This window comes from Lutjanus erythropterus, chromosome 20, assembly GCF_056507025.1.
Source record: "Lutjanus erythropterus isolate fLutEry1 chromosome 20, fLutEry1.hap2, whole genome shotgun sequence".
NCBI lineage: Eukaryota > Metazoa > Chordata > Actinopteri > Lutjaniformes > Lutjanidae > Lutjanus > Lutjanus erythropterus.
In genome coordinates this window covers 28,870,723-28,973,265 of record NC_139336.1, presented here as the reverse complement: position 1 = coordinate 28,973,265, position 102,543 = coordinate 28,870,723, and the positions used below count along the sequence as shown (strand labels likewise).

Here is a 102,543-nt window from a genome sequence, read left to right as displayed (position 1 = left end):
TAAAAAGCACAAATTTACGTACTTTAACTACTGTTTTTAAAAGACCCGTTTAGGTTTTCTTTCTTCTGCTCAGATCCATTCTTAAGTAAAAGTACTAAAACCACCACTGGATTATAATTATTGATGCATTAATGGTTAAGTACCACAAAATGTTACAGCTGGAGAAAGTTTAAACTAATACATCTGCAAAGTAACTAATTATATAATACATTATTTACCTTTACATAAGTAAAGCACAAGTACCTCAGACTTGTACTTATACACAATGTAGGAACTTTGTTACATTCCATCACTGGCTCGTACATGAAGGAAGAAAAAGAAAGGAAAAGTCCAGGTCGAAGTTGAACTTGGTCTCTCCAGTGGTGGAAAGTAACTAAGTACATTACTCAAGTACTGTACTAAAGTACAGCTTTGAGGTACTTTACTTAAGTAGCTATACATACATTTCACAGGCAAATATTGTAGTTTTTACTCCACTGTTGATAACTTTAGTTAGCCTCCTTTGCATATTCTTATTAATAATACAAAATATAATCAACTAATAAATTATGATACATTATTATTGATTAAGATTTTATTGATCCACGGGGGTAATTCTATACCCAGCAGGTAGTGATGAACACATTAATGAATCAATATAAGTGGTAGTAACTAAGTACATTTACTCAAGTACTGTACTTAAATGCAATTTTAAAGTACTTTAACTTTAATTGAGCATTTCAACATTATCATGCTACATTAAAATTATACTTGACAACATTTCAGGGGTAAACCTTTTAGTTTTTACTCTTTTTTGCTGTTACAGAGTTCAGATTTTATAAACAAAACATGACATTAATCTATAAAATATGATACTGTGCCACTGAATAAACCATCTGACAAAATATAAAGTATGTAAGATGTACTCCACCTCCACCAGCTGTGACATTAAAAAGTGTTGAAGCATTATAATATCCCAATATGATATATGATTATTATTGAATTATTATAATATTGGGAATTCACAAGGTGTAACAAAGAGAATAAAAGAGATTTACACATCATGAATCAATAATTATGTATTAAGTGGTGGAAGGTTTTTGAGGTTTTTGAGGTGCTTTTACTTTTTATACTTTATACATATAATTCACTACATTTCAAAAGGAAAAAACGTCTATAAACCTTACAGATTAAGACTTTATAAACAAAACATGTGATCAGTTTATAATGATACCGTCCAACAAGATATAAAGTAGTTAAATGTGCTCCACCTCCACAACCTGAAACATTAAAAGTGTTAAAGCATCACTAATAACTTTCCAGTAATATTATATAGGCCTAATCTACTTATAGTTTACTTTTACTCTGAGTAAGTTTACTTTTAATAATATACTTTTTGGTCTTTTAATTTTTTGCAAGGGTTACCTGGGTGTTATGTATTTTTTCTGCAGTAAAAGGTCTGATACTTCTTCCACCACTGGGTCTCTCCTCTCCCCTCCTCCTCCTCCTCCTCCCCCTCCCCTCTGCACCCTGCTCCCTCCCCCTGTCTGTTGATATCACAGCCCGGAGAGGTTTGAATCCAGTCGGCCGCCATGCTGAGCTGAGCTGAGCTGAGCTGAGAGAGAGAGAGAGACAGCCACACACCAAACTTTGTCACGCTGTTGCTGCTGCACCGACGCTCATCTCCGGAGCTCCACGCCGGCACGAAGCGGACACCTTCCCCACGGTGAGTCGCGCCACAGACGCGCTTTCGCTCCGGTGCAGAGCTCGAGCCACTGAAAGCCTCGCCGGGACTTTTCTGCTTCAACCCGCTCAGTTATTTCAGCCCCGCTGCTCGTATTCATGCGTGCTGTCGCGGACTTCAGGCTCAGCTGCACTTGTTGCACTGTATCCACCCCAGTGAGGTACAAAAGAAGGAGAAAACAAGTCTCGTTTTCTGCGCTCTTTTGCGCGTAAAACTTCTACAAACTTTCCCGCGATGTTTTAAAACCGAATTGCGTAAAAAACAAACAAACAAAAAAAAAAGTTTGGACGACTTGTTGTGCAAAGAGTCCACGCAGTCGCTGTCAACTGTCCTTGGAGCGCAAAATAACTCGTGTATATAATATTACGTGTCCACCGGATGAATCTTTTTAAAGATTAAACTCCCCTCGCACTTTGAAAATGCCATTCTGGCACCCAGAGGTCATTCAGGGGTTTCTAGCCTTGGCATGCATAAATCAAGGGTGCTCTTTCACTGCAGCAACAAAAGACTTTTATTGACAGCAGTGAAACCATAGTTTATACCATGAAGACTGGTGTGAGCATCCAGCAGACTTCACGCTGGATAAATACCTGCAGCAGGCTCTGCTCTGTCTCTGAAGGTGTGTTTTTGGTACAGTTGCTCTGATGTCCAGACAGGAGGGCAGTCAGTCAGTCAGTCAGTCAGGCTGGGGTGCAGCTGGGGCTCATCAGTGGATGCTCATAAACCTTTCACCTGCATGCATGTCTAGTCTGAGCTGAGATGTGTGGACCGGAGGGAGTAATAAGAAGTTATGGAGCTGCTGTCTGTCTCACCATTTGCCCTCTGGCCTGGCTAACCGAGGTCCTGTGACTCTTCTTGGCTCTGTGCAGTATAATTCAAACTACACCATCATCACCGTGCTCCTTCTCTGACCTTCTGCAACCCTAAAATCAAGTGCAGGCTTTTGAGCCACTGAAGAAGAGACCGATGCCTCCGCAGGGCCCAGATCCTCTGTGCAGTGCTTCAGATCAGAGATAATTATTTAGCTGATGGATGGAAAAATTAATCTGCACCAATTTTGGAGGAATTTTTCAAGCAAGAATGCCAGACGTTAGATGGTTTCATCCTCTCACATGTGAGGATTTGCTTCAGATCTGGGAGTCAGCTGGAAAACTGAACTAGGGCTGCAAGTAACAATTATTTTCATCATTGATTAATCTGCTGATTAATGATATTCAGTCAGAGAAGACAGAGAAAACCAGAAAATATTCAAATTTGAGAAGCTCAAACTTGTGCATTTTAGCTTAAAAAACTAGTATGAATAATAATTTCCTGTGAAATTGTTTTAGCTCAACATTAGTACATGGTTTAAGTAATTTTTCAAGCACAAATGTAAGTTTGATGCAGGGCTGCAACTGATGATTATTTCTAATGCACATGAGTTTGCTGGAGTCCAAACTGATGACTTAAAATGTTTTGTTTGACAGTTTTCCTTCAAAAATTGGATTCAAAAGATTAGTTGCCTGGTGATAAAACAATCATTTCTGCTCTTTATAGATTAACTGTTGAAGTAATTTTCTATGATAAATTCTAAATTTAATATTTTGAGGTTTTAGACTTTGGGTTATGCAAAAAAAACTTGTTTGAAGACATCAGGAAAATCTTATTTATTTATGTTTTATAGGCTGAACAGCCGATCGTTTTATCAAGAAGATAATCAAATGAACTCATAAAGAAAATATTGGTTACTTGCAGTCCTGCTCCTGATAAAGTGATGCTCTTTAACATTTCATATAGGCTCATAAGAGATGCATGAATGAACGAATGCTGTCCACTTGAGAGTAAAGAAACGCCCCTCACATTATGTACAGGCTTAGTTTACATTGCATAAGCACTGTGGAATCCAGAGCCATGCCAGCCATTTAGTTTGTCCCTAAATACAGCTGTTGTGTTTTCTAAATCTGTTTTCTGCAGCTTCGTTAGTGACATTAACCCCCCCGCGCCTCTCCGTCTTCTCCGCTCAGCGTTCCACCAAAATGCATTGGCTGTGACATCCCGTCCCTCGCGGCCTCAATAAGTAATTCTTCTGCCTCATCGAGTCTGATTCCACAGGTCCTTGGCCGGGTCATATCAGGCATGAGGGCAGCCGCCCGGATCTTGTCAATATGATGGGCTGGCTGGCGCTTCACTGGCACCCGGGCAGGCCAGAATCATGTCAGCCGGCGCCTCAGGGGGGCCCGGAGAACTAGCCAGAACAGGATATTGCTGTGTGATCATTCACCAGCAGCAGACAAATCATTAAACCAGCGGCTGCGTGCTGCTGCTGAGCGGCTCAGGCGTTCTCTGTCTGTCACTCTTGACTTTCCCTCTGGTTACAGGTTGTGTTTGTGTTGTTAAGTCGTCACTGCTGCTTTCAGGGTTTGGAGTTGCCTTTGGAAAGAAGGGTAATTATGGTAGATTTATTATTTTGTGTGGAAATAGACGGGTGACTTTCTCCATCCTGCTCTTTTCTCCGCTATGATGAACTGTAGTCTTGATTCTTTTTGGGGCAAGTAAATCTATCAGCCGGCTTGTCCGAGAATTAAGAATTTAGCTATTTAACTGTTTTCATAATAGATTAATATTTAAGTCATTTTTCATGCAAAAATTGCAGAAAATGTTATTTTCAGTCTCTCAAAAATGGAGATATCCCGCTTTTCTCTGTTTATTATATAAGTCTGACTATCTTTGGGTTTTAGACCGACAAAACAAGACATTTAAAGTTCCTGTGAAGTCAAAATTGATATTTCAGTGTTTTTATCACATATGTATTGCAGTATATGTACCTATAGCCCCATATGTAGCCCAACAATGACAAAAAAAGTAGTTTTGTAGGTATTCTTAGTTGTTTTAAATCAGGGCTGCACAATTAATCACATTATTATTGAAATGGTAACATGACAGATTTCAATATTCAAATCACTGAATCTAATCGCAGTTCTTTTGACAAATATAAATGTCAAATGTGTGCAAAAACAGCATTATAATAAATCCCTGTTTTGCTGCACAGATGCACTGGCCTAAAATCTGGTTCTACCAGTTTGGTACAGACACTAACAAATTTCACACCATCATGATTTTAATAGTCTTATTTTTGTTAGTAAAGATTAAAATAGTGATGCAGAAATGATCGTTCTGTCCGATCATATTGCATGTTGCATCACAATCTCAGTCGAAATAATCGCAAAATGACTTTTGTGCCTTATTGTGCCGCCCTGTTTTAAATGCTATTTCAGAGACTGCCTTTTCCTCGAAAACGATTAAAAAATGTTAATGACTCATCTTGCATTTGGGGATAATACATCTGTTCACTATAGTGGACTGCACTTTTTCTGGGGAATGAACCTCACTGTACAAAAGTATAACTTAATCATTTAATTCCCGGATTTTGATAAAACTGGGTCATATTTTACGGAGAAAATATATTCTGGTTTCCCGCTGATGTCCTCCGACTGTTCAGCCTCAACTCGGTTGTTTAAATACAGAACTTTCCTGACGGACAGATGGCTTTAGCTGCGAAAGTGTTGCTGAAGTAGCCGACGTTTAGCTCTTAGCTGCTGTTAGCGAGCGACAGAATCAGGCTCATGACCAGTCTCAGAAACAAGCACAGCCTCCAAGACCGACAGGGAATACAGTACCAAGGTCGTTTACTGAGTTTTCTGAAGACCGCTTCACATGTTGCGAAGATAACTTAGCTAACTGCTAACTGCTGTTAACTGAGTTAGCTGTGACTAAAAAATAGAATAATTTGTACAGGGGCAAGTCGGCAAATATATTTTTGCCCCACTCTCCTGCCTGGGCAAGTGGGAAAAAAACCCACAAACCCTGATTTGCTTTTAGAATTGTACCCAAATTTATTTTTCGGCTGTTTGTGTGTTTTATTTTCCCATACCTGCTTTTTAAGGGGGTAAATCATGTGGCTTTGCCATTTTAGGAAAGCAAATGAGTCTATTTTTAATACGTCTGTCTGCTGTGTTTGATTGGTTTTAATTCTATTAGTAGAGAAACTGAACTATCTTTAAGTTGCTCTTTTTTCCCACATTCATTGGAAGCACAGGATTCACATGTTGCCAAATGAAATTACACAGAATGCTCTTGCTTGTTAATGATAACTACACATAAGCACGCAAGCCCGTCTTTCGTGCTTTTTTTTGTCAATAATCAATTTAAAATGGGTGGAAAATGGGAATTCATTCAGGCTGAAGGAGATCTTTGTTTCAACTTTGTGCAGAAATGGCACTTGTTTTGAATGACAGGGTTTATTTACTTGGATGCCTTGTTTGGTTTCTGCACAAGCCCTGGCTTGTTGCCAAATTTCTCTGTTGTAAAAAAGTTGGAAATTGGTTCTTAGTGGAGCGTATCCAGTGTTGCATATAGGAGGCACTCGCATTAAGCACGCATGCCGCATTTATGTCACTCTTTAAGTCCAAATGCAATTATTCGAGCACCTCAAAGGAGACCCCGTTTTAAGAGACGTCACGATTCCTCACATGCCTGCAGAGAGCGACTGTCAGGTAATTGAATAAACTCTTAATGCATTTGAGGGGAACCATTCAGAAGCCTTCACAGGCTTTCTTCTCATCCCCTCTTGCTGAGTTTTCCCGTCAGACACTTCATCTGATAGAAAAAGGCTGGAATACCTGCAAACGGTTCAGACAGGAGCTCCTGCTGGGGAGGTCACTGTAAAAGGTGTGACGTCTTCGGCGCAGGCTCATACGACCCATTGACTCATTGTTCCCTCCTGCCCCATTAGCAAGCTAACGATCAGGATTCTCCTGGCAGCAAACAGGACACTCTTGCTTTAAAGGCACAGTTCACCCCTAAATCAAAACCACATATTTTACCTCATTTTACTTACCTTACCTGTAGTGCTATTAATTCATCTAGATTTGTTTTAGTGTGAGTTCCAGAGTTTTGGAGATATGAGCTGCAGAGATGTCAGCCTTCTCTCAAATATAAAGGAAGATGGGATGTTTCAGATGATTAATTTCCCCATTATTTAGACTAGTCTAATGTAAAAGTAATAAACACTCAGAAAATAGTCCAAATTGAACACAGTTTATCAATCAAGAAGGCAAAAAAATGTCTGGAAAAAAATCATGTACTGAGAGCAATTTGAGGCTGTTAATAGATTATTTAATTATCAAAGCATATTTTAAATGCTGCTCAAATGTGTGGCTGACAACACAGATAACACTGTGGCTAACTGCAGCAGTGGGAGGAGTGGCAGTCTGCCCTCCTTGCAGGTTAAAGTCCACTGCTGAATGTGTTACTGCTTTGTTCCAGTTAAGTGGTTATATGCCAGTTTATTCTGACACAGCCATTTTTACAAGATGCCGTCTTTGCCCCATTTACCACCTCGCTGGCTTACATCCAGACATTAGGGCAGGGCTCCCATCTGAGGGGACTAGTGGCAGGCAGCTGCGTCACATCTTAGAGGCAACAGTTAAACAGCAATGCACATTAATAAAATATAAATAAATAGTTCAAAGAACTACTGAGGATAGCAATCTTTATTAACTTATTCACACGCATCCCTAAATGTAACTAGATGGCACTCAGCTTTTGGAAGATAATCCACAGACGTTGATGTGAGCAGTTTCATGTAGGAACTATTTCCTTTCCACCAAACTACACCTGCCAGCTGTGTCACAACACTAGCTAGCTCAGTGGTGCTAATGTTACAGCTCAGCCGAGAAGGACATGAACAATGTTTACATCCCAAAGTGTCACAAGCTGCAATACATCGACATCGCCGCCATACTGGTTCAGTCAAGATTGGCTTCTGCACAAAAACATGTAGTGGGGCTGCTGTTTGTCTGGATAAAAAGCTCTACATATACATGAGTCATGTTATTTAATGAGTTAAAGGGTCTGTGAAAACCCTGGAAATGCTCCTTCTCTAAATATTAAATCAACCCATCATTTAAAATATAGACATTAAGTTATTTTTATCCAGAAAAACTGCAGCTCCTCTGTTTTCTTGTAGGTGTTTACAGGCCAGTCCTGAACAACATGGTGGCAACATTTACATACGATCAAAAGCTCAATGCGGCTTCTACGTATAATATGTTTATGGTCACAAGCAGGAGCCTCTGGTCCATTAGTAGATGCACGCTTCCATCTGCACAGTGATATGGTAGAAAGAAAATAGTTCCTACATGAAACGGCTCGCACTAAAGTCTGTGGATTATCTTGAGTAACTAGGTCATGATTCCTGGAAAGAAACATGGCTGAGTTTTTCAGATGCAACTCAAGCCGAGTGCCATCTGGTCCCATTATATTGGAGAGATGAATTTTTGATTTTGGGGGTGAACTGTCCCTTTAATTCAAAGTCATAATTGCTGCATACTAAAAGATGAGACACCACAACAGTAGTGACCTCTTCATACAATTCTATTGGATGTCACGGTTTTAGGAAACGAGGTAGGCGAGTTTGATGTATGACTCGCAGAGGCCTCATTGTTTTGGTCCTGCAGGAGTTAAAGGGTAGAGGTCAGGGGCCACGCTGCACCGCTCTGATGTTGAGGTGTGCTGTATTGGCTCCGTGGAGCAGACATCTGGGACGACCCCCACCTCCTTTTGAAAAACACAAACCTCCCCTCCTGCCACACCCAAGTACCCCAACACCCCTCAGGCTGGAATAATTTCCTATTGGCAAACAGAGAAGCATCTGGCTCTGTATCAGCGGCAGACAGTGGCATGTGCAGGCACTTTATTGTGTGTGTGCTCGTGTGTTACTGGCCATGCATAATGCATTGCTACATTCCAGAGATGTCTCTGCAAAATCGTCTCATGATTGAATGGTGGTTTTCAATAGATAAACACTGGACATGAAGCTTGGTTTCCTGTTTTTTGTAGCTTCGCGTGTCAGGTAACAATAAAGGTGAAGAAAAGTCCACGCCCTGCAAGGCTCAGTTGCTTCAAAGCTTTTCATGGGACAAAAGTTTTTTTTTTTTTAGTTATTTGTTTGAAAATACTTTCAGTCAATTTCATTGATTTGATAGAAACTGCGCAGGATATTCATGAAGATTCCCAAGATGCTGCACCCACAGCTATGAGTGATTTTTGCTGAGAGTGCAGGAAGCTTACTGATGCACTGCTGCAGTGCTATTGACAGCTTACTTGATGTTTTGAAAAGGTTCCCGGCGTTGTGTTGCTGAGAGCAGGGAGCTGGAAGGGAATGGAGCGGGAGGCCTACATACAGTACATTCTGTTACTGGGAGGATATCACTGTGTGACCCAGCTGAGCAGAGAAGGTGCTCTGTGTCTTTGTGCAACTTCTTTTGTACGTAATAATGAAGCAGCTCTGCGGTCAAATGCTCAGTAGTGTTTGTTTATGGTTCTAGGTTTGCATGACGGAAATTTTATTTGCAGTCACTGCAGATTTTAATCAGTTCCCCTTTATCAGCTTGTTGTCACTTGTTTTGTTTGGTGTTTGCATAGTGTGAAATGAGGCCCAACATCAATGATCCATTGCCTGAGGATGCAAACTGTCTTTACAGGTAGTCTTTTGTGTGTGCGGGTGTTGCCAGTTTATTAGGAACAGTTAGGGAAAACTAATACCCTCTAATGCATCAGTTTTGGAATTAATCACACTGTCATGAAACTTATAAAGTTCAGCTTTAATTAATTTTATCCTATGATGGGCCATGTGTGTGGCCTCCTGTTGGTTCTGTTTACAGTTAATCTTGCAAATATCAGCCTAATATTAGCTGTGCGCAGTCATGACTGTACGCAGAAGGACCTCTCGTTAACAGAATACTTTGTTTTATACCAGCTGCTGACTTCTGACTCCTCTTCGGCCTGAGCTGTACTTGCTTTTATGTGTTTGCATATACATGGCCAGTCATCATGGCTGCCACGTGTGTCCTGCGTCCATTTGGAGCGATGGTTGTGCACATCCTCAGAAATTTAAGCTATGCTAACGTAAACATGTGGTCCCAACAGCAAGCACATCACCAGCCTTAACTGGCTGGTAGAGGTTGCAAGTCATCAACAACTGCTAGGCTAAAAACAAGGCTTACCTACCTTACCTTGTCTGTTGCAGGCCACTTTTGGCTTTTATTGTGGCTCAAAAAAAAAAAAAAAAAGTTTTGTTTCATCTTAAACTGCCTGGAAAATATAGTATACAAAAAAAGTATTCAAAACTTTGCAAATCTCTGCTAGTTGTAGTGGTGTTGCAGTAGGTGCTTCACCATCCGTTGCCTGGCAGACATCTGAACTCTACTGAGTGAACTCTTCCAGTTCGAAAGTGTTGTTGGACATGATATTTGAAACGTGTCAGTTTGATGCAGCATTTACAGCCCCACAAACTACAGGTTCCAAAATAACCACGCAGTTCTTTATATAGCACGTTTCAACAAAAACTGATCATTATAAACTTTGTGAAAAGTAGGATTTACTGCAGGGCTGTTGTAGTAGTTTTAGCTGGGTGTACCTGATAAACCGGCCACCGAGTGTCCATCACACAGAGCTAAATACAGTTCTGAGACAGGGCAGCAGCTGGACCTGCAGTCCTCATTCACTCCTTAAAGGAGGAAAAAAAAAACACAACAATAGACACACTCCCACAGATGCACACACACACACACACTACCCTAACCTCAACCCCCTCCCCCTTCTTCCCTCCCGTCACCCGCCACCCCAAATTCCCCCTCCCCCTCCTCAGCAATTGTGTGCATTGACGCTTTCCAGAGGCGCGAGCTCTGCGCTGTCGCTCTCCTCTGGCGAGCAAGCGATTGACTGCCGCTGTGGCAGGGGGAAAGGCAATCTCGACTGTTTTGTTAAATGGAGACAGAGTCTGTCACTGACATCCAGTAAAGTGAAACAGCCCTTTAAGGCAAGCACTATCTCTCCACCCTTTGCAGCCTCCGGTGCTTTTTTTTTTTTTTTTGGTAGTGTTTATCGTGCAAGATAGAGAGGAGAGGCAGAGAGGAGACCGAAGGAGGGAGTGTGACAGAGAAGGAGCATGACCGGGGAGCAGGGAAGGGAGGAGGTGACAGACTAGTCGTGCCGGATGATCTTATTCTATTTTCTTTTTTTTATCTTGTCATGCAAACCAGTGGTGACTTTCCCAGTAATAACAGTGTGACTGGAGGAGCCTCTCATTCAGCGTTCTTCTCTCGCAACCTGCAGGATCTTCCCACTCAGATTATGGTAAGATTCTCGTCGCAGACAGCTCGTGTGGACCGGAGTGTGCTGACTGCTGGCATCCCTCAATGTCAACACCTTTTTCTCTGCCGTGGCAATCAGATGATATGTGTTTGTGTTTACTCTGCAGCGGAGAAAGTAGTCTCCAGAATTGCATGCTATTTTTACCCAAATCTCAACTGGGAGGTAAATAATTCAGTGTTTTCATGATGCAGTGAGTGAGACTCTGCTGTGTCTTTATTTGAGGGAAAGCCCACACAGTTCACTTAGACAAGGCGGTACCAGCTAAGATTAAGAATGTTTAAAGAAGAGAAAAAGGAAATATTTTTATTATTTTCACTCTTGTTGACAAGACAGACACATTTTACCCAATTTTAGCCTTAAATTTGTTGTCAGGAACTAATTTTAGGGCGGGTTCACACCAGCTTTGTGTAGTCCACTTGAAATGAACCCTGGAGCGTTCACCTCCTTGGTGCGGTTTGTTTCTGGTGTAAACACCATTCGAACCAATCACAGAACTGTACTGTTGTATGTCTCATTTCATTGGTTAAAAATGTGTTTCTCTTCCTGTTTGGCACAATTTTAGCCCTAAATTTAGACTGTAGAATTTTACAGCGGATTCATTCCAGCCTTGTTGGGTCCGGTTGAACCGAACCCTGCAGTGTTTACCACCCGATGCGGTTTGTTTGGGTTGGTGTGAAGGCTGGGCTTGACCTCTGATCCAGACCGAGCCATCACTCTCCGGTCCGCCTTGAAGGAGTGTTCTCAGACCTCTGTCAAGTGAACTCTTGAGTAGGGTTGGATATCATTTGGATTTTAACGATTTTTGGTTCTTAATGATTCTCAATTCCTCTAACATTCTTCACAGAAACACCAAGTACCTCAGATAAATATTACCAGTGGAAACACTGAATGAAGAGAACCTTGGCTAGATAAGCATTTATGGCACTTAGGCTACTTTACTGTAAAAATAAAGAAAATCCGGTAAAAAAGTGAAAGTTGCATAGGAATCAGTAAGCAAATCAAAATTAAAATTCCTTAACAATTCCTCTATAATCATAACTTCATGATTTAACGTGCTGTTTTACAACTTAACGTGGACGAAGTGAGAAATGCCTCCATTGTTAAATTATATAATACCCGCTGTCTTACAAGACGTTCACATGTGTGGTCCTCTAAAGTCTGCTGATACACGCTCCAGATAAACACCAACATGAACAGAACCCGCTGGTGCTCCATGATGTATGGTCGTAGTCATTTACACTGGTTGCATTTTGTACCAACTGGAAAATTTAAACCATGTATCAACCTCGCATTTAACCAGGCGTCATGACCCTCAGCAAACTGCACTTCAGTGTTCTTGCTTGCGGATGATCAAACTGATTTCTGGTGTATTGAATATTTTGGTCGGTTTTCTTGCAGTTCGAGCTCTTCCACGGTCTAATTTCCTTCATGGCTGCTGTCATAAGATCTTACAAACCTGCAGTGAACTTAATGACTGCAGATGTTGTGGCTATAACTGTAGTCTTTAGACTACTTTAGACTACTGTAATATAAAACTGAATGTCCCTACAGAACAGACAGATCAGACTGTCTGCATCTTCCAGACATCTGTGGCTCCACATTTTTCATAATCGGATTGCACAAAGTAAATCTGCCTTTCTCTCTTTTTGTCAACATTGTGGACAGTCATCTTGTTTTAATAAACTTTATTGGAACTGCCAACAGAGGGGATTCAGTGTTTACATTCAGTGAGATCAGCCACGTCTTGGCTGGTCAATTGATCTGTGCAATGTGAGCGAAAAAGTCACAGATTCTGGCCGTGCAGAAAGGCAGACTGGAACCAATACAAGATCAATGCCATTGCAGAGTGTCTGCCAAGCTCCAGATGTGGAAAGAGCTTGTCTTCCAGTGGCTGGCTGGTTTTCAGGAACTCGTAAATCTCCCTTGAAAGTGGAAGGAGCGGCACTGCCCTCCCAGTTTGGACGCTTTCCTTCACCATGCTGCCACAAGTTGCTCTCCTCCTTAACTGGGCATTGAAACACTTTGAAACAGATGCTTGGTTTGATTTGTTTGTGAGCACGGGGTCTCAGGTAGATCAAAGCTGGCTAACGGGTCTTTTCAAGTGCTATCGCTGCACTTCAAAGAGCTCTGATCTTCTGGTCTCTATCTCAGTTGTGCACTGGTCGAAACCACCATCTGTTGTCATTCACGTGGCGTCTTTAAAACCACCGGCTGCAAATTTCTCGCAGCAAAGTTTGACCGCTCCTTTTTGTTCAGTGCACTGTTCAGCGCTGTGTTGAATGCCAGCATCCAGGCACTGTATCATATCATTGTTTGCATGAGAGGGAAGAGTTTAATTTGGGGTTTTGGGTAAAGAACTACTCGCTTTGCAGGAAAACACTACATACATCATCTCAACTGCGGGCATTGGGTCATTTATCATATTAAGCTCTCATACTTGGGTGGATCGCCACATTGTGCAAAAGCATGGACTCGTGCATATTTCAAGAGCTCAGTAATGTAAGGAAATGTCATTTGGAAATGGAGTTATTGTGCTTCTTGAGAGAAAGGCTGTGACACTGCATTCAAAACCTTCTGGTACACAGCAGCCTCTTTGGCTCACCAAAGAATTAAACATTTGGAAGATAACAACAGAGACAGTAGAATAATTATTGGACGGAGCCACCGAGACATCACCCACTGATATTTGGACATTGAGGCCTCAAGTTTAGTATTATAAGGGTCGTCATCCTGGTGTTTCGCCAGTAACATACCACGACTTGGGTGGTGCTTGGTTTTGCTCGTCCTTTCAGCAGAATGTAAAGGCGGCCTGAAGCAAACCCTGCTTTATAGACTATTTTACTCTAAATAGCACCTTTTAATTTACATAATTAACATCATGCTGTATAGGAGAAGACTTGAAACTAGCAACTGAGACCATAAACTCATAAGGAAACTGTTTACTCAGATCTTTTTCTCATGATTTCAGACCCAGAAGCTCCGTCCACATATTGTGTCGTCTATGCAGATAACCCTGAACGATCTCCCCCATTAATTCAAATGCGTCACTCAGATTTGCTCAAATTTCTCTGGAGGTAACTGCGGTGCTGGAGTTGTTCTTCTTTTGAAAATATTTCCCATAAACACAGCGGCTGAGAGACCAGAGGAAATGGAACTAAACTGATTACCGGAGATTACTCGGGTGTATACAGCTAATGCGTGTTCCTGGTCTGAAGACGAGATGCGCGGACAAAAGTTCAATGAGCTGCTTTTAGAGATGAAAATGAAATGCAGACTGACAGGTAAACAAATGCACCGAAGCATCAGTTCAGGTTCAGAATTCGGGGATGATGTGATGTGGAAAAGGTTAAAGGAGAGCAGCTGCTGAGCCACGGTCCCCTCACAGACACACTGCCGCTGGCTGTCTCCGAGGCTGCTGTCTGCCTGTCTGGGATTTGGGGCTGATGGGACTGGGTGGGGTTGAGACCCTACCTCCACCCCTCTGTCTCCATCCAGCTGTAGCTGACGGCGATAAAACCATTAATCAGTGTGGGACTGAATGTTTTTGAGGTAAAACATATGATTTTAAAAGCTCTTCCTTTTAGCTCCAGGTCTATTGACTGTCTATGATCTGCTATCTAACCTTTATCTTCTTATAGAGCCTAAAGCCCACTCTGGCAGGTCACAATCTGTGTTACAGCAGCGTGTTAACACACATCAGGATATAATCTATGAATCTATCATAATCTTTTAAAGGCAGATGAGCTGAAGAGCTAATACCAGGTTTTGGAGGTTCATGCAGCACGACACAGGATGTGCCTTGTCTCATCGCCTCATTAAAATTTCAAAATCACAACGCTGACAGGGAACATCTGCTGATTTATGTGCATTCCCAAATATGCATCATTAGCAGAGGTGCGTTTATACAAAATTCATCTGTCACACCCTCTTGATGATTTGGGATTTTCATGATCTTTTTTGTTTTATGCAAATGTGCTGCTGGACAGTAACGAGCCGCACTGGTCCAAAATTGTCATCATTGCTTTTTAGTCACACAATGCATTCCTCATCTGACTGTGATTGGATTCTGTCTGCCTGCTGCCCAGAGGATTTCTTGGTGCACTCTATTTATGCTAGCTGGCTGGCTGGTTGGCTGCCTTGGTAACTATGGTAACAGTATCCCCCAGAAAGTTGGAGAGACCAGGGCCTTGCTAGGCTAATTGTGAGCAAGTGAAGCATGTCCGCAAACTAAGTTAGGCGTGTTAGTCCCAGCCTGGACGATGGCCCGTCCGGTGGATTTCTTTGTCCATGACGCATCACAATGGAAGGGATTTGCTCAGGCCTTTTGTTTTAAAAAAGTATTTGTCTGTCATTAGAGAGCAGTGAATCATCTATCTGCTTGACCTACATACATGTAGAATAAAATAATGTACATAATTAACTTGGGACTAAACCCCTCACATATTATGTTGTGCACTAATTATCAGTATTTATCAGCCTACTTTATATATTGCTGTGTTGGAGTGTTTGTAACTGTATTTACTCTACTGTTATGATCAGTTTATTATTTTAATAATTTTTCAGATAATCATTCTTTAGCTCCTGTGTTTCAGATGGGAGGATTTGATTTTTTGTCTTTGTTTATTTAGTCATACAGTGCCTGTTAAAAATCTGCCTGTTTGCAGCAGGGGTGATTGCTTGGCCTCCAGTATTGCTGCTTGCAGCTTTTTCAATATCCTCCACCTGCAGAGCCGGGGAGCCCCTGTAGTTCAAGACGCAGCAGTTTCAGTCCCTCGGTTTTAGATGTGCACATGCTTTATTACCAACACTAATATGCCACCAAGAGCCACACATAAATTATTATTAATACTTATTATTGTTGCTTATTTGTTAAATTACATTTAATTGACTGAATGCAGGCCAAAAACACTGCACATATGAAAAGCAAAAATGCACACATCGTTATGTATGTATTACAAATTTCAAAAATTGTGTTTGAAAAGTTGCAAACTAACATTAACATTTACAGGAGATGATGAAAAAGAAGCCCTGGTATTAAAACCTAACCCTATAAAGCTTTTCATCCAGACGAAACCAACGTTTTTCAATAATTAAAATGTCTGAAAATACACATTAACACAAATCTAACATATTATTAGGTAAACTAAATCGTGAACTAGTTAACAACAAATTATTGCCACTATTTGTCAATTAAGTGTTTTATTATTCCAAGTGAACAGACACTCTTAAAGACCACAGTGGATCGTTCTGTAACTTCACGAGGAGGAGACTTTCTGAGGTGGCAGCCTTCAGGCTCCTGGCGTAACTTAAACGGGTGCAGGCGTACGTCTAAAGCTGTTGGCCGGGATCTGCTGCGTCTAGAATTGCAGGGACTCTCTGGCTCTGCAGGGTGATGTTTCTCAGCTTTCTCAAGACCCGCTCGTCAAAACTACTTCACACTTTACATCGCACTCCCTTTTGGCCCTCAGATAAACACCCAGCGAGTGTGAAGCTGATATTTGTATACATGCACCTTTGGCTGTGATGAGCATTTTTCACCATTTTCTGACATTTTCTACAAAACAATTAATTGATAATAAAAGTTGCAGCCTTAAATTATGTCATAAAGTCCATGTGGTATTAAAATTATCTTTTCTACCTACTGTAGGTGTGAATGACTCATTTACTCTAAACTGACATTTCATTCTTTTCCCATTTTTTTCCCCCCTTCTCTTCTAGACTGGTGTTGTGACATTAGCCCCGGGGCCTCTCCCTCAACCGTTTCCAACTGCGTGAAGACGAGTGAAAAGAAGTTTTAATGAATCAGTATTCGCTAGCCGACGCCATGACAGACAAGTAAGTGGGTTTATCACTTTCCAAAGTGTGTTTGTGTTTATTTGTGTGAAGAGCCCACTGTACTCTGGCCTTTTGTTTACTGTGAAGTAAGAATGTTGTCTCTTGTGATTACACTTCTCTCTCTTCTCTCCTGGAAGTGTGTGTGTGTGTGTGTGTGTGTGTGTGTGTGTGTGTGTGTGTGTGTGTGTGTGTGTGTGTGTGAGCGTGGTTCGGTGCAGGATTGGAGGAGGAGGAGAGTCTGGGGGCTCTGATAGCACAGAGAGAAGTGTGTTGTGTTGGAGGGGGCTGGTATAAAGACAGTCTGTTTTGCCCCTGAAGACGTATGACATTTGCATCAGGGCTGATTTGCATTCTCGTTCACTGTGCTGGTATGTTGCTGCTGCTGCTGTTAGTTGCTCTTTATTTCCCTGACAAAACACACTCATTTAAAGGGGGTTTGAGCCTTTGCAGTACTGCCTCTTCCTTTTGCTCCTTCTCTGTGTTCTCCCTTCCCCCTTTTTCATTTTGGACCCCGTTCTCTGTGCTCCCTATCTCTCTTCTCTTTTTGTCTCTTTTGTCAACTTTGCCTTTGTCTCTTGGCGCGGTGTTTGTAGGATTTTTATCTATAGAGGACGGAGAATTTGGGTGCAGTAAGCAAAATAATCTGCTGTCAGCGTTCATAATAAGCGGAATAAGTGGTGCGGGCCAGTCAGCTGAAAGGGATAGGCGCTAAACACGGTGAAGGCCAAACAAGGCCAGGCCTATTATGTGCTTGAGTTACAGAAAATGAAAGGGGCAGTTTAAAAAAAAAAAAGTTCTGTCCGCAATAAAACAGAAGGAACAGGTTGTTTTCAGGATGATGGATCATAGTGGCCATGGATGCTTCTGCAGGCAGAGGTTTACATGCACGCATAGGGTGACCAGGTGTCCAGCTTGATGAGGGACAGCACAGCGTTTTTATCCCTTGTCCCACGTTTTCATTGGGTCTAGTTTACAAAATTCAAACCACCGCAGGACAGACTTTTCTAAAATCGGGCTTCTATCCAATGTCTGTGAGGAAGGCAGGGAAGGCTGTCATCACAGGGTCAGTCTGTCAGCTGCACACACGAGGAGTAACCGCAAAGTCACATGCAATGCAGATTTAGGCAAATATGATGGAAACTACCACAAAGAAAAGGAAATTCAGCTAAAACAAAGACACTGAAACTGCTCATAACTGGTAAAGCCAGTGAAAGTTATTCTCAGAGTTTTGTTGCAAAATTTGACACAGTAATAAAACAGGACAGAAACTAAATAAAATCGTCCAGAAACGTCTTGGCTCATCTTGTCACTGTTCCAACGATCACCAAGTCTGGTTTCGTTGACAAAACCCTTTATTCACCGAGCCAGATCTGAAAATATTCTGGCTGTACACGCACCTCTCCCAGCGTTTTAACATGTGATGCGATGCATTAAAGGTTTATTTCAACCAAACCAGAATTGACCCTTTGCTAAGCCCCGCCCTCCTTAGTTACTGTTGCTAAGTCTGCCAAGCTTTCCATTCTTGCACTGCATTTATGCAGTTTACGGTGATAACGGTGGTAGATTTAATGTCAAAATTGGGAGTAATTATTGAAACATGAGGTCTTCCAAAAAGCAGCTTCTCATTTCTAGCTGATGACGGTGGATTTTGTCGGCTAAAATAATCACAGTCACAAGCAGATTTCATAAGTGTGGCTGGCTGATGTGAGCTAATGCTAACTCGATTTGAGTCAGCTGAGAAGTCTCCAGATGACGTTTTAGTTAATTCTAAAAGACTGAGGCTAAAGCTAGCTTACATCTCAGCATCTTTCTAATGGTGAAATATGGCAGGTACATCTAAATGATAGATGACAGAAATACACTCATTAATGTGGGAAAAGAAGCACAGGGACTCGATTAGTGCAGCAGACCTTGAGATGGGTCACCCTGCTGGACCAGCCGGACCGCAAAGAAGACGGCAAGGATAAGAGCTAAGCTAACCTGGTTTAGATGTGTGACAGTGAGTCAGAATGAGATGCAGTGTTGTTGACCCACTTTGATTCTGCACCAGACCACATCCTCCTCCTCAAACCCCCACAGAGCAAATGCAGATGCAGTCAAATCTTATAAGTTTGACAAGAAGTAAAGTTACTGCAGCTAGTAAGCTAGTTTTAGTTAGCCAGACATGCTAACATTTGCAGATTATGTTGCAGCAGATGAAGTGAGAGTTTAATCCTTTCACCACACATGTGCTCTTGTGTTTCACAAGACGACAAAAAAGACGCCACCATCCAGACTCATGAAACGCTGAGTGTCGCTCTTCTCTGAGCCTCCTGCACACCTTCACCATGTAGAGAAATAGAAAGCTTGACAGCTCTAGCTACAGTTGCTAACTTATGATTGGACAGTTACTGTTTGGTGCAGAGTTTAGTGAAGGGTCATTCTGGATTGTTAGAGTGGTTGAAAGACTAACCGAGAAGATTTCTTTATTTTTGTTGCTTTAGAGTTTGAATGAAGATGAAATTGCACTTCTGGGAGTCTAATGGAGTCTTGGTGAGAGCAATAAAACAGCTGTACCAACATTTTCTCATATATAGAGTGTCGAGTTGTGACCAAAAGTCACCTGTGACCACCAAAGTCTAAATTAATTCTTGAGTCCAAGTGGACTTTTGTACCAAATTTGAAGACATTCCCTCCAAGCGTTCTTGTAATTGCTGTCATGGGAGTGGGATAGATGTGAAGTTAGTTACCTTCATCGTGCTCACAAGAATGGGATGAACCGAAAACACAATACCTCTTGCCACGGCTGTCGCTGGCATGGAGCCATAAAGAAAGGTTTTTCAAGAATTCTGAATCACAGAGGTCCTTCAGTGTAGAGTCACGAATGCATGTAAAAATTTAGGCTGATCAGTCCAGTTGTATGTGAGTATGCAGACGAGCTCCAGGTCAGTTGGTCACACGCACACATGCAAGCAATCGCATGATACCCTAAGAAAAGCCTGTCATTGGCAAAAACAAGCACTTTTAGTGGACATATTTTGATGCTGTACAGTTACATGTAGGGATTATATTGTGGCTTTGTTTTGCAAATGTAAAAGAAAATGTTGTCCCTGTTAGTCACTTAGACACAAACATGGAAAACAGGATCCTGGTTGAAAAAACACAGAGGTTACCCTTTAAGTTTCCAGGGTAGTGTTTGTAGGTGAAATGAGGTTGATGTGATTCATTGCACTTGTTACAAATGCACCTGTTGACCCTTTTGAGAGAGTGAGAACAGGGGGGGAGGGTCTGGTGAGTCACTCAGCCAATGGAGCTACCCTGAGGCCCGATTCATAGAAAGACTAACACCAGCACACTATAATGTCAGTGTAAAATATCGTGCAACTAGTTAGAGCCGGATAATGCTATATTTGCCCAGAGGGGAATTTCTCTTGCAAATTAGAAGGTTGCACTTTCCCTTAAGGATCCATTGCAATTTATGCAGAGCCAGACATTTAAGTGTTTTGGATGAAACATAAAGGGGAAAAACAAGAAAAAGATGTTCTGGGAGACCTTTATTTTGCAGCAGTATTTTTTTAATAAGACTTCGCTGGACCAAATAAAAAGCGAAGTCAAGTGAAGGTTGGGAGCTTCTAAGTAAGTGATGATGTTGTTGACAAGCTGTCCCGTCGGATGAAAGGTATCCCAGCAACCGGAGAGGGGCGAGGAAGGGGAGGAGGGTGGGTAAGTTTATTATGCGCTAGATGCTAGTCCGTGTTGTAGGATGATTGTTCGCCAGGGGAAGAATGATAAATGTTACGCCAAAAGGAAGTGAGGGGAGAAGTTGGAGGACGTGCCCCCCGACAGTGACAGCGAACAAAGCCTGCCTCAACATGGGACTACTTAAGATTCATACAAAGGCAGAAGAAGACGGCCACTTATTTTCTCTCCAACACACACTCTCTCTCACACACAACTACCCCCCTTTTTTCCCCCAGCTCGCTCATGAGCAAACATTTACACATAGTGGGATATCAGTGGACATTCCTGTAGATACGTGCATTCCAATTGGAATTCCCAGATACACGCTGGCCTGCAGACGTATCATTGTCTGACATTTTCCAACAAATCGCGTATGACCCTTGAGTGCATCTTCATATATGTGTAGTGAGGGACAATTTTACCAGCACTGCTTTTCTTTCTATATACAAATGATTTCAAGACTCATCATGCTAATTTTAATTTAAGTATGCCGATGATATGGCTCTGGTTGCTCCACTGCAGAAAGTTTGATACTGAGGGAGCGAGTATATTTTAACCACGTGCAAACTCTTCAGAACTGGTGTCAAAGAAGCTTCTTAGAAATAAGTGTCAGTAAGACAAAGGTAGGAAAAAATAAATGCATCCAAAAACGATTAATTGGAAGATGGTTGAATGGTTGGTTGCCTTCGCCAACACAATGTTTCAGTTCCACAAACATCCTGATTCCTTTGTGCCTTTTAGTTCAACTTTAAGAAAAACTGAACAGTATTCATTGCTGTCTGACTGCTGATATGTCACGGCTGCTAAACTAAGGGCTGATTGGTCTACAGACCCAACCCAAGGCATTTTGGGATTGTTTCCAACACAGAAAAATGGATAAATAACTACAAAAGACAATCAGTGTATGCATTTATTTTACTTCATCTCCAAAAAGACACTACAGTTCAAGGCTTATAATGAACAGGATACAATTGCACCGGAACCGACGCTGTAAAGGTACAACGCTAGCGTTAGCATTAGCCTTTCCAACTCGGCTTACTTTTGGGTTAACTTTCATCACCTCTGTAGCTGTTGAGAAATAACAGATGAGACTTTTCTTGTCTAGAGAAGCTGCAGTGTTTATTAACTGACACACTGTAACTTGTACTGTACATTTACTGCCAGCGTGACAACTTACACTGGTCTTATAACACTATCTATAAATAAAGTCAAATAAAATGTAATTATTAAGGCGGTCACAATATGTTGCATTGACTGTATGGATGAACTCTATAGAAGTAAAGCTGACTGAATTATTAATGACCTTTCTCTGCCACCGTACACTCAATTTACCCTCAGGGAGAAGTTATAGATTTTCAATGGCAAAAAGAAATATCCACAAGAAATCCTTCGTCCAAAGTGCTGACAAGGTATTAAATTAAATTAGGATCTGGTAGGCTGTGATACAGGGAGGTGCTCCTGACTTTGTTGCAGTAGGTTAATGTGATTTGGTAAATTGTGAGTTGTATTTTTATGAACGTTTAAGCCGAGATTATGCATTTTCATTTTGCAAGTTGTGTTTTTAATGATTACATATGCTGAGATTATGTACTGTGATATGTATTGTATGCTTTATTTTCATGACATGTTTTGTGGTGAAACCAAAGGCAAGTTTTTGTAGTCATAAAAGAGCTTTACATTTTTATTTTCCATGCAAATGTTAGTATTGATTCAGGGGCTGATTATCCATCCTCAGAGATGAACATGTTTCAATTGGATGGATTTTAAGTTCAGCCTCCTATTGTACCAGGATGCTCTGGGATGAGGAAAGTTTTCTAAAGCCAGATTTGCTCCGTAGTGCTTGTAGACTGGGATTCTTTCTGTTGAAATTCAAGCCTGCATAATCCTCTTCAACACACTGCTTTGTGTGTGTACGTGTGTGCATGTTTGTGTGCAAAAGTACAGAGTCCATGTGCCCTCCAACCAGGATTTGAATGAACAGGAATTTCACCTAGTTTTTCTGTTTTTTTTTTTTTTTCCTTTCAAGATGATTTGCACCAGTGTTCACTGTTATTGCATCATATATGAAAGTAGGACAGACAGACAAAGGCCTGAATGAACAGAGAGAATGCAATCGTTTAAAATTATGTCACTTGACAAATCAATAAAATGTGTTATTTTGCCTAAAAACAAGTGGAAAACTCTCGACTGTGAATTGTGCCTCCATTCTTTGGGGGAAAACACAAAAACAAGCCTTAAGGATGTGTCGATCTTTAAGCCCTCCAACCATACGTTCATGTTTCTTTATGCAACGGTTCATCCTCCTCCTCCTACTCATTTCTTCTCTTCTTCTTTGTCCTCTCTCCTCAACCACTGTATGAATGTTCACGCTTGAATATCCTCACTCACAGCGAAACCCTGTTTTCTCTTCTCCTCCTCTGTCCTTCTCGGTTTCCTTCCCTCCCCCACCTGTGGTGGTGCACGCTGACAGCTCTGTCAGAGACCTGGGATGTTTATAGATGGACAGTAAGGGTGACTGCACAGATCAGTATGTGTGTGTGTGTGTGTGGAGGGGTGAGGTAGGGCTGCGGGCTTTTTACTGGAATGACCACACTGTCAGAGAGATGAGAGGCCTTTTCCCAGCCTACTGTGTATCTGTTTGCTTTGTGTATCTGTACCAGTCGAAGTCTCACATCTGTGTGTGTGTATTCATGTCAGCCTCAGGGGAGCAAGGATCCAAAACCACCAACAGAAGCTGGTTAAGAGCTTTTCTGTCACTTAAACACAAAACTGCAACATCCATGTTAGTTAGAAACCTGCCCAACTCCCAAATGTTTTGTCAGAAGTTTCACCTTTGACAGTGTTGTTGTTTTAATATTAATTATTGCATTTTCCCTGCTTTTCACCAAGAAATGGGAAACGCAGCGAAAGAATCTCCATTCATATTTGACCAGCACTGCCTAGTTTGACACTTTAATCTGAATTTCATGCACTGGACATGCTCATTTGCATTAAGTTGATGTTGAGTCATCATTATGCAAATTCAGATACAGTGACTTGTCTCGCAGGTCGCTCTGCTGTGTCCATCACACACCACGTGGCGGGATCGCCTGTTCTCCATATGAAATGAACAGGATCTGTTGATCTGACGTTCCTCAATGGGTCCAGTGTGTCTGCTTTGTAACTCCATGTTGATTTTTAGGAATTTTCTAGGGATGATCAGCTGTTTCTGTTTGTGTAAACAGAAAGCAGATTAGTCTACACAATGGATGGTTGCTTAGTTGCAGAAACTACTACAAACTAAGAACAGCAATGCCGAGAAGTAAGACCAGAGATTTCTTTGCTTGTGCTGACAACGGAGTGGGTGGTCAGCACCGTGGAAAACATTGATTTGGATTCATAGCAAAGCAAAAATGGCGACACTGGGGTCATGTGATGGGGGCGTGATGAATAATTGAAGGACACATCGTGACTGAGATCAAATCAGGAAGCAGGTGTCGTCATAATTTGCAAAAGTCTCAGTTTCCACCTCTCCAGACTAAATCGCAGTTCCAGTTTTCAACTAAAACAGTGTCAGAAGTGTTTCAGAAGCCTTTGTTTCAGGGGTTCTAAAACACCAGGGTAATGTGGACATGAGGTGTAAAGCAAAAGTTTTGCATTTAATATTGAAAATTTATTAGCGTGGATGTCGCCCGACAGAGCTGCTAGCATGGTGATAGACTCTTAGTCTTATGGTACTTTAATGAATGGAAACTTCTGATCGAAAATGGGTTTGTTAGACTTTCTGAGACATTTAGACCATTTCTGAGGGAAGACTAAACTTTTAAGAAAAGCCAAAAACTGACATGGAACATTGCCCTGAAGAAAAGCAGGGAGTTACTGATAGATTTGTTTGTGACTGGCAGTTCATCTGCAGACTTCTGATAGTTGCAGTGGAATAAATTCCTCAGTGCTGTGAGGGTACTGAGAGAAAAAAGAGAAAAGGAGTTGTGGTCATGAGATACTGACCAAAGTTCTAGCTGGGAGCTTTTTATTAGCTTAGGGAAGAAAATCAGGTGTCACAGTGGTGTAAGTGAATAGCCAATCCTGTCAGTGTGTTTACCATAGGCCGGGTTTCTGAAGTAGGGCCTATTAATAATTTGTTCTGGCTTGAAGAGTCTTCAAAAGACCAGCTTTGCCCGGTCCTCATTCAAGTCCACTCATCAATTAAAAAAAACCCAGACCCGTGACATCTCCACTTCCTCTCCGTGCCCTCTCCAGACCACCGTGTCACCAAGGGCGTGGTGTGGGCCACGGCTGGGCTCGACACCCACTCAAAACATCCTGAATTGAGACATGGTGACACTGGTGTCACTGGGATTGGTGGGTGCATGGTTAAAAACTCTGTATCAGCTGTCAGGGGGTTTTGTGGGAGCCGAGGGAAGCCAAGTCAAAGTGTTTCCTATGGATGTTGAGGGGGATGCAACCTTTGGCCCGCGGCTCATCAATCTTATCCGACTGTCATCTTCTCCCAGCGGTCCATTGACGCTGTCAGAGGAGGGCGAGAGGCAGCGACTCGATGCGTCGTGTGTTTGTGTTCGCTTGCATACATGCTTTCTTTGTGTGTGTGTGTCTCTGAGTGAAGGAGTGACAGGAGAGTGGGAAAGTCTGGAGGAAGACGGAAATCAACACAGGGTGATACAGTGTGAATACTGAAGGACCGAACTGTCCTGAAGTGGCTGCAGCTATCAAACATGGTTCTTGACCTTGATCTACAGGAGTAACTATCCTCTGGTTTTAGGAAACTGATAGAAAAAGTTTTTGGAGACTAATTCAAGTCTTTGCACTCCCAAGTCAACACTGATGATTTCCAAGTCCGAAACTTTGAGCTTTGAGTCCTAAACAAGTGATAATATGCTTTTCGCTAAATGTAATGCCATTATAATAACAGAGCCTCGACTGACTGTTTGTGCAACTTAAAATGTCAAACAAAGTCATTATGTCTTGTGTGATTTTTCACCCACATGTTTGCATGCAGCTGCTTTCCTGATAAGCATTTCCTAGTTTGTGTACAAAGTTATCTTAGTATGTTTTTTTTTCCTCCAACTGGTGCTCAGTAACATTTCAACACTTCCTAACTGGACGTGATATGAGTTGAACATGACATTATTTCAGTTTTTCTTGATGAGGATGTTTTAAGTTGCTAAGGCTAAACTGCATATTGCTTGTTTGCAAAAATAAAACCAGGTTAGGTCTTCTTTAAAACCTTTGTGCATTTGCTTTGTTGCTATTTCCTTAATAAAGTAAACTCCATGAGTCTCGAGGAGTTGCACACTATTAAAGTGCCCCACAACTTGATGATTTAAGAAAATTACTCTGGATGCTGTCGCGTTGGTTCAGGAAATGAAGGGAAATGAATTGATTCGTGGATTCACACTTTTGAAATAACAAACTTTTCAATCTTTGGGCTCAGGAAGTGGTAGCAAGTATTATCAAGTCAAAAGGCTCAAGTCCAAATGAAGTGATGAGTCATTGATATTAAAGTCCAAGTTGAGTTGGAAGTCTTGTTTGATTGTGTTGACCCGGCAACCTGCTTGAACGTACCTGCTCAAAGGTGTGTCTTTTAATCAAAGATGAACTGTAAAACGGTGGATAAACACATTATTTCCTATAAATTCGACACCCGTTCCATTATTTTGTTATCTAGGAGCTTTTATTGTGAAGCAGAAAAATCTATACTTGATGACAGAAATGCAATAATAAATCTTAGTAGGGATAAATATTCCCCACCGCAGCCAACTCATTACAGGATGCTGTGGTCACAGTTTATCGATGTGAAATCCGAGGAAAGACGGTTAATGTTCATGCTCATCCGAAGCTTTTTTTTTTTTTTTTTTGTCTTAATATGATCCGTTGTAAGTGAACTGCCCACAGTTGTAGTCTGGTGTGTATCATCTCTGCTTAACATAATCTGATTATTCTTTTATACAGTAGAGCAGGGGGGCCTGCATTACAGTAGCTTACCCCACCAAGCAAATGCTAATGAATCTGCATATTTGGGTTGATTTGGGTGACCTGAATTCAGTTGTCTGGAAGATTTGTCTCCTTGTCCTGGGACACCATTTGTTGCTCTCACAGCAACATGTTATCCTGGGATTTAACCGACTTGTTTATCTTTATTTATTTAAAGATCATTTGAAGGTTGTGTAGTAGGAAGTAGAGATAATTGGGCATTGATTCTCTGTTAAAAAAAGTGCTAGTAGGAATTGAGTTGAACTCTAGTCAAGGCAAAGTAAATATGTAAGTCCATGTTTTCCACTCAGACAGAGTTGGATTGTAGTGCACTGTGGGAATTAAGCTTGTGTACTTGTGCAGGGAGAATGTATTCAGCCTCGTTGTAAAGGTTTTCATTTTGTTCAGGGAAGCAGTCTAAGGGAACAGACTGGAAAGTGTTGTGAATGGAGGCCCAACCATCTGTCACGATGGCAATAAGAAGATTTCGACTCTCCCTCCCTTTGACTTATGAAATCTTGTTTTCAGGCGCCGAAAAGAAAAGCACAAGAATTTTTCCAGCTGACTGTTCTGTTACTGCTGATGCAGATTATTCCCTCAAGTCTTTGTTCTCATTCTGATTCATTAGTGATGCACGACTCCGGCGCTGACACTGTACGAAAACGTAAAGGCCCTGAAAGCCTATTTTGTCAATCAGCTTCTTTCTGTAGGAGATGTGATCGTACGTGAAGACGTTTATAGTGTTTCAATGGAGAGATTTTCTGTCTGCGCTGTTTTATTTTGTCTGTCCTCCTCTCCACCAATTAGGAGTTAGTGTTTGAATCAAAATCTGATGACAGATATTGGGTTTAGAGCTGCAAGGATTAGTCAGTTAATTGGTTACTTGGTCAAAAGAAAATTAGTCGCCAACTATTTAATAATCGCTTAATATTTTAGTCGATTTTTAAAGCAAAAATACCATACAATGCTGGTTCCAGCTTCTGTTTTTTTCATTTATGACAGTAAATGAAGAGTCTTTGGGTTTTGCACTGTTGGATGGACTGAAGAAGTAATTTGAAGATCCCACTGTAACCTAATTTTTCACATTTTTTGGACATTTTATCGACTAAACAATTCTTTAATTGTGAAAATAATCAGCAGATTAATCAATAATGAAAATAATTGTTAGTTGCAGGTCTAAGTATGTAGTTTGCTTATGTTTTTGAAGGTTAAACTCTTAATAAATAGTTTTAGCCATGCTAGTTGCAAGAAAAGATAAAATGTTGCAAGCTAATACAACCCTTTATTTGATCCCCCAGAGGGTAAATTCAGATGTTCCAGCTGCACAAGGACAGGAAAAAGTAAAGATAAATGGAGAATTTACAAAGAAATAATTAAAAACAGGCTTTATAAAATCTGAATAGAATAAAGTCTTTGGTGATGTTCATGTGTTGATCCCCTGCCATGTCATCCAGTGCCACCAGCAGATTAAAGCTTTTATTTATCCAGTCAAAATCTCAGCATCCACTGGACATGGATTGGCACAACATGTGGTAAAGACGTTCGTCTTTCCAGACATGAAGCCTGATGACTTTGTGATCCTCCGGCTTTTCCCTTCTGGCTAAACCACCAGGTTTACATTTGTGGTTTTGTCTCGACATCTAATTAGTGCTTGCATTAATTTTTACCCCTTTGAGCTGCAAGTAAAGTACAAATTACTTGATCAACACAAAATTAATATGCAACACTTTGATAATTGAATAATTAACTGTCATATTTAATTAAGAATAAACATTTGCTCATTCTTGCTTCTCAAATGTGAGGATTTGAGACTTTTCTTTGTCATACATGATAGTAAACTGAATATCTGGGTTTTGGGATGTTCTTCTGACAACAAAAGCATTTAGTTTATATGCAGATTATTCACTTGTGAAAATAACTGTAGGATGCAGACCCAATTATTGATAAACTGATTAGTCTATGACATGTCAGAAAATTGTGAAAAATGCTCATCACAATTTTCCACAGCCCAGAATGACATCATAAAACTGCTTCTTTTGTCCAAAAGCTTGTCTGACATTTTTTCTTGAAAAATGATTGAAATAATCACCAAAATAGTTGGCAATAGAGATGAAATGGTGGTTAATAAATTCGGCTCAACTTTGACGGTTTTCTGAGTGTTCTCTCTTTTCTTTTTTTAGACTAGTCAACTAAATAAAAATTTTCATTTTGTTAACAGGGAAATTAGTCCCTAGTTATCATGATAATTAAACTTTGAAAACATAATGCTAATCGTGGAGTTTTATTACTGTTTATTGTGAAAATGATCACTTACCTCTAGTTGGCAATTATTGTCCTTTCGATCGATTAATTTACTAATCGTTGAAGCTCTAGACCCGAAGAGATTTTGAGTTTTCAGGGGGTTTAAAGGCAGAGTAGTCTTGATGACATGTAGGTTGACAAATTAAAAAAAAATAAAAAATTCTCTGCGTTCCACCTTGAGACTGATCATCTTATAAATTGTGCAATCTTTTCTTAGAATTAGAAGTTGTGTAGATTTGAGGCTCGGCTGTGGCTGACCTCATGGGATTAGCCCACATCTAGAGCAGATATAAATCAGCGGTGTTGAAGGGAGAGTACTTTCACTTTATTTACATCTGGCTGGCCCACAGACATGGCAGCCCCCACAGCCTTACATTTGCTCTCACATTTGCTCTCACATTATCCGAGACGGGCCACCGCGGACGGTTGGACCTGCGCAGAAGCGGACAGAGAAGTGGAAGAGAAAATGAGTGCAGCAGTCGCAGACCTCAGGTTCCTCTGATCGCATTTGCACAAGATGATGTTCATCATTTGGCTGCTTCACCATTCATTTGTCCTTGGTTATAAAAAGTTAGCACAGGATCCTGACAGACGTCATGTGATATCACCGGCTCAGTGCTCGGAGGACATTTAAGTCACTATATAATTGTTTTGTCCTTCCCGGATTGCTACCTCACTTGTGTGTGTTTGTGTGTGTGTGTGTGTGTTTGGATGGATAAATGTGATATTCTGTATGTTCCTGTTTGTAAATGTTATTGTGTAATGTGTGTTTTCACTGATCATCATCACATCTGTCTAACCATGGTCTAGACAACTAACCACACACACACACACACACACACACACACACACACACACACACACACACACACACACACACACACACACACACACACACAACATGCACGCGCACACTCAAACTAACTGCTTCCTCCCACTTGTGAGCGCACACACTACATAACTGTCATGTCTGATCTCTCTGTCTTCTCCCCCCCCTTCCCTATAGCTTGAGGATTTTATAATTCTCTCCGGAGGAAGAGCGTCGCGTCTTGTAAGGAGCCACAGGTCAGAAACTCTACTCCTCTCCCTCCTTCCCTCCCCCGCCTCCTTTTGTTGCTGTGCAGAGCGTCACTGAGCTGCTCAAGGGCCCGCATGCTTCAACACGAAGGCTGCATGCTTCTCCAACCCCTCAAACACCCACCCACCCCAATCTTTGTAACCACCTCAAGGGTTTTACTCCTGTTTTTATTCCCCCTCCCGCCTGCATGTCCACACCTGGGCGACCCAGCTGTGATTTGATTCCGCTTGGCTTTGATGCTTGTGGTGCAGAATTTGAGTTTGCAATGATTATTTCCTTTTTACCCAATCATTTTGTCATTTGCCTTGTGATTTCGTTTTCTTTCCTTCTTTAAGTTGTGATTCTCTGGTCTTTTATCTGCTTGGATGCACGCTGATGGTCTATCATCTACATCTAAAGATCTTTATAATGACATTTATGGTGCAGCTTTTTGCACAGCCAGCTTCGCTCTGCAGTTTGCTAAACCCCTCTCTCCCAAACAGTGATTGCTGAATTGTAGCTTAGCAACTGTAACAAGGTCCAACAGGCCTGTCAAGCTTTGCATTTCTCCAAATGCACAAACAGTGTGAACAGGATCTAAATTCAAAAAATTCGAAGGTGGTTTTCTTAATTGCCTTTGCAAAAACCAAAAATGTAAGAGCCAAGGTGTAAGTAATGGATTAAACAGTGTTTGTCTGCAAAGATAGCATTTCCGGCTAACCAGCACACTACTTACAGTGGCAACCTAACATTACTTCCAACGTCGTCAAGAAAATCTTAAGCTCACTGCATTATTATGTGGTCAGAGATTGTGGTACAAAACACCTTGTTTAGGAGCGACACATTCACTGCATGGGAGCCAAGATGTCAACATATCAGAGTAAAGAGTAATGTCAGCAGCTCTCTCCTGCTCTATTTTTTCAGTTTCAGGAAGTTTACAGTCCAGCAACTAAACAGCTTGTCGCCCAAATCAGCATTATGAATCTTAAAAAGTATCCTGATTTGTTGATCCTCACATTCAAAGCCTTTTCACTATCAGAAAATATTGTTTAAAATATACAAAAAATAAAGCATAAATCTAACTTCTATATTAATATTTTAATAATATTTGATCTATAATAGTGTACCAAAAAACTAAGCCTTGCTAGAACTACACTGCAATACTTGACCACCCCTTTTACGAGGTTCTTGTTTTAAAAGATATCAGCTGGAAACATAAAAAGTCATCTGGAGATGATTTTCAACCAGCTTTCAGACTAAATGCTTAGCTAGCTAGCTAGCTACAGTGACAGTCATCATTTCAGCGAACAAAATCAACTGTCAACAGTTTGACATCAAAAGTTGCTTTTGTTTACTTGTTTGAAAAATTACTTTGAATTGATCCTTCCTAAGTCCCACCCCTTTTTGGTCTTCATAACAAGGCTAACTAGCTAGCTAATAGCATTTTTTAAATGGAATGGAATGGAAAGATCACGGTTTGGGTTGAAATCATCCCCTTTGTGGGTCTGGGGTTCCCTTTCAGACACATATCTTAATTCTCATGTTTGGGGGGGGTTTAGGCTTTATTTTGATAGGACAGCTTTGGACAGACAGGAAGTGGGGGAGAGAAAATGGGGAAGACATGCAGCAAAGGGCTACAGGCAGGAATCGAACCCACTGAGCCACCACGACACCTGACACAACCAAAATGTGGCTTTATTTTCAACATAAACAGGAAAAGAGAAAGTTGACTGTGGTTCCACTGGGTACCGAGCTTACTCAAATGTTATTGGAGCGCAGACCAAAAAGGGGCGGGACTAAGGAATGGTCAATTTTGAGTAAATCTGCCTCTGAACTTGCAAACTACATAATGCCATGCCAGAGTAGCATGCTTGATGTGTGTAGCAACCGTTACTAAGGGAGGAGGGCCTTGGTGACGGGTCAACTGATGCCAACATCTGTTTCCCTGGGACCAGTGCTTTCAGAACTGCCGCCAGTGCATTTCTTCTTCAATTACTTTTATGATGGATTTATATTTTTATAACTTATTTTGCTTATTCAGCTGCTGGAAGTTTAAGTGACCTAATTTTTTTAAATGCCTTCAATTATTTTCATTACCACGATGACGGAAGTGTGCCCTAAATCTGCCGTCCAGATCACGGGAAATCTTTGTGCGCTAAGTGTTTAAAGTTTCGGGCCTGGCTTTGTGTTGTTTATCCCTCCCGAAACGGTGAAATTAGTGTTTTATCTCCTGGTATGCCAAGTTCAGGAGGACACACTGTTAGTGTTGTGGCAGCCTGTGGGTGATGGGGTGAGTTTTCACACAGCACTCCAAAGGAGGTTTTTGTCCCTGCCGGCCAAAATTACCACCATGAAATCGGTGCCTGCTGAAGACTGTGCAGAGAGAAAAGCAGAAGAGAAAGGAGTCCTTCTTAAAAACAGAAAGGAGGGGAGAAAATATAGCAGGGTTTTTAGTGATGTTTACAGCCCCTTCAAATGTCCCCTGACTGGTGGGAAAGCTGAGTAACTGTATTTGAAAGGCACCTTCTTTAGTTTCTTTCTTTATCTCATCATATACTTTTAAAAAGAAATCAGTAAAATGTTTGCAATGTAAGTGAAAGCGCTCATTTTTAGATCTTTTTGCTCCATGTCAGTTGATTTAAAACCCAGACCTTGAGATTTATTCCACTCCGGGAGCTGAAGTCACCTGCCCTTGGATATTGCAGTTTAAAAAGCTGCGACCAATGTGACTACCATTCACCAGTTTGGGACCGCAAGGCCTTCAGCTGGGGACCACAAGACCTTCAGCTGGGCTTTCGCAGCTTCCCAAAATAGTCACACATTATACGCCCCAAGGCCTGGCCGGCATCACAGTAGCCTCAAGGAAACTGCATCAAGTGAAAGGTTTATGACTTTTCTGCGAGTGGTGGCTCTTGTGTGACCCCGGGTTGTATGATGTATTCGTCCAAAGATAACAAAAGTTTTTCACCACATTTCTGAAGAGCAGTGTTCTCTGCATGCTCTCCTCACAGCGGCTCAGCTTAGCTTTTGTGGTTTAAATGACCAACAAATATCTTTTTTTGTCCATTACGCACCGTGTGTGCATTATCTGTAATACTGGCATTTTGCATGTAAGTCACGATTTTTATATTGAAGTAAGGAAAAAAGCTGTTTGTACAGCCTTAAGAAGCAGAGATGAGTACCCGCATAGAAGGTAAGCAATGCACTGCTCAATCAATATCAGTTTAAAGGGACAATTCACCCCAAAATCAAAAATACATATTCTGAAAAATTCAAAATCCTCTCAAAAATAATGACTCAGTTACTCAAGATAATCCACAGACCTTGTTGTGAGCAGTTTCATGCAGGACTTACTTTCTTTCTAGCAGAAAAGAAAGTAGTTCCGGTAGATTTTCCTGCAGGAAAAAAAAGTAGTTCCTACATGAAACTGCTATCAACAAGGTATGTGGATGATCTTGAGTTACTGGGTACTGATTTTTGGAAAGAGACAAATTTATTTTTTGGTGCTTTCAGCCCTACAAGCTGAGTGTCATTTAGTAGGTATTTTTGAGAGAAGGCAGGCTTCTCGGCTCCAAAAACTCTCCAAAACTGCACCAAAAAAAAAAAATTTAGATGGATGAATAAAGTGACACAATAACAGACAAACTAACAGATCGAGGCAGCAGTAGATGAGCAACTCTTGTATTCTGCAAGGTAAAATTACTGATTTTGCCCGTGGACTCTGGCGGCTTTGGAGAGAGCAAAACCCGGAACAAGATGCAGCTTTCATGCGATAATGCCTGGCGACATCTGGCCACACTTTTTACACCAAAATCACTCAGATCTCTGCTCTTAAAAACTCCTCTCCTAACCTCCGCAAGCACATTGGAGTAAGTTGCACACACTGTAGGCCCAGCTGAAAATCTAGGTCAATTTTTCAAGTGTAATGTAACGTAAAAGTAAAGTAACTCTTGTGAATTATAATTACTGTACCTGCACCTACTTTATCTGAAGAAATCTCAAACTTCAGGCCAAAACCAAAAACACTGAGTAAAGAGATGGCAGCATCCTGAAAGCATGAAAAGTAAAAAAAAAAAAAAAAATCTATTTCAGTATTTATATAAAATCCACCTCCTGATTAATAATTTTCACATTTATGTGAGTAATCTTTATGGGAGTAGCTGTACTTAAACTTGAGTATACATTTTTAGTACTCACCCTTGGGGAACACACTTACTGTGGATAAATACCTCAAACAACCCCACTTAAAAAAAAAATCCTAACTATGCCTTTAATGTGCTTCAGGAAACGGTTTAATCGCTGTCTGAAAACACTTTTGGATGACGACATAAAAGGCCATTTTCAGACATGTAAATGCATAAGTAACTTCTTTTCTCGATGATCCCTTTTGTTATTTTTGCCGTCGCAGATGTCAATAGTAAAAACTCCTCCACTTATTTTCTCCTTTTTAATTAAAAGAAAAGGCACATGGTGATTATGTTTTCATGTCAGACTACAGAGGCTCACTCGGAGCTTGGATGGAGAACACCACACAGCAGCCCTTGTTCCTCTAGTTAGCTTACTTCACTTGCCTGTATGTTTATAGGGAAGTTTTTCAGATCTTCCAGAGCCATGTGACTCAGGCGAAGGGCGTGTTGTTTTTAAAAAGCTTGCCATCGGCAGACTAAATATACCCTTTACTGGACCTGACCCCTCATTTGCCTTTGCTGTGGCCACTTTAGGTCGACATGCTAGCTCAGCAGGGGCCCGACAACTAGTAATTATATAGGAGGGTTTCCATTTAACATCCCCTGTATAGTGTTGCCTTCACACAAGCTCTTTTCCTCAATTTAGACATTTGGGTTGTCATTGATGGTGTACCTACGTTTTAATTCATTTTCTGCACCAGTTTCCAGTTAGAAATAAGCATCGTGTGGTCCCTGTCATCACGCAGCCCTAAACAGATATGATTTAATGTTGGTAATGTAGCAGATCGTGCTGTTAATCCTCGATCTGGCTTTTTAAAAGTTGAACTTTTCCTCCCCATCTGTCACCCGTTGAGCTCACCATGGATAATGTGAGACGACTGCTGCCTCATCCGCTGCAGTTTTTAGATGATTTCCTCCATATGACCAGCAGTCAGCTGTGCAGCAGAGGTCCCACAGCTGTTCACCGGCTTTCGGATGACTTTATGTTAACATGACACGGTGGCTTTGCACTTCACAAGTGACTGCTGATGTCTATCTTCAGTGAATTCCCCGTGGTTTGGACACAGACCAGGGCTGCAGGTTGATCTGTTGTGTGCCGTTTCATCCAGATCATTTGGGAAATTGATTGACTGCTCTTGAAAGTACGGGGAAGTCCATGGATTTTGTGCATCAAAGTCTGTTCACAGGTCCTGGGGAGTATTAGTACTGTGGGGGGAAAAAAAGTTAGATAAAGGCTTTTGTCTGATAAATTGCCTCGAGAGATGTTGGTTGGGGCTGAAGGCTGCAGCTTTGAACACGGAGGGGAAAAAAAACAATGATGGGTGTGGACCCTGCTCCTCATCTCTGCTAGAGGCAAGCAGCTCAAGGCTACATTAGCTGCTACCGGCATAATTCACTAGAATCTCCAACTTAAGTGTTAGTGTTTGAGTTGCATTGTGGGTAATATAGACATGAAGAATTAGGGTTGGGTATTGTTTGGGTTTTTGTGATTGTGGTGCCTAAATGATGCCTGAAGCAAAAAAAAAAGACTGTCAATGCATTAAAAAACAGATTTTTTTGGACTTGAATAATTTATTAACTGTTAACGGCTTAAAAAAGAAAGAGAACAGTGAAAGAGGCTGCCATGTTTCGATAAAGGAAAAATGTGTGACAAAAACGACTTTCTAATGAACTACTGCAGTGCTGCCACATGATTGTAATGCAAAAATGACCATTGCCACTAATCTTGAATCATATCAATAATTGCAGTTTGAGCATATCGTGCAGCCCTCAAACACATGGTACTTCCATACACCACTGACAGTTTGTCTTTTCAACAAGCCGTCGCTGCAGCTGCACTTGTTGCCATCTTCAGTGTGTTGTTGTCTTTCTGTGCTGGTAGGTGTTGTTTTTCCTCCTTTGGCATTTAAAGGCGGTCTATAACACTTGTAGCTGTACAGGTATTAAGGAAATGCGTCCCTGGTGCATACAGGACTGGAGAAAAAAGCAAACACTGTCACATTATCAGAATTCTGTCATCGCCTTGGTACAGAAGCATTGGTTCTTGTGATCTCTGTAGTAGATGCCAAGTTTTTACAAGGAAGATTAAAAGACCACGGTTCTGCTACATCAATTTTGATATTTTTTGTCTGTCTGACAATGTTATGGGAGCGCAGTTCTACATCAGTGTAATCGGAGAACTCTTAAGATGTTGATCAGATGGAAGTGTAATAGTCAGCTGGAGTTGTCATACCAATAGCTTTCTGAGAGACTGTAAAGCCTTGGTTGTCCACACTCGAAATGTCAAAAACAGTTCGTCGGCCTGTGGGGAAACGCAACCCAAAACTCTGCTGCAGCTGGCAGTATTTTAAGATGGGCTCTCGGTCCCTGTCTGGTCTTATAAGAGGGATTTGATGGCCGCAGTTGGCATTATCGTGTACACATGTGAGCGTGCTCGAGTCTCTGCCACATCTATAGCCAAACTCCATTAATCTGCAAATGACATTGGAGCAGACATCTGTCCCCATCAGTGTGTCATCCTCTGTGGTCCCAGTATTTTGTTTCAAGTGAAGGCTCTCTTGCTCGCTCACTTTCTCATACAGGCCCAGCTCCAAATAACCCACAATACCCCTGGAGAATATAAGAGCAAGGCCTACTGCTGTTGGAAAAAAAGAAGAACCGACAGTACTCGGACTCCTACAGGCACTAAAACTCCCTTTTTATGCAAATCTGCAGATGTTTATTCTACAGAAAGTTTCCTGACAACCTAAACTTCCTAAACTTCATGCATGTAAATATGCATTTCTTTTAACTGTGTTGTGGCAAATGCTAAAACTACTACAAGTATTACCACATTAATCTAAAGATAATTTTCTCAATCGATTGGTCTATAGAATATGATAAGCACAAAATGGCCTTTACAAGCTCCCTAAGCCCTTGGAGATGTTATAAAATTTGCTATTTTAACCAACCGCCCTTGATTCAGTTATGCAGCAGTATCTTAAGACAGTCATGTGAACATTTCATTATCACCAGTTTTTAATGACACACCACAGCATTTGTAGCCTAAGCCAGTTTGCCCAGCCCTAGATGGGCCTTTAAGATACATAAAAAGACGTCATAAAACACAAACTCATTGATAAAAACCTACTTTAAAAATCCCAAACTCAGAGCGCCCAGGGAAGCACCCCAATTAGCATAAACTGTCAGTGCTGTGTTATCAGCATTCCCACAGCTGGGTGGGAACCGTACAGATGGTCCGGTGGATTAAGTCAGCAGTCGTACAACTAAGAAAATGTGTTTGCACCCTGTTTTTAGGTACACTTAGCTAAAATTAATGCAGCTTAATCCTACCTTTTCTTCCTTCATGAAGGTTAAAATGTTCAGCTTTTGTTGAAACCGTGACCATGTGGTCATTTTGGAGGATGTGGTCCTGTTGAACTGTGTTGTGTTATACAAAGAGGTACTTCTGTTATTTAGCCAAAGCTCACTGATGTAAATGGTGTGGACGTAATCATGGAAACTCCTTGACTTAAAAATTCGCATGAACAGAATAAAGAAAACGGAGCCCCTTCCACTGCCCAAAGTGCTCTGAAAGTATCAAGATCATAAACTATCTGATAGTGAGCATGTTCAACCTTTAGACAAGCTGCAACCAGTCCCTCCGTGACTTCATCTGTGCATCCTGCACCCTCAGCCTTATTTATCCAGATAGCAAACTTGGCATCTGCAAACATGAAATTCAGAACAGTGCAGACGTGCCTTTTCCTCACCAGGTGTTGAGGACTGTATATAAATAGATCCAAAGAAAAGTGTTCTCCCAGACTTGTACAATATGACTCTGTAACCTTGGTCAGACACTCAGTGAATAAATGTGCTATTCTTGTAAACAGAACGGACACCACACCCCATGTCAACCATTTTCTCAGTTAATTGATCAGTTGTTTGGTCCAGAAAATGGAGGGGAAAAAATGGTGATCACTGTTTTCTAAAGCCCAAAGTGATGTCCTCAAGTGTCTTTAGTCCACAACCCAACGATATTCAGTTCACTGTCATAGAGGACCAAAGAAACTAAAAATTCATACCTGAGAAGCTAAAACTAGAAAATTTGCACTTTTTTCTCTTAAAAATTACTCAAAACAATGAATCTAACCCAATCAATTGTTGCCACCTGGAAAAATGACCTTAAAGTTGAATGCACACCATGTCAACAGAAACTAAATATTATAACAGTCATGAACTTAAGACAGATAGGATTAGAGTGCATTAGTTTTAGTGAAGGGTATAAACTGGCTACTGAGTGTACATGTGGTTTTGCCATTGCTTGTCTCAGCAGGGCTCCAAGGAAGTGTCAGCCTGCCACAAGGTAATAAATTGCGATACATGATGTTGATGAATAAATCATATGAACAACACTGTGTTGTGTAAGAGAAGCAGAGGAGGAGGAGAGACTACGTGACATCCAGTGGTTACAGCTGGGTCCATTGTGTAAGAAACGGTTGTGGTGTTGAATTGATAATATGGACTGAAAATGGAGGTGTGAACTGCAACTGGACAGCAGCACACGCTATGGACGACTTAGAGCGAAGTTGGCGTGCAGCGCAGCATGGAAATGTCATCCTGAACTGCCAGAGGAAACATTCTTTCCATAAATCGAACTACTTAAAGCACATTAGCCATTACACTGCTTGTTTGTGAGTGGTTGGGGCCATCGGTATTACAGCAACAGACGGAGCAGGAAACAAAATGAGAAGCAGCCTCTTGGCGTGCTGCGGTGAAAGGAAGAAGAGCATCTCTGTGCATTGATGCTGATGATGAGTGAGTACATGGAAAAGAGAGCCAGCGAAGGGAAAAGAAGAAGAAGAAGAAGAAGAAGAAGTGAGGGGTTGGAGTTGTTGGCAGGCGCTGAATGTCCAACCCCCTCACATCACCCTCCATCACACTCTGTGTATCCTCACATACACTCTGCTCACAGGATGTCAAGCTTCTTTTCCGTCTGCATTGGAAAAGAAGTGGTGAAGTGGCCACCGTGTGGTCCTCTGTGACAAGTCAGGCCACCATTTCCTCAGGGAATTAGAGTCTCTTTGAGTCAGATACGGTTCGTTTAATTAATGCAGCACTTGAAATATTAGGAAAGAGAGCTAATAAGTAGACAGTCAACAGAAGCAATCGTGAATTACGATGCCATCGATGCAGCAGGCATGCATCTGGCAAAGAACGTTGCACCAGGCTTAACCTTTGCTGCAATGCAACATAACGTCATCCGGTACCATCCTGCTTTGGCCAATCAAATACATGAACGCAAACATTCCTGGTGGATTACTTTGTCCACTGTTTGCCTCATGACAGTCGTGACGAAAGAAAAAATAGTTGCCGTTATACAGTAACTTTCCAGAGTTATAAATCCTGTCAGTCAGTATTACAGACCGAGGCATTTTCTGGTATCAGATAAGCATGTAATCGCATTAATCTGTTGCTCCAGCTGAACTACCTGGATCATATTTCATTGTCTCACAGGTACGTTAAATAACAGTGAAGGGGGGCTGCTTTTTCAGGCACTAAAGCCAGATTCATGGTTAACACAAGGGGCACCACTGCAGTTATATAGATGCATTATCTTGGATTCAGTTGCAGCGCGCTTCAGTTATATTTGGGGGGATGCCCCGCCTTGTTTCATTACTGATTATGATCTATTCTGTGCAATCACTGTGTTTACGTTGTTTTATTCACTGTGGTAGAGAGAAAAGGTCACAATGAGCAGAGGGTTTGCAGTGGAAATGGCTTTCCTAGATTACTGTTACTGAAAAGCAGCAGATATCTGAGCTCTTTTTGTACTTTTTTCATGTTGTCTTCACTTTCAGCAATCCCCACTAGCATCAAAAATTCAGCTAGCGGTGCAGACCAATCAGAGTTCCTGCAGTCACCTGTCGTCTGTAGTCGCAGAGCCCTGACGTGTAGTTAAATCTTTGAGAAAGATCACATCTGCACTGCGCATTAGCCTACAGTGTAGCTACAGAGCCTACAAACCCTCAGTGCAGAAATGTAAATGAAGCTGAATTCCAGAGGGACCTACAGGTGTGATGCAAAGAAAAAAATAAACACCTCACTTTCAAAAGAAAATGACAGTTTGAATCTGTGTTTATTAGGTACAAGTAGCCAGTAGATGTGTACACTGATTAAAAGTTTGGATGTTTGTTGTGTCAACATGCACCAACTCTGTGTGTGAGGAGTGTACATACAACAGATTGGTATCAGTGCCTGTACGATTAAACAGAATGGGTTTTGGCAAAGACATGAAAATCCACATTAAATGCATTTTCATTGTCAGTGTCTTTATAAAATTCAGTGATTCTGCAGTGGGGTATAAATTTAGAAATAAGAGAGCACTAGTATACTGTAAAATTGGCTCTCAGTAATGATGTATACTCCAAGATACCCATCTGGTGTTACTACAAGGTGGGAAAGGTAAAAACCTTAATCAGTCACTATTCAGGAAAAAAAATAATCGAACAACCAGTCAAATACACCCTCAGAGCAGACTCTACCACCTCTGCTAACCAGTTTCTGAGTGTTATAACACATTTTCCAGAAAATCTGGATGTTTATTTTCTAGCACGGCTTCCCATTTAACAGTAATGAACATGGAGGCGTTTATACAACTCAGGATTACTGTAAACTGTCAGCTTCATATTTCTAACGCCTGCTTAGAATCAGATGTTTTTGTGGTAGTCTGAGGCAGAGTCTGCATCTTGCACTTTAGTCTCACTTTTCGTGCTGCATGTAAATTTGACTTCAGCGTTTTACCGACGCCCACCGTAGGGAAGTGGTTTTTCTTTGGGGTTTCCCCCCCCTTGATTTTATTACAATCCCACGGATCCGTGCTACACCTGCTGACCTTTAAACGAGGACTGTTTGCTGGGAAGACGCCACTGCGTCTCTCACCGCTCTGCCTCAAGTAAAAAGAGCAAACAAATTTTCTTCTTCTGGATTAAAACTCTCCAATTAGGAACGAGTGTAACTGTGGTAATTGTGGTCATGCTTAATTAGCCAACAGTGTGTGCCGAAGGGAAAACGATAATCAAAAAAGTATACAGCTGCCAACGCTCCACCCAGTTAAATCTAGTTATAATGTGATTTATTATGACGATGGCAAAATGAAATGGTTGGCACACCCCAGAGGATTTGTTTGTGTTGCATTAAGACATAAAAGCACTTTCCCGATAGAGTAGATTTATTTTTCTCTCTTGCACACTCGCTAACGCACTCAAAGTGGTGGTGCACAGATAGGCAGAGCTCCAGTTTCCCCCTCTCTGTCCTCTGTCCTCAGTGGGCAGCCTGCCAACGTCTGTGCCCAGTTAACAGCACAGTGCTGGGAACCCCAAGGCCCCAAGCAGGTGTCAACCTCCCTGCCCAGCCAAAGGAGCTGAGAGGAGAACACAAAGGGCTCAAAGAGACCTGCCAGCATGGTAACCGTCTTAAATATCCCAGGCCAGTGTGGCCACTCCTCTAAATCTCTCAGCAGCAGAGGGTAGCTGCCAGTGTGCTCTTTCTGCTGCTACTGTAACACGGACTCAAAGTGGGTTTGAAGTTTTTTTTTTCTCTTGAAGCAGTAAATGGGGTTCAGATTGATAGAGGGCGTCGGGAGTGCACAGATAGAGGGATGAGGCTAGTTTGAGGCTTTTATCTTCGCAGCGTGCTGATAGAGGATTTTTCAAAGGCCAGAAACAGAGAGAAATTTTGTCCGTCTGGGGTTTTCTTCACGGAATCAGTATTGTTATCTCATCCTTTCACATTGTGCCTACGTCACTGCCTTTTCTGGCTCTCTGCTGTTTTAAAAGTAACAGTTTCTGCTGCCGTCATCAGACAGTTTGTGGCGCATCTTTTGACAGGATGCTCCCAGATCCAGATCTCATGGGCTTGTGTTGATCTTTGTAAACAGTGGCTTGGCTCGGGGTTAAGCTGTCCTGGCATTTAAATTGGCAAGACTGTAAAAGAACTGGATGAAGAGGGAGAAGTGATGCCTCTCTCCCTCCTCGCTCTCTCTGTTCATTGTTGAACACTCTGCGGCGGCGGTGATGATGTGGATGTGATGGGGGTGGAGTGGAGTGGAGTGGAGGCTACCCTCATCTTCAGTAAACAATAGGTCCTTGTGTATTTGACCCCCCCTTTAGCAGAGTGGAGTCCATGGTTAGGGCTGAAGCCGGGATGGAATTCCATCTTTGCCAGATTTAGTCGGTGGAAACCCTCATGAAACCCCCCCACAACAATCCCAGTATTAGCAGGGTCGTACCTTCGGGGCCATTTGTTCTTATTTACAAGCAAATCAATAATCAATTATCGTTCTCTGCCTTTTTTCTCTAGCTGTGTTGGTCCTCATTGATTGTGTATACGTGCTGTGACACGATATATCTCCCCCTCAGCTGGGTAACTGATTACTAACCTATATTTGAGTAGGATGAGCCACAATGGTGCCACTAGGTCACCAAATGTGGTTGACAATGATTTATTTGTCCTGTGACCTTATTAGTTGTTTTTTAATATCAGTTATAAAATCTAAAATGAAGACAAATGACCTACTAAAGTAGTGAAAACACTTATTTCCTTGTAAAATAGTGTCTTGTGTGTCATCTGTATTCACTAAGACTGGGTTGCACCAATTAAGGTTACTTAAGTCTAAGAATGGTACTAATCAGAGTTTAGCAAAAGTACGTTTTAAACAGGTAAATCAAGATTTAAAATTGAGCAGAGCTCTATGACAAATTTAGAGACTATTCTCAGTTTAGTAAATTTAGATTTATTGAAGTGAACTGAAATTAAATTGAGTTTAATCAGTATGAAAATGCTTACTTATCCAAAATTAAAATAAAACACAAAGACAAAAAATGCAAAAGTAACACACAACAGCAGCTGTAAGAGTAAAAAGTGAATTTAAACCTTTCCTTAGACCTTAGTTTCATCTTTATTAAATTGAAGCTAGTTTTAAAGTTTGGTGCAACATAATTTAAAGTAAAACTTTCTTGGTGTAACGCAGCCTAAGTCTTCTTTCAGCCACTTGATTGTAAATTTTAGTGAACACTCTCAGTAGCCTGAAGGCTACTTAAATCCATATTACTGTGACGTGGTGAGACTTCTTGTTGGTTCCTGTTCCTTTGTTATCTCAATCCTCATCTTACAAGACATCCGATAACCTTTTATCCCCTTCTTTGCGTGACTGGCCCACCCATTTTGCGGAGGTGTGCTGCGGGTACTTCACCTACTTTTGAGCATGTTGTGGAGAACCAGAATAACCTGCTTCCTGCCAGATCACTTTACTTTCTTAGAGAAGTGCACGCAGTCACCTGACCTGCCTGACCCACCTGCCTGCTGCCTACCACAGCAACAACACTGGCTTTTGGTGAACACACAGGGCTCCATCAGTCATCTCCAATATTGTAAAAGCCGACTTCATCAGCGTTAAACGAGAGAAAATCCAGGGTGCAGATCTGGAGGTGTGCTGACGCGTCCAACACTGCTCCTTTCACATGATTGGATCAAGGGACAGGAAGCACTTGAGCCTAACAATTGAATTATGTCAGTTAATCACTTTCTGAGTTAATACCATTTCACTGTTCATAATATTTACAGAGTTAAAAAAAGGCAATCACTCTCCTGTCCTCGACAGAATGAATTCAGGTGACGGTCATGAAATTTGACCTCAAAGATTATTAGGCACGTGCCCTGCATTGCAGTAAATTTGGCAAACATTGCATGTATTACAAGCAGGATTGAGAACAGATTTAGAGATTTATTTTAATATTTTACTTAAGCTTTAAAGCATGAGCTTTTTTTCCCCCACAGCTTTTCTGTTGACCTAAAACAGGCCACTTGAAATATGGTTTGTTCAACGAGAAGATCATTTTAGATGAAAATGAGTCCCAACAAAATGACTGAAAGCAATAAAATGTTATTAGTTGCTGTAAATCTTATCTTGTATGTTTGAGACGTATCAAGATAAAAGCATTTATCCATCATAATCAAGAGTACCGATTGACATTTATTAAATGAATCTGCGTTTAGGAATAATTTATTGATTTTAGCAGCGTGCAGAATCTGTGGTGGCTTGCACTTTTTTGAAGTTGAGTGCCAAAGAAGGAAACATGCATTAAATATAACTGCTTAAGGGGACAGTACAGATTTTTTTTTGAAGTGGGGTTGTATGAGGTGCTTGTTCATAGTCAGTGCCTGCAGTCGGTGATGCCTTCAGTATCTAGAAGAAGCAGGAGTCCCATTGCAGGAAGCTAAGCAATGAACTGCTTTGGACAGACTCTGCAGTAAAACAAAAAATCAGTTTAAGCATGCACTATATTTAGAATATTTTCACCACTTTACCTTGCAGTCACGGTCTTTTTAAATTGAAGTATCGCTCACTCCAAACCAACCAAACTCTTGGCTACATGGTTAAATAGTTTCTTTTCTGTCTGTCTTAATTATTATGAGTCTGCATGGTGTCTTTTATTTTGCAAATTAACCAGAGTCTCCCTGCCTTTTCCACGTCCTAACTTCCTGCCCGTCAATCTGCTCTGTGTTAATTAATGCATCATGCTCCTCTCTGCTTCTCCAAACTGGGGGCTGTGACCACCTCCATCTACTGTGGTTAATAAGCATCTCATACAACCACACTTAAAATAATCTAAACTATCCCTTTAAGGTTTTATTAGATATATTGAGAACACCAACCTCCTGAGGAGGGTCTGGACAAGTTAAACCCTCACACAGATGGCACAGAGCAGCCTAATGGAGTCCTTATCATGCACATCCTGACTGAATGCACCAGGAGAGATAGAGCTGTTAAAAGGCTTAAACATCACAACGCTACACAAATTGGCAAATGGAAAAAAACACCTGCATCTGATAAGAGCTGATAGTTACCAGGAACGCGCATCATCATGGTCGCTGTCGTCATCATCACCGTCCGAGACAAGATGCACCTTGTTTCAGAAATAAAGCGCACAATAATACGTTTCCTTAAAAGGAAGGAGTTTTTGTTCAAGCCCGAGGTGTTAAGTTGTTACCCAACACTTGCCAACAATAACCTGAATTGTCATACAGCGGTCATAAGACACACCGCATTAACGTCACTGTTAATAGAGTTCAAACACACATTAATTTGCATGCTCATTACAAACGGGCGTCTGTTTTTCTGCCACTGTAAACGATGTTAGTTCAGGACCTCATCATGTGCTGCAGCTCCCCCCCCGTCTCTCTGACTCCTCGTTCAGATGGAGCTCCACATCCATCTGCTTTCCTGCTTTGGTGTTTAACCCCACATTTCTGAGATGCTTCCAAGTTCAAAAGGCAACCAGTAATTTACAAGACGGCCTTTAGACGGCCGCTGGCAAGACAGCAAGCAAAATGCTTTTGAAAGATGATTTTGTACACAAGCGAGAGTTTACTTCCTTTTTTTTGCTGTGTTTAAAACAATACAACCACTGATTCATGAACATGAAGTGGAAGGGACAGGAGGAGCATTAGTTCCTGATTTGTAGGTCACTTTTGCAAAACCCACATTTGCTTAAAAACCTGATACAAATTAGACATGTGAATTAGGGCTATCATGATAAGAGACATAAATATTGTCCTATGTTATGGCGTAAGTGTTGTCTTTTCCTGGTTTTAAAGGCAGCATTACAGTAAAGTGATGAACTTTTCTGAGCAGGCTGTTCCTGCTTAATATTTGATTTTGTCCATATAACCCCACTGTAAAATACTTCACTGCAAGTTCTGCATTCTGAGCCTCACTAAGGTGAAACTTTTTAAGCATTATAGCAAAATGTACCTGAAGTACTCACTGTGCAGTAAAATGGTCAGTGCATGTTGTGTTTCACTGTTGTAGAAGAAGGTCGAGTTAATACTGTTCGGTAGTTTAATCTACAGCAATATATCATATTCAATAAGGTACAACATTTGTAGTTATTGTGTATAGTGTGTTGTGAGAATTTATGGTTTGTTATTTTAGAGAAGATGTGTATATTGAGATATCGTATATTGCAGCGTAGCCTAAAAATGTCAGTATGTCATTTGTAGGTCATATCCCCCAGCTCTAATGTGATTTTAAATTAAATATTTCATACAAAAATCAAGAATTTGTGTTTGTAATGTAGCAGTAACACAGCTGCAAACATGGAGGAAACAGCAAAACTAAGATGAATCAAGAAGAATATGTCCTAATGGGATTTACATCAACGAGCTGACACTGATCACACACACACACACTGTATTGTACCTCTTTATATATTTTTCTTTTTGTACTACAAAAAATGTTTTGTGCTGGTCAGGGGATACGTGACTAAAAAAATCTTTCAACGGGAGAACATTATTGAATTGTCCTGGATTAAATCATCACCGGACCTCTCGTGTCAGACAGAGGTCAGAACTATTTTTAATGCTTTCACATGTTTTCTCATGAGAAATATTTGTGTTTTACACGTGAAATCATAGATTTTATACTACGTTTGACTGTGTTTCTGTCCAAAATATCTTCTTTCATTGACTTTGATCAAATGCATGTGACGTGCCGGACTGTAACCTGCTCAGCGATACTAAAGAGGATGAATCAGTCCTGCCAGCTTTCAGTATGAGGGAAGTGGCTTTGATGCCTGTCCTGTTTTAGTGACAGAGCCGCATGATAAGATCAGTCTGTGAGGAACTCGTTCATGTCTACATCCTCGTGTGAAAGTTTTTTGTTCTTCGTGGTGCATCGGGTTTGAGCGTGTTGCTTTCCTTTTGTGTTGCAGAGGAAACTTCACAGTTCCGAAGTTATCAGAGTCTAATATGGGATTTGGCGTGCTGGGAGTGTTTCTGGGGCTGCTCCTGGAGGTCTCCACCCATGGACCCCACGCTGTGCCTCGAACCTCCTGGAGACACCAAGGTAAGGCTGAATGTACAACACGACCTATAAATGTGTTTAATCAATTGAGTGTTGGTACTTCTAGTAATAAAAGTACATAAAGACATACACTTTGGATTTGGTCATTTTAAATTAGCATTTCCTATTTTTTTGCTCCTTAAATTGTTTGATTGTACTTTGACAGGGTCTATCTTGATATTATATGGCTGATTTGTTTTTGTTTTTTATTTTAGAAATTGGCTGCTACTGAGGATATTGTTTTGCAATTAAAACATTAAATCACTTCCAAAGACGATTCATGCTAATTTTGCATATGCTTCCGCTTCTGCTTGGTGTCCCCCTTTACAGTAAATTCCATCCTCAGAAATGTTAATTATTTCTGGTAAATGCTCTTTTGAAACCCCTCTGCTGTTTTAAATTGAAACTTTGCTCGAGTCGGGGAATCAGAGTCTAAAGGCGCTCAGCTAGGGAAGTCACGCTTGAAGATCTGAGTTGGTGTTGATGACATCACTCAGGCTTCAGTTCGTAGGTTCATTTGCTCCACTAGCAGTGCGTGAAGAACCGAGCCTTTATACAGCATAAACCAGGGGATCCCAAACTTTTTCAGCTCGAGACCTGAAAGAGAAATTTGGTTCCTCCCCTGAACACAAACTTACAAAATATATGGTGATTTGCCTGAACTTCTACACGTATAAACTGATTAAGAACACAACAAACCATGAATTTAAAATGTTATGAAATTTTATTAGAGTAATGTTAAGTTTCTCACTACCTCATAGAAAAACTTTTACTGTCCACTGAGGTGTTAGAGGTCTTTTAATTTAAAACAGATACAGGAAGTGTTGAGTTTGTATTAATAGCGTAATGCAGAAACTTTTAACGGTTGATGTTGCTGACGACCCAATTAAAAACGGCATCATGACCCATTTTTGGTCACGACTCCTAATTTGGAAATGCTGGCTTATATAGATCTTTACAAGATTTCAAAACTCAAGGTTCACAGTAGAAACGTCACTGACACCTGTGTTCTTTCCTGTCTTTCAAGAGACTGTCCTCGGCCTCACCACAGACTGAAGTTAGAGCGCCTAACTGTCAGGCGGAAGTTCTGTTTGCATGTCGCCGTTTTACATAAATAGCTCCGGTAACCCAGTCGCCGTGTGGGAACCAGTACAGCTCACCCTTTGAACAAAGTCAAGTTTCTCCACTCGCTGTGGCTCAGTCACTGTCTCAGTCAGTCACTGAGGGTGTTTGCTTTCATCATTGTGGTGTTTATGTGCAGGCACCTGCAACCCGAACCCTCTTGCAGCTGGCACAACCAAAGCCGGCCAGACACGAACGCTGCACTGGGTTTACCATCAATCACAACGCGCAGTATAACGAGATACACCCAACACAGCACTGATATGTCCACTTAGAGAGGAAGAAATGTTTCTCAACCCTCTTTCCAGCCTCTACAGTAGTCAAAGTTGTGTTTTGGTGGCCTTATGTCCAGATATTTACCCGTTTACTCCTGTTGTACTCAAGGTGCGACTTAAATCGGAATGAACTGTTTTGGTTTTTGGCCAAAAAACAACTGACCCTTCTTAAATGATGAGTCTTTTTTGCTCTGTGCTCCAAAAACAGCTGAGCACGCTTACTTCAGTCAACTTCCTCCTTTTCTGTTTCCTGTACTTAGATATTTTATGTGCTAGGCTCGTCTGTGCTGAAAAGAAAACCAGACTTTAGCTAACTAGCCCGCTAATCTACATCAGTCGTTAACTAGTTAGCTTGCATTTTGCCAACATTAGCTAACTTAAAGCTACCACAAGGAATTTTCACATTTTGTTGATTTTGGAGGCCCCGGTGGACAAAAGCTGCAGTTTTTCCACCGCCGTCCCCTCCTGCTCCCTTTTAACTGGATTATGTACCTCTCATTGCAACTTTTCCCAGGAAAATGTGTACACAGGCCAGTTTAATCTGAGCTCTAGGAGAATCCAAGCCCAGTGGCGGGCTTTACCAAGAACTGTGTAGAAGCCGATGGTCCTATTTGCTTATTTGCCTCATCTTGAGGCACCAGTATTAAATTAAGACTGGTTCATGACCAGTTAAAACTCCTTTTAGTAGGTTGAAGATGTCACTATATGTTTATAGAAAAGGAGAAAGTTGACCGAGGTCGCAGGTTTGCTCAACTGTTATTGGAGCACCGAGCATGAAGGGTATAGGGAATAGGATGGGGAAACACTGACATATTATCACCTTAAAAATTTTTTATATTGAGCAAAATTGCACCAATGTACACACCTACAGACATGGAGAAACTTTGATTATTATTTGAACTATTGATTATAGTGGCTTTAAAGCTATTTATCATCTATTGTTTGATAAGTAAAACTTTGTAGGTTTAGTTAATGGTAGTTTTGGTTGCTGAAGTCATGTGATCCAATGTTTTTGCACTCAGATTTAGATCTGATGGAGTTTTCGGAGCCTGACATCTTCAACTACACCACGCTGCTGCTGAATGAGAAGAAGGACGCGCTGTATGTGGGAGCCAGGGAGGCCATCTTTGAGCTCAGCAAGAAGAACGTGACAGTCAGAAACAACAAGGTAACAAAACGAAACACCTGTGACAACGGAGACAAAAAACACTTACATTTATAAAAAACTTACATTTTAATTATTTTTTTTTTAACCATTTTCAGGTTCAGTGGACAGTTGCAGAAAACCCCATGATGATGTGCACACTGAAAGGAAAATCAAAAGAGGTTGGTTAATAATTCATATGTTGTTTTATCTATCTGTGGTGTCAGGATCACTCCTTCTAGTGTTATAAATCAAGTCTATAATAAAATATTTTGTTTATTTAATGTTTCTTTCCAGAGGGATTGTCTAAACTACATTCGAGTGCTCCAGGTTGTGGACGCCGAGCGGCTGTATGTCTGCGGCACACACGCCTTTCAGCCTCAGTGTGACTACTTGGTAGGTTAATACTCAATCCCGTCTACTCAAACGAACATGTGCTCGGGCTCGCCAGTCATCGCGGCAACATTTAACTGGCATTTAATCTCTTTCAGAACCTCGATGTCTTCTCGTTGGACGGCCGACCTGAGGATGGCCGGGGAAAGTGCTCCTTTGACCCCTCGCAGAGCTTTACCACCGTCATGGTCGGTGAGTGGATGTCATTTCACAAAAAGCTCTTTTGGTTGTCGGCCCTGCAGTAAAATGCATAATAATCCCAAATAATCTCTGTGTTTTTGGGACGCAAACGCTTGACAGCAAATTGCTTGTTGTTGTTTCTGTCAGACGGAGAGCTGTACTCGGGGACAGCTTATAATTTCCTAGGCAGCGAACCGATTATTTCCAGATACTCTCCATCCCAGTCGCTGCTGAGGACCGAATACTCCACATCATGGCTCAACGGTGAGTTAGACAACATGTATGGAGTCAAAGCAGGAGGAAAAGAACAGATAAATATGTAAAAGAACAAGAAAATAAATGTGGAAATGAAAAGACAAACCACAAGTGTAATTACAAGCATTTTAATTTCAATTTTCCACATTTATTTATTCATTTATTTCTGTATATACTTACTTTTTTAAATATTTATATATTTATTTTGCATGTACTTTACTCAGTTTGTTTCTGTATTTATGGCTAAGCTTTCAGTCAACAGGCTGTGAGACTTGACATGACATTATATAAAAATAAATAAGTAATTAGTCATTTCTATGCAAAAAAATTAAATAAATAATATAGAAATAAAAATATATTAAAGTAAATTAATAAATAAATGTGAAAATAAAGAGATTTAAAATTATGTTGTTTTTTTTTACTTTTTTCACATTTATTTATTATTTTATTAATTCCTCTTTATATTTAAACATTTTTCATTTACTCATTTGTTCTTTCATTAAGCTGCAATGATGAATTGATCTGAGAAATTTTTTTCCCATGAAAAAAAAGTCAAAATTCTCTAATTCTCTGACTACGAACTGATTTACTGAGAAAATAATCGACCAATTAATTGACTATAAAAATAATCATTAGCTGCATCCCTGTTCTTTTATTTATTTATTCCTTATATATTCTCACATTTAGTTTATTATTTTACGTATTTATTTTTTTTTAGGGCACTCCTATGACTCTGTAAGCATTTGATCTAGCCTCAATTTAAACAATAATTCAATCAGGTTTTCACAATAACAGATCAGTTGTCCAGTTCTGTGTTTCCTGCGCTCCCTTTTACTAACACATTTTTCTTTCTCTCCCCTCTCCTCTTTCCTTGCAGAGCCCAGTTTTGTTTTTGCTGACGTGATCAGGGAGGGGACAAACAGAGCAGACGGCGAGGACGATAAAATCTACTACTTCTTCACTGAGGTGTCGGTGGAGTATGAATTCTTTGGCAAGCTGCTCATCCCCAGGGTGGCGCGCGTCTGTAAGGTCAGTGCACGTCACGTACCATCTGCACATACCAGCAGCATCCCTCTTTAGTCCTTATGTTCCCTTTCCCATCTGTCTGTGCGCGTCTTTCTCAGGCCTTCCATTGACTTGTATTGATCTAACCTGAGCTCATATCGTGGTACCAGTCTGCTACAGTTAGTTATTTATTGTGATACGCACATACAAGTGCCAAGCCCACATGGGCTGATAAGACACCAAAAATACTGCTGCAACAGTGACACATTTGTAAAACAAAGAACTCGTGTTCTGTCACAAGGTTTACAAATTAATCTGCCGCTTCCTCATGTGGATGTTTTCCAAATTGAGCAGCTGAACAATACAACAACATTTGGGCAACACAATAGTGATAAACAAAAGTGAAAGAAGTAAAATAATAACAATAACAAAGAAACAAAATAGAAACAAAACAAAACCAAAGCAGAACTCAAGACAAAGACTAATGACATAAAATTAATTACAATTAAATCAAATTAAATATATTTATAATGAAAATGACAGCATAGGAGAGTGAATAGTTGGTCTGACAGGACGGTAATCCAGAGATTTCTAAGCAAAAAGTCCCAGTTAAAAAAAAACTTTAAGCTGTTATAGTGAGCGCCTGTTCAGACATATTCACAACCTCGACACCCATCCCACCTCTGATGGCCAAAAGTGTTGTGAACTCCCAGAAACAATCACATAACTCTCTAATAAACACTTTATATGCTCCAGAAAAAGCCAAGACTGTGTATCAAATTCACAATCATTCATCAAACAATGATAAAATTTGATTTATATCTGTGTTTGATTGTTTTTAATCATTTAATTTAATCTGTAGCTTAACAGAAAATGAAAATGCTAGTGTTGTTTTGTATTCACTTTAACTGTTAGTCAATTCTTGCATCTTTTAGGAGCAAAATTAACTGTGAATATAAATATTACCCAAAAATGACGATGAGTGATGTGTGCATTTATTCCTTTCAGGCTGCTGAGAGGTGAAACTCAGGACAAATAAAGTCTCTCATGACAATATTCATACTTTGTTTGGACTATTGTGACAGGACAGTAAGACTTTGGACCAGCCCTTTTTCCTCCCCGCGCCTCCTAACACTCTATCATATTAATAAACGTGTCTCCTGCAGGGTGACCTCGGGGGACAGCGCACTCTGCAGAAGAAATGGACGTCCTTCCTGAAAGCCAAGCTGGTCTGCTCCATGCCTGAGCTCAACTTCGTCTTCAACGTCGTGCATGACGTCTTCATCCTGAAGGGCACGGACTGGAGGGACACGGTCATCTACGGGGTCTTCACCTCCCAGTGGTCAGTGACATGCAGATCTTGAGTAGGGGGTCAGACAGCAGTGGGATATTGTGATGTAACGCTTCTCTTCTCTCCGTTGTCGTCCTCGTCCCTCAGGGGTAACGTGGGTTTGTCGGCAGTTTGTGCGTACAACATGACAGCTGTGGAAGAGGTCTTCTCCAAGGGCAAGTACATGCAGAAGGCCACGGTGGAGCAGTCCCACACCAAGTGGGTCCGCTACAACGGCATCACTCCTTCTCCACGTCCTGGAGCGGTGAGTACCTCTAACACAGCTCCAGTCGGTTTTGTCTAAATGCTTGTGCAGGCCGTAACACTGACTTTCCCTCCACCAGTGTATCAACAACGCCATGCGGCAGCAGAATATCAGCAGCTCTCTCCAGCTGCCGGATAAAACCCTTCAGTTTGTGAAGGACCACCCCCTGCTGGAAGACCCCGTCCTGCCCATCGGCAACGGGCCTCGCCTCATCACCAAAGACGTCAACTACACTCAGATCGTCGTGGAGAGGGTCCGAGCACTCGATAAGAACATTTACGACGTAATTTTCACTGGAACAGGTATGAACAGTGTATGAACGGTTTACAAATAAAGACGTCTTTATCGAGTTTTGTAACCCGTGATGCTAATCTGAGTCATTCAGTTTGAAGTATGTGATGTATGTGATGATTTAGTGCCCTGATCTAAGATTTACTTTTTCCAGTATGCTGAATCATATCAGATTTGACTGTTTAACCAAACAATCAAAGTACATTGTATGTAAAAATACTGTAAATATTAAAACACGTACCAAAGAATCACACCAGAAACAGAATCGAGTGATTTTGCCAAGTAGGTTTCACATACAAAGTATTTTCTGTGGTATTTTGGTGCATAACAATAAACATAGTGCATGAAAAAGAGAAGAAGAACAAATATTTATAACATGAAATTATTTAAATAAAGGAGCTGTACAGTTTGTAAATCACAATTCTGCTCTAAAGATAGGTAGGTAGGTAAAGTTGTCACGCTTGCGTGGGAAAAAATTGATATAAACACATTGCAATCATAGTTGTAAAGGGGCTAATTTCTGTCTTCTGTCTCAGCTGACTGATTGACATTTTACTGTTCTCACCTTTAGATAAAGGAGTCCTGCACAAGTCGGTGGTGTTTGAGGGAGAGGTGCACATTGTGGAGGAGATCCAGCTCCTGAAGAACTCCGAGTCCATCAAGAACCTGCTGTTGTCCTCTGAGGTCAGTGACGTCACTGTAGCGATCAATAACTGTACAAAGACACGGCTGCAGCACAAGAATTAGAAAATGTCAGATATACATTAACACAGGCAGTGTGTCTGCGTGTCGGTATACTTCACCAAGTTGCAAGTTTATGCAGCCATGTAAACTGAATAAACTTGCAAGTGTGTGTTTGCATGTTTTCTGTTTACTTGCGATGGGAAGTTACCAAGAAGATCGGACGACAGTTAAGAGAAACCAGCAGTTCTCTAAATCAGATGAGGCTGCATATCTGTCTTCACTGTGGTGTGTGTTTGGTTTTCATGAGTCACGCCAGTACAACTTTGGCAGACAGAAATGTTGCTGATTTTGTCTCCCGTGGTTAAGGGTTCGTCTTGTGACCTGTGACGTCCGAACCTGATAAAAATCAGCTGATCAATAAGCTGTATTTCTGTGTGAAAGTTTGTGTACTTGTGTGTTTGCACAGACACGATCCCTGTACGCCGGTTCAGACTCGGGCGTGGTCCAGTCACCCACAGCCTTCTGTGGCAGGTATCTGTCCTGCGACGACTGCATCCTGGCTCGGGACCCGTACTGCGCCTGGGACCCTCACGGCGCTGCCTGTGTTAACATCTTTGATGTTCCCAGCCAGCGGCACAGGTAGCTCACCATTCGCTCTTTATCACTTTCTCTTTTCTACATACCGATACTCAACTCATGCATTATTACACAGATTAACAAAAACAAAACCGCCACGGAGAGACATCTGCACTGATAGAGACAATCTTTCCAGTCTGACCTGTTTCAGACTGTATGTTTCTTCATTTCAGAGGGTGTGCGTATGTTAGAGCTTCATAACAATAATGTTTGTTTGTGTTTTCAGGAGGTTAATCCAGAGCCTGAATGGTGATGCAGACAAGTGTCCTTCAGGTAGGGTGTGACTTTCTCACATACAGCCCTGCTGAAGATGATAAAGATATAACATGGACAGTGGGAATAACAAGTGTTTACTCCCTTCCTGGCACAAACGTATCTGGGAATTGATTCTATCTAAGTCCCATCCCGTCCTGTACTCAGATATACTGTGAGAGGCTTGTCTGTGTTGAAAAGTTGAAAGTCAAATTTTGGACATGGTTAAAAACTGTTGCTGTGGGACCTTTTAAAAGGGGCATAGGCTCCTACTCCCTCCACACAGTTCATGTGGAGCGTCCACCATATTGAACGTCGTTCCAAACCAGTCAGCTTTAAGGGCGAGTGGGTTATAAAGCTCTCCAACAGCGAGTCTGCATCTCCGCAGGCTCACAAGCCACACACACTCTTTTATGTCCATGATGGAAGAAACTCCACAACAGTTGGTTCTGTGTGAGGTGCAGTTATTTCCAAAGGATCAGTAATAAGTTACTTATCTCAAACAGACATTTGTTAGACCTTTTTTGTGACAAAAAAAATGCTCCTCAAAACATAGAGGTGGCCAGAAAAGCACGGTGGCACGTTTTCTTTCTCAGCTGATGTCATTTGTCATTGCCACTTACATCTTTGTCAGTGCTGTTTATAGGATTATCATTTTAATATTTATTTAATTACAAAGCGAGGGCAGCCCAAAGCTTGCCGGTGTCTTTACACCCTCACACTTATTAAAGGGTGTGACTCCGTACAGAGTCACACTCCTCATTGTGTGGGAATCTGTAGGGCCTCTGTCACATTCCTTTTTCACACCGTATCAACAGGAAACTAAAAACATTTGATTTTTTTTTTTTTTTTTTTTTTTTTTTTGAATTCCTTGAATCTACATCAATCATTAGCTAGTTACATCTGATAGCTAATGTTAGCTTACCAGCTAGCTAATCTACATTAACAGTTAGCTAACTAGTTACATTTGATAGCTGTTAATATATAATGTTAATAAAATGTTTGAAAGTTTGAACCCCAGAGCACATAGTTTGTAGGGCGTTAGTTGAGAGAGGCACGCGCACACACATCCAACATAAACAAACACCTGTCATAGTTTAATTGCTAAGGTGTGAGAAGATGAGTTGTCTTCTGTAGTCTGATAATTAGATATGTGTAAAAGTACCTCTGACATACTGCTGTGTATTAATACTACGTCATCCAAAGCTGAATGTCCCCCCTTACTGTCTGAATGCTGGGTTTTCATCCTGTAGGCTACATTTGATATATTTTGTCAGTATTGCCCAGTCCTAAATGTAAGCCATGTTGAATGATTGTCCTAAACATCTCATCAGACCAGACTTAACCTACCCAGAAGTCATTATCTTCTCTCCATTTTGCCTCACAGTGTCGGGTCGCTCTCTGAAGGACTACCAGAGTGTGACGGTGAAGCCGGGGAGCTCTGCTGAGCTGCCGTGCCTCGTACGCTCCAACCTCGCCCAGGTGATGTGGAAAGCCAACGGCTCGGTTCTCACCGAGGCCTCTCGCTTCCACCTCATCGGTGAAAACGGTCTCCTTATTTACAGCGTGGCTCCGGAGGATCAAGGTCAATACGAGTGCTGGTCGGTGGAATGGGCCCCCGCCGCTGGGAAGAACTTCAGCCGCCTCCTGGCTGCGTATGTCCTGAGTCTGGATCTCCCGCCCAGACCGCCGCACCAGGCCGGCCACGTGACCACCACCACCCTCGGCGGCCAGGACACATCTAGCACACACTCAGCTGAAGGTAATGGTAAGACAGACAGAGCCCCACTAACTCCGGCCCTCGCCCCCCCCAGCTTCACAGCCACAGTCCAGTTCACCTCCCCACCCCAGACTGACTCATCACTAACCCCGCCCCCCAGCAGCACCATTAAGTTCCAGCCAAAGCAGCATCCACCCCCAAGCTCCAATGCTCCCCGCCCAGACAACCGGGACCCGGCGGCCGAGTATCTGCAACACAACAACAGCACTGCCCTCCTCTTCCTCTTCCTCCTGTTCTTCCTCCTCTTCCTGGCCGCGCTGGCGTACAACTGCTACATGCAGTACCTCCCAGCGCCATGTCTGCGGCTGCGAGCCGCTCTGCTGGGCAGCCACAAGAGCGCCCATCAGCCCGAGTACCGGGCCTGTGAAGCAGGTCTGATGGAAACATCTGCGGCAGACAAAATTAACATGACGGAGCAGCCGACGCAGAACGGCAGCCAAACCACTCAGAACCTCCGGGCGCTCCGCGACACCGGGTATGAGACGGAGCCCGAGTGCGGCAACGGTCAGATCCCTTCACACAGCTTTGACGACAGCCCCTCCCAGGAGAAACCCTTCGATGTGGACTGTGCCTCTCAGCCCATCCAGTTTGCAGATGCAGATGAACCGTACTGCTAGCCAGGAGCTGCCGGTTCTGCTTTTGTTCCTCTCGGCATAGAGACTTTTTTTTTAACAGGGGGTCACACTCTTGCTGCATCTTCCTTGACTTAAGTTTCCTCCATATGAAAGTATGTGTAGTGTACAGCATCACATGGAGTTTAATCAATATAAGGCTTAAAGGGATAGTTTGGATTATTTGAAGTGGGGTTTTGAGGTACTTATCCATAGTCAATCAATTATTTTCATTATTAATTAATTGATGAGTTGTTTTGGCCAAAAAATGTCAGAAAAAATGTTGAAAAATGTTGAACATTGCTTCCCAAAGCCCAAGGTGACGTCCACACGTCTTTTTTTGTCCACAAACTGAAAATATTTCATTTTCTTTCATAGAGGACTAAAGAAACCTGAAAATATTCACATTTGAAATCAGAGAATTTTAACATTTTTTTTCTTAGAAATGATCCAAAATGATTCATCAATTACCAAAATAGTTGGTGATCAATTTAATAGTTGACAACTAATCGAGTAATCGACAAATTGTTGCAGCTTTGACTACCTACAGTAGTAATCAGTATCAGTTTAAGGGTACGCTGTATTTATATTTTCACCACCTTACCTTGGTGTCACGCCGCCTTTTCTGATGGTAAACTGCTGTTATATATCAAAATATCTATAACAAATATAGTTCTCACTAAAGCCACCAGATTCCATTGGCAAAATCAGTCATTTTAGCTTGCAGAACTCAGGAGTTGGTGGTCTACAGCTGCCTTGATCAGATTGGTTGATCTGGTAGTTTGTTTGTGTTATTGTGTGACTTCGGGGAATCTGGATTAACCATTTTAAACACAGAAGTCACAAAATAGCACGAAGAAATTACCCCATTGCATCAACTGTAGACCAGCAACTCAGTGTTCTGCAAAATAAAATTACTGATTTTGACAATGGAGTCTGGTTGGTTTGGAGAGAGTGATATTTGACTTCCATAATGCTGGTTTCCTGTCTGAAAAGGCTGTCTAATGGCATGCTAAATACATACGTACACTTAAACCGATATTCATTATTTTTAGGTGAGCGTTGTTTTCCATCTTTAAAATATGTTTTGTTGCTGACACGGCAGTACATCATTTAGCCAAACTGTAGACATGCCAACCACCATCTATACAGTTACTACAGATAAGTACTTCATACAACCCCATTTGAAAAAATCCAAACTATCCCTTTAACTCCTGTTGTCTGATTTAGGACTTGTGTTAATAAAGCAAAAACTGTATTCAAAGAAGCTGTACCCTTCAGCTTAGTCCAGCAAGAAAAGCTATTTCTTTAAATTCCAAATTGGAAACATTGTTTACCAAATTGGTAAGTTACCTTGATGTTTTCCAAATTGGAGCCATGTTTTTTTTTTTGTACAGCCTGAGTGGGAGAAAAAAAAAAATCTCTTGAAGCTTTTCCATTTTGTTTTGTTTTTTTTCCTTTCAAACCTATGTGTCAGCTATTGGACTTGGATAAATGCTTCAGCGTTTTAGTAATTTCTCAGGGAAGATTTGCTCAGTACATCGCGGCCTGGCTTTGTTGTACAGTGTTGCCATCTGCAGCACCTGGTATGTGGGCCTTAATCTCACCCGGTGAGGCGGCGGTGTGGGGTTTGAAGGTCAGAAACAAACAGAAAAACAAGTGGACAAGCGACGACTTGCGTATTAGGAAAATAAATGCTGGAATAAATCAAACCACCGTCTTGTGTGGAGTCGTCTCAAGTGACAGTATTGAATTCTCTGTATTTTATGTTTTTTTTTTTCTTCTTCTCCCTGTGAAGTCGACATTCCTACATGGATACAACTGATGGTCCTGTGTATTAACCTCTACTAGTCATCATTCCTTATGTGGTCTGTTAATGTGTTCGGTATGACAAGATGCTTAAAAATATATCAATCATCAACTGTTCTTTTTCTAAAAAAAAAAAAAAAAAAAAAAAAAAAAAAAAAAAACAACAGCCCTGGAAACAATCTGAAGTTATTTTTTTAATTTGAATTATTTTTAATCAAGCCTTCAGTTTTAGAACATTTTCAGAGAGTTATTATTTAAGATGAGTCACATCTGTGGTAATATCATTTTGTCTATTGTGTAAGTAGTTTTGAACTTCCTCGTTTGTTTTTGTTTTATTTATTACAGGAGATTTTGGTTTTTAGATCCTAGCCCTCACTCTTAAAGGGACAGTTCAGTTTTTGGTTTTTTTTTTTGGTTTTTTTTTCTTCAAAAAGGGATTGTATGAGGTTCATCTAATACTTACTGTATTACCTACTAGTAGATGACAGTTAGTACACCCCCAGTTTGGAGAAGCAGCAGGAGCACTGGTGTAGGAAGTAAAGCAAAACACATTTTAGCCACCTAAAAAAGATTCACCAAAAGTATCAGTTTAAATGTGTGCTTTTTAAGGAATATTTTCAGCGCTTTACTTTGCCGTCAGACTGACTTTTCTGGTGGGAAACTGATGTTTTATGAGCCAAATATCGCTCTCTCCAAACCAACCAAACTTCATAGCCAAAACCACTAATTTTACCCTGCAGAACACAGGAGTTGTTGGTCTACCACTGCCTCGATCAGTTAGCTTGTGTACATTATTGTGTGACTTCAACATTTCACAGAGTTAGTTCGGACTCACCAGAGTCACACAATAACACAAACAAACTAACAGATTGAGGCAGCAGTAGCCCAGCAACGTCTGTGTCATGCAGTGTAAAATTACTGATTTTTCCTATGGAGTTTGGTTGGTTTGCAGAGAGCTTTGTTCGGCTTGTATAAGAGCCGTTTCTTGTAGAAAAAGGCTGTCTGGCGGCAAGGTAAAGCAGTGAAAATATTCTAAATGTAGTGTACACTTAAACTAGGATTAATTTTTAGGTAGCTAAAATAAATTAAAATACACCGGTACATACCCGCTGCCATCTACTGTAGGTTTTACACTGACTTTCGATAAATCCCTCATACAACCCCACTTCAAACTATCCCGTTAAGTCCCCCTTTCATCTGTTCTGCATGTCATCCCTTTGTTTCGATTTCCTCTTTTCCTCAAAACTCTCTCTTTCTGCGTCACTCCCTCCCTCACAGCCTCCTCTCCTGTCGACACTTCATCTTCCCTGTCCTCCTCTGGAAGTAGCACTCCCTCTGCCTTCCCTTCCACTACCTCCTCTTCGTCCTCCTCCTCTTCTTCCACCTCCTCCTCCACCTCCACCAAGCTCCACAATGTGGAGGCCCGGGAGGCAGAGGTTAGACTGTTGCCTCCCCTGCTGAAGGACCAGGCCTGGGGGGTTCATGCCCAGGAGGCCTTCCTGCTCTTCTGCCTGGCCTTGGGTGAGTGGTGCCTGTGACACTGACCCCCAAACCCAAACTTTTCTCATGCTCAGTTTGGAAATCTTACCCCCCTCACTTTTCTAACCCTTCCTTTTCACTCATTCTCCCTCCTTTCTACACCTTGCATGTTCCCATTCCCCCCCAAACAGAAACTAACTGGAAGCGTGTGTGTGCGTTTCTGGATTTGTTTAAAACAAGCCTGCCCTTTGCTTTAAGGTGTCTGACTCCTGGAGAACCGTTTATCTCCATGTTTAGGCGTCTGGAGTAATGAGTGAATGTTTAAAAAGACAAAGCTGGGATTCGATGTTAAACTGTCAACCTCTCAGTGATCTGGTTCTCAATTCTTCATTAATGACAGGTACAGTTTTGTGTATATTATTGTGTAAAAGCAGCCTGATGTGAAACATGTAAAAATTTAGAAGTGGATCCTTTTTTTATTATCCAGGGTGTTGAGAATCTCTCCTCAGAACAAATTCTAGTATGCTCAAATGTCTTACATCTCAATACTTTAACTGGATCAATTTTTTTTTTTGTGCCTGTAAACGTAAGTGTAAATATATCTGTATATATGGAAAAATACCTTTGAAGATGTACATAAATCTAGGGGACATTTTTGGATGATTGCTCTTGGTAGGGAGGCTAAATAAATCTTGTTCAAATGTTTTCAACACTGGTTTGTTTTCTTAAATCTTTTGACTTGCTTGGATTTTTACACAATGTGGAATTGTGAGTGAAGATAACGGCAACAAGTACTGCAGAAAAAACTACTGTATGTGGCTAAAAGATGAGGATCCTACAGAAAAAAGTAGGTGATCCATTTTATAAGCCTGATCTAAATTGTTATGACTTACGAGCAGGTAAAAAAAATGTTTCACCAAGATAATCTATCTAAATTCCTTTTTCTTCATTCAGATTTAACATATGAAATAAAACTCACCAAAAACAACTGCTCCAATAAACACCAAGTCCTAATTCACTATGATAGACTTGAAAATATCACCAGGAGAGGAGCCAGAGGGAGGTCAGGCATCAGAGAAATGGTATGCATAGCCAGAATATTTTCATATCTAAAGCAGTGAATAAAAGATTAATTTCAACCAAACCAGAGCTGGTGATCGTTCAAACAGTGGAAAGACGAACAAAGTTGTTTTTGGTGAGTTTTATTTAGTTTTTGTCGAGTTTGATTAAAATGATGATAGCTAGTTAGCTAGCTAACATTGCGAACAGTTATCCAAGAGACTGACATTGGTATCAAACTGCTCAAAAACACCACAAATCAAAGTATTTCTGAGTTTCATTTTGTTTCTGTCAAGTTTAGATTATTATTTTCACATGTTAGTAAGTCTTAAACACTGGACAGAAAACAATTTAGATCAGACTAAGAACAAAGATCACCAGAATTTATTTCTCACTTGCCTCTCAGGGCTTCTGTAGGATCCTGATACATATATTGAAAATATAGACAGAAAAGTGTTTGAAAATACTGGCAAATTTACTAGTGATGAATTAGCCTTATAGAAAAACCTCAGCAAATTATACATGTGCAGCTCAGTAAATTTGGATTCATCTGTGACTCCAACTGTTAAAGATGCACTAAATATCAGAGCTCAGATCAGACACACTGCATGTTAATCCAGTCACTGAACACCACAAACAGATTAAAAAAAAAAAAAAAAGGCAAGTATTCTCATTGATGTACAGTACGTCTATGGTGTGTCAGTGTCTCGACCATCAGGGGTCAAACATGAATTCTGTCCCTCAGGTCCCAGTGATGTCCACATTCACTGGCTAATAAATGGGCACAGTCTGGACACGCCCATAATGGAGTACCGCCAGCCGCTGGGTCAGAGGGAGGTACTAGTGAGCAGCTGGCTCCGAGAGGGGCCGCTGATCAAGGACGCCCGTTACCACTGTGTCGCTGAGGCCAGCACGGGGAATGACATGTCCGAGGTGGACCTCCGCCTCACTCTTGGAGGTATCTGGACCTGGTGGTGTATGGCTGGCTGTGGAGTGCCTGGGTTTTTGGTTGTGAGCAGTCCAGAGATGGACATTTTGTGATGGTTCCTGTCCATAAAAAGCTGTTGTTATTTGACAGATGAGGAGAGCATTCCGTCCAGGGATTTGAACCAGTGGAGAGGTGCACTCACAGAGCATGAGCAACTGCTAAAAAGATGGGAAAAGGCCTGGGTAGGTCTATGTTCATGCATGTGAGTGTGTTTTGTACACATCTCATAAAAGTTGCTGTGCAGTTGCCTGGTACAACTTACATCATGTGCACCAGTTTTAACCTGCTCTGCATGTTTGGCTTTGGGAAGGTGGTTTGAACTCTTTCTGCCAGTTGAGTTCTTTCTTTCAGAGAGAGGTGCAAAGTCCAGATTTAGTGGGGTAATAGCAAGTAATTAGGGGCACAGAGGACACAAAGCTTCAAGCCAGTTGATTGACACTCCATGTAATAAAGTTTAGTGTTTGGCAAATGATCTTTATTCTATTGTTTTTCACAGTCTGAATTTTATTTTGTTTAACTAAATCATTAGCTCTCCCTGCAGCATCACATTTAACTTAATTACATTTAACAACCTCGTCTGTTCCACATGATCTGCTAACCACATTCATCTAATTGTGTTGCAGATAACAAAACACTTCTGTGTTTCTTCAGAAGGATAACTAAAAGATTCCTCTAACAATGCATGCATGTCTAAACTTGATTGAACTGGATCGAATATACTTGGTTTTTTAAAATTCAAGTTATGCCTTTTTTTGGGGGGAGATTGATATCAAGAACCAGTAATAAACCAGGAGAAGTTCCTGAAAGTACAGTCGGTCAGACAGAACCAAAAGCTCCTGGACAAATGATACTGCCATTGGTATTAATGTAATGTTACATAAACATCTGACAGGACAAAATGTTCAAAAGTGTAGGCCTACTTTACTAAATTTTATGTAAATCCAGCTAAATGCAATAACAAGAACATAATTTAATTTGCTATGTCAGAAAAAAGTAAGTCAATAAATGAACTTTTGAATCTTTTCAGATCTTTTCATGTTGTTTATTTTTATGGTGAGTAGTACCACAAGAGTAGTGTCATTATTTGAATTCCTGATAAAATCAGAGATGTGGGCAGTTATTCAGATTTGCCTACAACCCGGATAGTTTAACCTCAGTTATTAACATTACAAAGAAGAACAATCTGCTCTACTCGTACAGTCCAACTGTGTTTTCCCCCCACAGGAAAGCTGTGATGGCCACTGAGTTCTGTGAAGACGTGATGAGCCTTACTCGTGTCGGCTGAATCTGGTTGTGAACATGGTCCTCGGCCCAGGTGGACCACACCTTTGGCACCGAAACTATCAGACACAGGCGAAGTACGATGTCCCAGTGTTCACTTCTTAGTACTGGACTTTTCTTGTTTTGTTTTGTTTTTTAATGGACCGTGCAGCAAAGAATTCACAACACCTGCCTTCTGCAGGGGCTCACCTGGTTGTGACGATGGTGTTGGGACTCCTTCCAAAACTGAGGAGGAGATGAAGCTTATAGCTCGTTTCTATTTTTACTGAAGAAAATTAACATCCTGAAAGCAGTGCTTGTATGGAACAATAAAACTGATGGTATATGAAGAGCACAGATCTGTATTTGTAAGTGATGCAGCGTCTGTGGCCTGTTTTATAGTTTGGTTTATTTTACAAAATGTCTCAGATGTTTTGCACCTTCAATGCCTTCCAAAGCCTCAGTACTGTCCTTCAAAGCTACCTTGCAGTTTGACATTTTCTCTTGAGATTATAAAGTGTCTTTAATCTTTATTTTTTCCTTCCAGAAAGTCAAAGCCCAGACTTACTCACTAGAACAGAAGTAGGATTCTTTTAAACCACAGTATACCTCTTAGGTTTGACATTAAGCAAGATTATATCACCAAAGAGTGAAATTAAATAAACACTCTGTCCAGCATCCAAAATGCCAAGGATGGCACGGGTTGAATTTGAGTTTGTACCTCACTGTTTTCTGTCTGCAGCCATTTTTTTTTGTTCACATTTAAACTGTGACCACATATTTGCCTTTGAAACAAAAATAAATTATTTTATCTGTTGTTTACATTGACTTGAACATCAATGCATCACTTTTTATTATCCTGATTTTGATATTTAAATGGTAGAGCCTTTTTTAAAAACAGGTTATTACTCCTGCAGGATCAGACCAGAGTGGCACAGTGACACGTCAGCCTTTTCCACAGGAACACTTTCTACCATCTGAATTATTAACCAACCTCCAACATGCATTTCTCCTCAGAAGCCAGTTATGACATTTTCAGAGGTGTACAGTTAATGCCCTGTATTTTCTTAAAGATGTATGGTTGCAGACCAAATGATGAGAATGCTTACTTTATGCCCCACAGATTTATGGACAGATAAGCATTTAATAACAATTTAACTATGAATAATCACAAAAAAATTAAAGCCGGTGCAAGAAATATGTAGAATGAAAAATAAAACTGCAAATGAGGAAAATCCTAAATATGTTGTTCCTGGGGACAAGTTTCTGCACCTCAGCCTTGCAGTAAAATACTTTTGTCATGGTTCCATCTACCACTGCTGGAGCCATAGCGCCCTCTTGTGATCAAGTAAAGTTTAATCTACAGCAATGTATCACATTCTATAAGATCATCACACAGCTAAACAGTACATTTTTCACGGTGTTAGAAAACATTAAGACACACTTGATCCCTCAGTTTATTACAAACACATTAAATTTGGAAATGCTGAGTTTTCATTGGACAGAAACGGTATAAAAGAAGTGTAATATGAAAAAGTAGCCAGTAACTTAAGTTGTCAATATTTGCCTCTGAGATGTAGTGGAGTAGAAGTACACATAGAAAACAAATACACAATAATAATTACTGGGAGTATATGTGCAGGGCAAGCTAAAACACGTTACAAAAATTCTATCTTTGTGGGGAACCCTTAATTTGTGAAACTCTCGCAAGATTTGCACGCTTTGTTTCTCATTATGCACCTTGTACATACTAATTATGTTTTACAACGTGACGACGTTGTGGTTACAATCTAGGCAAGTTAAGGGGCAGAAAACACTTGGTTAGGGCTAGTACAAGATCATAGATTGGTTAAAGTGTTAACTCTCGCGAGAGCTTTCGCGGATCTGGAGTTCCCATCTAAACATGACCATGGGTACAGTCACGGATGGCTCATAGAAAAGCGGCTCTGCGTTGCTCTTTAACGGTTGTTTTGGTGAGACATATTCACCAAAACATCCGTTAGTCGCCATCCTTAAAGTCTATTTTATTGTAAAACCTCAACGCGGTGTTTGAAATCACGCTTGATGAAACATTTGCGTTCATTTTTTTAAAAGTCAGACTTCTTCTTCGCCTAGTTGTTGTGCTCTGAGCCGTTACAAACTCATTACTGCCCCTTGAGGTCATAGGATGAAAAACACCCACTGGTACTTGACTGTAATGACACTCTGAGCTGCAGTGGGTGTTTTCCCGCCAAGAGCCACAAGGGGCAACAAGGAGACCTCGAAAACAAACAAGTGCCACTGAGGTGAGATTTATACTTTGTCAGACGTGTTTTTAAAAGTATTTCTCTGTTTTTCCGACAAAAAAGGCCTCGACCATGAAGACTAAAGAAAAAAAACGTCAATGGATAGTTGGCTACCTTCCATGTTTGCAGTAAGTTAACGACATTATATTAGATATTGCTCACCTGAACTCGTAGTGGTCGTCGTACCTGTCAGAAAACATATTTTCATATAAAGTTTGGCTATTTACAAAACTTTTACAACAAACTAATGAACGTTTGGCTGCATTGCAGCCTTGAACTGGATGATTTATGTCATGTGACCAGAATCTTGTTCCATCCCTGCATCAAATCACAGGTGAGTAGGTTAATAAACATTTTTAATGGCAGCCATATTGATATGAAGTAGTAGGTGTTACGGTCCCGTTCCATTTAGTGTGGCACAGCCTTTCAAGTGAGCCAACATGCACAATGACAGCACCCTGACTCTTTGATCTGAATGGAATGAATCCCTAATTAGTGTCATTGGTAACATCTGAGTTTACATTACTCTTTCAGGTAAAAATGGCTGCGGTGAAAGAGATCAGTTGTATTAATAATCTTCTTGTTTCACACTTTTTTTTTGTCCAGCCTATCTATGTAAAGTATGCCATGTCAGTCTCATATCTCATATATTTAAAGACTCTTTTGGAAATCTTTTTCATAACGTTTTATCTTAATGAAATGAAGAATAGATGGATAGATGGGGACTGTAGTTTTTAAGAGCAGATCAAGCTTTTACAAACTACAACCACCACAACTCAAGCGATTAAAGGTGCAGATATTTTTGGGCTTTAAGTGCAAACTACCTACATTTTCATTTTGCTCAGAATATATTTGGCAATAAGTGACAACTGGTCAAAACACCAAAAACTCTCACCTCATGCATACAATTGTGGTTTAACTTAGGAAAGCTAAACTTAAAGCTTAATGTAACCTTGATTTTTCCACAGGTTTGATGTTTCAGTGCCTAATTAACAGAGGTGGGATCAAGTCATTGTATTGCAAGTCACAAGTAAGTCTCAAGTCTGAGTCTGAATGAAATGATCTTTTGTATAATTCTTTTCAACTGGAGTTCAGTAACGTAGTGTTAGTTCTTCATGGTTGTCTTCTGCAACTTCATTGGATGCTGTCAGATTTGTTCAAACAAAGTGGATTTTGGCAGTTTTTGGACTTTTGGCCAAGTGAATTCACAATTAATCTAGCTAAGTGCAATAACCAAATTGCAGAACCCTGAAATTTTTTGTGTGGCAAAACTGTATAATAATGACTTACTGAACGCTGCAGAGATACGCCGCCTTGTAAATCTTGTTCTGCAAATAAAGAAAACCCCAACGAAGACCGCAACAAATTATTATTTACATACAAAAGTATGTTGAACCATAGTACACATTTTATGTATGTATTGCGCAGTATGTGATTTCGGATGCAGTGCCTGCCCGTCACATAAGGAAAGTCATGAGGTGTGCTGTGTCCTCTAAAGAGATTAAATTAAAAATATTGCCTACTAACGTGCTGAATTCAGTTTTCTATCAATCATTAATATTTGGTCAGTTGGTTTACGTAAATGGTTTGGATGGTGTACACAGTATGAGGTTTCTGTGTATATAGGGCTACACACCATTGACAGTACACACACACACACACACACACACACACACACACACACACACACACACACACACGCTCCTGCATGTATGATCCTCTTGTGCCTCCGTTGCCTCTGCTGCTTTTTTAATGAACCATTCACAGAAAGCTCGAGTGATGCCCCAGACGTGATTATGAAAATGAGCTCTCAAGGCTGCGGATGTTATTGTCCACACAGGAAATTCTTACATCACTCTGCTCTCTTCAAGTAGCCTATCAACACCGTTTCCCTTTGCTATTCATTTTATTGTGCCTCATTGAGCAAACACGATACCCAATTATATAAGCTCAGGAAATAATGCTATTGAAATCTGGTCACAAACAGGCTCGTATTAGGTCATGAATGTAGGACAAGAATATGACACAATTCAGTTCAGTTTGAACATAATGGCGTTGTATAACTTATATTTATATTTTCATCAAACACAGAGGTCTGTCTGGTCCATATGATGTATATAAATGATATATAGGTCAACTATTTGTTGCCGTCATTCCATAACATGCAACAAAAGTGTGATGTAACCCACAGTGAAAGAAATAGATGGTTGTGTTAGAACATTTTGGAGCAATAAAGCTAATATTCTTCTTCTGCTTCTTTCGGCTTCTCCTCATTAGGGGTCTCCACATCAGATTATTTTTTTTCCTCAGTATTATTTAATCAATAATGAGCTTGCACTTTTTTGGATTTAGAACTCAATACAAACAAATCATTCTGGATAACTATTAAATCGCTTGCGGTTATATTTGATTAATTCTACGCATGTGTGATCGTGCCCTTAGGCCGGGAGCGGAAGTAGAAACACAGGGCCCTATCGACGTCTGTAAAATGGGGCATCCTGCAGGACGGGACGCCAACGCTGTCATTCTACATGTCACCTCTCACCTCGCCGCAGTCACTCTCTGAGGCAGGATTATGCCGGCGTTGTTTGGTCCAGTGTGAAAAAGCAAATCCAACAAAATGACAAACCTTTCTCATGACAGTGTTGAACGATCTCTGTTTAAAAAGGGCTCATTAAGAAAGCTTTTCATCGAGAGAACCCTTAATGGAAGAAAGAGTTCTTCAAGGATTGTTGTCCTTATCTATTATCTAGGACCTTGGGTGTGTTCTAGATGAAACCCCTGGCATATAAAAGGTTCTCTGTAGAACCAGTGTTGTGTGTTGTAGATTAAAAAAAAAAATCATATTACATTAACTTTATGCTCTGGATGCTTGGGTGAAGAGACAGGATGTAAACTGACAGTGACAGATAGCCTGGTTGCAATTTCTGTTAAAATGATTTTTAACTTTGGGAACCTGGAATAAATCAAAATGTGTTTTTGACACAAGACCTTGTATATAACCACGATAAACCATGTGCCTAAGGGGGTGAGTGAAGATGGTTTGTAGTTTTCATGGCAGCAAACAGTCTTCCTGTTCTGCTTTGGCCCTGGAGATTTTAGAATTCTTGGGGAAAAATGGTCACTCTGGAGAAAGAAAAGAGTTAATTTAAAATATATTTGACAGGACAGATAAATAAAATGCTGCAACAATGCAATTGCCTTTAACTTAAAATATTGCTCATACTCTCCTGTCACCAGTGCCCTACGTTAATCTTTTATTGTGAAAGTTAAAAGTCTCCTCAAACCTTACAAACTTAAATCATGAGCCAGACTCTGGAGCTTTTGGTGCTGTTGATGAATGATCCATTTTTTTAATAATAACAAAAAAAAAATGGTCACATTTTACCAGTTGCCTGTGTCTGCCCTTTCTATAACATTGGTTATTTTGCTTCTAGCTAGTCTGAAAATAACTCTTGCTTTTTTGAATGTTTTTGGTAACCTGGCAACAGTAGTCAAGTGGAGAAGTGTCTGCTGCTTTCCTTGCCAATGGATGCTCTTTTCCTCTGTCTCTCCTTTCTCATTCGCTCTTAATGTATGTCTGAAACATGAGGTGGAAAACTGATATTAAATCACATGTTTAATTGCAGTGGAACTTATGACCTTACTTACCACAAGTAGTTACTCCTACGTCTATTAAATGCTCTGAACTTTGGCTGATTATGTGGAAGGTCAGACCCCTCTTTATGTTTGTGCCAACTTATTTATTATTTATTAGATGCTCTGTGAACTGTCCGCAGATGGACCCATCAAAGAAGCTCCATGCTGTGGCCCATGCACCCTACTGCACCGCCAACTCCTGCTGAGGGAAGACTAGGTCTGTCAGTAAGCAGGAATCGCCCTCAGTGACCAGCCATCATTTATTCCAGCAGCAGCAGATATTCCAGATGTTCCCACCTTCTCTTTTCAACTCAGCCCCCTTGTGTTTCTCTCTGCAGTGGCAGGAAAACGATGGGTGGGCCCTTGGTGCCTCAGGATCTCTGCCTTATTGGACACCTGCTTAGAAAACACTACAATGCGTGAGTGCAGCTTTTTGCGCCTCTGTCCCCATGGACACAGTACTGTACGTAGTCCAAGTCAGCTGTAGATGCGCACGCTTCTTCAGGAGTATTAAGCAGACTTTTCTCACTTCCTCAGTTAGACAATCTCACAATAGCCTCAGAAAAAAATTAACTATTGTATATAAAATTTAATATAAAACTGATTACATTATGATTGCTAAAGGTCAAAGGTCGCTGTGAACTATCAAAATGTTTTTGGCCATAACTCAAGATTTCACACGCTGCAAAAAATAAGTTTATTTCGTGTCCTTTATAAAAATGAATGGTATCATTAAAGCAATACTGATAGCCTCAGTAAATGAGGTGCTCTGCCAACTGAGCTACAGCAGCGCCACAGAACTTGCAGTTAAAGGGTTAAAATTCTGAAAATGAATGAATGAATGAATGTTTGGCGGTTATGATCAGGACTGAAGTTGGTTAAAAGATTTAACCCAGAAAGTGGAAAATAATATTACTATATAATATTTTTATAGCAATCTTAGGAAGGGGACATTTTTGTCCTCAGGGATTGAAGTGTGAGTATGTTTTTTTGAGCTGACATTGCACACACATAAAACCTATATGGTGTGGAAAAATCTCTACATGGAGAAAACGATGACAAGGGCTGCAACTAATTATTTTCCTTCTAGATAGATATTTTTTGATTAATTGATCCGTTGTTTGGTCCATAAAATGTTGGAAAATTGTCAGAAATGTTGATCGCTGTTGCCCAAAGCCCCAGGTGACGTCCTCAAATGTTTTGTTTTGTCCACAACCCAAAGATACTCAGTTTACTGTCATATAAGACTAAACCAGACACCAGAAAATATCCACATTTGAGAAGCTGAAATTTTAGAATTTGTATTTTTTTATTAAAAAATGACTCAAAACAATTTCAGAATAGTTGCAGAATAATTTAGTAGTCAATTAATATTTGATTAATTGTTGCAGCTCCAATGGTGACCTTGTTGGCAAATATGTCCAGATGTCCAGTTCTGTCTTATGGGGAAATGGTTTTGGCTCAGCAGCTGAAGTACCGCTGTTGGCCACTGGGACAAATTGTAAGCAAAACTGAGTGGCTGCCCTGTAAACAGAGTACATCCAAAATCCAAGCAGCATTCAGCCCCAACAAAATGGAGCAAAACGTATATTTAAGTATAAATGGTGGTGGATTTAACACCCGTGTTGTATATGCAAACACACTGCAGTGCTAGTTTAATATGGCCGTGTTTAGAAATTGGTAGCTGATTGGGTCACACCTCTGACAGAACCACCAAACAATAGAGAACGTACCTTAAAGCCCGCTGCACGCCATTTAACATGTCGTTTAACCTGGAAAAAGTACCAAAACAGTGCACACCATCTTCACATTGAGCGTGCCTCTACTGTGGCTAGATGTGGTTTCTAAGCTACGATTGGATAATCGCTGTTTGGGGGAGGGGTTTAAGAGACAGTCAACTAAATTTGATCCCCTGCCCTTAGATGATGGTTGACTTTGACAGTTTTCTTTTTTTAAAAGCCTCATAAAATGCTTGGATTATTTAACTAATACCACCAAACTCATTTCCACTTTTATTTTTGTTTAATATTAACAAAAATCATGATGTCAAATTCAAAAGAAAAAGCCCAGTTTGTGTCCCTGTTTGCCTATTTGAACGTATAAATGTCAAGTTGATTTCACATTAAATTGGATAATAAATGGGGCAGAGTTATATTGCAGAAACAGTGAAAATTATTTTACAGTGTAATTAATAATTCTAATTGTACTTATGACTGTAGTGATATTTCAGAAATTCAAAGTGAAAATGAATACCATCAAATTAAAGTGCAATTTGATTTGACTGAATTATTTAATTTTAATTTTAACATCCCTGAGCTTCCATATAATTCTGACTCAGTTTGCTCTGATCAGAGCTTTTCATGCAATCATTGCATTATAGGAAGAATAGCTGCAGGACAATGATGATGATTTTTAGTCTTTTGTGTATCAAACCATTCAAACAGCAGCAAATACACATTTTACAAAGTAAAGTCTTTATGCATTTGGTCTTCTGACACAGAAAGACGAATATGAAATCCAAGTAGATACTTTTGCTCGATTATTGACTGATAAATTAACATTAAAACTCCCAACATAAATTTACAAATTATTTGCATACACCATGTCATTGAAATGGTAAATGCTAATTATGTATTTTCAAAAGACACATGTTGTCCAAATATATATATAATCATATCTGTCAACCCTAATTCATTTCTTGTTCAAGTGTATTTGTACTATCTGCTCTCATATATATATATAAACAGTAAATTACTAATTAAATGTGTAGGTGGTAACTGTTCACATGAATGTGGAAAAAAAAAGCTGATAATGGTGACAATCAAAACCACGGGGGTGTCATTTTTTAATTCCAATTTCCTATCTGGATTTTTTTCTTGTTTCTTATCCTGCTAACAGAAGATCATCTTAATAAATTATGCAAACATCTCATAACTGATGATGTCCGTGTGATTTTTAAAGGTTCAGTGGAGAGGAAACAAAATGTACACCTGCGTCTGGAATGGTCTCTTCCACTATTCTGCAAGCCTCCCCTGAATGAGTCATCCAGCCGGCTCCTCATTGGATAAGACCATGCCATCCCAAGGGATTGCCTTGCAGAGGCAGAAAGGCCTTGCTTCCATTCACAGAAACATTGGTATGCCAGCCTGCTATTTCATTCACATAAAAGACTAAATATTGCATGCTTTTTTGTCCTCCTTTGTCTTTTTTGCCTCCTCTTTTGATTTGCGAGGGCCTGCCTGTTCTTCCCTGCTTTTGTGTTTGCCTTTTTTTTCCTGAGGAGAGAAGGCAGACGTGCTGTCTTTTTTTTTTTTTTTTTTTTTTTTTTTTCTATATTTGCCAGGCAGGAAAGAGAGATGTTGGGAGGGACTGCAGTGCGAAATCTGCAGCAGAGTGAGAGCGGAAGCTGCTTATGAATGAGTGTCAGTCAGTCTTTCGGCTTTGCTAGATGCTCCTGAGGACATTTTACATGAATGGTGTCTGGCTGTGTTTGCTTTCCGCTGCCGGGGGAGACAAAGATGCTTCATTGCTGCTGGTTTTTAAGGAGACTCGTGGGCTTATTTTTTCTGTTGTCATCCTTTCGGTTGTTTCATTGACTCATCTGCCTGAGAAACATGCCATTCATGTTGTGTTGTTTTGAGCATCATTCATGTAGTTCAACCTGAACCGATTGCTGGGCATTTTAGACAAGCTGCCTCCTAGTTGTGAACTGAATGTTTTATTCCTTTGTTGCAGGATACTGATGCAGAATTAGTGCTGCACGTTAGACAAATGCTCTCAAAACAATTTTATGGAGAAAATAGCTTTGCTTATTTTTGCTCTCATGCGTGATTTTGAATATTTTGTGCAGAAACAAGAAGTCATAGATTTTGAAAGTACATAACTGACAACCAGCTGCAGCTATTATAAATTAACATGGGCAATATATTAATGATGTTGCGTATATCCAGCCATGCTAAGATTTTACTGTATTGTTGCTTTCAATGATTTATAAAGGTTTGCTCGACATTATTTAAGAAAAATGACATCTTTAGGAAGCATTTAAATAGAGATTTTATTATTGAATCAAAGACGTCTGTATTTTGGCAGGCACTTTAATTGTTTTTTGGTAACTTATTTAATTTGTTATCACCTCTATGATTAGTTTATTGCGCGCATCATCCTTTTATCGCAACTTTCATTGATTTGATAAGATAAAAATTGTATGTAACATGAATTCAGACAAATTATTACGAACAATTACGTTGCTAAGTTAAAGAATCGATCTTCCTCTCGTTCCTCATTTCCCTTTCTCAGAAAAACAAATAAGAAGGGAAGAATTACAGGGAATAAATATCAGACTGGGGAATTTAAAAATTGATTGGTTCTAGTGTGCTGTAAGTGGGAGGTTTTTTTTCTCCCTCCGACAGGAAGTGATTTGCAGTGTTCAGCAAGCCTTTTGTTGAGAAGGTTTTCTCAGATCAGTGAGTCATGCTTTAGCTCTGAGCCGGCAGGCAGGCAGGCAGGCAGGCAGCAGTCAGCAGAGAGTATTTGCTCTTCCCTCGCTGTATCCGTGATCATCGACAACATAGACCTTTCTCTGTTCTCTTACTTTTTGGATTTTTTTGAAGCTAGAAATCAGCAGCAGCAGCAGCAGCAACATCACCGCTGGAAACCAAACAAGCTGCACCACAACACTGAGACCTTTTTCCTCTCCATCCTCTTCTTCTTCCTTCTCTTCTGCCTCAGTGCTGTGTTTCCATGGATTGTGTCTGTGTGTTTCTCTCTGACGGATTGGATTGCAGCTCTGGATTTCATTGAGAGCAGATTGGACTTTGGCGACAGCAGCAGCAGCAGCAGCAGCAGCTCAACACAACCACCACCACTGTAACCTCAATAGAGAAAATTACAGTCAGGTGGCCTGTGATTGCTAAAAGGCGTTTGCTGCCTGTACCGCTGCTGCTATGTTACAGGAGAGGGTAATCAGCACGGCTCAGCCACGTCTGCCAGCAGCACACTTGTGAAAGAGGCAGGCTGTGCGTGTCGGTTGGAGGAGAGAGAGAAGGGTATGCTTCACCGTACCAAATACAACCGCTTCAGGAATGAGTCAGTAACATCCGTCGATGAGCTTCTCCACGGCCTGTCCATGAACCCCAAGGTCTCGGCCACCCCCCAGTCTGCAGCCGAGACGTCTTACACACCCCCGACTGAGGTCCAGTCCTCCTCCGCCACCACCGCTTCCAGCAACCCCACCAGCCACGGCTCTGACCACCTGGAAGATGGAGGCACCACCCTTTGCACCCTCATCAACAAGGTGTCCAGCCTGAAATTCAGCAACTCAGGCAGCTTGCTGGGCATCAAGGGTCTGCCCTCGGCCGTCAAGGACCTGGCTGTGTCGAAGCTGCAGGTGGGTGGGGGATCGGGCTCAGGCAGCTCCAGTGGCCCGAGCCCCGGTGCAGCGTCAGCGACAGCAGCGGCAGCAGCCTCTGGTGTGGGCGGCTCTCTGTGCAGCTCCCATTCAACCCCCTGCTCTCAGCTGGAGCCGGCCGTCAGCATGAGCAAGAAGAGCAGGCTGGACGAGCTCCAGCCCGGCAGAGAGGACTGGAATCCAGGTGGAGGTGGAGGTGGTGGACTGGTGAGCAAACCCTCCAGAGGATGGCTACACTCAAGCGAGAAGATCTCTGGGCCAGGAGTGACATACATTGTGAAGGTTGGTTGTCTCATTTCGCTGTTTTTTCCATTCTTTGCCCATTCTCTCTTTTCTTTCAATGACTCAAGCTTTAATACCTGCAAGAGGGGAGATAATGTAGTTTCACTGGCACATCACAACATGCCCTTGAGTGGGTGTATGTAGGTTGGAAGGAGCAGCGACCAGAAAATAGACATTGAATTATTCAGGAAATAGAGAAGGTCAACAAAGAGGAAAAACCTGCGATGGGAAAACAAAAACAGTGATTATCAGTGTCATTTTGAGCATGCTGTAAACATTTCAATCTGTATTTCTGTCTTGTGTATGTGGAGCCGCAGCGTTATGCTTTTGTAACCATGGTGATGTGTTATTTCTGTACATCTCTATGAGCTGTATGGCTGTTTTAGCTCGCAGATAGGGTGAAATGGTGGAACAGGGAAAAAAACAGACGTTTGTCTCATCACCTCTCATGTTTAATGTCGATCAGCCATCATACATCATTTAAAGGAGCTCAAGTTGGCGCACAACTACGAGAGCTGTGAATGTCATCATGCCGGCAATGAGTCACTAGCATGAGGAGTGATGATGCTGAGCCCTGGCTCTTCAAGGTGCAAAGTGAATGAAAAAAATGGAGCAAACCATTTTCACTGAAATCATAATGTAGCAAGAAAGTGAACATATAATCTTCCTTTAATTTATCAGCACATTAAATAAGATAAGAAGGAATAAGATAGAACTTTATTGATCACAAAGGAAATTTTTGAGCCACAGATCGCTCCATAATTACAGTAACATAAGAATAACAAGAGTTTTAAATATAAATTGAAATATAAAATATAAAGAGTATATACAACCGTCTGATAGACTAACAACTGAAGTAAGATAAGTTAAAGGAGAAATCTGTAATATGTCAACTGTAATTAATCATAATATGACTTGATATGTCATCAGAGTTTGAGGAAACACTTGCTTCTCTGACAACAATGCTACAGTCAGCATGTTCTCCTTTGAAAATTGTATTTCGGCCCATAACTTGTCTTATTGTTTGCCTGTTTCACATTAATTAGAGTTAAAATGAATGCAGATTGATCACTGAATGAGTTAGTGTCTGTTTATGAGTCATAACAAATCACTGATAATCTTTTAGAAGGCACAGATGTTTATAACAGTTAAATTGAGCAGAAATGTTAATGGAGTTTGGCAGGCAGTGAGACAGGCAGTCACTGGACTCCCAACTCCAGAGTGTGTATTTTCGTAGCTTTCGTAGTTTGTTTTCTGGATAACGGGCTTGACGGAAACAGCTGATCAACTTACAGCATAGCACTCATCATCGCTTGTTATTGTCAGATTAAAATGTTGTGCTTATCTTGCGCTCCTGCAGCTTTTCTGCAGCCCGCCTGAGCTTCCTCGAGTCTGCAGAAGAGGAGGTGGGGGGAAACAACTTTCCTCAACTATATATTGTATATTTAATAGAGATTCAACCTATCTGATATACCATCTCCAACTCGCTGTTTGGACACACAATTTTTGCATAATGCTCCTTTAAGTAAAAAGGTAAACTAAAATAATAATTACATTGAACATGATATTAAATATAGTATCGTACATGATAATAATAATAATAAAAAAAGTGATATTATACATGATAACTAATATAATATTTCAAAAAGCAAGATTAGTTTTTAGGGTTCTGAATAGGGCTGTATAATGTATCATGATATAAGGGAAATGATTCAAAATATTATGATACTGTAAACAAGGTAATATATTGCTATTTTATAGTCTAATTGTAGGAAAACTGTCACAGTATAAAGAACACACCACTGTATGTATAAAATTTGAGCTTAAAAAATTTATTTTTTTGCCATTAGGACAGTGAAGATGGATTAAAAACATTGCTCTCCAGCAGTCATGGGTTTAAACAAATCTTTGCATGTATCATGATACCACAGTACAGGGCTTTTGAGAATCGATACAGTATACAAAACATAATATCACGATACTCAAGTGTTGTTTCTTACACCCCTATTTCTGAATGAGCATGCGGAACAGCAGTGTTTAGTGAAATGTGTTATATTAAAACACCTCGACCACAATTTGCCCGAACAACCAAAGCCTACAGTATCTGTGACCAGTGTGACATTCCATTAACTGCATTAAGGACGGGAAACGCTTATTTGTCCAGTCAATGTCGCTGAAAGCATCCACACTGCGAGAAGGGAAATGGGTCCCAGTCCTGTGCCACCAACCCCCCACCCCCAACCCTCTGCTTTTCCTGTGGGTTGAGTCCTGTGTGTATTGAGTTCAACGTGGTGTTATGCTCACAGCACTTTTAATTAGCGTCATGCGGTCGCCCCTCGCACATCATGCACCATTACTCTAAAGGGACATTGATTGACAGTGACACTGTTTACATTCACACTTTTAGCCCATGGTAGCTCTGTGTTTGTGCAGCATTCAGTTTAGAATTTGTCCCACAACAAATTGCAACAGTTAGCTAAAAATCACAACAATATAGCTGAGGGGAACTGCAGATTTGGGCGATAATGCTCTGTGGGTTCATCACTACGAGTGACCTCTTTCACAGGAAAATAATCATGTGATCAGATATTAATTATTTACAGCGTTTCTGCAGGTTCCAGCAAGTCAAGTGCCAGACTTTATAAGACAATCATGACTGCAATTTAAGACGATTTCACATCCATACTGGCAAAAAAGTACAAAGGTTTAAGTAATCAGGGAACATAGTTTGACACAGCTCACCTATGTCTTCATTGCTATTATATTTAGTTTATTTGATTTATAAAAGGACGGCATGCAACAACATTGATCATTTACAGGAAATGAAAACATGGTTGCGTCAGATTTAGCAAGATGCTGATTTCCATCTGTAGTCCTATGACTGAGGCTTAGCTACGGTGTTTAGTCCAGAGTCCAGAGCACCTCTGTGTTTAAAGGAGACATATGAAAGACCCTAGCATTAAAAAAGGAGCACTGCAGTCCAAATAGTGAGTTGGAGCAACAGGCTGTGTATTAAATAGGTTGATATACAATCTATGGTTGAAGCAAGTTGCCCCCCCCCCCCCCACAGTACTTGCCAACCCCTGCACATTATTTTCTGCCAATTAATACACCCTTGGAAGAACATTTGTAAAATATTAATTTCTTGTATTATTTTAGTCAAATTAGAAATTTGACCACTAGGTAAGGCTAAATGCAATGGTCCTCTTGTGTTATCCAGCTAATAATTGTCAGTTATAAGTCATCTGCCTACATCTGTTTGCAGAAACGTGTAGGTTATTTATTATTTTATTTTCATTCTTTAAAAGTCACCTGAATGCATGAAACAAAGTCTGTGAAACTCAAATGTACGCCCCCGCCCCCCCCAGATTTAATGCTCAGACAGGCTGCAGAAGCGTTGAACATCAGAGGAACAACATTTACACTGCACTTTATTCAGCTGTTCATAACTCTTGATTGTATGACAATGTAAAGTTAAGCCTGTTTTCTTGAAAACAAAAGCCCACTGCTCCGAAAAATACACATGCTGGAGTTGGAGTTCAATGACTGTCTGCCTCTTCTAAGATTATTTAATGATTTCATATGACTCATAAATAAACACTAACTTATTCAACAGACATTCAGCAGTTTAACTCTAATAAACGTGAAATGGGCAAACAAAAACAGTCATTCTGTCCTGGAATGGAAATTTCATGCTGGCTGGAGCTGGCTGTTGTCGGAGTATTTCAGTTTAGCATGTCTCCCTAACCTCCTTGATGGCATGTCATGGTCATTTTATGTTTCAGTATAGTAAATTTATTACACATTTCTCCTTTAATGTTTGCATGTATTCAAACAGACCATTATTTGGTGATGGCAGACCTTCACTGGGGGCTTTTTTACAGCGGCTTTACGTTTTTCTGACTCACCCGTGACTCTAATATCTTAATACCCAAATTTGAGCGTTTTCTTGCACAAGGTGTAGCGACCTTCAAATTCTTCCAATTCATCCAAATAATACATGCACTGTTCTCAAGCCAGATCTCGCTGAACTTGTACGTACCCCTGTTAGATGAAACTAACATTAACAGAAACATTTATTACATGACCCCACTATCTGGTAAATTCTGACCAAGCTCCACAGTTCACATCAGTGGTTACTGGTTCCACGTTGGTTTTGTTTTGTAGTTGTGTTACGGCGTGATCAATACAATTTTTTTCAGAAATTTTTTCTGATGTCAGTGCAACTTTAGAAGAGTAACCTTAACTTCATAATGCAATCTGTCAAAGTCATATTTAAGACATTTTAAGACACTTCAAGGGCTAAAATTTAGATAATTGGAAAGCCTGTATTTAATTACTGTATAGTAATCATCACCGTCTTTTTTTCATTGGTTAGTTTATTGTGATTATTTGCTGCTCATGTCATAATCCATGCCTGCTCATTATCTTTATTTAGTGCAGATTTTTCTAGTTATTCAACATTTATTAGTTCATCAGCCTCTTTCATGTAGCCTGTTTGCTGAGTAAAAGTTTCACCCTCTTGACCTGATGTGTCCTGTGTAGACCGTGTATAACTGGACTGTATATGATATCAGCAGCAGCAGCTATGGAACAACAACAAGTTTTGTCTTAATTATATGACAGCCACTTTTAAGATCTTCAAATAAACTAAATGTTTAAATTTATGAATACATTTGAAGTACTTATAATATACAACAAATATTATATATTTATATATATATATATTTATTATATATTCACAAATATAAAAATATATAAGAGCTTTTCTTTTATATTTGAGGAGAAGCAAAGTATCCGCACATAATTAAAGACCACACACTTTAAAGACCATATAGAAGAAATTTACAAATCAATCACCCAAATGGTAGAACAAGTGAAACTATTAAAATTGATTCTAAATTAATTTTAAATAAAATTAAAATCATGTGGCTGCACCCCAGAGCACAAATAGAACTAGTTGTCAGGTGAAAAGGCAAGTCTATGAAAAAACGGGCCTGAAGAGCAGATTTAAAAGGAGAAATGGTTTTGTCAGTTTGAGTAACAGGAAGCCACGATGATAAATGACTTTATGTTTCAGAAGGTCTCTGACTGTTATAAAGCCAGCATCGTGTATTAGTGAGGAAGGAAGTATTCATATCCTTTTACTTGTTAAAAATTACTAATACCACACTGTAAAAATACTGGTACAACTATCTAAGTACAATTAAATGTATTTAAAGTATTAAAAATAAAAGTAGCCAATGTAGTAAACTGGTAGATAATTATTAGTCACACTCTTCATATGTTTCATGTAGGATTATGACAATATATTGAATATCACAATATCACAATATAAAAATGTGTCAATATGACACCAGACTGTGAAAAAATCTACCACAACATTATATGGTTGATTCTTTAATTTTATTAATTTTATTTTATTTTGTGGAAGGACTGCTGCCTTGTTTTTGTTTTGCAGTTATACATGTAAAATTCAAACCAAAGACACTTCATGCCATTTTTTTTTGCACATTCTGTGGTCATAGCTACTTTAATTTTATTAACAAAGGAAAGCAGAAGCACTTAAAGTTAAAAGGAAAAACTTAGTTATGTCATCATTTTTCTTTGTTTTTCAATATTACAATAAATATTGTATCATAGACTTTTTAATCATGGTTTTATCATACCTTGAGTTTTTGGTACTGTTACATCCCTAGTTTTATATGCAAAACTCTTAATTTGTAAAGTAACTTGTAACTGAAGCTGTCAGATGAATGAAATTAAGTAAAAAGTATAATATTTACCCCTGACATGTAGTGGTGTAGAAGTAGTCAGTGGCGTGAAAAGATCATTTTCATCTAAAGTACCTTAAATTTGTACTTAAGTACAGTACTTGTATGCATGTAGTTACATTCCTCCACTGTTGTTTGTGTAGTTTTGTTTTGTTGAAACATGTTTCCTGTGATCACTTAGAGGTTGTGTTGTTCACTGGGATTATTTATGGGCTCTTCACTGCTGGCCTCAGCCTCCCATTGATTTTCATAATTAATTTGAAGTCCAGTTTAACTGTTTGAACCCTGCGCTTGTTTGTTGTACGGCGTGAGAGAGAAATGTCTTTGTGTTGTGCTCAGAATAGGTCTCTTACCTATTTTAGAATCATTTGATGTATTTTTGGCCCTGCTGAATTGTGCACTTCAAACTCGGCGCTTCTAAAAATAGATAACATTAGAAATTTGCAAACGTCATGTTGACAAAACAGCATTTGTTTGCTGGTATTTGCAAAACGCTCACTGGAGAGAAGCGGCCTCATAATATGAAAGTTATGATTCTAATAACTTACTCCTCACCGAAATAGAAACGTTAGTGTGTCTGGATGTCTGATTTGTTTACAGCCAGATTATGAATGTGATTCTGATAGCGATAGGAACTCGTCGTCAGCACAAAATGTTCCCTGTCTGTGCAAAATTAATCAGAAGAGGTGTTGTAATGTGAGTAGGTGGCTGCTACTGAAGATGGTTTTATGGGATAGGAGGACTACAGTCACCTCATGTGGCATAGTAACACACTGATGCAGTTCCCGAATCACTTTGAACGAACATTCACTCAATGTTTAAATTCAGCTTTGCATCAACTTTGTGTTTGACTCCTGCTGGATGGTTCTATTTTTGACCACAATAGCAGCAACTTTATGAATACACATGGTCACCTCATACAGGTTTAGCTCTTATTTACATACACAAGCAGATGAAGGTGGGATGAAATGTATTACTGATGCCTCTATGTGGTCAATGTAAGTTAATGAGACCATCCTCTGTTTTTGTATTGTTGCTCTTAATGGCTGCCACTGTGTCAGATTCTCAATGAGTCGTTGTTAGCCAGTTGAAAAGAAGCAGGAGGAGATTTTTATTTGGATAATTGTATTTTTGGCATTATATTTTGGGATTATTACGGTTAATGTGTCACTGCACACTCTTGGGTGTGCATGTATGCCTGCGCACAAGATACATTGCAGACAAAAACACAGCTCCATGGCGCCAATAGCAGTCAAAAACTTCACAGGGTACCTTTCATTGGATTGTTTTGATTTTTTTTTTGTTCTAAAAAAAAGGCTCTGAGGCATATTTGCCACATTTTAAAATCTATAACTTAACTCACTTATTTATTGTTATAGAGTACATGTAAAATTAGACCAATAAGACAGATCTTGAACCCAAGTTTATAAGATTATTAATCCAACATGTCACAGTAATTTGACAAAATGCCTCCAGCTGCTTTTAAAAACCATGTCTGGATGTTCAACAATAAGTCCAGCTTTTCTTGGTTATCCTTTCTGAAAAAAATCCCCTGATTTCTAAATATGAAGTTAATGTTGCAGTGGTTTGGCTCTGTGGGTTTAGTGAGTTCAGGCTGGTAACACAATCAACCGAGGTGTGTTTTTCTGTACATGCTAATGTGTCATGACAATTGTATTGAATATTTATTGCACACATGTATTTTCTGTGTTTTTTTTTTCTCTCTTCTCAGTATCTGGGCTGTATAGAAGTCCTTCGATCGATGAGATCCTTAGATTTCACCACAAGATCACAAATTACAAGGTATGTCCACCACCACCTTTTACTTAAACCGAGTGCCAGAGTCCAATTCAGCAACATCCCTTAAGATATTACTTCAGGTAGTTGTTTCACTTTTCCATTTTGTGAATGAATTAAATAAAATAAACAAAACTTTTGTTAGCTTAGCTAGATTGTAATTTTTGTAACATACAACATGTGAGCAAGAATTAACGTTATTATTACTAACTCAAAATTACTGCAAATAATTTAGTGATGACAGTAATACTTATTTACTTATTTAACAAGCATTTTATCTCACAAAAAATAAACAACACAAACAGGGATTTAAGTTAGTTATTTTTTCACTAAAAACATCTGGCGGAACTATATTATCAGTTGAATTTGGTCAGTGAAAATCTTTGATGTAGATGCAGATGAGAATGGGTGAGCTGAGCGTGACGTGTCAGATTTATTTGATTTTGAATGATTTAGAGTAACATGAGACCATAATGATCAGCAGATTCTGAGGATGATATGAAGCACAGTGACTGTTTTTACTAGAGGCATGAACCATTACGCCCAGGTGACTGTCATTTTAAACCTCTTTTCAGCAGATAATGTCGTCATGAATCTGTAGGAGCTTACAAACACATTTTTTTTAAAATATTTTTATCACAGAGTCCTCTTGCAGTGGTGGCTGCACTCTCCATCATCCGTCATCTGGTTTAAAACAGGTCAAATTACATCAACAATCTCTATTTATGAGAGCCGAATCAATGCAATAGACAAATGAAACTATATCAATAATACAGGAATAGAATATTTTCACAGATTCATATGTTGTTCATATAATCTGATATCATAATGGTTAATTTTCAGAACAGATAGGACAGGATTCAAGACAACTACCTTGAATTCGGGACAGAATTAGTAATTAATACATTTAGTTTTGTCTATTTTTCAAGAAAATCACTGCTCTCTGTCAGATATAAACTTAAAATAACCAGAATATTAGCTCTCAGTATTAAGCTTTGATCTGCAATCCAGCTCTTATAAAAAACATAAAATAAAAACGTGGTATGATTTTGATATCATATGCATTTGGAGTACATCCAGGTTGCCTGTTACCACAATTTGTTTGCATGGACTCTTGTGTGCCTCCATGTGTATCTTTGAAATCACTGACCGATGTGCAGTGAGGCAAAGGCCAACACTGAATCGGTTTGTGTCATGTCCACTTTTATGCTTGACTTCCCGAAGTCGGTCCAGACCAGAACGTACACACAGCAGTAGGCTCTCTCTTCCTCTTTCACCGTGTGTGTGTGTGTTTCTCTCTAATAAAGACAGAGGTAGACAAACAGAGAGATAAAACTATATCTCATGCTGTTGCTATTATTAGATTTCTTCTTTTCTAAAAGAACCTACTGCTGTGCATGATTTATCCAGGTAGAAAGGATACAGAAATTAACGCTTCTGTTTCTGTCATGAAACCAATATTCGCTTTGTCTCAGAGGGGAGCTTGACTTTTCTGCATCAAAGCAGCTCTATCTTTAGCCGCTTATTTAATCCACACATTGTTGTCCTTTACGTGAAAACGACTGCACGCGCTGTGATGGCCGCTGCAGACGAAGCGGTTCGCTTCACATCCTATAGACAGTTCTAGATTTCCCTCTGTGATGTGTAGCGCTGTTTAGCAGATACAGCTGCATGGTTTCAAGAGGTGCGGTGCATTTGCAATATTCCCTATGGCACCATATAAAACACTCCACACTGCTTATTGAATCTTGGCTCAGGTCTCGTGTGGCCGAGGTGATTTCATTTTATGTTGAACAACCTGTAGAGTTCGGGCATACTATAAATACAACCTCTTTTCTTTGAGTTAAGTGTATTTGTTTACTTCCTTTTTTGTCTTTTCTCTAATTTATTTGGAGATAGGCCATATAATAAATGCATTCAGAAGTAAAGGCACTATTCACCACTTTTTATGTAGTTTTCTTTTCTGTGCTGATGGTAAATGTAGTCAGCTGAAGCAATAAATTACTCAGTGCTGCTTTACTGACCAAGAAAGCTGAGTTCCTCTGCTGAAAAATCTGTTGTTCTTCCTGTATCCAGTGATGTCACAGTGATGTAGCTGATGTACAGGAAGAACTACAGGTTGTTTCAACTAGCCGAGGGTTAGCCAAGGGGTTGCTAAGCTGAGTTTTCTTGTCACCCAATGCTATGTTTTGGGCCACAAAGAAATAGACGTCTGTGAGGGTGGTGATACACGACAACATATATGTGGGCGTCAGAAGCTCACATGCAATGCATCCTGGTACATGTACATGCTGGCAGGGCTCTGCAAGCAGGAGAACTCAGCTTACATGATCAATATAGCACACACTGAGGAATGTATTTGCTTCACTTGACTACATTTACCACCAACACTGACTGACATTCACATAAAAAGTGGTGAGTTTTAAAGCTAAAATAAGAACAAGGCAGTTACATGTCAAGTCTGAAAAATGTTTCCGTTATTGTATTTCCTAATTCTGTTATTTCCAATTTATTTATTTACTCAAATTTTATTGCCTAGTTTAGGATAGGACTATCCAAAGGCTTTCCAAAAATAAAGAAGAAGAGAAATTATTAGATTATCATGTAAAGATTAGAAACCACTAAAAGATAAAAGCATCCTTGCTCATGTGTCCTAAAATAAAGGGCACAATATAGAGTTATTTGACATTATTTCTGAATCATTTCAGTCTAGAAAATGTCAAAAATGTGAATCATCTCAATTTCCCAGACCACAAAGTGACGTCTTTTGTCCAAAACCCAAAAGAGTTCAAATACCATGCATACAAAATGGCAGAGGAAAAAAAAACCTTATGTTTAAGAAATTTTCTCTCTATCAACTGATCAATTATTAAAATAATAATTCTTAAAATAATAGTAAGTTAATATAAGAAGAAGGCAGTAACATGTCAATTCTGAAGGCTGACTTGAACAGAGATTTCTGCAGACGACATGTCATATTTTCCTACGTCTAAAATCATCACATGGACTGAAGCGACTCTGACACATTTAGTGAGTGACCACATCTGGTCTCAGTTTCTACCGATTACTGAATGAAAAATCCAAAGACCAAAAGATACTGCGACAGCTTCTATTTAGTGCTAATTAGCAAATGTTACCATGCTGAACATGGTATACCTGCTAAACAGTTGTGTCTTGAAGGGAACCCAAGATTTGTGAAACTCTTGCGAGATGTGTGCCAGTCCTGCCCTACTGCTGTGATTGGCTAGTTCTTGTTGCCTCTACATGCATCCTGATTGCCAGAAAGCCTTTATAATGCTGTGAAATGATCTGTTGTAACCATAAACCATGATCTTTTCCGAACCCTACCCAAGTAGTTTTTGTTCCTAATCGTACCCAAGGAGTTTTTGTTCCTAATCGTACCCAAGGAGTTTTTGAGCTTAAACATAACCAAAGTCCGCTCCTGTGCTGAATCAAGTGCACATGCAAAAGTTTCGCAAATCTCAGGTTTCCTTCTAGACATGAACCTGTTAAACATCAGTATGTTGGCATTGTTATCAACAGCATGTTAGCATGATGATGTTAGCATTAAGTTGAGAGCTCTGCTGTGACTACGTGCAGCCTTACATAGCTGCTAGCATGGCTGTACACTCTTGTTCCTTCCAAGATAACAAAATATGCTCTTTGCAATCTTGGCAAAGTGCGTAATCATGAATACTAAGTGTAAATACAGTCTAACTTAATGCCAAAATAACTGTGATTCTGTGGCTGTCTGTGGTCACCATCTTGGCTTCATACTCTTCTCGCCCTCCCTCTAGGGAAGCCATCAGCCTGGTGTGTGAGGCTGTTCCAGGGACCAAAGGAGCTCTGCGGAAGAGAAAGGTACGTGGACGGACAGACAGGGAAGGAGGGAGGGAGAAGTGATGTCCACACTGAGAGAGAGCTGAGAAAATGCATGTTAGTGAAAGGTGCAGTAGAGAGAAAAAAAGAGGAAACAGCAGCATTAGATATTCATTTACCCTTCCATGTTCTATATATAGCATCGCCTCTGTATGTTCTTCCTCTCTCATCCTTCCTTCATATAAAAAGAGAGGGAAAACAGAGATAGAGAGGAAGAAATGATGAGAGAGAGAGAGATTGTACTTAGAGATGCTGAGGAGAGAGAAGAGAGATGAAGAGGTATGGGACTGTATGTGCGTGGGCGTAGCTCCAGCCCACGATGCATTGCACACCGCGCACAGTGCTTAGTGACTCATGTAGTGCACAATATCTGTGATCAGGAGGCTGAGCTAGTGTATGTGTGTGTGTGTGTGTGCGCTCACGTCTGTCTTCTGTGTGTGCGTGCGTGTGCGTGGTGTGTGTTGTCCACAGTGTGTGAGGAGACTGTGTCTGAATGTGGGGTGTGAAATGAAGCATTACTCTGCTCTCTAGAGCTTGTTCAAATGTCAGCGAAGAGTATATAACACGAAATCAGTGCCGACTAGTTTCTCTCTCAGAATAGATGTAAGATATAAGATAATGTTATTTTGGCTATGTGACAAATATGGTGACATCAGCTTCACACTGACAATTCTGAATGGTTTTGGATAATTTTATCTGGCTCCTTTGCCTTCAAAATCCCCACTCAAAACAGTATAAATTACTTAATAAAAATTTAAATGCAACACTTTTGTTTTTAGTCCCATTTTTCATGAGTTGAAGTAAAAAAAAATCTAAGGTTTCTTCTGTCTCTCTCAAATGAAGATAATTTATCCACCTGACAGTTGTGGCATATAGCTATGCTGATTTGACAGCAGGATTACTGCACAGGTGTGGCTTTGACTGTTCACAATAAATCTAAAATGTGCAGGTTTGTCTTGAAAAGGGTGGATTTTGTTACCTCTCAGCAGAGCCAGGCTAGCCTTTTCCTCCATTTTCCAGGCTTTATGCTAAGCTAAACCAAGCTAAGCAGCTCTGTCTGCTGATTGGCTGTAGACATGAAAGTTGTATCAATCCTCTCATTTAACTCCCAGCAAGAAAGCAACTTATACTGAAATATTGAATCATTCCTATAGTGTGTTGGTAAAAGCTCTATTTTTTCTTTATGTCTGTCTGTGTCTTCTTCTGATTGGCTCAGCCACCGTCCAAAGCTCTGTCCAGCATCCTGGGGAAGAGCAACCTGCAGTTTGCTGGCATGTCCATCAACTTAAATATCTCCACCAGTAGCCTCAACTTGATGACCCCTGATGGCAAACAGGTCAGTGTGCAACCTTTTTAAAGTCCCTGTAAAGGAAAAACACATGAAACATATTAGAACATAGTTGCTGAAAACATGAAAAGACTGAGAACTATGTTAGACCGGTTGACTGTTTTTCACAGTGTCGGTGTTCACATTTTTTGTGCAGACCTGAAACATGGCTCTGTGACGTGCCGGAGGCATGGTCCCCCCTAACACTATATAAGCCCCACTAACAGTCACATGAATGACACCACCTCACCCTCCCTAACAGTCAGTTATGAACGTACCTTCAGCGACTCTCTCAGTCCAGATGTGCTGCTATGAAAAGTTAAAGAAAATATTGTATCAGAGGGTCTGTACAAACCTCCCAGCAGCCACGTATCCTGTGTGTGTTGGTTATTGCTTTGTATAAGCAATGTTTGGTCAGAAAAAAAGCTAACTAAAAACATCTCTGAAGAAGGTCAGGGGATATGCTTGAAAGCTCAATGAATAGCTAAGTAAGTGGGCCTTCTGTTTTCAAATATTTATAACACAAAGTATGTGTGTCCAAGATCAAGAATACATCTCCACCTCCAACTAAAAAAGACTGAAAAGTGATTAGAGGGCATTTATTTTAAAATTTAGGCTGCTGCAATGCAGAATACCTTATTTTTAGATGTCGCTAACGTGATTTTTTTATGGATGTTTGTTTAAGGAGGTTTTATGTAATAAAAGCACGGTTAAAGAGACGGACAAGCAAGGGCACATGACCTCTCCAGATGTTGCTAGAATTACCAGAGGAGGTTGGCAACTTGACTTTCCCTCTGCACATCACTATATTTAGCCACTTATATGGGTAATAAAACAGTTTTTTTTGTGGCAGCGGTGGTCAGTGGTTGCTCTGTGTGTTGCTGTCTACTCCAGCGTCCTTCACGATACTGCCAGCAGATGGTGCCACAGTAAAAAAAATCCCACACAACTCAAACAAGACGGGATAACATTTATCCTCTGGGGAAGCTGTTGACAGCTCACCAAATCTGTGAGCTGACCCTTCTCTGTCTGGTCTTAATCTCTGAGCTGTAGCTCGAGAAAAGTTCAACTACTAACCACTCAGCAGGCTGGATTTATATAGCAAATTATAATGTAAACAGGTTCCTGCTGTAGCTGCCTTTTACATGTGTTTTCAACCAGGCAGTGATGTTTACTATACTTCTCCTGGTAGATGACAGTCTGTAGATAACATCTAAACAGAAAGTTGATCATATGTATCAGAAAAAATGTGATGTCAGAAAATAAAATAGAAGAACTATTGACAGCTCTGCAGACAATATTGATCCCGTGTGTAAGATTAAGGAGGGTTCGGCCGAATTTGAATATAATATTCATGAGTATGTTTTCACTTGTGTATAAACACCTGAAAATAAGAACCTTTGTGTTTTTGTTACCTTAGAATGGGCTGTTTTTATCTAAAGAGGGCACAAGTCCTCCGCCGAGTCTGTCCAGAAAGGACAAACCAAACACTGGCTCTAGATAGGGCATTTCACATTCATTCTCCTTCACGCTTGGAAGGGGAGGGTGAGGCAAGTGGTATTCAGTTAGTTGAAAATCTACAACCTCCCTATTAGATGCCACTAAATCCAACGCACTGGTCCTTTAAAAGAAACAAATGTTATTTTTAGCCAAATTCACATCCAAGTCAGTACAGCACCTTATTCCTTTGGAAATCCAAATTAAACAATTACAGTTTAAAAAGATTAAGTTACCTTTTTCTTGCCACTGATAGAATAGATTGTTCCTATAATATAATGCAGTATTCAAAATGGCTCTCAAACAGGGTTATTGATAAGTAGGTTTACAGATAGGAGGAATTAGGTGTTTTTGTGCATAACAATAAACATTTTAAGGAGAAACATGTAAAGAAAGATAAAAAGCAAGTACTACAAGTCAAGAAGCATAAACAGAAAACAGAAGATTGACAATAAAATATAGAACAATATTTTAAAAATATGTACATTATGTTATTTAAATTAAAACTTTAATTTCATACATACTACAAAATTAAAGTATGAAGTATATGTGTGTAGAATGAATGTATATACATTTGTATCTCTGCATGAATAGAGAGGCGTTTACTAACTCACATGTATTTTTTTCATTTTTCTTTTGACAGATCATAGCCAACCATCACATGCAGTCCATCTCCTTTGCATCAGGTGGAGACCCTGTGAGTAACTCATAAAACCTGAACTATTTCATAACAAAAATCTATCTGGATTTTTTAGAACACACGTCCATTCAGTGCATTTATGTATTGCATATTATGTATCAGTAACCAAATATGCATATATTACATTATCAGTGATTCCATATTTGGAAAGTACAAATTTCCACCTTTGCATCACTGGTATTAAAAACCAGTATTCAATAAAGGTTGTGGTTTGAAGGTATTGTCATATTTTATACTTGGAGATTGTTAAAACACTTGTAATGTGTGTTGTTGTTTTTTTAGGACACAACAGATTATGTTGCCTATGTAGCAAAGGACCCAGTTAACAGAAGAGGTAGGTGTTCATTCCTTTATTTAAAGAGTATCTCATATCTCAGATGTAACATGTTCATTAACATTTGTTGCTCTGGACCTCGTCAGCGTGTCACATCCTGGAGTGCTCCGATGGGCTGGCCCAGGACGTCATCAGCACCATCGGCCAGGCCTTCGACCTTCGCTTCCAGCAGTACCTGCAGTGTCCCTCAAGCAAACTGTCCTCCACGCATGACAGGTGACCTGTTCATGATGCACACTGTCAAACACATGTTCACTAACATAAACACACAGAGACGATGTTGAGTTTCATGATTAAACCGTGTTTCTCCTCAGGGTATTAAACATGGAGGAGTTACCGTGGACAGAGGAAGAGGAGGAGTCAGTAGAACATCCCTACTATAACAACATCCCTGGCAAGATGCCGCCCCCTGGAGGCTTCATCGACGCCCGGCTGACCAATCAGAATACAGCACCAGATGGATGCCAGGTACCACTCTTGTTTTGTTTGGATTGATCTCAGGAACTTGACCAGAATAACTTTGTCTCATGTTGACGTAATCAAGGATGGGAACCTATATGATTTTATTGATACCAGTGCTATTATAGATTCTGCTTATTGGTCCAGTTTTTTATCAGTACCCTTGATGATTCCTGAAAAAAAAAGTCCTGCCCAGGTTTTGAACATCAGTGCAACTATTTTATTATCTCAGAGTCTGAACACAGTGTAGAGAACATGGGCCAGTCGAGCTAGCTGTGGCAACAGTCAACTTGTGATGGACATGCTGTGTGTCAAATACATGCCATTCCTGGAATTTAAGACCATGTTAAGAGGAAAGATTATTCAGCATATTGACAGTGTTTCTGCTTTTACTTTAAACGATCATTGTACAAACATTACAACAAGCGCTGTTGTCAGCTTTTTTTGTGAAATGATGCCCCGCCTTGGTCCATTTCTTCCTCTCCGATATGACTCCTTCTAGCAGACGCAGGGTTGCATCAGACGACTTTGAAATGCAGTCAGTTACTGAATAAAAATCAAATGACAATTTTTGTAATTAGTAAAAGTAATCCATTGGATTACAAGAAAAATTATCTTTTGGATTACTTCAAAATCATCAACATTGAAAATATTGCACATTATATGAAAATGGACGCAGCCAGGTCCTCAAGTGCAAATATAATGCGGTCCTTCCTAAGGTTCTTTTTTCTCCTGCCGGGTCTGCCACAAAGTGGAGCACTTGCCTAAAAGAAACCTTGTGTGTCTGACACGCTTTTTAGTTAATAGATCATCCGCTATTATTATGAGATTAAACCTAAATAATTTTAAATGGCCATATTTTAAAGACATAATCAAAATGTAGATATTTAGACCTTTCTTTCCTTTTTTTCACTTAGCTGAGTCATCTGATTATGTAATTCTGATTACATGAAATCCATTACTATCCAACCCCAGGTAGACGCATGTGTTTGATGTCATTGTTTTTCAGTGCACTGTCAGAAAAACATGCATGCATTGATAAAAAGGAATTGATTTGCTCTGAGTCATACGATTTCAATGGACCAGTTCTCAGCATCATTAATATTGAGTCAACTCTTTATAGGTAGAGTTGTACTGTTTGTCTTAACTGATAACTGTGTGTCTGTGTGTCATCAGATAGGCCCAGGTTCAGTAGATCAGACATATTACCAGGGGCGGCACTGTGGGGAAAACTGGGGAGATGAAAGAAAACCCATATTCATTCAACAGGGTAAGAAAACCCGCACTTCCCATCAACTACATACACAAGTTTAATTTCCAACATTATTCAACTCTGCTTGTTTGTCCAAATGTGTCCACTGTAGGATCATTTGATATAAGCGGTCTGCCTGAGAGTAAAGGTGCGACACCAAAAACGGGGGAGATGCCGGCGTACGTGAACACTCAGCAGATCGATGCCCAGGTGCTTGCAGCGCTCCAAGCTGAGGCAGAAAATGTGACAAAGGGCATGGCGGCGGCAGCCAAAGAGAGCCCACAGAAGGACCTGTTTGACATGAGTAAGTGTTGGCTTCATTTCCTGTTGGTCATGTGATCTTAATAGTGGATTCGGAAGCCCTTGTTAAGACTCACCTGTTGGATCATCACAGAGTATCTGAGCTGGGCCTTTGCCCTGCATTCATAACAACATTGTAAGATGATTTCCTAATCCGAGTTCTTAATTATAGAGGTTTCCGAGCTTTTGTTCCTCAGTGACTTCAGTGTGGCGTTATAATAACACCATGTCAGTGTGAAGACAATAGGATCACTGTGTTAATGTCAGCGTAAAGCTTTATTCTTTCCTCCTTTCAACTTGAACCTTAGTCTTACTATTATTACACATGAAGATCAGTTACATAAAGATCTGTGTAACTGTGTATGAAGAATCCATGATGCTAATTACACTTGAGCAGTGAAGTATAATATGAACTGTTATGTACCTTATATGAAGGTTCAGCTGTCATTGACCACCTACTGTAGTTCTATAACTGTTAATAGTCACATTTTACTTTTACTGGACTTGATCATTTTTTTATTGGACTCAGGTTATTATGGAAACCCTGAGAGGCAAATGAGGAAAAAAAAAAGTTCTGGTGATCCATTTTTAAACTTTTTTTTTTACTCCTGTGTTTATGACATAAGAACAGGTGAAAAATGTTTTGCCAAGATAATTTTTCCAAATCACTTTTTTTCATCTGTGAAAAGCAAGATAGCAAGTTATATAACATTGTTATCATGTCTTCCTTTTGGCTGCTGATTAAAATACATTTCTAGCCAAAAGAAATATATTAAAGTTACTTAACTTCAGGAGCTTAGACTGATTAACCAGGCAAAACCTTTTTTTTCATCTGACTTTCATAATAGTTTATTATGAAAATTGTCCTGTACTAGTTGGTCATAAAAGTGATGATTTGCAATTTGCAAGACATTATACAGTGAGGAATTATTTTAAACTGCCTTTCTGTTTGTACAAAAAAAGAAAGTTTTATTCTCCTGGAAGTGACAGTTGTGGTGTTTTCATATAAACAAAGATTTTTTTTTTTGTCAGTGTTGCTCACCACACTTCCCTCCACACAAAGCTTTTGCAAGGCTGATTACACTACATTAACATGTTTCAAAACCTGCATGATCCATATCCGGGTTACATCTGAAGTCTCTTAAATTGCATGCATGTTCATCATAAGACATCCTTTCCTCTGAAGTGACATGTGAAGCAACATCCATATCTGATGATCCACATCTTCTTGCATGAAATACTGTTGCTCTTTTGAGTTCTGTACCTGGGCACAATTTAATTGCGACTGATTGCAAAGAAGAAAATAATGGACACTACTTGTAGTGTTTCTCCATCATGTCATTCAAATGTGCCAGATGTAGGGGTGTTGTATTTACAGGTCATGATGAAGGCTTCTCTTGTGTGTCCTCACTCATGGCTCCACGGAGAAATAAGAGCTTTGGGACGCCATGCAACGTGGCAGACCAGAACAACTTCCTGTACAAGGAAGGAGCAAGGATTGAGGAAATATCAAATAAGAGACTTGGGATGTATCCCATGGTTACTTGGCAGAAGTCTACTTCTTCTGTACTTATTCTGGTGCACTGCTGCGCAGTACCACCATGTGTAATGTGAAACGTTACTCCATGTCAGTACTAGAAGTCAAAAATTCCAAAAAATCGTATATTAAGTGGCATATGGTAGTTACAACAGGCCCCAGTTCAGGCTACTATGGGGGCGGGTTAACCTTTATTTAACCAGGAGTAAGAGACGTGTTAAGATAGAAAAAAATATATCTCTTTTTCAAAAGTGTCCTAGCTGGTGGCCTAAAGCCCCATGTACTGAAGCTCTGAATCCTGTTGGCTGTGTCCCAATATAAAATGAAAATAAAAAACAAAATATAGTGCCAAATGGTACCGTGCCCAACTCTTGGAGGGCCTGCTGCCACAGTGGGGGCTCTTCCCTCACTGTAGGGGCCCCAGTGCGACTGCACTGCCTGCACGGTCTGTGTACGCCCCTGGGTACCAGTAAAGTGCCCATTTCATGGGGAATGAGAATAAAATGACTTGCATTGAAGGTCTTTAGCCAGATTCAAGTCAAGGATGTTGCATCTATGTAGTATGTCTCCTAGGTTACTGGAGTGGGATGGGACAGAAGATGAATTTTAACATTTTTATCATTATGAAAAAATAAGTTCTCAAGCTAAAGCAGTGATGACTTTGTGTTTCAGAGAGACATGTTAGGGTTACTAACAATTATAGCAGCTACTTTTCAGTTTCAAATCTTGACAGTGTCCTTCCTCTCTTAATTCATCATTCTGGCACTGCTCACACCCATACCAGAGCCCTTCGAGGACGCCATTCAGTCGCAGTCCCATCCGCCGTCCCAGGGTCAAGCCCAGTCCCAGGCTTCTGGTCTTCACAAGGCAGCGTCCGTGGACAACTCGAGCCCTCTTCTCGTGCGCTCGCTGGCGTACCGGGCTCAGGAGGAGCTGGAGGGCCAGACGTGGTACCACGGCAAAATGAGCCGCCGTGACGCTGAAAAACTGCTGAAAGATGACGGGGACTTCCTGGTTCGTAAGAGCACGACCAACCCAGGGTCCTACGTACTGACGGGCATGCACAATGGACTTGCCAAACACCTACTGCTGGTGGACCCTGAGGGCACGGTAAGATTGGGGATGTGTAGAGTGTGTTTCAGGGATATGTTGTAGACAGAAAGTACTGATTTGTGCAAGAAAAAAAAAGACTCAGCTTTCCTAAAATTAAACAGACGTTTAACATTTGTTTCTCTTTTCAAAGGTACGGACAAAAGATCATGTGTTTGACAGCATTAGCCATCTAATTGGCCATCACCGTGACAACAATCTGCCGATTGTGTCTGCTGGGAGTGAACTGTGTCTCCTACAGCCCGTTGGAAGGAAACAGTGATGCTTGCAATGCCTGATGGGTAATAGGAAGCTCTGGACAGTCTCTCCTACCATCCTGAAACTTGAAGATGAAACACGAAGAGAAGATGCTTAAAACGCTCTATGCGCTGACAGTGTTTTTGGGAAATTGGCCCGTGGTTACTTTACTGGAGGCACTGGAAGACGCAAGATTTGTTTAAGATAAAAAAAAATATTTATAGAACTGTTATTATTTTGTTGTGATGACTGAAATGCTATATTTTTGAGAAGACATAGGTGCATTTGGACATAATATCTTGATTTGGTGTTTTAAAAGATTAAAAAAAAGAGACAATTGTTCTTGTAGTTTAGATGAAGTGCAAATCAAACCTCAAAGAGGTGTTAACAAGAGTATTTTAGAATAAAAACCTGAAAATTTTAGTTTTGTCTGTCAAGCACAACCACATTTCTACAGGAACCGTTGGCTAAAGAGGTCGAGGAAACAACAAAAACAGTTTGGACAACAGATGCTGTTTATAACGAATTACTTTAGGAAAAAAAATGTCCTTTAATCTCACCAATAGTGTGACAGCTCACTCAAATAGTCACTATATGAAATCTGCTTTTATCGGGGATTAGAACTGAATGTGTTTTGCTTTGCAGTAGTCACAAAGTGTCGGGGTGCAAACAGACATCCTCCATAGTGCTGTCAATGGCTTTAAAGATAAACTTTTTTTATGAAGTATTTTCTTGTGTCACTGCAGTCGCATGACTTAAAATCAACTGTTCTTGTGGACATTGTTCGTAGACCTTGATACCCCTTTATTTGAAAGAGGTGCTTGTGTATGCTGACACTGTAAAATATTTATGCTTTTCAACCAGTGATTATTTCTGAATTGGTTTTCTCTGGATTCTTCTTTTAGGTGTGTAGTCGATGATTAGTTTCGGGGCTTGAGTCATGCAATGGATATTCTCTCACATTCTTGATTGAACATTTTCGGCTTTTCTTTCTTTTTGGTGAGACTTTTAAAAGTTATTGTTATCATTTGATTGATCACAAATGAATAGCACAATCAGAATGTTAGATCAGTTAGATCATCTGTGTCAGTTGTATCAAGACGAATTACCGATGTGTTGTAATTTACACATTTTACTTAATAAGAGACTGAATTAGACAAACGTTCAGTTGCCACAGTGTGCACTCAATGCAGAATGTTTAATATTAGATCACCTTCACTTACTGATGTGTGTGTGGATATCTTATGGCAGGTTATACTACTTTATTGCCACTAGATGTCATCACTGAAATGCTTGTTTACCCCCTGTCAGTCACACTCACTTCAACTCTCTTGTGTTTTCACTTACTAGTAGCAAAGGATGCTGGCTGTGTTTTGTTTTAAAGGGATAGTTTGGAATTTTTGAAGTGGACTTGTAGGAGGTTATCATCAACAGTCAGTGTGTTACCTGCAGTAAAAGGCCGCCGGCACATCACCAGTTTGGAGAAGCAGTTTGAGCACCAGCACAGAAGCTTAGCAGTGTACCAGCTGTGGACGGGGTCAGCAGCAAAACATAATTTAACCACCTAAAAAAAATCAATATCAGCTTAAGTTAATGTGATAACAGAGGAGTCTCTGTATCTGTATTCAGATAGAAGACCAGAAATAGATGTGGCTTACGTTGGAAGTTGCATTTTGGGGAAATGTTTTATTTTCTAACCTTGTTAATGTAGCTGTGGTGCTTACAAAGCATCAAACTGATTTAATATTGGCACATAATTAATTAATGAAATATATTTATACATCATCTTTCTGTACTTCTCATCTATCTCTATCCCTCTCTTTATTTTTAGCCTCACAGAGTTTTATGAACTGCCTGAATGCCGCCACCGCCTCCTCTTTCACTGGGGGATAGCCAGTTGAAAAATCAGTAACAGAAAAAAAAAGCTTTATAAATCAAAAATTCTGTCTAGGTGATCGTGAAGCTGACTTTTTTCTGTTTCTATTGCATTATTTGTGCTTTCCCAAATAACCTATTCAGATATGGGTACATCTTTATGCAATCTGTGGAATATTTTCACCCTTAACATCCGTGGCAGTAAGTTTTCACTCCGACCAACCAACACCACACCTGACTCGACTAATCAGCTGATTATAGACTGAAATCAGTCGATTAAATGAGTCGAGCCTGGTGTGCTCCGGCTTGGTAGCAACAAAAACCCACAGCCACATGGCCCTTCATGGAATAGTTTGGACATGCCTGCCTGTTCTCTCGCTCTCCCCAAAGCAACCAGACTCCACTGGCAAAAACAGCAAGTTTACTTCACAGAACACGGGAGCTTCTGGTCTTTTGCTGCCTCGATCGGTTAGTTTGTCGAGCCAGCCATCAACCAGCGCCTCCAGTGTTCTGTGAGGTAAAACTACTAATTTCACCCATGGAGTTTGGTTGCTTTTGAGAGAGTGATGTTTGCCGTATATAAAAGCTGTCTACCATTAGAGAAGATCGTCTGACGGCATGGTAAAGCGGTGAAAATATTCTAAATATTGCGTACACTCCTAACCTTTTTTAAGTGCTTAAAATATGTTTTGCTGCTGACCCTGTCCACAGCAATACATCACTTAGCTTCCTACACCAGTCCTCCTGCTGCTTCCCCAAACTGTGCACATGTTGACCATCATCTACTGTAGGTAATACACTGACTATGGATCAGCACCTCATATAACCTCACTTCACAAAAGGAAATCCCTTTAAGTACTACAGTACAGGGGAAAGTCCAACTCTAAGAAGCAAGTTTTCAACCAGTATTGCTTGACAGGTCAGAGTTAATTTGCATTTTACAGTCCACTGTACACAATCGTTCCTCAGAACAGTTTTCCTGTATTTAGGTTATACGGACTGTTTTTTGTAGAGTGGGAATCGAAAATTTTGAAACGGCTTCTAGAAATAGTACACAGCAGTTCTGGCAACAGACTTTTTAAATGCTCTCATCTTTACTATTGTCAGTACTCTGATGGATACCAAATGAATGGGGCATTGTATTTGATATGCACTGGACCACTTCAATTGAACCAAAATCAGCATGTGTTCAATGAGTTTGACAAGACAGATGCAATGTAATATAACGTGCCTGTATTTTGCTGCAAGAGGGAGTGTACAGTACATGCATCTCACAACAACACATTATTTTAGCAAAGAGCAGTATCGGCATTGTTATTTAAAAAGACAAAAAAAAAAAAAAATCCAGCACCAGATCCGTTTTGATTTAAAGGGACAGTTCATCCCAAAATCAAAAATACATATTTTCCCTCTCGCTTGTTGTGCTGTTTAACCCTTTAGATTGTTTTGGTGTGAGTTGCAGAGTTTTAGAGATGTCTGCCTTCTCTTGAATATGATGGAACTAGAGGGCTCAAAGCACCAAAAAAATACAGTTTAAATACTCCACAGCTACATGTCTTTGCTGAAAATGAGCAGTTTCATGTAGGAACTTATGTACTTTCTACGAAACTTGGCCACAGATTCTGTTGGGTGGGGTGGAAGGGACGTATCCTCCCAGTTGGAAATATAATATATATTAATTAGAGGCTGACTATAAACACAACACTTTTTCGTCCTGCTACAAACCACATTTGCCACTTTTGTCAGGTGAAAACAAAAGCTTGTAGTGACAGACAGTCCATCAGTGCAGCGTCGGCCTGTGGCTAACACTTCAAATCACAGGTTCACATCACTGGTTGCTGAGTGAAAGGCGTGTGGCTGCTAGTTGCATCTGTAGACTGAAGCGAATCAGAGAGAGTCTTGTGAGAGTAACTTGTTTTTGCCATGAAAAAATATAAACGTTCTATGCCCACAATTCTAAAGTGTACCAGCGATGACAATAGTTCTGCAGACAGGCTGGTTAGCTAGGTTGCTAACATGAATTGTGCTAATAATGTAAACACTATAATACTGACAAAAGTTAAAATTAACCGCAGTGGTTTATGGGAGGAGTAGTTTCTTCACTCATAAAATAATTATCTGCACAATCTTGCAATCTCATTTTATGGTCATGATTCATCTTGGCCGCCTTGGGTCCAGGCCTAGAACTCTTTATATAAGGATTTTCTGAAACGTGATGGAACTGGAGCCGTGGAAAAGGTGAGCGGTCACTATGGAGCTCTGTATTCAAGAGAGGGCAGACATCTCTTCAACCAAAACTCGGAAAATCACCATCTAGAAGGATAAATACAAGGAAAAGCATGTATGTTGGATTTCGGGGTGAACTGTCTCTTTAAGTCAGACAGACTTTTCTTGATTTCTTGCGTCCCTTTGGAAGGTGAGACGAAAAGGGCACAAAGAATCATCAAGGTTTTTTTTTTTTCTTTTCGACACGTGTCCGTCATTAACTTTTACTTTGTCCAATTCTTTGTGATACTTTCATTAAAAAAAAAAAAAATCTAATATCTTGGGAGAAGGAATAATGCGCTAAATCTTTAATAAAAAAGCACTGTAAAGAATTCTTTTGGGATTTATTTATTTATTGGGGGGCAAAATTTGTAGTAATCACCTTCCTTGGCAAAATGTGCAAAGTTTTGAACGAAGCATATATACAGCAGGAACAACTCCATACTTGAATCTCTCTGATAACATGATGATTAGCTGTGTGGCATAAAGAAATTATTATTATTATTATTATTATTATTATTATTATTATTATTATTATTATTATTATTAACAACCAAACAAACGCTGGGACACAAAAAGAACATGGCTTCTTTCCAGATTTCTGTTGATGAAAATGTGCCTTTTATTTGTACAAATGGTATTTTTATTTCTCTTTCTCTCTCTCTCTTCAAAGTGCAATAGCTGATCTTCAATGGGGCATGCCTGTTCACTAGAGGTTGTGTTTTGCCCTGCTGCGTGTTGCTGCTTGAGACTACTGTTTTCTCTCTCTCTCTATCTGTCTCCCTCCCTCCCTCCCTCTCTATTATATATTATAAATGTATCATTTCCAGATTCTGAATATAAATCTTTGTCGGAGGGAATCACACAGAAACTCACTATTTTGGAACAGGTATAGTTAAAAAAAAAAAAAAAAAAAGGAAATAAAAACAAAGAAGTCCAAATGATGTTTACAGATTTAATCTTTTGGTTGTATGGGTTTATCATTATTCTGTATGACTGTTGGCAATAAAACCGTGAATGTGCAGAATCGCTGTTCTTGTCTCTACTGTAAATAATCTATAATAACATATTTCAGTTTATGTTAGATTCAGCATTTAGAAAAGGTCTAAAAATTTAAAGGGTTGGTTCTGGTCTCTAGAAGGAAGTATGGCGACATATTAAAGCCACGCCAGAAAAAGAAAAACTGATTAGTTTCGCATTATAAAGTGAAAAGTTTACTATTAAAACAAGCTGTGATATTTTCACATTATTACGACACACAAACGTAACATGTTCTGTATGTGTTAAAAGTTATTACAGTAAGTTAGTACATTATAACATGAAACTTTTCACATTATAACAAGATAAATAGTGCATTGTTATAACAAGAAAAATGATAAGTTTGTATGTTGTAATAACCTGAAAATATCTTGTTATAACTTTACACTTTTTGGTTACACTTTATAAAAACCATCATTAATAAATGGTAAATTTATAGTTAATTCAAGTTAAGACTTATTTTATTGTTAACAATGATTTTATATAATAATAGTTTACTAATTATTAGCAACTATATTTTATATTATTTTATCAGTACTGTTTTTGTTATAGAAAATAATCTGTATATAAAATATATATTGTATCATAGCTTATGCGAAACAATTACAATCTTATTAGATTAGCATATCAGATTACAAATTATAGCATTATTATTTATTTCATTGTTTATACAAGTGACATAACCATTTACTAAAGTTTAATTCAATTTTGTTGATTTTGATTTGATTTCCTCTGTGGACAAAAGCGATCGTGTTTCCTCTGCCATAACCACAAAATATAACGTCAAAAATAAAGTAATCTAAAGAAAAATCTCTTCCTTCTTCTTTTTAACCTGCTAACATGTCTGTGAAAATGTAAACAGACTCGACCAACGCAGTGGCGCACATTAAGAATAACTAATTCATAGAGAAACAGCCAAATAATCTTGTGGATGGTCTTGTTTGCTTATGTAGGTCATACAGAGGCATCGGTAATAAATTGAGACTGTTACAAAACCAGTTAAAAAGTCCTTGTAGCACATTTAATCAATCAATCAATCAGTCAATTCATCATTTATTAATGATGGTGATTACAAAGTGGTACTGATGCTGCAAGTAACAAGGCAGAACTGTGATGGCTTGATCCTTAAACAGTTTGCTTTTTTTTTTTTTTTTTTACTTTATTGTGTCAAAGCAAATATCATAGAAATAGCTGCACATTTCACATGCTGTATCCACATGCCTCCTCCTTCTGGTTACCAGCTTCATGCTTTTAAAGGCAGTAAAAAAAAAAAAAAAACTTTTAAACTTCCGGAATAATCTGATTAAACACAGACAAACACACTCGCCATTTCAATGTGGTGCTAAAATGAGGATTGAAGAGATTTGTGTACTAAACATGCAGTCAGCATCGAGGATATTAACTACCATTATTAACCAGCAGAGGGAGCCCTTGGTTCTCTTAAAACTACTGATGTTGAATGAACTATGTCAGCTATATTAATTCTTAGTGCAGTGGTAACAGATGCAGTTTGAACATGAAGCTACTGATATGATCAAAAGGTCTTCAGCATGTTTTTATCTCATTTACATCACATATACAATTTATAAGGCGGTTTACATTACAGTATACTGTAGCATTACTGAGTAAATACAAAATTACAGAATACACTGCCTAGAGTAATAAATAATTCCCATTGTTTGTCATTCACTAATAATTGTTTACAATCATTCTTCATTACATTGGTTTGCAGAACTATAATTGCACTTTAATTCATTGCAGGTGATTTTTCACTTCTTATTTTTCTTGGATGGTCACAACTGTAACCACAGAGGTAAATGTTTTTTTTTCTGTCAGAGGGTAAGAGCACCATTCGTTCGC

At 40.0% G+C, this 102,543-nt stretch overlaps 2 protein-coding genes and 1 pseudogene across 3 annotated transcripts; all 3 read left to right on the top strand.

Moving 5' to 3' along the window:
* Window positions 1–1,538: 1,538 nt before the first annotated feature.
* On the top strand, window positions 1,539–57,882 carry sema4d (sema domain, immunoglobulin domain (Ig), transmembrane domain (TM) and short cytoplasmic domain, (semaphorin) 4D). Its single transcript, XM_084745525.1, has 16 exons — window positions 1,539–1,705; window positions 16,637–16,753; window positions 46,741–46,874; window positions 49,291–49,436; window positions 49,532–49,594; window positions 49,710–49,808; window positions 49,904–49,997; window positions 50,133–50,249; window positions 51,118–51,269; window positions 52,412–52,587; window positions 52,684–52,840; window positions 52,920–53,142; window positions 53,703–53,815; window positions 54,282–54,454; window positions 54,678–54,724; window positions 56,091–57,882. Exons 2-16 carry the CDS (start codon window positions 16,716–16,718, stop codon window positions 57,098–57,100), a joined length of 2,742 nt encoding a protein of 913 aa, XP_084601651.1. The 5' UTR covers window positions 1,539–1,705; window positions 16,637–16,715; the 3' UTR covers window positions 57,101–57,882.
* Window positions 57,883–58,682: 800 nt separating this feature from the next.
* LOC146308676 (uncharacterized) lies at window positions 58,683–63,645 on the top strand (annotated as a pseudogene). Its single transcript, XR_014772671.1, has 4 exons — window positions 58,683–58,704; window positions 60,089–60,424; window positions 62,187–62,399; window positions 62,520–63,645. The product of XR_014772671.1 is annotated as an uncharacterized LOC146308676 (transcript).
* A 6,192-nt stretch (window positions 63,646–69,837) lies between these two features.
* Window positions 69,838–96,667, top strand: shc3 (SHC (Src homology 2 domain containing) transforming protein 3). The gene is made up of 13 exons (XM_084746284.1): window positions 69,838–70,032; window positions 72,575–75,302; window positions 82,809–82,879; window positions 86,671–86,734; window positions 87,969–88,088; window positions 90,220–90,273; window positions 90,559–90,610; window positions 90,697–90,826; window positions 90,925–91,078; window positions 92,246–92,339; window positions 92,434–92,625; window positions 94,943–95,268; window positions 95,402–96,667. The coding sequence occupies exons 2-13, from the start codon at window positions 74,661–74,663 to the stop codon at window positions 95,528–95,530; spliced, it is 2,028 nt and encodes a 675-aa protein (XP_084602410.1). The 5' UTR covers window positions 69,838–70,032; window positions 72,575–74,660; the 3' UTR covers window positions 95,531–96,667.
* The last annotated feature ends 5,876 nt before the right edge of the window (window positions 96,668–102,543 follow it).

What these genes read in the sequence shown, in the direction of transcription:
- sema4d (XM_084745525.1), top strand. Translation starts at nt 16,716, where the DNA reads ATGAATCAGTATTCGCTAGCCGACGCCATGACAGACAA. An exon ending in AGCCTCAGTGTGACTACTTG is followed by an intron (nt 49,809 to 49,903) that starts GTAGGTTAATAC and finishes AATCTCTTTCAG; the next exon opens with AACCTCGATGTCTTCTCGTT. An exon ending in CTTTACCACCGTCATGGTCG is followed by an intron (nt 49,998 to 50,132) that starts GTGAGTGGATGT and finishes TGTTTCTGTCAG; the next exon opens with ACGGAGAGCTGTACTCGGGG.
- shc3 (XM_084746284.1), top strand. Translation starts at nt 74,661, where the DNA reads ATGCTTCACCGTACCAAATACAACCGCTTCAGGAATGAGTCAGTAACA. An exon ending in ACCCATATTCATTCAACAGG is followed by an intron (nt 92,340 to 92,433) that starts GTAAGAAAACCC and finishes TGTCCACTGTAG; the next exon opens with GATCATTTGATATAAGCGGT. An exon ending in TGGTGGACCCTGAGGGCACG is followed by an intron (nt 95,269 to 95,401) that starts GTAAGATTGGGG and finishes CTCTTTTCAAAG; the next exon opens with GTACGGACAAAAGATCATGT.